General features: G+C 36.2%; 2 protein-coding genes and 1 pseudogene across 2 annotated transcripts; 1 reads left to right on the top strand and 2 right to left on the bottom strand.

Annotated features, from left to right (window-relative positions):
• Nucleotides 1-16,425: 16,425 nt before the first annotated feature.
• LOC121244173 lies at nucleotides 16,426-23,666 on the top strand. The gene is made up of 13 exons (XM_041142203.1): nucleotides 16,426-16,563; nucleotides 16,672-16,731; nucleotides 17,432-17,553; nucleotides 17,662-17,749; nucleotides 19,248-19,492; nucleotides 20,351-20,487; nucleotides 21,062-21,261; nucleotides 21,591-21,932; nucleotides 22,043-22,144; nucleotides 22,232-22,529; nucleotides 22,707-22,858; nucleotides 22,969-23,253; nucleotides 23,394-23,666. Exons 1-13 carry the CDS (start codon nucleotides 16,426-16,428, stop codon nucleotides 23,664-23,666), a joined length of 2,442 nt encoding a protein of 813 aa, XP_040998137.1.
• A 32,217-nt stretch (nucleotides 23,667-55,883) lies between these two features.
• LOC121245155 lies at nucleotides 55,884-55,961 on the bottom strand (annotated as a pseudogene).
• A 15,354-nt stretch (nucleotides 55,962-71,315) lies between these two features.
• On the bottom strand, nucleotides 71,316-134,865 carry LOC121244171 (probable inactive heme oxygenase 2, chloroplastic). Its single transcript, XM_041142202.1, has 4 exons — nucleotides 134,442-134,865; nucleotides 133,772-133,995; nucleotides 71,585-71,645; nucleotides 71,316-71,470 (listed from the first exon to the last, which is right to left on the bottom strand). Exons 1-4 carry the CDS (start codon nucleotides 134,851-134,853, stop codon nucleotides 71,316-71,318), a joined length of 852 nt encoding a protein of 283 aa, XP_040998136.1. The 5' UTR covers nucleotides 134,854-134,865.
• Between the last annotated feature and the right edge of the window lie 757 nt (nucleotides 134,866-135,622).

Raw genomic sequence — 135,622 nt, 5'->3', positions numbered from 1 at the left:
TAATCCTCTGAAAAACCAAGGGCTATATGGAAGGCAATACAACTGGCCACCATCAAGAGATAGGCATTGGGATGAAGGTGCGTCAAGGCCAACTCGAGAAGATCCATAATATTCCTAATGGGACGGCAGAACAGCAACCACAATCCGTTGATGAACATTTAGTGTAAGAGGGTAACTCGTGTTGGCAGCCCGCCAGCATCCACAGCAGGGACACAAGGACTAGGAATCTCCAGAACGGTGTCCAGAGGAATATTGTACGACCTATGGTATGCCCGAAGGTCGTCATTAGTCATGGCGAACAACCACCGTTTCCTGGCAAAATAGTTGAAACAGACATTTGTTGCCTTGGTTAGACATAGTAGAAGGAATGAGAGATTATAACTTCGATGTTCCAAAAATGAGAATAGGGGAAGCTCAAGGAAGAAGAAGGAAGGAAAGACCTGGAGTAACATAAATGGCAAGAGAGAGAGAGAAGAAGGAGGCAATAGGCTTAAATAATGTGAGGGGGCAACGAGACTTCTAAAACGGTGACACCAAATCCCAAGGGATGTCAAACCAAACTAACAGTCACCAACAAGGCACGTACCTTGCACAAACCAACCCTAAATGCCATGTCCAAGCACGGGAGTCCATTTGAAGGGACAACTCCAACTAATGAGGGCAAGAATCATTATTAGCACTACACATGGAAGGAGGCACATTCAGGGAACGTTTTGCATCCTAAGGATCTGGAGAAAGGGAACGGACAAATGTGAACGTGCGAATATCCCAACCCATCATAAAAGCCCTCCGGTTGGAATTTAAAGGAACAAAAGAAATTTTCTTCATAATTTATAGCCCCAAAGGGTGCTGAAAATTCTTGGGGTACTGTAGATGGAATTATTCCTTGGGTCAGGCCCAGGCCCATACCAGAAACGGAAGCTAGGCAGGGCCATGCATACATCGAAGGCTCGATTTGAGAAGATAGGTAGATAGGGAACCATGGCAAACTGTGGGCCAGGGAGACAAATCAGAGATCGACTGACTAACGACCTGGCACACTCACCAACCTTAAATATCGCAACTCAATCATCACAGGCATGAAAGAAAGGCTGAGGAAAGCACGCTGCATTAATGAGGGATGTGAAGCATGGGAAGGAAGCCACGCTGCATTAATGAGAAGGGAAGAAGAATGCATGCCACATGTAATGCAACCACGGCTTGGAACATGCCGCATTCAATGCTATCGTGGCTAGGAATTTGTCGTATTCAATTCTGTCACGACTCGGAGCACACCGGAAGAGGTCTCGTGTTAGGGGGCGTTGCTATCAACTCTGAACATTCTATGACATAACAAATGAGCTGTCGGAAAGTCTAATCTCCTACCGAGCGACACCTTAATAGCATGGAGACCATGCCATCAGGTATAAATAGGTGCCTCTTGCAACCAACAAAAAGTTAGTGTCTACACATCTCTTTCTCGATTATCTTCTCTTCATCTCCTTTACTCATCTTCTATATAAAGACTAAATTGATTGTTGGAGGTGTCACGGGCCCCAAGGTCTACCCTTTTTCTTTACTGGTAAAGGTTCGAGTGTTGTTAACACTGAGTTGCTCAAGCTTGTGAAACATGACATTAACACTGTCGTTTTTATCTCATTGGACAATATTAGTAGTATTCTTAACAACAACGACAATATTTTTGTGTGGTGGCCTCCACATCTCTAATTGTTTGGGTTCTTTCTATTTCTTTATGAACCCTTGGGCTGAATTCTTTCCCTAGCCGTTGATAGGGAAACCAAGCTATGCAAGTTTCAATAAGTGGTAATTAAATAACTACTCTTAAATCTTGTGATATATAAAAAGGTTGTTAATCATTGATGTGGAGAGAGAGGCGGACAAAACCAATATCATTCACTAAATAGGGAATATTTTGTTTTCTTCTGCAGATATGTCTCCTGGCTTTTAATAGCAGCTGTTGATCATTCAATGGGAGAATCCATGAGAATGAATCTGTCTTTATATAATTTCCAAGTTAATTTTTCAATTAAACCTGTATAAAATCGACCATTAATCATTATTTTTTTAAAGTCAATAATTATTGTTTTCTTTAATTCAAAGGATAAGCTTTATATCATTTTTTAGACTTGCTAAAGATGATAAGCATTATATAACACTACAATATAATTATTTTTTAGTGACGGTTGAGAAATTGTGACAGTCTCCAAACCTTCATTAAAAAGCATTTTCTGTGACGATTTCTAGAATCTATCACTAAAGACAGATGCGATTTTTTTTACGTTCAAACGGAGGGGAAATGTACATTCGAACGTCACATATACGTTTGAACATTGAGGTTACTTACATGCAAACATGAAATGTTTTTGCACCAACATTCAAATGTTAATTGTAAATTTAAATTAAATATGATTCTAATTTAAAAATTATGTGATTTTTATAGTGCATAATTTGTGAACAAGTCTAAAAAATTGGAATATATATTTATATATACACAATTTGTAAAATATAATTATATATATATATATATAAATATATAAATTTATGTTTATATATATTTTAAGTGCAGTGATTTAATATTAATGTTGAAAAATCTAACATTAAAGAGGATTGAGAATTGAAATTAAAAAACAATAGATATATTAAATAAAAGCAAAATATATAATATGATAGAATTTCGTAAACAACACTTAGACGAACGCGTTGTTCACGAAATTCGTACTCCGTATCTCCTCACTAGAGGTATCAACCTTCTTGTTGAGGATATCTATACGAAGGGCTATGTTGGCGACAAACTCCTCTACAACCACGATCTGTCGATCGATATACGCAGTCAGTTGTGAAATCACTGTATCAACCCAAGCATGTAGTGCATATCTCTCAGATGTACTCATTGGTTGTTGACTACTACTACCCACACCAAGCCAGGGCTACGGCTACGTTAGAGGAACTAGATCCACTACAAGGGGTGTCTAACGTCGAGGATACCCCCTCACCTGTCCAATTCTATGTCGATGCGTGCTCATGTCGATGAGGCTCATTTGATATGTGACTAGCTCCTTCGGCTGGAGTGGCACTCTCCAAGTAAGTAATAACCGGCTGATGATGACACCATATGAGAGGTTGTCCGTGGAGACGATGCTCGCCTCGTAACGGATCCTCTCAAAGATGTGTAGTGGCTAATCGATGGGATCTCCACGTACCACTCGTATAAAAAACTGTGTCCAAATCCGACTAAATGTGGTCTTATGTGCCACAGGATCTAAGTTTGTTGCAATAATAAGCTATAACATGCGGAAGAAAGGTAGCAGATGTATTTGGTTGAAGACGTTCTTCCTCTCGATCTGCATGCGGTCTTTGCTGGTGAGGATGTAGAAATTCTCGTCTCGGCCATCATCCTGATCCTCACGGTCAGTAGCCTTGGCCTCTGACCGGTCTGCATCTCTAGCATCATCTACTAGCTTAACTAGTCCTATAGATGATGCAGAGGTGCCTACATCTGCATCGAGTGTGCCGTGTGCAGTGCAGATATGCAAACCATGGTTGTGTCGCCAGTCTGAGAGTCAGTTGTAGTCGATGTCTCAACTACTTGACGAATCCAGAGGATCTTGGTGATGACACACTATGAAGTCTCAAACGAAACACCGCTTACGGTCACAGTTCACAGTGTGAGACAATGCGTCCTGAGATATGGAGCACATCCCATATAGAACTCTCGAACCATTGAGGGGTATACCTTCCCCCTCAGTGTGCAGATATTTTCCCAGCCTCTATTGATGAAGACATCTCTGAGGTTCGTCTGCTCTCATCTGAGCTGATCGAACTCATTAATCAGGACCTCTTGCTCTAGCATAACACTACGAGCCTCGATCCGAGCAGTGTCCTGAGTGGCTCTTTCCTTCCCCCATTTCCTAGTTTGCAAATGATGAGGCATATCCTTTAAATAAAAAAGGAAAAAAAATTATTAGTGCTATTGATGCATCTTTCGTATTAATATAATATAACATATGTTTGAACGTTCAGATAAAACGTTCGCATGTATGTATTTAACGTTCAAACATAACAAATAACGTTCGAACGTATAATATACATGTTCGAACGATAAGGGTATAACGGCTAAGAATTTTGAAATGTGATACGTTCGAACATTCTGCCTTCCACGTTAGAACGTATGTGTTTTACGTTCAAATGTAAATATTTACGTTCGAACCTAGATGGCAAAACAACGAATAAATTGAAAAGTAGTATGTTTGAACGTTAAAATTCAATGTCCGAACGTAAATGCAACGAAAAGTAATGTTTGAAGGTATAAAATATACGTTCGAACGTGGAGGGCATAACAACTATGTAATTGAAATGTCTTACGTTCAAATGTTCTGTCAAAACATTCCAACGTTACGATACAAAATGATTGAGGCCATTCTAAAAAATTAGGATTTAAGGTTCTAAGTGGCCAAATGCCACCATAGAAATGAATTATATACTTCAAGAAACTTTTCTACTGTGACCATTTGGCCAATGGTAACCCGTGGTGGCTGAAAAATGGAGTTGAAAATCTGGCCATTACTAATGGTCGGTTTATACAGAGTCCTACTAAATCTTAAAAAAAACATGTAGGAGGAGAAAAGAGGGATGCCTACCTTTTTGCAACGGTTGTGGTGGTGTTTGATGGCGGCGGCGATGGTTTAGTGGCTATGTGCAACGGTGGAGAGATAGCGGTAAGGATCTGAAAATGACATTTCCCATTTCGGTTTTGGGCTTATATACATGAAATGTTCGAACGTCATTCTGAGTCACGTTCGAACGTTTTGCGATTGAATTTCCAAAAATATATGAATAATATATTATATTATTAATATATGTTATATATTATAATGTATACTATAGAATATAGTATATGTATAGAATATAGTATATAGTTTATTTTATATATATATAGAGTAATTATATACTATATATATTGCTATATACTATATATATTGTAACACCCCGTATTTCAGTGTATTTTTACTGAAGGATTATTTTTTTTTATTCAAAAATTTATCCTCTTATTTTAAAATTGGTTGGATTTTTAGTAAGTTTATTTCTATGATTTTATTTGGTGAAAATTAATTTTATGTGCTTTCTAAATATTTATTTATTGTTATGCATTTAAATTGCTTTTAATATTTAAATTAATTACTGTGGGATTTAATTATTTCAATTTGACTTTACCATTACGTTTAAATTATTTTATTTAACTTGTGGTTTTAAAATCGTCTCCGTTGGATCTTTTTTGTGACCCAAGTTATGAGGATTGGACCTCATTTCTTTTCCCTCCTTTTTTCTTTCCTTCCTTTTTCTTTTCTTTCTTTTCTTTTTTTTTTTCCTCATTTCCTCTCCTCTCCCGCGCGACCTCTCTCTCTCCTCTCCTCCGCCCGTTTCCTTCGTCTCCTCCCAGCGCCGCCGTCGCGCCGCCGTGCGCGACACCGCCCAGCCGACCAGCTCCCCCTCCCTCCGGCGACCTCACCTCCCAAACCTCAGCCCCTACCTCGCCGCCGGTAGCCCACACGCCCCCCACGAAGCCGCGGGCCACCTTCACGCCAGCGCCGCCGTGAGCCGGCGGTGGCCCTCACCGCCCAGCCCATTAGCTTCCCCAGCCGCCGGCGACCTCACCCCACCAATCTCACCTCCATCCGTGCCGCCGTTAACCACCAGTAGCTCTTCGAAGCCGCGGCACTCCTTCCGCCGTAGCGCCGCCGTCGCACCACCATTGGCCACCATCTTCCTACCACTTCATCCCCGACCTCTTGGCAATCCATTGGACCCAACCCCACCTCCGATCCGTCACCGGTGAAGCTCCACCAACTACATTTCCGATTTGGGCATTTTGGTCTTCTACCGCCCATTCCGCCGCCACCCACGGCAAACCACCGCCACCATTGGCTTCACCGACCTCCCTAGGCCCTACCCTACCATTTTTGGGTCTTCGTTTGTCCTCGTTGAAAAGTGGGTATCTGTGACCCACGGCCACAGTGTATTTTACACTGTGGTGTTGCTCAGAAATCACCACTTGCAACTTCGAGATCCTCCGGAAATTATTATATTGCACTGTAAGTATTTTCCTTAAAGAACTTTCGTGATTTAAATATATTTTTGCACTAACGCATATTATCTGTGAATTGGGTTGTTTTGCCGGACTGAGTCCGAGGAGTTTCGGGGGTCGGATGGATTGTGGACGGAGTTGTGTTTGTTTGCATTGTGGTTGTTGGTTGTTGGTTATGACTTGTTCACGTACATCGCATATTGCATGCATGATCATGTTTATAAAGAAAACTGGGTTTTCGCATGATTGCATACATGTTCATGTATTTATTGGATTTGGATTTTCATGTGAGTAAAAGGAAAAAAGACTGTAGGGATGGTGGTAAGCAGGGATGGTGGTTGTGTCCCGCCTGTGATTCCCGCCTACAGTGCTCTGTTAAGTATTTATTGTGTGTAAAGGAACTGTAGGGATGGTGGTAAGCAGGGATGGTGGTAGAGTCCCGCCTGTGATTCCCGCCTACGGTGCACGCGTTAGGGATGGTGGTAAGCAGGGATGGTGGTTGTGTCCCGCCTGTGATTCCCGCCTACGGTGCACGCGGTAGGGATGGTGGTAAGCAGGGACGGTGGTAGAGTCCCGCCTGCAATTCCCGCCTACAGTGTCCGATAATTGGATTGTTTGTGTGAATCATTTTATGGGAAAATGCGTTACGGATATTTTGGGCCAAAATGGGATTTTTGGCGTGTGTTGGAAATAATCATTTTTCTGGGAAAAAATGGTATTTTATGGTTAACTGTATTTTGCTATATTGTTGGTTGCATTAATGTATTGTTATCCCGAGAGTTGTTTGGTTTATACTTACCTGTGGTACCATTTTATGGTATCGCAGATTTTGATGTAGATGATGATGACGAGCCTTAGCTTGGCTCCGTTGGAGGAGTGATCTGGGATTGCTCCTGTTTAGTGAGTTATGTGTTTTTATCAGTTTATGTATTCACCTTTTGTATTATATTTGGGATGACTGTATAATTTTTTAAAGATAAATTGTTTTAAATATTTGTATTTAAATTCTGGTACTTAGTTGACTATCCGCTGCGTTATTATATTTGTACACTGTTGCATGTACACACACTGGCACTTCGTTGGGATGTGTGACCGTGTTGTCACCATCCTGGCGTCTCGATCCCTGTGTATTTATATAAGGGGATTGGGGGCGCCACAGGTGGTATCAGAGCAGTTCGGCTCTGGGTAAAACCACATGTCCCATAGGTGTAGTACCAGAAAATTTTAAAATTTTGATTTGAAATTATTTTGTTGGGAGTACATTATTTTAATTTATTTATTTTAATTGTACGTTAATTGTTTGTTATTTATCTTATTTTTGTTATTTTAGTTTATTTAGTTATTTTATTATATGGCAGGCAATTTTACTTGTTTCAATTATTTTCTTGTGTACTATTTCATCTGTTTTATTCCTTTTATCTTATGATATTTTATTTTGTTGGTTTTATTTTATTTTATTTTATTTTATGTGATATGGTTGTATTTTAATTTATTTTACTATAATTATATTTTTTAGTTTGTTTTAAACTGATAGTGGGGTTAAGGGTTACGCTATGGCAGGAAAATGGTACGACCAAGAAGGCAAGCTAATGAGCCCGAGGATGAATTACCGAGGGGTGATGGAAATTATGCCATGGCGAGGGCGTTGAATAGGATGACGGAGTTTCTTCAGCAGAATTTTCGTCCACAGCAAGGAGAGCAGTACAGGGCGATGCAGGCCGGGTGCACCTATGAGCGCTTCTTAGCGCATAGGACCCCTGCTTTTTCTGGTGAAGAGGATCCATTACGGGCTAGAAGGTGGATTCAAGATCTGGAAAGAACGTTTGAAGTCTGTGGATGCACTGAGGCCCAGAGGGTATTATATGGGAGCTATATGCTGCAAGGTGAAGCGGCAAATTGGTGGGAGACCAAGCGGTCACTTTTAGAGATGGAGTTGGGATCCTTGGCTGCTGTGTCTTGGCAGCGTTTTAAGAAAGAATTTGATGATCGATTCTTTCCTGTTTCGGTGAGACGGCAATTGGCTCGGGATTTCAATAATTTGGTTCAAGGAGACATGACTGTCGAGCAGTATGCAAGGAAATTTATGGAGCTTGGACGGTTCGCTCCTCACCTCATTGCTACGGAAGAGATGCGGGCTGAACGTTTCCAAGAAGGGTTGCGCCCTCAAATCCGCAGGCAGGTCGCATGCTTGGAAATCCAGAACTTTCAGAGGTTGGTCAATGTGGCCTCAATTGCTGAGCGAGAGCGAGGTGCTGTGGTAGATTCCCCTCCGGGTAAGAAGCGACTGAACGTTGATGGTGAAGGGAGCAGCTCCGGGTCGCCACAGAAGTTTGTGCAAAGGATCGGGGCCAGAGCGCAGGCAGCTTCCGGTATACGTATTGGGGGCCGAGCTCCAGTTTGTGGTAGATGTAATAGAGCCCACGAGGGCGAGTGTCGTCAGGGTTGGAACCAGTGCTTTGAGTGTGGTCAGACAGGACACTTTGCTCGTGAGTGCCCTAATTGGACCCAAGGAAATCAGGGTGGTCATCGCGGTGGTAGGACTAATCAGAGGCAACTAGTTCAGGCTCGGGTGTATGCAGTGACTCCTGGTAGTGCTGGCGACGAGATTCCAGGGACTCAGGACGCTGGAGTTACGGCAGGTATGGGTCTAATCTTACCTTTCGTAATGGATGCCATGTGTGGTTTATTCTTGGGTTTTGGAAAGTTATGCAAGTTGTATCCATGCCCGTTGGGTGTTGGAGGGTGTGTGATTTTCTTAAGAGTGTTCTGGTTGTATTTGGTATCCTGCTTTAGAGTGATGATTGGCCCTACAAATTTCGAGGACGAAATTTTATTTTAAGGGGGGGAGGATGTAACACCCCGTATTTCAGTGTATTTTTACTGAAGGATTATTTTTTTTTATTCAAAAATTTATCCTCTTATTTTAAAATTGGTTGGATTTTTAGTAAGTTTATTTCTATGATTTTATTTGGTGAAAATTAATTTTATGTGCTTTCTAAATATTTATTTATTGTTATGCATTTAAATTGCTTTTAATATTTAAATTAATTACTGTGGGATTTAATTATTTCAATTTGACTTTACCATTACGTTTAAATTATTTTATTTAACTTGTGGTTTTAAAATCGTCTCCGTTGGATCTTTTTTGTGACCCAAGTTATGAGGATTGGACCTCATTTCTTTTCCCTCCTTTTTTCTTTCCTTCCTTTTTCTTTTCTTTCTTTTCTTTTTTTTTTTCCTCATTTCCTCTCCTCTCCCGCGCGACCTCTCTCTCTCCTCTCCTCCGCCCGTTTCCTTCGTCTCCTCCCAGCGCCGCCGTCGCGCCGCCGTGCGCGACACCGCCCAGCCGACCAGCTCCCCCTCCCTCCGGCGACCTCACCTCCCAAACCTCAGCCCCTACCTCGCCGCCGGTAGCCCACACGCCCCCCACGAAGCCGCGGGCCACCTTCACGCCAGCGCCGCCGTGAGCCGGCGGTGGCCCTCACCGCCCAGCCCATTAGCTTCCCCAGCCGCCGGCGACCTCACCCCACCAATCTCACCTCCATCCGTGCCGCCGTTAACCACCAGTAGCTCTTCGAAGCCGCGGCACTCCTTCCGCCGTAGCGCCGCCGTCGCACCACCATTGGCCACCATCTTCCTACCACTTCATCCCCGACCTCTTGGCAACCCATTGGACCCAACCCCACCTCCGATCCGTCACCGGTGAAGCTCCACCAACTACATTTCCGATTTGGGCATTTTGGTCTTCTACCGCCCATTCCGCCGCCACCCACGGCAAACCACCGCCACCATTGGCTTCACCGACCTCCCTAGGCCCTACCCTACCATTTTTGGGTCTTCGTTTGTCCTCGTTGAAAAGTGGGTATCTGTGACCCACGGCCACAGTGTATTTTACACTGTGGTGTTGCTCAGAAATCACCACTTGCAACTTCGAGATCCTCCGGAAATTATTATATTGCACTGTAAGTATTTTCCTTAAAGAACTTTCGTGATTTAAATATATTTTTGCACTAACGCATATTATCTGTGAATTGGGTTGTTTTGCCGGACTGAGTCCGAGGAGTTTCGGGGGTCGGATGGATTGTGGACGGAGTTGTGTTTGTTTGCATTGTGGTTGTTGGTTGTTGGTTATGACTTGTTCACGTACATCGCATATTGCATGCATGATCATGTTTATAAAGAAAACTGGGTTTTCGCATGATTGCATACATGTTCATGTATTTATTGGATTTGGATTTTCATGTGAGTAAAAGGAAAAGAGACTGTAGGGATGGTGGTAAGCAGGGATGGTGGTTGTGTCCCGCCTGTGATTCCCGCCTACAGTGCTCTGTTAAGTATTTATTGTGTGTAAAGGAACTGTAGGGATGGTGGTAAGCAGGGATGGTGGTAGAGTCCCGCCTGTGATTCCCGCCTACGGTGCACGCGTTAGGGATGGTGGTAAGCAGGGATGGTGGTTGTGTCCCGCCTGTGATTCCCGCCTACGGTGCACGCGGTAGGGATGGTGGTAAGCAGGGACGGTGGTAGAGTCCCGCCTGCAATTCCCGCCTACAGTGTCCGATAATTGGATTGTTTGTGTGAATCATTTTATGGGAAAATGCGTTACGGATATTTTGGGCCAAAATGGGATTTTTGGCGTGTGTTGGAAATAATCATTTTTCTGGGAAAAAATGGTATTTTATGGTTAACTGTATTTTGCTATATTGTTGGTTGCATTAATGTATTTTTATCCCGAGAGTTGTTTGGTTTATACTTACCTGTGGTACCATTTTATGGTATCGCAGATTTTGATGCAGATGATGATGACGAGCCTTAGCTTGGCTCCGTTGGAGGAGTGATCTGGGATTGCTCCTGTTTAGTGAGTTATGTGTTTTTATCAGTTTATGTATTCACCTTTTGTATTATATTTGGGATGACTGTATAATTTTTTAAAGATAAATTGTTTTAAATATTTGTATTTAAATTCTGGTACTTAGTTGACTATCCGCTGCGTTATTATATTTGTACACTGTTGCATGTACACACACTGGCACTTCGTTGGGATGTGTGACCGTGTTGTCACCATCCTGGCGTCTCGATCCCTGTGTATTTATATAAGGGGGATTGGGGGCGCCACATATATAGTATATTGTTGCTGTTAGTTTTATTAATTATAGCCATATGTCTGTTATATATTAATTTGTTCCTCGTTAATTAAATATATAATTTTTTATTTGCAAATGTGGACGTCATATTAGTAATTTTAAATAAAGCAATTTATTAAGAATTTTAAAACTTATGAAATAGTGTTAATAATGTTGGATAAATTATTAAAGTATAAAGTAATGGAATTAAATATTAATGAAACTATTATTTTTTTTATGAACTATAAGTAATAATATTAGTAACAACATTAACATTTTTAGTAATTTCAAATTTGTTAAAAATGTAAATATTAATTCCCAATAATTGATATTAGATTTTAAGAATATATTATGTTCTTAATAAGTTGTGTAAAATAACATTACATCAAACACATCAAATAACATTAATCCGATATCAACATTAACAACATTAACATTGGTTCACATTCGAACCAACGTTTGAATATAATTACACAAAATTATAACATAACGTTCGAACGTACAACTCAACGTTCGAATATACTCACCTTCCAACGAACAAAACGTTCGAATGAAAATTCGAACATTTATTACAGGTAATGTTCGAACGTAAATATGATACTTTTGAACTATAATCAACAAACGACAACTTCTATCATTCGAATGCCAATTGGTCGGGTTGATATTCGAACGTCAGATTGGACGTCCGAACGTTACTTTCTGTAATAGATCTCAACCATCACAAAAAAGAGAACGTTCGAACATTACACCAAATGGAATACCTCCAACCGTCACTAAAAATATTTTTATGGTTCAACAGTAAACCGGCACCAATTGTTTTCTGTGACGGTTTCCTCTATTACAAAAGATAAATTGTGTTGTAGTGTAACATAGAAAATGTTGGGTTGGTCAATGTGAAAATGTACGTTGACGATGGGTGTGATCATTTCAGTAGAATATAAATATATATATATATATATATATTTATATATATAAAATTGAAGAATTTTTTAACCATCATGACTAGATTAAAACAGCGCGTAACACATGTGTTGAACGAGCTAGTTTTACTTGTTCGATCTGAGTCAGCTGGAAAGGATACCTCATCGTCAGCCATATGACGTGAAATCTCCCCAATTGATCGTGGATCGAATTTTGTGCTGGATCTCTGCGTGTTTAGTTTTGTTGTATATGATCTATTAAAGAATTAAAAGTAAATTAATAAATTGACATGACTTCATATAATATATTAGATTTACTTTATAATAAAGTTAGTTTTATAATTTAACGTACATATAATGATATCAAGTTACATCAATTTATAAATCTACTTTTATTGAATCTCTTTTTATCTAAAACATTTTATTAGATGGTAACCCGAGAGGACTTTAATTTGCGCGTAATGATCTTCCACGGCAATCATATATCATTCGAGCAGATTATATATTTAAAAAATAAAAGAAGCCTTCTTTCGGTTGGGTTGTTTGGAAATGAGTTTTGCTACACAATTTTCACCACACTCCACACTCTATATTATTTTAAATTTTAAAATTTTAAAATTTTTTTTTTTAAAATTTTTTTTGAGTTTAGTCTTTTTAAATTATTTTAAATTTTCTATTCATTATTGATCATATAATAAATATTTAATAAAAGAAAAAAATAATAAAAATTAAAAAAAATGTGAAGTGTGGAGTGTTAGGAGGTTGTGAAGATTTTTTGTTTAAACTAATCATTACAATTTTTCAACTTCAAATTTCAAACAATTCAACTTTTTAATTCTAAAAACAAAAATAATATTGAAAAATTATATATTCTAACAATATTTAATTTTATAATATTTTTTATTCAATTGTTTTTTAACTATCACATTACTATTAATAAACCATCTTACTATTATTCACAAAATTTTTATCTCATCCCATTCCCCAAACATCCACTATAGTCTTTGACTTTTAAGAGCACTAGTAGTGGGCTCAACAAAGTTAAATTTTAGACAAAGAATAGCTAAAATGCAAACTAAAGTGTAACAATGAGCTCAACAAATTAACAGTGATTTTAACTTCAGATTATATTACTAGCCAAATTTGTTGAGCCAAAGGGACTGGCCAAATATTATTTTTAAATTAAAATATTATGTTTTTGTTGCTTGCTTCTCCCCCAGGCCATCGTGATGACTTTTTGAGTATGAACTTTCAAGATAATTTCTCTCTCTCTCTCTCTCTATATATATATATATATATTAAAATCTTAACTATGATTCTCAATTTTGCAATACTTACTAGCTCAACGAATACAATAGAATATACGCCAAAGGTAAAATTCCTATTAGTTTTCCAAGTAACGAAAATTTATAAGTAAAATAAATAAAGAATATCCACTATAAATAAAATAAAGAATTTACAAGAATAAATTACAATTAGAATTAAAATAAATAAACAGTTCTAAATTAATATTTTAATAAAATAATAAAAGATTTATTAAACCTATTATTTGATTTTATTAAAAAGTAATTAATTAAATTTGTGAAAATGAATTTCTTAATTAAATTTTGACCAAAATTTATTGAGCTTAAGTCCAGTTTCAGACACAAACATGATTGGAATATGCTATTGAAGTATACCAACCAGCTTAATGCTGCTACCTCGTAGTTAGGATTGTGCAAGGTTGGTCACTCGGTGGCATGCATGTGTTACAGTACCAGTCTCCCAAAGTCCCAGATATAAAGTCAAATCTTTGAAAAGTGGTAGGGAGACAGGGAGAGAGAAACATCACTATTTTATTGCCGTGTCTCACGCTGCCAAGTTCTCCCTTCGTACAAATATATATATATATATATATGTATAGTTTCCTCCTTAACATTGCTCTTCATTCTCTGTGTTCGCTTGGCTAGGAAGCTACGGCCTGCAGGTACGTACCTTTCTGATCTCTTCTACCTCGTTTAAGTGTTTTTTTGAAACTTCGAGGCTGTTTGTTTTTCGTTTTTGGACTGAGCAATGCTTTTGTAAATTTGTAGTACTGTTCCCGAATGAATTTCTGGTTTTCTTTCCCTTGATCTGTGTGATGATTTCGTAAATGTGTGCATTATTTACATCTGGAAAAGTATGCATATTTCAAGCTCCCTTAACACGGGAATCTTTGCCCTAATGGCGGGGATGTTTACTATTTAGAACAGAAATGGAACATCAGAAGTTATTTTTATTACAAACTTTTTCTTTTCTGAAATCTTTTTATGACCTTATCGCTTTTCATAATCAGAATATAATATATTCCCCATTGTTATTTTTTTTTCTTTACAATTTGCTTGCTCCTCACCTTCCTTCCTCATTGCCCACATACGGCCAGCAGGTACCTAATTATTTCTTGTCTCTATCTCATGAACTTATTTCTGGGTCTGTTTTTCTGATCATCATGCATTTAATAAGATCATCTATTTCCGAAGAAACAAAATGCAAGTAATTAACATGATCTCAATCAATTTTTCTGCGTACTAATGTTGTTACATTCATATTCTAAATTTAAATTAACACTATTTTTAATAAAATTTACTTTTTGATCAATCATATTGAATGAATACGTATATTAGTGTCCAAAATCGCTTGCAATTAGATTTTTTCATATAATATTATTGATGCTATGTGTTAATCTTGTTTAGTAACTTCTCATGATTAACTGATCAGCTTGAATCCAAATATTTTAGCTTTTTGAATTTAATTTATATTTTTTTTCTAAAATTAGATGTACTGAACTAATTAATTATGGTGTTGACTTCATTTGTTGCAACATCGATCGAAGCAGTTTGACTACTACCGTACGCTGATCGAGATCATCACGATTATCATGATCAGGAAGGTTTGGAAAAACCTGCTCTGGTTAAGCAAACATGGGTTTTCTTTTTTCATTGCGTTTTCGTTGATGTATCACTTCTATCCTCTGGTGAATATAATTTTATGCGAGACTAAATTTCAAGTTCTGGTTGCAAACCTCAATTCCCTACGCCTGCCATGGATCGCATCCAACGATTGGTACTAAATTATATTACTCTTATGATTTGCATGTCATGTTTGTGTCCTTTCTTATGATGTGTGTGCATTAATAAAGTAGGGGAGGTAGTAAAAGCCAATAATTTTCTTTTTTCTTTGAAAATGCACACATTTGCAGGCAGATATCCTGGCTGTCACTTTTTATAAGCATATCCTTGGGTTACTTTTTACAGCCTTGGATGCGGTCCAATAAGTGGTAAATATCGCTCTCCCTTCTAAATCTAATTAATTATGTAAGTATCTGCTTTACATTGAAAGACATGGGTTATAATTAATTATATATATATATTTATATATATATGAGTGTGTACGTATTTTATGCACGTATATATATATATATATATATAATATGTATGTGTTTCCTCATGTCATGTGTGTGTATATATATATTTGAGAAATACTTTGGTCAAAAATAGATTTCATAAAAATAGATATACAAACTAACGTAATTTGATGTAGTTCGATAGAATGTAGAGTTATTTTTATTGAAAAGTAGATCTAAGGTATCATATGAAACTATGTCAGTTTTTAGATTTACTTTCGTGGGATTTATTTGTAGTTGTAACACTTCCATCTCTATATATGTATACACATGCACCAATACACACATATATATTTATTGAACTTGAAGGTCGCTCGCTCGTAAGGGTCTGTTGGCTAGCCCTAATATGGATCTGGTTGCATTAATGCTATATATATATATATATATATATATATGTTTCAATTCAAAACATGATAGACTACTAGCTGGATGAAAGACACGATGAAAGACATATATTATATATATGTGTTTGCATGTGTAGTGTGGAGATCATAATCCTCTTCATGACTCCCTCATTTCACTTAATATAGGATATTACTGCCAAGTCATTTAAAAATTACTTTAAATGATCATGTATTAATAATGTATTCACCATGTGATCACAATATATGCACCATTATTACCAGTAAAATTACATTATCAACGCGGTACACACATACACACACATATACATACATACATATATACATACATACATATACATATATATAATTAACATATAAATATATATGTACTCAGTAATTACTATAATTTTAGAAATAAATTATATATATAAGAAAAGATATTTACAACCGTGATTTGTGATCTTGCAGGTATTTGTACTGGCTTTTAGTAGCAGCTCTCTATCATCTCCCTCCTCAGCCGAGGGACAACTTTTACGATATGTCTGTTTTCTTGACAACTTTTGCCTCTTCTGTTCTGCGTCTTCTCGTCTCCCTCTTTATTTATGATCGTCTCGCGTACTTCTTTAAACTTGAGGCTCCAAAGTGGAACCTAGGGAACATTTTCAAACATTCTGCAGTAAGTCCTGGAGAGGATCAGAACTGATCTTGATTTCAGATAATTGAGTTCTAAGTACGTACGGTTTTCCTCTATCAGTACCTCTGAATAATTTTTCATGTTTTGAAGGTTTTCAGTATAGCCTGCTGTGGTTGGATCCGGTATAACAATGGTACTATTCATATTGAGGTACGGCTACAACCTCCCATGATTTAGCGGCTCTCTATCCTTTCCTCGCTCGTTATATATGCACTCGATCGAGTTTTCTTATTAGTCGCCTAGCTGCAGCTTTCGCTGTCTGCCGTGTGTATTTAGACCCAACACAGAATCAATATGCCATATAATTTCTAAGTGAACTCAATTTGTCATCATCATATATACTTCAGCAACAGAAATACGAGGAATTGAATAATATATATACTATTTATTCTATATGTATAATATACGTCGATTTATATCGTATTGATTACTCTACGTACGTACATATTCCTTTTTGTTTGTTTGTACAGGGGCCTTCAAGAATTACAGAGAGTACTCAAATATCATATGACACCCACGTCTCATGGCCCCTGTTTATAGGCCTTAACATTTACGTGCATTATTACCTAAAGGGAGAATCAACGTGAGTACTGTCAGCTGGTAGTTTCATTTTATAATATTCAAAGCATGCATAATATAATTATAAGAAATACCTTAGCCACAAATTGATTAGATCAAATTAAACTCACAAATTGACGTGACTTGATGTGATATGTCGATTGTAAAGTAGATATAACGAATCTTATGAAAGTACGTCAGTTTGTGAATTTACTTTTGTATAATTTATTTGTGTATGTAGTAAATCTTTAATCTAATTTCCATATTTGATAATACATGGAATATTGTTAAGGCATCTTGCCTTGATGACTGGCCTGGTTTGAGTGATTTATATATAATCAATTTGTTTGACAGATCATCGGATCAAGATTCTGAGAAGCCTTATTTTTTAGATATGGTTCCTTGGTATTCAGGGTACGTATGCTTTAACTATTAAATTACATAAATTGATATAATTTAATGTGATATATTAGATTTTCAAGTGGTTGTTATCTCTGTTCTGGTGTTTGCTATTTATCGCAGAACCTCAGCTGACCTTTACAAGACTGTTTTTGACCTCCTGGTGTCAGTAAATATCTTCCTAGGTCGCTTTGACTTGCGTATAATGCAGGTATATGTAACTTCTTTCCTTACGAAGCAGCTAGTTCTTGGTAATCAAATCTTTCCATCTTCTATATTTTGTTTCCTATATTGCCATTTAGGTCCCAGAGATATGCTCAGATATACTTTTGTCAAGAGATTTGATATTCTTGATCTGATTTTCATAGTTATAAAATCAAGAGATTTGATTTTCAAATATATTTACTTTATCACATTTCTATGTGATTTCGCTATAAATAGATGTCAATGTTTTGTATTCAAAATAATTGAGATAGGTAAATATGTAATCTTCAAAGTCTTTATCCCTTCTCTCTCTCTTCTCCATATTAATTTTTATTATATTTTATATTTTTTCATGGTATCAAAGCCCTTGGCTAACACCAGACTCGATTATGGGACTAGTTCTTTTAAAATTTTTCCGCTAGCTTTATCTCTTATAAAATTTTCATCGCCGTTCAATTATACGTTGTCTCTCATCTATGTATTTGGAGTATCTTTATTATCTGTGAATCTTTTATAGGATTTTGGTTTATTGTGAGCATTGTTTGAAATCCCATATAATGTATTTTTTGGCCTTTTGATTTTGGTCTATAGTTAATCAAGGCCATATATAGCCTATTATTGGCCATAACTCAAGATTTAATATTCCGATTGTCATTGACTTCATCATCAACAACATTTTCATGATCTTATTGGTGAACAATCAATGGATACGAAAGCTACAATCAAATTTCAAACTCAAGATTTCAAAATTCTTAACCTTGAGTTTGAAGGTGATGTTAAAGATAATATCAAATCAAAAATTTGACTTGATATTATCTTGATTTGATTTTCATATTTATCAAATCAAGAGATTTGATTTTCAAATATATTTACCCTATCACATCTCTATATAATTTCGCTATAAATAGAGGTCAACATTTTGTATTCAAAATCATTGTGAATAGTAAATATGTAGCCCTCAAAGCCTCTCTCTCTCTCTCTCTCTCTCTCCTCCATATCAAATTCTATTATATTAATATTTTCTATCAGCTTTTATTTAGATAAATGTTTGGTTCACAAAGAAATTTTATAAAAATAAACTTTATAAAAATAAGCTTTTATTTAGATAAATGTTTGTTACTCTTTTTATTGTAAAGGTCAAGATTTAACGTATTACAATATCTAGTCACGCATATCGGTTTATGAACTTTATCTTTGTAAGATTTCTCTGTGAATCTAGCTAATAGTTCTTATTTTTTGTGAATCAAATAATAGAAATTAGATCATAATATTGAAATTGAAGTAGAAGATCACAACGATTTCAGTTTTGAAGTCAAATATTTTTATCAAGATTATTGAAAAAAAGCTTAATACATATATAGGAGTACTAGAAGGTTAAGCTTGTTAATTTATATATGCTACTTAGTGTAGGGAACAATCAGCAACAAATTTATTATCACTTCTTTTCAATATTAATTTGTCTTGAGCATTACCGCCCCCTTTCTCCTCTATATATTAATCTGCAGGCAGTAACGAGTCAAGTTCAAGATGGAGCTCGAGAACAGAATCGTGGAGCCCAAGATCAACAGAATCTTTTGTATGATTTTAGTAAAAAGGATGAACTGTGGTTCGATTTCATGGCTGATACTGGCGATGGTGGGAATTCAGCTTACACTGTGACACGTCTACTTGCTAAGCGTGCCATTCGTTGTAATGGCTCTAAGCTTACCTTAAAACGAGGAGACTTGCTACTCATTGGAGGGGATCTTGCGTAAGTTCGACACTTTGGTACTAACCATTCAAAAAAAATTTTACCAATCAATTGGTAGGATGAGTAAGGTTAGATATGGTCTTAAAAAAATTAGATTTTTTTTTATGTGGATCATAAATTTATCATTTTTTTAAAGCAGTGTGCGAGACTTGCGTACGTATATACTTTAAGATTGTATAAATTATTTATCTTTTAAATATAAAACTCAGCACATATAAAGTCCAGCACATGTTAAGTGAATCCCGCTTATCTTGAGTGGGAGTGCGTGTGATACCCAATAGGATAAGGATAAGGGTATATAGTTTATGAGATTCCACATTACTTGAAAATGAGAAGTTCTTGCTCTTTATAAGATTTCAATGAGGCTCCAATTGTATCGATGACTAATCTTTTTAGAGTATGGAAAATGCTAATTTGACACCTAAATTTGACACTTTCTTTATTTTAATTTTAATTTTTACTTAATGGTTAAGGAAGTAACGATTAGTGTATTGATATTTTTTTTATATTTTTTAAAAATATTTTAAAATGATAAAAAAAAACATGAATAAAAAAATTGAAAAAAACATAGAAAAGCTAATTTCAACTAGCGGTCACTTTGAGCAGTGCTACTTAGGCGGCAGAGTAGCACCACTCTTGGAGTATAGGTCATGTAGTTTGGACCTTCCATTGGAGCGTTACAGTATGCATGGCCTAATTACACATCCTAAGATTATATCTAACATTACTTTATATATATATATATATGTTGTATGTACTCATTTTGTCGCGCGATATCATCAATGTTAGAGACATGATTACCTCATTTTTATTATTAAATTTTGTTTTTAATAAAGAATTTGCTTCTATTATTTATAGGTACCCAAATCCGTCAAAATACACATATGAAAGGCGCTTCTTACGTCCTTTCGAGTATGCTCTTCAACTGCCTAACAATCATAAGCGGGATCATGGTCATGTTGGACCTCAGTGTTTTGTTATTCCTGGAAACCATGGTTGATCCTAGCTCGCTCTTATGATTTTGAGACTGATCTTCTGAAACTCTTTCCATGTTTATGCATGTTTTATATATGAACTGCTTGTCCTTCCCATATTTCTTTGGGTGATGTAAGCTGCATGTGAGTCCTTCCCATATTTCTTTGGGTGATGTAAGCTGCATGTGAGTACATACGTAATTTAACAGTTAAGGATATAATATAAAGAGTAATGCTACATGCAATTCATGTGGAGTATACAAACGCCGTGCAATTGTTTTGAAAAAGAGTAAGATTTATTATTAAAAAATTATTATTTTTTCATGTGGATCTCATATTTATTAACTTTTTTCAAAGTGATTGCACAACACTTGCGCACTCACGACTACAAGTATAATTTTTTTAATAGAAATCATATTGTTCCAAGAATTTAACCTAATGTATGAGAACTAATAGATTTAATTATTTATATTATATTCTCAACATAAACATGCACTACAAATATACATGCACATCCCCAATAATGCATACTTCTTGCTGTACGTACGTTATTGTGTTTATGGTAATATTATTTTCTCAATTTTGGGGGTGACAGATTGGTTTGATGGTCTTCAAACCTTTACGAAGTATATATGTGAGAAGAAGTGGTTGGGCGGGTGGTATATGCCTCAGAAAACGTCTTATTTCGCTTTAAAACTTCCTCAAAGATGGTGGATTTTCGGTCTTGATCTTGCACTCGATGGTGATATCGATACCTACCAATTCCAATTCTTTTCAAATCTTGCAAGGGAAAAGGTATTTTTATTGTTCCTCTTTCTCAATCATTGTTTTATTATTTTTGCAGTAGAAATAATTAATTAATAGACATTGAGCTCTTTTCACAATTGATCTTTACGGAATATTATTGTATTAAAATGAGAGTATTTTTGTAAAATTAAGACACTTTTATAAGTTATTTTATAAAAATATCATTAATTTAAAGCCCATGATTATCACGTAAATAGTTATGAAAAGATGATCACCAGTCAGGTGTTTATCGTTTTGCGATAATTAGTTGTAGTTCTGTTTCATAATCTTGTTGATTTCACGACATTAATGTCTAAACATCATGTGTAATTAATAAGATCGGAAAAAACGACGCTGTGATCGTAATGACACACCAACCGGACTGGCTTGTTGATTGGTACGAAAGTGGTACTGATGTCGAAAGGGATAATCTGTCAGAGTTGATCTGTAACATTTTGAAAGAAAGGTGTAAGCTTCGAATTGCTGGGGACATACATCACTATATGCGCCACTCAATGGTACCTGAATCGAATGATTTAGTTTATGCACAGCATCTGCTTGTAAATGGTTGTGGCGGAGCATTCTTGCATCCCACCCATGTTTTTGGTGATTTTAAAGAATCTCATGGGGTTTCGTATCAGTGCGGAGCTAGTTATCCAGACAAAGAAACGTCAAAGAGGGTAATTAATTTTCTCTACTTCTATGGATCCCCCGTCAATCCCAATTTCGAGTTTCATAACATTTTTACCTTTTGTTTCTTGTTCATAACTTTCGTTTTCATTTACTTCAGCTTGGATTTAGAAATATTTGGAAATTTCGAAAGGTGAATTCGCAATTTGATTTTGTTGGGGGCATTATGTACTATATGTTGGTCTTTTCTATGATCCCACAGGTAAATTTCCCATTATTTAAGCCAATGGAAGTTACCCTAAATTTAGTATCCATATGACTGATCTGATCTTCTTTTTTTGGGGCCTAGTGTGAACTTGATCACGTCTTTGAAGTAGATTCCAAGTTGGGTTTTTGGAGAACTTGTTTCCGTACGCTGTGGAATGCTTTTATATACATGCTGGAACACTCTTACGTTTCTCTAGGAGCTGCTACGCTGTTGGTAGTCGTGGCAATGGCATTCATACCATCCAAAGTGTCATGGAAGAAGAGGGTAGCGATTGGAATTCTTCATGTTTCTGCGCATCTCTCTGCAGCTCTTATTCTTATGCTGGTGTTGGAACTGGGTGTTGGGGTGCTTGTCCACCGTAAACTATTGGGAACTTCAGGTTCGTTTCCTTTATTTTCTGTGTGTGTGTATATATATATATATATATATATATATATAAAACAGTTGGTCATTTTCAATATCATAAGGATCTCTTATTGATCTGAGTTTTTTCTGAAATGAAAGGGAGAGTCAATATTTTAATTCCTAATAAATGTAAGTTATTTTTTTTAACCAGGGTATCACTCTTTATATCGATGGTATGAATCACAAGAAAAAAGTAGGCACTTTGGTCTTTCAAATGGAACACGAGCAGGTATAGAACAATGGAGTTCTGACCTTTATTCTACATATATCAAGAATCTCATGTTTGCATTTGATGTGCCAGAGGTAAGAAAACATCTTCCTGTTGCAGAAATATTTAAAATAAATGCTGCTTTTCTCTTTTTCTTTATTACTAATTAAGACACATCATGATTGCTTTCGAAATGTATTCTCAGCTCATGGCTGTCACACGGATCAATATTTGCAAGAATGGGATGGCATCTCTCTCTCGATTGGATACCATATTTTACTATGGCTCTGTGTTCCTTTATTTCTGGCTCTTGTCAACCCCTGCAGTTTCATATGTGTTTGGAATCTATCTAAGCATCTGCGTCAACGGGTTAGACTTGCATTATGACGAAGCCTTCTCCTCTCTTAGGATTGCTGATTACAAGGCTTTCACCCGATTTCACATCAAACCTAATGGCGATCTTCATGTTTTCACCCTTGCAGTTGATAAGGTAAAGAGCCATGCATGCATCGATATTCATTCACTTTTATGATCATTTTTCCTGTTAGTCCATAGGGTAAACAAGTTCCAACGTAATCACTCAAATAATACACGTCATCACAACAAACTTTACACGTGTCATATATATAGGTCCCACTGGACTGGAATTTAGATCGTCAATGGATGACGGAGCAAAATGATCACCCAAACAGGTTGAGCTACAATAGAGATTTTCCCAGCCAATGGGAAGCAGCTGATCCGGACAAGGACCCGTTAAGGACTGTGAGGATCATTGACGAATTCGTCATTCAACGATCGAATACGTCATGGATTACGACAAATTTCCCTCCAGGGGAAAGTCTTTTCACGAGATTTTCTCGCTTCTTGATCACCATATCATCAAGACTGCATCCACCTCAATAATCCATAAATATTAATGCGCTTTCATGGAATCATGGACATTCACGAAACTTTATTGCACGTACGTACGCTCATTTTGCCTTGTGTCTTTGTTATCTTAGTCTCGGGTTATCTTAATTCTGGAACTCTCCTACTAGGTAGGGATAAGAGTTGATCTTGATGACTACACTGTTAGAGATAATATCAAATCATGAATTTGATTTAATTATTATCTTGATTTGATTTTCACAATAATTAGCATATAATTTCTATTAATATTCTGTTCAATGTAATTTTTTTATAAATAAAGACCGGCCAGTACTTTGTATTCGAGTAATAATCATTTTCGTATTCATCAAGAAGCCAGTTCGGGCGTGGGGAGTATCTACTAATTAGGTGGTCACAAAACACAGCCACTTCATAAGAATTTGTATTTATGTAAACAATTTTAATCCATAACATTTTGTAATAAGATGATCAGTGCATTATATAGTACTCAATAATTACCTAATAATTTCCTGGTTTTTGGTGCATTATAATAATTACACAATCTCTTCTGTCCTGCGGACAAAGACAAAAGTAGTAAGCAGAAGGAAAAAAAAAAAAAAAAACCATGAGACAGATGTCCCATTAATCTCAAAATTTGCTGTCTTGGTATATGCACATGATCTACATGCCAATGTTAGAGGTATAATCGGTCCGGTTCGATCCGGTTTTGAACATATTTTAGAATCGAACTGGTATATACTGACTTTGAGATTTGAAAAACCAAAACCGCACCGATTACACTCCTAAACCGGTACTTCCAGTTTTATCAATTCGGATCCAATTTTTCCGATAGCATATATAATATACAATATAGTACTATATAATATATATATTACAGCACATAGTAATATAGTGATAATATATTGTAATATATTATAATATATATTATAATTGTATTATAGACTATAGTGATAATATATAGTTATTTATATAGGATTTTAAAATTTAATGATAATTTAATTAGTAATTTAGCATATAATACAATATTATTTTATATATAATTATATGTTTTAGATATAAAAATTATATATAATATAAAAAATCATATAAAAAATATTTTATATAATATAAAAAATTAAAATATGTTTATATATTTATATGAACTGGTCGAGTCTAGTCCAGTGCTAGAAAAATGAAAATCGGAACTGGATTGATTTCGACCATTTTTTAAAAAGATGGAACCAGTACCGAACCGAACTCACTGGTTGGTCCGGTTTACCAGTTCACCTATTTGTTTTTCACCCCTACTAATGGTTGTGGCAAAGCATTTGTGTTTCCAACTGCAAATTGTTGAAAATAAAGCAAGTGCATGAGCATATTTGGGAGAATTATCAATCATTTCGCATTTGATGAAACCAAAGGCACAATAGGAGCAACACAGGGAGAGTGCAGCAAAATAGAAGAATCAACCTAATTTCTCCATTAGATACTTAATTGTAGAGATTCTTTGTCAAGCACTTCTAGCTAAAATACAATGTTACAATGCTTGCCTCAAATCATTGCACTTAATTCATGTCAGAAATTTATCCACCCCAATTTCTTGATAAGCCAGTCTAGGGTTATAATCCAACTCTAAGATTGAACAAAACATAAAGAGAAATAATATTTGTAGTCATAAAGTGTCTAAGCACTGCATACTCATTTTAAAAAAATAAGTAAATGTGAGACCTAGATGAAAAATTAATTTTTTAATAATGGGTTCCGACCTTTCTCAAAATGAGTGTGTGCGCTTGTACAACCTATGATCATTGTATCTAGCATTAATTGCTCCAAGATTGAACAAAAGAGAAATGGTAAGATTGTCTCTTAGACAATGGGAAAAATGGAGAAAACAAAAGAAAGTAAAATGACAACAGAACGTAAGGAAGTAGGCTGGCCAATGAACTTTGAAATCAAATGTCATCTTCATTCAACTAAGAGCACTGTGGTGAAAGAGTCACAATTGGGTTCTTAAGTTGCTAACCCTAAGAAGGGAAAAAAATAAAAGATGAAGAAAAGAAAAAGGGAAAACAATAGAGGAGGTGCGCCTAAGGTAAAAAGCCCATTTGCAATCCCTTCAGTAGATTTGTAAGGTCTGTTTTGAGGTAGGTATGGAATGGCAAAAAGGTACATTGCAAGCAGTAATGTAAAGAAGACTTCTTATCATGCTTCTATATAGAGTAGGATCAATGCTCTTACCTGTTGAATCTGAACATATTTTAATCGAGGTGCTCATCGAAGTGCGAGCATGTGTCGTCTCTTCCGAGCCAAATCTCTTAACAAGATCTTTAGCATATTTAGATTGTGAAATGAAAATTCCTCCTTCAGTTTGTTTAATTTGAATTCCAGGAAAGAAATTTAATTCCCCAATCATACTTATTTCAAACTTATTCTTCATTTCTTTGAAAAAATCATGTGAGAGTTTGTCAAGAGTAGAACCGAACACAATGTCATCTACATAAATTTGAGCAATAAGTAGATACTTACTAGATTTTTTTAAAAACAACGTTCGGTCAGCTTGACATCTTACAAAGTTATCTTCAAGCAAGTATTTGTTAGTCTCTCATACCATGCTTGAGGTGCTTACTTCAATCCATAAAGAGTCTCTTTTAACCTGAAAACATGGTCAAGAAATAAGTGATTAGAGAATCCCATTGGTTGTTCTACATATACTTCTTCGTTGAGTATACCATTTAAAACAACACTTTTGACATCCATTTGATAAAGCTTAAAATTTAAATGGCTTGCAATTGCTAGCAATATGCGAACAGATTCCAAATGAGCTATTGGTGCAAAGGTCTCATCAAAGTCAATTCCTTCAACTTGAGTGTATCCTTGTGCTACCAATTTGGCATTGTTTCGATCAATGGTTCCATGTTCGTTTGGCTTATTTTTTAAGATCCACTTTGTTCCAATGATGTTGAACCCGTGGGAATGGAATCACTTGAACCCATAATCAATTTGAAAACTCACCTAAAAAAGTCAAAATCAAGTCAATGGATGGAGAACCTAGACCCGTTGAGAACTCGTTTCAAGAATCTAGATTATATTAAAATCTAGACCTGTTGAAGAACCTGTCTCAAGAACAAAGATTGCAAGAAGAAATACCACAAATGTTGTGATTTACCTTTGATAATTTTAAAAGTTTAATTAAGAACAAGAAGAGTAAACTCAAGTCATAATGAATAGTGCCGCGTCTATAGTACGGCTACAGTACTCGATAGAGTAGCTTTTTGAAACTCTAATTCAATAAAATAATAACTTTCCCAACATGCCATTACATAGGCCCCCCTTAAGTCTTTCTGTGGCGCCCACGACCCCCATGTAAGGAGACACGGGAATCGAGACTCCGGGATGATGACAACAAGGTCACACATCCCAATGTTAGTGCCAAGTGTGTGTACATGCAACCGTGTACAAAAATAACGCAGCGGATAATTAATACAATTAAGTACGAGAATTGTTAATACAATTTAAACAATCAGTTAAAAGGTTTAAAAAATTATACAGTCATTCAAAATAAATATTTACAAGTCTCAAACCAAAACGAGTGATCCCAGATCACTCCTCGGGCAGAGCCAACTCCTCAGGCTCACCCTCATCCTCCTTTGCATCAAAATCTGCGTTACCACAAAATGGTACCGCAGGTAAGTATAACCCACACAACCACGAGATAAAAATACATTAATGCCACCAACATGCATGCATATGATGAGATATGCATTAAATCCAAAAATACTATTTTCTCCGAAAATAGATATTTTTCAACACACGCCAAAATCCCATTTTGGCCCAAAAACAATACTCTGTTATTTTCCTAGAAAATGACCCAAATCAATAAAATCTCATTTTCCTAGAAAATGAATCACGTAAAAACCTTTAAATCAACACACGCTATTTTTCCAGAAAACAGCTCATTATTCCATTAACCAATGCACCATGATCTCCCCTAGGGATCATCTGCAAGTCTTGGCTTCGTAGCGATGCCCAGTTCCGCACCCAGCGCGTATGTGGCGCCCCCAATCCCCCTTATAAAAATACACAGGGATCGAGACGCCAGGATGGTGACAACACGGTCACACATCCCAACGAAGTGCCAGTGTGTGTGAATGCAACAGTGTTCAAATAAAATAACGCAGCGGATAGTCAGCTAAGTACCAGAATTTAATTACAATCAAACACCAGTAAAGATTTAAATAGCAGTTATACAGTCATCCATAAAATAATTTACAATAGTTTTGAATGTACAAACGAGTGATCCCAGATCACTCCTCAGGCGGAGCCGTCTCCTCAGGCTCGCCCTCCTCCTCCTCATCAGCATCAAAATCTGCGACACCACAAAATGGTCTCGCAGGTAAGTATAACCCAAACAACAATGTAATACAAAATGCATTAAATGCAACTAACATGCATGCACATGAAAACATGCATTTTTCCACAAAACATCATTTTCCCCGAAAATGATAAATTTCCAACACACACCAAAATCCCATTTTGGTCCAAATTATCCGTAAATCATTTTCCCAGAAAATAATTTACCCAAAAATCAACTCGCACTATTTTCCCAGAAAATAGTGCATTAATCCCAAATGCACCATGCATTATTTCCATATGCACCATGGTCTCCCCTATGGACCATCCGCACGTCCTGGCTTCGCAGCGGTGCTCAGTTCCGCGCCCAGCGCGTACGTGGCCAAGCACTCACACTACGCAACGAGCGATGCCCAGTTCCGCGCCCAGCGCGTACGTGGCCAGACATCCTCTAGTCCCCGCCAGCAGAAGGACCACGGAGTCGGCACGAGACCATCTCGTCCGAACCCATTGTCGCCCGGCGACAATCCAGGGGACGTTACTCAGTATATTCCGCTCCCGAGTAACCAGAGGAGCTCCACCGAGTTAATGCCCCATCTCGGCTTGGGGTCGTGATACACACGCACCAAAATTATTCTCACATAAAATCATAGCTTTTCAAAGCACATGAACATGAATGCAATACACGAAAACCCAGTTTTCTTTTACAAACATGATCATGCATGAAATAATGAAATGCACATGTACCAACACAAAATCCAAACAACTCATCAACAACAAATATCCAATCAACCAAATCAACCAAACAACTCCAATCACAAATCCATCCGACCCCCGAACTCCTCGGACTCAGTCCGGCATGCCAAAAACACAGTGAAATGGGTTAGTGCAAAAATACATTTAAATTACGAAAGTTCTTTGGAGAAATACTTACAGTGCAATATAATAATTTTCCGAGGATCGCGAAGTAGAAAAAGGCGACGTTTGAGCAACACCACAGTGTAAAATACACTGTGGCCATGGGTCACAGATACCCATTTTTCAACGAGGACAAACGAAGACCCAAGATTGATAGGGTAGGGCCTAGGGAGGTCGGTGAAGCTAGTGGTGGTGGTGGTTTGCCGTGGGTGGCGGCGCAAGGGGTGGTTTTAGGCCAAAAATGTGCAAATCGGAGATGGACTTGGTGGGGCTTCACCGGTGACGGATCGGAGCTGGGGTTGGGTCCAATGGGTTGCCAAGAGGTCGAGGATGAAGTGGTAGGAAGATGGTGGCCGGAGGTGGCGCGACGGCGGCGCAGTGGTGCATGGAACGCCGCGGCTTCAATGGGTTCGTGGTGGCTAACGGCGGCGCGAATGGAGCTGGAAACGGAGGTGTGGCGTCGCCGGTGGCTGGGGAAGCTGGGGAGCCGGGCGGTGTCGACCACCGCCGGCGCACGGCGGCGGGCTGGGGGAGAGATGGATGCACGGCGAGAGAGAGTGAGAGGGAGCTGGGTCCGCGCGCGGGGAGGGGAAATAAGGAGGAAAAAAAAGAAAAGAAAAAAAAGAAAAGAAAGAAAAGAAAAGAAAAGGAAAAGAAAAAATAGAGGGAAAAGAAATGAGGTCCAATCCTCATAACTTGGGTCACAAAAATGATCCAACGGAAACGATTTTAAAACCACAAGTTAAATAAAATAATTTAAACGTAATGGTAAAGTCAAATTGAAATAATTAAATTCCACAGTAATTAATTTAAATATTAAAAGCAATTTAAATGCATAACAATAAATAAATATTAAGAAAGCATATAAAAATAATTTCCACCAAATAAAAATCATAGAAATAAACTCACTAAAAATCCAACCAATTTAAAATAAGAGAAATTATTTTAATTACATAAAAATAATTCCTTCAGTAAAAATACACTAAAATACGGGGTGTTACATCCTCCCCCCCTTAAATAAAATTTCGTCCTCGAAATTGGCAAGGTCAACATTAAGACTAAGACAGGAATAAGATTCAACTAAGAGCAGACTAAGAACATACCGCCAAAATAGTCCGGCAAGGCCACTCTATAAGCAACAAGCGCAACCTTCTCTACGATCTGAAAATGGCCAACATATCTTGGACATCAACAATCGCCCAAATTGAGTTCTTCCCACTAGGAGTCCTCGGCAACCCTACCACAAAATCCATAGAAATATCATCCCACTTCCACTCTGGAATAGGGAGAGGTTGAAGTCTACCTTGATGCTCAACCTTAACTAGACGGCACGTGGTACATTTCTCAATGAACATGGCAATATCCAATATACTCGTTTTAGTCCCCCAATGACACATCACGACCAGTATTCCTAGAGTGACTGCTATCCAAAAATCTCATTTCCTCGAGAACCTTAATACAACATCCAATAAATCCCAATGATCAAAAGCCCTTACAATAATATGTGCCAACTGCAATCAACTCCTATGCTCCAACTTCTAAACCTTTATTGAATTCTACTATTGGAAACCTAATAGCCACTTCCAATGTTAACCATCAATAACAAATTGCACAACCAAATGATTAATCTCCAATTACAAATATCTTCTCAAAATTCAAGTCACCATTAATTCTTCAAATCAGCACAATTTGAACTCCTGACTACAACAAAAATACCACGCTTCTGCTGCGCACTCAGATATTCGCCACATGCATAAAACTTACGTCCTCATGAAACTAACACCAAGAGTACAAGGTGGCTCCATTCCTACTAACCAAAACCCTTATCATAATTTGGTAGAAAAAACACTCTCTCTCCCAAACCACAAGTTATAACTCAAATTCCTCAATTAACTTCTGCTGCCTTGATCAAAATCAAATTCTATAAAATACAACCATGATCAAAGACAGAAACCCAATATCAAACAACCTCAGCATCCCAAATTGAAAATAAACAACCTCAACCCAAAATACACTCATCTCTTCTAAGATAAGAAACATACTTTAAAAGACTCAATTCCAACCTAGCGAATCAAAAAGAGTGCCTAGAGACTTCTACCTAACAACCTAAACCCGAAAGCTCACCATCTACATTCTAAACATCATCTAATCTAACGGTGACTAAACTCACAACGAACCACCATTGACTTCACCAAAACATTAACAAAACTTCCTCGGTAACTCGCCCACCTATTTCTACTCCAATAAGCTAGTATTAACACAACTAGTTCCTTCAATAGCACATCACTATTAACCTCAGGGCAAACCATACTGATCAAATCTTCAATCTACCAAAAGCCATTGCAAAGCACCCAAGGATCCTAATGCTTTATTACCCCCACATACTTGATCATATCATTCATCGCTAACGTCTAAACTTCAACTTCCAAGATCTTATCATATACCATACGTGACATCCTATCAATCTCTTGACATCCTATCAATCTCTTGACATCCTATCAATCTCTCTTCAAGTTAAATAACAATGTCCTTCATTCAACCAACTAGATGCTCAAACTCCAAAAGAAAGTATAACCTTAAAATTTAAATTCCTAGGTAACCTCAAGTCACAATTAATTCCTGAAAATAATCACAATAACTATTCCCAACCATGATTCATTGAGTAACCCACTTCAATTGCACACTTCGATCAACTCCCCAAAAACTCCAAGCCAAAGTCTCTTGAATTACTACTATTGTGTTGACTCCTCTTCCACACCAACCAAAACCACTTCTTTCAAACCAAAATGAGACTAGGACCTATACTCTCCGAAATCCATAACCACTCACCACTACTATACATCAATCTTACGCACCCTTAGCCAAAACCAATAATCCTCCAAACGTGCAGGTGGTCATCATTACCATTTCCATCACTAAACCTATATCCTCGAAATCAATAAGAATCATTTCTTAAATCGTCACCATCTATTATCCTTAAAATTGGTATAAATTAAATCCTCAACCTGACACTGTAACCTCATGCTAAAAATAATTATTAACCGAACTAGATCAATATCTTCCATCTCCAAAGAAATTCTCCCCTAAAAATTCTCATATCAGTAACTCAACTCAGATCAATCCTATTTTAATTCAGCCATTCAACTCTGCAATTCTAAAACCTTAACCCAAATATAAATCATTTCCTGAAATCCTCAAGATCGATGAACTCAAATCTAAAACATTCGCCTTATAAAACTTGTAAATTCTAAAACCCCAAATGTTATCAAATTGCTTATCGAGGTCGGCAAGATCAAAAACTTCTAGTCTAAGTAATCTCTTAATTGCTTGTTGAACCTACCAGCTTAAATCCCATTAACTTATTTTCTAAAAAAAACTATGGGGCCACAAACCTTAGATGAACTTCTCATAAATCTAACATTGACATTCGTTGAACTTACAACCCCCTACCTCAAAGACTCATTACCTAAATTCTACGGAACCTAAATCCTCAATTATCCTAAGCAATTAAAAACTATTCCCCTCCTTAGCAACAACTTGAATACCTAATCCAAAGAGTTCTCCCAGATCCTGATATTCGAGCCTTGATATTAAAACAACCAATCACCAAGAGTTCAGGCCTACTATACCAATATTTAAGCCTAACAATGGCCTTCTCAGTCGTACCATCTTCCTGTCATAACATAACCCTTAACCCGCCTTTCAATTTCGAACAAAACCAAATAAAATTCCATAAATAAAATAACATACGACAAAATGCATAAAACCAATGAAGTAGTTCACCATAAAATAAATATAACAATAAAATAATCCGCCATAAAATAAAACAATTAAATTAAAATGACATACAAATAAATAAATAAACAATGAAATTATTATACAATAAAATAAATAAACAACAGAATTATTATACAATAAAATAAATAAAGCCAATAAAACCATACTCAACCAAGGGTAAACACTAATTAAAGCAATAAAATCAAATAAATCAAATAACATCAATTAACATAAAATAAAATAGCAATAAACTCATAATATAAAATAAATAACTTAACTTACACCACTTAAACAAAAATTTTATTATTTTAAAATAATAATAAAAATAATTTTCTGGTACTATCCTAAGGGACATGTGGTTTTACCCAGAGCCGAACTGCTCTGATACCACCTGTGGCGCCCCCAATCCCCCTTATAAAAATACACAGGGATCGAGACGCCAGGATGGTGACAACACGGTCACACATCCCAACGAAGTGCCAGTGTGTGTGAATGCAACAGTGTTCAAATAAAATAACGCAGCGGATAGTCAGCTAAGTACCAGAATTTAATTACAATCAAACACCAGTAAAGATTTAAATAGCAGTTATACAGTCATCCATAAAATAATTTACAATAGTTTTGAATGTACAAACGAGTGATCCCAGATCACTCCTCAGGCGGAGCCGTCTCCTCAGGCTCGCCCTCCTCCTCCTCATCAGCATCAAAATCTGCGACACCACAAAATGGTCTCGCAGGTAAGTATAACCCAAACAACAATGTAATACAAAATGCATTAAATGCAACTAACATGCATGCACATGAAAACATGCATTTTTCCACAAAACATCATTTTCCCCGAAAATGATAAATTTCCAACACACACCAAAATCCCATTTTGGTCCAAATTATCCGTAAATCATTTTCCCAGAAAATAATTTACCCAAAAATCAACTCGCACTATTTTCCCAGAAAATAGTGCATTAATCCCAAATGCACCATGCATTATTTCCATATGCACCATGGTCTCCCCTATGGACCATCCGCACGTCCTGGCTTCGCAGCGGTGCTCAGTTCCGCGCCCAGCGCGTACGTGGCCAAGCACTCACACTACGCAACGAGCGATGCCCAGTTCCGCGCCCAGCGCGTACGTGGCCAGACATCCTCTAGTCCCCGCCAGCAGAAGGACCACGGAGTCGGCACGAGACCATCTCGTCCGAACCCATTGTCGCCCGGCGACAATCCAGGGGACGTTACTCAGTATATTCCGCTCCCGAGTAACCAGAGGAGCTCCACCGAGTTAATGCCCCATCTCGGCTTGGGGTCGTGATACACACGCACCAAAATTATTCTCACATAAAATCATAGCTTTTCAAAGCACATGAACATGAATGCAATACACGAAAACCCAGTTTTCTTTTACAAACATGATCATGCATGAAATAATGAAATGCACATGTACCAACACAAAATCCAAACAACTCATCAACAACAAATATCCAATCAACCAAATCAACCAAACAACTCCAATCACAAATCCATCCGACCCCCGAACTCCTCGGACTCAGTCCGGCATGCCAAAAACACAGTGAAATGGGTTAGTGCAAAAATACATTTAAATTACGAAAGTTCTTTGGAGAAATACTTACAGTGCAATATAATAATTTTCCGAGGATCGCGAAGTAGAAAAAGGCGACGTTTGAGCAACACCACAGTGTAAAATACACTGTGGCCGTGGGTCACAGATACCCATTTTTCAACGAGGACAAACGAAGACCCAAGATTGATAGGGTAGGGCCTAGGGAGGTCGGTGAAGCTAGTGGTGGTGGTGGTTTGCCGTGGGTGGCGGCGCAAGGGGTGGTTTTAGGCCAAAAATGTGCAAATCGGAGATGGACTTGGTGGGGCTTCACCGGTGACGGATCGGAGCTGGGGTTGGGTCCAATGGGTTGCCAAGAGGTCGAGGATGAAGTGGTAGGAAGATGGTGGCCGGAGGTGGCGCGACGGCGGCGCAGTGGTGCATGGAACGCCGCGGCTTCAATGGGTTCGTGGTGGCTAACGGCGGCGCGAATGGAGCTGGAAACGGAGGTGTGGCGTCGCCGGTGGCTGGGGAAGCTGGGGAGCCGGGCGGTGTCGACCACCGCCGGCGCACGGCGGCGGGCTGGGGGAGAGATGGATGCACGGCGAGAGAGAGTGAGAGGGAGCTGGGTCCGCGCGCGGGGAGGGGAAATAAGGAGGAAAAAAAAGAAAAGAAAAAAAAGAAAAGAAAGAAAAGAAAAGAAAAGGAAAAGAAAAAATAGAGGGAAAAGAAATGAGGTCCAATCCTCATAACTTGGGTCACAAAAATGATCCAACGGAAACGATTTTAAAACCACAAGTTAAATAAAATAATTTAAACGTAATGGTAAAGTCAAATTGAAATAATTAAATTCCACAGTAATTAATTTAAATATTAAAAGCAATTTAAATGCATAACAATAAATAAATATTAAGAAAGCATATAAAAATAATTTCCACCAAATAAAAATCATAGAAATAAACTCACTAAAAATCCAACCAATTTAAAATAAGAGAAATTATTTTAATTACATAAAAATAATTCCTTCAGTAAAAATACACTAAAATACGGGGTGTTACAGCGTACGTGGCCAAGCATCCTCTAGCCCCCACCAGCAAAGGGGCCACGGAGTCGGCACGAGACCATCTCGTCAGATCCCATCGTCGCCCAGCGACAATCTAGGGGACGTCACTCAGTATATTCTGCTCCCGAGTGACCAGAGGAGCTCCACCAAGATAATAACCCATCTCGGCTTGGGGTCGTGATACACACGCACCCAAAATCCTTTAACACATGAAAACCTAGTTTTCATGAAACACATGAACATGAATGCATGTACACGAAAACCCAGTTTCCTTTACAAACATGATCATGCGTGCAATATGCTATGTACATGAATAATACCAAAACCAACAATCAACAATTCATAATACCAATCAAACACACAACTCCATCCACAATCCATCCGACCCCCGAACTCCTCGGACTCAGTCCGGCATGTCCAACCAGTTCACAATAAAATAAGTTAGTGTAAAAATATATTTAAATCACAATAGTTTTTTGAAAAAATACTTACAGCGCTATATTATAATTTCCGAAGGATCACGAAGCTGCAAGAAGTGGCAGCTCAGCAACGTAACAGTGTAAAATACACTGTGGCCGTGGGTCTCAAAAACTCACTTTTCAACGGAGACAAACCAAGACCCAAAATTGATAGGGTAGAGCCTAGAGAGGTCGGTGAAGCCAATGGTGGAGGTGGTTTGCCGTGGGTGGCGGCGTAAAGGATGGTTTTAGGCCAAAAATACCCAAATCGGAAATGAGGTTGGATGTGCTTCACCGGTGACGGATCGGAGCTGGGGTTGGGTCCATTGGGTTGTTAGGAGGTCGAGGATGAAGTGGTGAAGAGATGGTGGCCGGAGGTGGCGCGACGGCTGCGCTGGAGCTCAAAATGCGCCCGGCTTGGAGTAATGAGTGGAGGCTAACGGCAGCGATGGAGGAGCTGGAAATGGAGGGGGGTGGTCGTCGGCCAGTGGGGAAGCTGATGGGAGGGGCGGTGTCGCGCACGGCGGCGCGACAGCTGCGGGCTGGGTGGAGGAGAAATCGGACGAGAGAGAGGGAGGAGCGTCGTGCGAGAGGTAACTGGAAGGAGAAGAAAAAAAAGAAGAAAAAGAAAAGAAAAAAGAAAAGAAAAAGAGAGGAAAGAGAAAATAGAGGGAAAGAAATGAGGTCCAATCCTCACATCTTGGGTTACGAAAATGATCCGACAGAAATGAATTTAAAACAGCAAATCAATTAAAATAATTTAAACGTAATGATACAATGAAAATAAAATAATTAAATCCCACAATCAATTAATTTAAAAAGAAGAACAATTTAAATGTACAACAATAAATAAATATTAAGAAAAACATAACAATTTAATTTTCACAATTTAAAGATCATAAAATAAACCATTTAAAATATCCGATAATTTTAAAACAAGAGAATAAATTTTTGAACAAATAAATTTCAGTGAAAATACACTAAAATACGGAGTGTTACACTTTCCCATAATAAACTCAATTATTCTAAATTAATAAAATAAGTCATTTAAATTCATTAAATTTCGTAAACTTCTTAACATGATGCTACAAAAAGTATTTAAAGTAAAACCTAATTAAATTCTTACCAAAATAAATCTTCATCTTTCAAAAATGCCCCTTGAGTGAATAATGCCACGTCTACAGTACGGCTATAGTACTCGTTACAGCAACTTCTTGAAATCCTAATTGAATAAAATAATAACTTTCACAATATGTCCTTGCATAGGCCCCCCTTAAAGGCTTTAAGTCAAATTGTTGCCCTCTTCCATAACTTATCATATGAATCAAAACTGGATCTTCATTTTTCAAGCTCATCTTGAATGTTGGGCTCTTACTAAACTTGTCTCAAGTGGATTGCATCAATCATTGCATTGCCTCATTGATCTTCTTGATTCTTGACTTTGTAATTGGCCCATCTGGAACTTGTAAAGGATCTTTAAGACTAGGTCCATGTTGGTGCCCATCATTTCCCCTCTCCTTAAAAGGATTCGATCTCGTCTCCACCTGGATCAAAGGGAAAAATGTTAGTTATATTGAAAATAGTAGAAACATGATACTTACCTGCAAAATCCACTTGATATGCATTATCATTAATTTGTTCAAGAATTTGGAATAGTCCTTCCAAGATACTCCTGTTATCAACTGGTAAAGGCATTAAATCTAAATGAGCAAGTGGATTAAGTCTATAAACAATTTTAAAAGGTGAAAATTGAATAGTTGCATGAACACTCCAATTATATGTAAACTCAATGAATGACAAACAATACTCCCACAAATGTTCATGAAACATATCTAAAGTCTTCCTTACACCAAAATGACCACTCCAATTATATGCAAACTCAATGAAACACAAATGATGCTCCTGCAAACGTTCATGCAACAAGTCAATATATGGAAAATGATACTCTCATAAACGTTCATGGAACACACCTAAAACTTTCATTACACCAAAATGACTATTCCAATTATATGCAAACTCAATAAATGCCAGCAATACTCACACAAACATTCATGCAACACGTTAATGAATGAAAAATGATATTTCCACAAATATTCATGCAACACATCAATGAATGGCATATAATACTGTCACAAATGTTTATGCAACACATCAAAAGTCTTCCTTACACCAAAGTTACCCAAAAAACCACCATGTCTATTATACACAAGCAACTTACGCATAAAACTAGTAGGCACACAAATTCTATTATCTCTAAATAAGTACCAATCTAGCTTATGGAACTTACCAAATGAGGTTTTCTCACATACTCCATCCACACTAGCCAAGCCATCATCATTAACATACAATTTCTTATCATATTCAAGTGTCAATAACTTCGCATATAAAATGATAACAAGGACATACCTTCTTGTTAAAGCATCAACCATAAAATTTTCTTACCTTGTGTGTATTTGATTACATGAGGAAATGTCTCAATGAATTGTACTCACTTGGCATGCATTCTATTCAACTTACATTTTCCTTTCAAGTGCATTAAGGACTCATGTTCTTCAATGAAAAGTCGGGTAGGAATTGTTGCACCAGACACAAAATCAATATAGTGCTCTATCTCCCTAATAGGTGGCAATCCACTAAACACACCGCTAGGAAACACGACCTCATATCCCTGCAACAAAGAGACAATAACACTAGGCAAAGATATAACAAGTTCATTAGTATTAATACTCGCCTTAGTATAAAAACTTAGTTTTCTTTTTGTTTTTCTCTCACTTTCTCCACTCTCACTTTTCTTTCTACACTTTTATTTTTGACTCTCTTTTTCCATTTCACTCTCTTTTTTCTTTTCACTCTTTTTTTTTTTTTTTTTTTTTTTTTTTTTTCTGTCACTCTTTTTTCCTTCATCTTTTTTTGAACTCTCGACCTGACAATTATTTTTCAACTCATTCTCTCTTTTTCTTGAGGTCTTAGCATCAGCCTCATCTTTTTTCTCTCTCTCCTTTTCGACCTGACTATTTCTTTTTTTCTCAATCTCACATTCACTCTTGCTTTTTAGCTCAATTTCACTTTCACTTTTATTTTTTAGCTCAATCTACTTTTCACTCTTTCTTTTTTTATCACTCTCACTTTCATTTTTTTTTTATCACTATCACCTTCATTCTTTTTTTTTATCACTCTCATTTTCACTCTTTCTTTTTTGAGCAACCTCACTTTTCAATTTTAGCTGGTCCACATTGACCTGTGTTGGAGTTGAAGGAGCAAGTTTGATAGTTTTTTCATCATTTTCAAAACTATACATGTTCCTTAACCCATCATGGATCACCTTCCTATCATACTGCCATGGTTTTCCCAATAAAATATGGCCAGCATGCATAGGCACTACATCACAAAGGATCATATCCTGGTATTTTCCAATTGAAAAAGAAACTAGCACTTGATTATTTACCCTAACCTCCCAACAATCACTCAACTATTACAACATGTATGGTTTAGGGTGTTTCAAGGTAGGTAAATTTAATTTCTCAACTAAAGTAGTGCTAGCCAAATTAATACAATTCCTCAAATCAATGATCATACTACATACCTTGTTGTTGATGTGGCATCTAGTATAAAAAATGTTCTCGCTCTGTTGCTCTGTATCATCCATCTTAATTTGTGTATTGAGTACACGCCTAGTAACAAGATAATCACCATACTCTTCTTTCTCATACCCAATTTCAATACTAGACTCACGTCGCCTCTTATCTCTCCTGTCCTGTATTTCTAATTATCGCATCTTGATGATCCATCCTATCCCTCACTTCACCTAACACCAAGTTCAACAGCTCAAATTGTTGTTGCATGACTTGCAACACAAATGATGAGTTATTTGCTATCCCCTTTGGTGATGAGTCATTCCTATGAGACATTATAATGTGCTGCACAAAAAGAATGTTAGTGAAAAATCTCACACACTCCCTCATGTGTTTACACTCGAATAATGGCACTCCACTCATATTTCACTCTTAATTGGTCTTGTTCCGATAATAGTCTCACACTCTTTTGTCTTTTACTTCAATAGTTTTTCCACTTAAGTTTTTTAAGAACTAGTTGAACTAAAATCAAGACAATACAACCTTGTATTATTCTAACCAGTAATATAGATAAAAAAAAAAAAAAGGAATAAATAAAATAACACTAGACTCAAGGAATTTATACGAAGGAAATAGTAATTATAAAACAAGATACTAACTAGAAAGATGTATTCAGCCCCTTTGATGATAAAGCTCAATCAATAATTGTATTTCCTTCTCTTTGTTATAACTATGTATCAACCTTTGAATATGCTACATTTTCTTTTCTTCTGCTTCTTTTTTTTTTTTGAAATTTTTTTCTTTTCTTTTCTTTTCTTTTCCTTTCATTTCATTTCTTTTCCTTTCTCTTCTTTTCTTTAATTCAACCACAAACAACAATATTCAATTGTGAAAATCAAGCAATTGAATTCAAGCATACAAGAATTAACAACGAAGTAGAAGAGAACAATGAAACGACACTCCATACAATTGACAAACTTGGAGATGCAAGAAATCCTAGAATTTTGAAACCCTAGGTAATGCAAATTAAATTTCAATCAAACCAAAAAACCCTAAGAATTTCGGTAGCCTACTTTTTTTTTTTTTTTTTGCAAGCCTAGAATAATGAAGCCCTAAAATTAAATTTAAAGATGCAAGAATTAAAAGAAAGAATCATACCTAATTGGAAACCTTGCTCTGAATACCAAACGATATGAACCCGTGGAAATGAAATCTTTTGAACCCACATCAATTTGAAAATCCAAGAAAGCTAAAATCAAGTCAATGGATAGAGAACCTAGACCTGTTGAGAACTCATTTCAAGAACCTAGATTATATTAAAATCTAGATCCGTTGAAGAACCTGTCTCAAGAACCCAGATTACAAGGAGGAACGCTACAAAGGTTGTGATTTACTTTTGATAAGTTCAAAAGTTCAATTAAGAACTAGAGGAGTAAACTCAACTCACAATAAATACATTCATCAAATTTCATAAACTTCTTAACATGAGAAAGAGTATTTAAAACAAAACCTAATTAAACCCTAACCAAAATAAATCCCCATCTTCCGAAAATACCTCTTGAGTGAATAGTGCCGCGTCTACAGTGCGGCTACAGTACTCGCTATAATAACTTCTTGAAACCCTAGTTTAATAAAATAATAACTTTTCCAATATGCCCTTGCATAGACCCCTTTAAGTCCTTCCCATAATAAACTCAATTATTCTAAACTAATAAAATAAGTCCTTTAAATGAATTAAACAAATTGAAAGCCTTTAAGTGCCTAAAGCCTTTCAATCATGTTGTTACCCTCTTCCATAACTTATCAAATGAATCAAAACTGGATTTTCATCCTTCAAGCCAATCTTGAATGTTGGGCTTTTGCTAAACTTGTCCCAAATGGATTACATCAATCTTTGTATTACCTTATTGATCTTCTTGGCTCTTCACCTTGTAAGTGGCCCATTTGGAACTTGCAAAAGATCTTTAAAACTAAGTCCATGTTGGTGCCCATCATTAGGTCTTGGAACTAACTCCCATACTTGATTTCGGGTGAACTGGTGCAATTCCTCGTGCATGGCATTTACCCAGCTTTCATCTTATAAGGCTTCCTTCACCTTCTTAGGTTCAACCTGAGACAAATAGCAAACATATGAGATTTGATTTAAAACACATTTTCTTAATCTCATACCTTCACCCAATCCTCTAAGGATGTTCTCCTTTGGATGATTGTGGTTGATTCTTGTAGATGTCTCTTTTTCATGGTGTGAAACTGATATTGGTGTAGTAGGTTCCACTGGAACTGTGTCCTTTTGATCGGTTGAGTTTTCTTCAGCCTTTTTGATAAGGTTGTCAAGTTCCATTTTGGTCATCTCCTTAGAGTTTTCATCCACAATTACGTTGACTGACTCAATTACTGTTTTGATCCATAAATTGTAAACTCTATAAGCTTTGCTATTTGATGAATATCCAATAAATATTTCTTTATCACTCTTGCCATCGAATTTGTATGCATTCTCTCTGTCTCTCAGAATGTAGCAAGTACTCACAAACACCTTTAAGTATTTTACCGTGGGTTTGTTTCCATTCCATAACTCAAAGGGAGTGAGTTTGGTGCCTGGATGAAAGACTACAAGGTTCAAGATGTGTCCAGTAGTGTTGTCAGCTTCTCCCCATAAGTATAACGCCAACTTTTTATTACTCAACATGGTGCGGGCCATCTTTTGTATTGCCCTATTTTTCCTCTTGACAATTCCGTTCTATTGTGGAGTGATTGGAGCTGAGAACTCTTAATGTATCCCCTGTTCATCACAAAAAGAAGAGAAATTAATATTTTCAAATTCTTTCCCATGATAACTACGAATATGAGAGATAGAAGAATTCTTCTCTATTTGTAGTCGTCTGAACAGTTTCTTCGCAAGGTTGAAGGTTTCTATTATGTCTCTCAACAAAATGATCCATATATATCTTGAGTAGTCATCCACGATAACTATTATATACTTCTTTCCGTCGAGACTCTTAGTTTGAGTAGGACCCATCAAATCCACGTGCAACAGCTCAAGTGGTCTTGAAGTTAGAATATCAACTATCTTCTTGTGTTGTGCCTTGGTTTGCTTCCCTTCCTGGTAGGCTCCACAGACCATCTTCTTGTTTTTCAAAATTTTGGGTAGTCGACGTACAACTTCCTTCTTAGAGATTTTTTGCTTGTCCCTATATTTGATATGGCCTAGACGGTAGTGCCATAACTCAGTTTCATCCAGCTGTACTTTGCGACATTGTATAGTGTTCATAGGAGAAACTCCATAGCAGTTGTCAGCAGTCCTTGTACCCTTCAAGATCCATTTTTTATTATTATTGTAGACTTTGCATTCATCCTTTGAGATGTAACACTACGCTCTTTCTTTCTGATGTAAGCAAATTCTGAGGACGAAAATTATGTAACAGTCTACCTATTCTCTCCAGCGACTACGAGCCTCGTTATGCATGCCGAACCTAGATGGCATGTTCCTAAAGATATTATGTGATTTTTAAAGTACACCCAGTGTTTTAAATGCACTAAAAATATTTATATAGGGTATTTCTAGTGTTATTGAACGAAACTTGATTTTAAATAAGATAATTATAATATTTTTGAAGAGCTCCAAAAATATTATAATTGTCAGAATCATTTTAATATCAATTATTAAAATATGATGGGATTTGAATTATATTGAAACCTCTAATTAATTAAATGATTTTATTCTTTTAAAGATATTAAATTAAGACTTCATCATTTTATTAATGATGAAGGAATATTATTTTATAAACTAAAGTTTAGTTTAAATAATATTCTACCTTAATTACTCTCAAAGCTTTTAATTAAGTTAATTTTACGCATTTTCAAATCAGTGTTTTAATCCTCTACCGTTAGATCATTTTGAAGATCCCAAGATAAAGGGTTAGGATTAAAACCCAGACCTCTTTATTTCTCCCTCAGTTTTCCCTTCCCTCTCTCTCTCCTCCCTCTCCCTTGAGCTCGACGGAAACCCCTCCCCCTCACCCGATCTCATTCTTTAGCCCCGAGCACCACCATTCGGCGACACCGACCACCTCACCGGCCTCCCCTCACGCCGGCAGGCTCCCATCGTTGAAGTCCCACACGACAACTTTCTCTTCCCCCATGCGAGCCCTTCTCTCCTCTCGGGTTCCTCACTTCTTACCGCCGTAGCAGCACCATTGTTAGCCTCCAGCTCCACCGAGCACCACCACAGGTCTCCCCTGACCACCCCTTCCTCTTCCCCTTGACCTAGCCGCCTTAGCTACTCCCTAGACTGCATGCATGCAGCCTCAACTCATGGGTTCACCATACCCACGATCGAGCTCCGCCTCCCACGGCCACCGCACCACCACTAGAAGCCTCCTCCCTCAGCGGCGACCTCCCCTAGCCACCCCCATGCCCAATCGAGCCTCCCTCCTCCCACACACTCTCTTACTCTCTCACGGGTGTTCCTCCACCTCACGGCTAGAACCATTGCCTCCAGCTACCGTGCCGCCACTCCATCGCCACCATGCCCCTCCACAACACCTCTTAAGCCCTTCCATGGCCTGCCGTAATCCCCAGCCGCCCCTAGCTTCACACGAACCCTCACCCTCTCCGGTGCACTGTACAGGGCCAAATCCGACGTGCTCTGCCACCCAACCATGAGGACCACCCTCAGCCTCCCCTAGCCTAGCCCTAAGTCCAAACCGCCACTTTACGTTGTGGACAACCACTGTGCGTGGCTAACAGCCACTTACGACCCTTCCGACGTCATCAACCATGACGGTTAGAGAACAATGCGCTGGTCAACCCCGACGATGGTATAGCCCTCTATCCCTCTTTATTTATGTTAGTTGGATGGTTAGGTTATGGACTATGCTGTTAGTAATTGTGATGTGCTATGTAGTGAAGTGTTGGGCGTATCTGTGTTGTATGATGTGTAGTGTTGTGGATTGTGTGGTTGTGAAGTATGTGTTGTAGTGATGATGTGGCGTCGTGTGGATTGGGAAGAGAGTACACGTAAAGTGGCGCAGTGTGGGATAAGGAGAGTATATGTAAAATATATCCTCCAAGCGTAAGATGGAATGGGAAGAGTACACGTGGAGTGTACTCTGTGAGGTGTATCGTGTGTGAAGGGAGTACACATGGAGTATACTCCATGTGGTGAAGTGATGCACCATATGGCATGTATGCCACAGTGACAATATGTAGTAGCGTCTATGGAGGAAGTGGAAGTACACGTGGAGCGTACTCCATGAAGCGCAGTGATACACTGTATTGCGTGTCGCGAAGATAAGGATAGTTGTGTGGTTGATGGGCGTAGAGCGTGGTGAGTAGTGTCGGGAACTGTGGAACAGTGTCCCGAAATAGCTGTGATGTGTCCTGTAGTCTGAGGTGACAAGTGTCACTGTGATGGACTTATGGCTGGGAGTTTGTGTGAAGTGGCAGAACAAGTGTAAGAGTGCAAAGTGGAAGCATGACTGGGGAATGGCACGAAGTGATATGGTTACTGGCAATCATGCTTGTGATAGGTGAGGAGTTAGTGTAGGAATGGCATAGCAGGAACGTGACGAGATGTCACGATGTGACAAGAGTACTTGAGGGACCGTACTCACGATGAGTTAGGAGTTGGTGTAAAATTGACGTGACATGGTCACAGTGTAGCTTGGGAGTAGTCTCGAGCTATATGACGTGACGTAAGACGTAATTGTGAATAGAGTCTTTTCGTGTTAAGTGTAACACCCCAATGGAAGGCCCAAACCACATGGCCTATACTCCAACAAAACTAGTCAATGATACAATTGGAGCCCTATTGGAACCTTATAAAGAGCAAGAACTTCTCAATCCCAAGCAATGTGAGATCTCATACACCACCAACCCTTACCCATATCATATGGGGTATCACAATTTACATCCCTTAAATTCTCGACGTCCTCGTCGGGCATGTCCATTGTAGGTGGCATGGCTCAAGTCCCACATTTCTGGTTGAGATAGTCTCTGATATCATTTGTAATGCCCCAATGGAAGACCCAAACCACATGACCTATACTCCAAAAGGACTAGTCAATGATACAATTAGAGTCCCATTGAAACCTCATAAAGAGCAAGAACTTCTCATTCCCAAGCAATGTGAGATCTCATATACCACCAACCTTTATCCACATCATATGGGGTATCACATTAAGTGTTAGGAGGAACTGTCAAAAGGGACGGGTAGCATGAAGAGTCATGCTAGCCTGGTTAAGAGAAAGTTGGTATCGGAGTATGGCGCTTGTCCCTATGAGCATGTGATCAACTTGTTATATGTTGGTCTTAGGTGATGAAGGGGTAAGGTACATGTGTAATCTGGTGAGACGCATGTGCCAGACGGATTGAACATATGTAATGGGTAATCTGTCCAAAGCACAGGCACACGATGCTTAAGCCTCAAAGTCGGCTTAGAGTCGTGTGGAGTGTATGGTTGGGAATGAGGATTTAGTGTGAGCTCAGATGCATGAAGGTAGTGACGGGTGTATTGTCTAGGATTGGGATGCGTGACTCCGTCGGTTGGAATCATGCGTTGGAATGCGGTCAACAGGAAGAGTAAGATGAAGGTCTTAGTGTCTTAATCCTAAGGTGAATCATGGTTCACTTTGGTGGATGGGCACTCGAGGTAAGACCTTGAGTTGGAAGATGTAGTGACCGTAAGTGGATTCCGAAAGTTTTAACATAGTAAAAGGCACGTAAGAGCACGGGATAGAAGGAGAGTGTTCCAAGTGAATTGTAGTTTATGTCTTCTACGTTTAGTTGCTAATGCATTAGATAAAGAATGACGTCAAGGTTTATGTATATGCATGTAGGTTGTCATTTGACACGTACATAAATAGACTGCATGATATGAAAGTAGCATGAAATCCAAGTAAGTATTACGTTTATACTCTTCTAGAGTTTTCTAAAATACACGAAATGAAAATGCAATGTTTTTCCCTTAAGAAACGACACTAAAGACGTTTTATGAAAGGATGCTAAGTATAAGTGTTTAGAGGTATACGTATGTACGGCCCTCCTTAGCAGCCCCTTTTTATGCACCCAAAAGTATTAATTGTATGCATATGAATGGATGACTATACGTAGTATCTATTGTATGTATTTCTACGAAAATAAGTGTTAAGACTCATGCCTTGAGTTTTAACTAATGCTTTAAACGATGCAAAGAAAGTATGTTGTTTTAAAAGGTCCTTATGAACTGATGTTTTAAGGATGCCATGAACCGATGTTTTAAATGATGCCATAAAAGACGATGTTTAAGCCCATGCTTTTAAATGATGTTTTCCATTAATGAACTGTTAAATAAAAGATAAAGCTTAAATGAACTAAAAAGAAAGGATTGAAAGGACTAAACTGAAAGAAATGACTGAACGTTTAATATATGAAAATACATAATAGCCACATGAATGAATGAAAAGGGTACTGAATGAATGGGTAGATTGCAATGCTGGGTAAGTAGTACTAGTAGTGCACCCAGTGCTGCCCTTGACTGAAAAGGGATTCCCAACCAGTGGCCACGGGCTGAGTCTGGGTCCAAAGAAAGGCTGCCAATCCCAATACACGGGTTGTAACAGTGTGTACCGACCAATGAAAGTGATAAGAAAGAATGTATGAATGTATGAATGCATCGCATTCTTTAAGAAATAAAGGCACTGACGGGAGAAACGTTTTACGGAGAGCTGATGAATGAATAGTATGTATGGAATGATGAATGAATGAATAAAAACCAATGTTATTATATTTTAAAACGAACATACGTATGCATGTGCGTATAGTATGTATGGAATGATGAATGAATGAATGAAAACCTATGTTATTATATTTTAACTGTATGAAGTAATGTTTACGAGTCATCGATTTATTTTAGTTTTTATGCATGCCCCTCCCCCCACAGGAACTAAATGAGCAGCACGTGTCAGGACGGACATGACCCATGAGGAAGAGCACGTAAGTCTAGGCACGGAAGTTTAATTGTATGTGAGGCCTTTTATCTTAAGACTAATGTTTTTTGTTGTAAACCTCTTTTATTCTCAAGCACATTTTATTTTATAACATATAGTCTTGCACCCTAGGCATGGAAGTAAAAGGTTTTAAATCGAATGGTAATTCCCGTCGTCTTTTTCTAAAATAATTTTATAAAAGTCCCACCACAAAGACGGGCGTTACATTAGAACTACATAGAAAGATGATCATCATAAAATTGACTAATACTTAACAAATTAGCCTTGAGGCCATTAACAAATAGAACATTATGAAGGGTAGGTAAACCATGAATATCTAGACTTCCATTTCCTTCCACTGTTGTTGTACTTCCATCTCCAAACGTTACGAATCCTCCACTGATGGACTCAATTTTTTTAAACATCCCTTTATCTCCTCTCATATGTCTAGAACAAGCATTGTCAAGATACTACATGCTAGTATCCATAGTTTTGAATGTTGTGTGTGCTACTAGACATACGGCCTTTTCTTTCACTACCCACTTGGACTTGATATTAGTTTTATTCATGTTTTTAGGAAAATACAATTCAGATAGTTCACCAAGTTTCTTACCTAGGGTGTTTACTTGATTGCTCAATTTGTCCACTTTAATTTCTATGTCCGTATCTTTGTTCGAAAACTTATTTGTATTTCATTTTTCTTTTCTCTTCTAAGTCTAAAACAATTTGTTCTAATGTGTTCAATTATTCCATAATAATGACAAGTAGGGACAAACATACTTTTGGACATACCTGGAGAAGTCATTATTGACTTGTCTTTGTTCACAGGTTTCTTTGAGACATTTTCTACATTACTTCCTTTTACAAAGGTGATACTTTTAGATGTAGTGGCAGCGGATTCTTTACGATGTGAATCTTTGGAAGTATTGTATCCCAACCCTGTGCGATCGGAACTATCTCTTTGAACTTTCAGTAGTTCATTGAGTTTTTGAGTGGAAGTCTTTTCTTTGACTTCTTGACACGCTGCCAACTTCTTTTCAAGCACCTCTTCCTGTGCGCGTAGCTTTGTCACTTCTAGTTTCGTCACATTCAGTGCCTCTACCAAATTGTTCTTCTCATTCTCTATGGTGGTTAGGTTTTTGTACAGCTTTCTATTTACCTTTTGAATTTTACAAATTCTTCACATAAGTCCTCATATGCTTCATGAACACTTAATTCATAATTAGTAACTTATGTGACAACATCAAAGTTAGTATCACAAACAATCACGATGTCTTCAGCATATTGTTCGCTCATGTTAGCACAATCAGTAATAGAAGCAGAGAGCAATAAAGACAGTTTCATTATAAGAGGATGTATCTGAACTTTTAGGGCCAAAATCATCACTTAGGGTAGTCAAAGCTTTTGCCTTTCTTTTAAAATTTGGGCTCTCAAATTTTATGTGACCAAAACCAGAACATTCATGATATTGAACTTTATCTTTAAACTCGGTTGTGTCTTTATTCCACTTCTCAGATTCGTTCTTTTTAGTGAAATTCTTACATTTTCTCCATTTACCAGAATTCTTTTTATTAAACATGAATTTTTTTAATTTTCTAGCCACAAGGGCTAAGTCGTCATTTCACAGATCTTCATCATCAGATTGATTTTATTCCTTAGTAGTTTTGAGTGCAATGGACTTACCTTTCTTTTGTTGTGGAAGAGTAGATTCATATGTTTGCAAAGAACCTACCAGTTCTTCTACCCAGATTGTGTCTAAATCCTTACTTTCTTCTATAGCTGTCACCTTTGGTCAAAACCTTTCAGGCAGGGATCTCAGAATTTTCCTCACAACTCGTGCTTCCTCTACCTTCTCTCTGAGATTGTACCTAGAATTAACGATGTCATTTAGTTTAGTATAAAATTCATTAAAAGTCTCATCTTCCAGCATTTTTATCTACTCAAACTTTGAGGTCAACATTTGTAATTTGGAATTTTTCACCGTTTTGGTCCCTTCATGTGTAATTTCCGAAATATCCCAAGCATCCTTGAATGTCTCACACATGAGAATTCTCTTGAATTCATTAGGAGAGACTACCATGAAAATGGCATTTAAACCTTTATTGTTCCAATTACAGGTACTTGATTGTTCTTTAGTCCACTCTTCTACGATGTTGTGGGCCTTGTCCATCCTGACTCCAAGGTTAGCTAGACTTTCTCATCAAACGACTTTAGAAATGCTCTCATTCTTACCTTCTAGTAGGCATAGTTATCATCATCAAAATTTGGTGGTGATGATAATGACACCATGATCTTCTAGGGGAACGAATCACATTTAGATTGAGTGAACCACGCTCTGATGCTTGAAATTATCCAATTACCCCTGATTATGCACGTTAATGCTAAACAAAAACTATTAGCACGAATTAGTAACTAATATAAAATATTAAGAACATTAATACAATAATTTGGTTACGAAGGGTAACATTTTGAAGAATTCCTCAAAGGAAAAATCCGACAGGGCAACCAAATCCAGGAAAGCCAATTTTATTGATTGACAGTATTACAAGTAAAACGTTTACAAAACCTTTGTAACTAGACACATTTACCAAAGACATGCGACCCACTTGTCTTCTATTGTAGTAGGTAGTTGGAACCTCTTATGCTCTCTAATCTTTATCTTTCCTACTGGAACCACCAATGGTTGAGCTTGCACACGACAGCTCCCCCTTAGAGCATGCTCTCACTCAATCCCACAAACTAAGCTTTTTGGAAAAATTCTTCTCTCAAGAATTTTTTCTTTCACGATCTCTTGAAGATCTACCGAGATCTTCAAGTTCTCAATACTTGTGAATATGTGTTGTTCAAGTCACACACAAAAACCCTTAGCCAACTTCTCTATAAATAGAAAATCCTGTGATTGTTTTGGAGAAGGACTCTGCTGATAGGTTTATCCAGAATCTCAGTCAAATACATTGTTCACTATTTGCAAACATCCCAGATTAGATTACTTCTTCTAAATTGCCTCGAGTTCAAATAAAGTTTACATCTTTATCTCTTCAACTAGCTCTAAAACTCGAACATGCCTATGACTCTTGTAGACTCTTATCTTATAATATTAATAAGATTTTATAAGAGTTACAATTCAAGCACTCATCCTTATCGGATAAATACTCATCTTTATCGGATGCACTCCTAGAGTCCTATTAAAATTACATTCATCCATAATTCGAATTAAATACAGACTTATCTAATCCTAGTCAAACATAAATTACATTTACAGTTGGCAGCGTCCACAAACTGGTAGATTGAAGCTCAATGTTGATGGGGGAATCTTGGCTTGCAGGTGCTGGAGGTGTGTTGCGAGATTCGGATGGTAAATTAATTATGGCACTCTCAACTGCTATTGGCACATGCACTAATAACGTTGCTGAACTGATGTGTTTATTACTTGGTCTTCGAATTGTTAAAAATATGGGGGTTGTGCATCTTGATGTGGAGTTAGATTCTTTGTTGGTGGTCAAGTAGGTAAAGGAACATAGATATTGATAGGATCCTAAATTGCACAAAATAGCAAAGATATCAACACCATGATTTTAGGAATTAGTCATTGATTTGTAAATATCAATTGCTTCCATGTATTTATTTGTTTCCATACTTAGCTTCGCTCCATGTATCTATTTAATTGTAGAATCCTTTCATTGTAAACAATCAAGTTCAGACAATACAAAGTGTCTTTGTTTTTATATTCTCAACATGGTATCAGCCTAAAACATGATCCCCACACGACACAAAAAATGGCCTCTTCTTCCAACGCCTTCTTCATTTCTTCTACATCCCTCTAATTCTCCCAGCCTCCTTCTTGTTTATGGACTCCTTACAGGAGACAATTTCCCAAAATGGCAAAAAGCCATGACCCGAGCCCTCAATGCCAAAAACAAACTCAGTTTTGTTGATGGCACTCTCAAACCTCCAGATACCAATTCTCCTCACTACACACAATGGAATCAAACAAAGGACATGGTCCTTACCTGGATTCTAAACTCTATTAGCCCATCCCTTGCCAACTCCCTTGAATACCACATAGATCCATGTGAAGTCTAGATCGACCTCCAATCTCGCTTCTACCAAGGCAATAATGCCCGCCTTTATCACCTCATGCGCGAGCTTTCCTACCTGCAACAAAACACCTATTCCATTCATGAGTATTACAACCAGATTAAACAAATTTGGGATGAACTCAGTCATCTCCAAACCAGCAATGAACTCAAAGATTTGCAACAACAAGCAGAGGATGAATGTGTTTTTCAATTCCTGCTTGGCCTCAATGACTCTTTCTCTCAACTTAGATCTCAAATCCTAGCCATGGAACCCCTCCATCCATTACAAAAGTTTTCTCTACTCTGTTTCAGGAAGAACAACAGCAGCTCCTCCATCTGTGGCCCACACTGATAGACTCCATGGCCTTCACAGCTCACATCGGCAGCACCACCAATCACTCGAAAAACCCCCTTCGATGCACGGAATGCGGCAAGCTAGGGCATCTGTGCAACCTTTGCTTGCGGCTGATTGGGTACCCACCTGGCCGTGAACCTCGCACCACTCCATTGCCATCCCTTCTCAACAAACCACCGTCTGAGGTGGCATCGGTAGCCCATCAAGCTTCTCTCTCCACTAATTCCTTGCCGGTACCTGGACTGTCACCAGACCTTTACCAGAAGCTGTTGGACCTCCTCTCTCCGAATCCTACCTTGGCTAATTTTGTTGGTAACACCACCTTTTCCCCTCCTCATTTCGACAGCCACCTTGAATGGGTCGTGGATAGTGGCGCTAGCGCCTACATGTGCCACTACCACACGGCCTTCTATGATTTGTGTTCAACCCCCCTTTTGCAATCCGTGAAGCTTCCCAATGGCCACACTCTCTCTATTGAGCATGTCGGCACATGTGTTTTTTCCCCCAACCCTAACTCTTCAAAATGCCTATTTTATCCCTCACTTTCATTTTAATTTATTATATATCCCTCAGCTTACTGATACCACTTCTTGTCTTGTTTCCTTTTCTTCCGTAAATTTTTCATTCCAGGACCCACACTTGACGAGGCTGATTGGAACAGGTGAGTTCTGCAATTGGCTTTATGTGTACTAACCCACCACCGTTATGGCCCTATCTGTTCAATCTATTGTTAATAAACATTTATGGCACCAACGCCTAAGTCATCCTTCTTGTCTTCTAATTCTTCAGTTTTTTAATAATTCCTATGTCATTTCTAATTGTGATGTTTGTGCTCATTCTAAGCACAGAAGATTGTCTTTTTCTTCTACTGCTAATAAAAGTTTTTTTTCCTTTCAATCAATTTTTTTGTGATATTTGGGTTGGTTATCGTACTCTTTCAATTTGTGGTGCCCATTATTTTCTTACTATTGTTGATGATTTCTCCCACACTACTCGGATCTATCTCATGTGTTATAAATCTGAGGCTTATACAAATCTCATGCATTTTTTTTGCACTCATCCAAAATCAGTTCAACACCATGATTAAAATAATTCGTACTAATAATGGACAAGAATTTCTTTCGCATAAATTTCAAACTTATCTTTATGATCATGGCATTATTCATGAACGTACTTGTATTGAAACTCTACAACAAAACAATGTTGCAGAACGTAAACACTGGCACCTACTGAATATTGCTTGCAATCTTCATTTTCATGCTCACTTACCTTTAAAATTTTGGGGTTAATGCGTACGCACTACTACATATCTTATAAATTGCACACCAAGTCGCATTCTTCAAAATAAATCTCCTTTTGAACTCTTTTTGAACATCATGCCCAACTATGATCATCTTTGTGTATTTAAGTGTCTTTGTTATGCTCAAACCCTTCTTTTTTATCGTAATAAAGTTTCTCCTCATGCCTCAAAATGTATCTTTCTTGGCTACCCTAGCACTTATAAAGCATAGAAGCTTTATAATCTTGACACTCACACCATTTGCTATTCTCGCGATGTCACCTTCCATGAATACCAATTTTCCTTTCAGGAAAAACCTGATCTTTCAGATGCATCTCTTCCCATAGTTTCTCTTCTTGTTCCTAAGCCTATCTTACCATCCACTACTTCCACTATTTCTATTAGTACCTCTAATTCCGCATCTCGTCCCCCCTCTCTCCGCCCTCATCGCACAACCACTCGACCAGCCTATCTCCAAGACTATGTCTGTTCGACCCTATACACAGAGCCCACAGCATCCTCACCTGCTACACAGACTTCAGGTACTGCTCACCCTTTATCTGCTTTTCTTTTCTTTTCTTTTCTTGTTTTACATCTTCTCACCTTAATTTTTTACATGCTCTTACTACTTCTGTTGAACCTTCTTGCTATTTTGATGCTCTTCACCATTCCCATAGGCGAGAAGCCATGTCTACCGAACTTCGTGCTCTCGAAGCAAATTCCAATTGGACACTTGATCCACTTCCTCCTGGTAAGAAACTCATTGATTACAAATGGGTATTCAAAACTAAGCTCAAGGCAGATGGTTCCATCGAAAGATATAAAGCTCGGCTGGTAACCAAAGGCTACACTCAAATTGAAAGCCTTGACTACCATGAGACCTTTGCTTCCGTTGCCAAACTGACTACTTTTTGGTGTTTGTTGGTCGTCGCTGCTACCCAGCAATGGATTATTCATCAACTTGTCAACAATGGCTTTTTACATGGTGATCTTGATGAAAAAGTCTACATAGCACCACGTCCAGGTTATTGTCTCAAGGGGACACCCGTGTCTGTCGTCTTTGTAGATCCTTCTACAGCCTGAAACAAGCATTACACAACTAGTTTTTTAAACTAACTACTATGCTTCTTGATGTAGGTTTTACTCAATCTCAAGCGGATCTCTTCATATTCACCTTGGTCACTTCCACAAGTATTACCATTGTTCTTGTCTATGTTGATGACATTCTGGTTGCTGGTAATGATCTCTATCAGATTGAGTTTTTCAAAGAAATTCTCTCCACACGCTTCAAAGCCAAAGACCTCAGTCCTCTCAAATATCTTCTTGGTCTCGAAGTTGCTCATTCCCAAAAGGGCATTTTCCTTAACCAACGAAAATATGCTCTTGATATTCTAAATGATAGTGGACAACTTGGTGCTCATATTGCTCCCTTCCTCATAGAACAAAACTTGAAGCTCACCAATCACGATGGCACACTTCTTCTAGACCCTTGTGCATATCGACGACTAGTTGGATGTCTCATCTACCTCACCATCACTCGTCTCGACATCATCTTTGCAGTAAACAACCTCAATTAGTTTATGCATGCCCCTCGTGTTCCCTACATGCAAGCCGCCACTCGTGTTCTTCACTACATCAAAGGAAGTCTCAGGCAAGGCATTTTCTTCTCCTTGTTCAACAGTTTACATGTTACTGCATACACCACCACAGGATACTTCATCCAACTCAACATGAGTCTATTTCCTGACGGACAAAAAAACAAACAACAGTGGCTCACTCATCTACTGAAGCTGAATATCGCGTCATGGCCATCACCACTTGTGAGCTCACCTAGCTAAAATAGCTCCTCACTGATCTTGGCATCTCTCATTCTGAGCCTTTCAGCTTACATTGTGACAATCAATCTACTCTCCACATTACTCACAATCCAGTGTTTCATGAACGCACTAAATATATGGAGATTGACTGTCACATTATTTGAGATAAGATCCAGTCCAGTCTCCTCATAGTTGTGCATACTTCTTCTCATGAGTAAGTTGGGCATTACAGATCTCCATGCGCCAACTTGAAGGGGAGTATTGACAAGATCCTAAATTGCACAAAATAAGCAAAGATATCAACACCATGATTTTAGGAATTAGTCGTTGATTTGTAAATATCAATTCTTTCCATGTTTATTTATTTTCATACTTAGCTTTGTTTCCATACTTAGCTTAGCTCCATGTATCTATTTAATTGTAAAATCCTTTCATTGTAAACAATCAAGTTCAGACAATACAAAGCGTCTATGTTTCTATATTCTCAACAATAGATGTGATAATTGGTACCTAAAGGACTATTGGGATGAAGTCATGGATATTATCAAGGGAGTCTTGGTCTGAGTATTTCATATTTTTAGAGAGGGGAATGCTTTGGCAGATTTCCTAGCATGGATGGGAGCAGAGGGAAGCAACGGCCTATGGTGATCTTCTATGGATATTTCGTCTCGCCTTGGGGGCTCTTTGCCTATAGAAAGACGATGTCTTCCTATTATTCGATATGCTTAGGATTGTTTTATTCTATTACTAGATCTAATTGTTTGCCTCACATGTTTTAATGTTTATCTGGTTTTTCTGGTCGGCTTATTCTAGTTTTTGGGTATATATGGTATAGTGTTTGGTTGGTTTATGGTCTTTTTTATACCTGGGTTTGGCTTTTTTTTTTAATATTTATAACCCCCATGTATTTGTCTTGTTTCTGGCTTGGTGTCTAGGTTTTCTTAAGGCCTGGGTTTTGGTCTTTCTTGAGTATTTGTAACCTTCAAGTTTCTGGTTGTAGCCACGATTTTCCTCCATCATAAGTGAGGGCTATCAATAAGATTGGGATACCGTCCTCTTCTTAAAAAAAAAAAAAAAAAAGGTAAGCCTGAAGGCTGTTCCCATCCATCGGGAGATGCTAACCATCTCTCCTTTCTACCAAAACAAAAATTTATTCAATATCATGGATAGCTACTGTATTCACAAAGAATCTTACGCATGCCAGGATCAAATCCACTAGTCCTGTTATACCAACAAGTACACAAAACATAAATTCAAATGGAGGATTGTATCTGCCAATTGCTAGAGGTAAGGGATATAGAGCATATAGTGATATTGAGCAGCCAACACTCTAATAGCAATGAAACTTTTAACTCATCCCCAATTTTTCTTCTTTTTTTTGTATTAGCACTGGGTGTCCAGGACAACTAAAACAACAAGTCTCTTTTTGTTTTTTTTTTGTTTGTTTTAATGACATGTTTATCAACGTCATACTTACAACAAGTTCACCAAATCCAGGATATGCAAACTCAATGGATACTACTTCCATTCGGAAAGCCCATCCCCCATAACCTTCAACAATTGGAGTTACCTTGGTTTGCAAAATAGTCACCAACTACCTCTTAAATTTACAGTGAGAGACAAAGGAATAATACAATATTATAACTGGTAGTGGACTACCTAGCAGAAACTGAGAACATCAAGCATCCCTTTCTTATGAAGGTCTCGAAAGAAGTCATTGAACTCTATTAATATAGGAGACCCACTTCTTAGCTCCCCTATCTAAGAAACAATACAAGCTAAATGCAATTCAGATCAATTTCAAGTACAAAAAGGGTTTAGTCTCTGAAGACAATATACTAACAGTGGGGGCAAGGCAAAATACGAGGCCCATTCGCCAAGGCATGTCTGCTAGTTTGCTGCCAAAATGTGGGAACCTTTCATAATGTGCATCTAATTGCAAGAATTTAGAAACCTTTGCTCCTAAAAAACCTTTTCAATTCTCATCATGTAAATAAGCCCCACAGTTAAAATCATGAACATGCAACGAATCAAGGGAAAAAAAGACTCCCTAATCAAATAATCAAGTCACACATCAACACCTATCAAAATAAAGAAAATATTAAGACCATACAGTACGACCAAGCAAACAAATGAATGTGCACAGGTTGGCATGAACAAATGAATGTTCCCCACATGCAGGCTCTTATTACTTAATATCAACTCTAATATCACAACTATAAAATTCAGAAAACTCCATAAAATATTAATTCATTTGTTCAACCCGAATATCCATGTTTCTTCGTAGGGACAACAAAGAAATTCTTAATAAAATAAATTAACAATTCACTAAAAACTAAAAAATAACCATAACTTAACATACCAAAATAACCGAAAACAATAACTCTACTAAACATGACCCAATAAATACTTGTACCAAATGACACTTATTCATCTACGATCATCACACCTTGCCAAAACTTCTTATTCTTATTTTTCAGCTGAACCATCAAAATTATCTGAAAAATATTGTTGAAATAAGGAGTGAGCTATCAACAACTCAGTAAGTGGAGAATATTTACTAGTATGTAAACATGAGCATTTTCACAGAGTTTAGAATGCAGAACAAAATATTTTAGTTTAAGAGATGCATATCTAAAAACATATTATCAGAATATCACTGCGATAGTTTAAAATGTTCATATTGAAAAATATCCTTTGACATAACATGACTGAACCTCATCATCTTATGATATCGTATCATAACATATCAGTGCATCATATTAGAACAGAAATCATGTTTAACCCCGTGGTAGGGTTGTGCATTCTGCGAAAAGTCAAGTAGAACATAAATCACCATTATACCAAAGCGAATTTCACTCAGAACAAAAACCACTATTATATCCCGTGGTTGGGCTAGAGGTCACTATTATATCCCTTAACATGGTCAGAGGTCACTATTATATCTCGTGACAGGGCCAGAGGTCACTATTGTATCCCATGACAGGGCCAGAGGTCACTATTATATCTCGTAACAGGGCCAGAGGTCACTATTGTATCTCGTGATAGGGCCAGAGGCCACTATTATATCCTATGACAGGGCCAAATATCAGAGCAAATCAGAATTAGAATCACCATATCAGATTCAGAATCAGAGAGTCATACCAAAAAATTTTCAGATACCACATCATGTCAAAACAGAGTACTGAATTAAATTCATATCAGTAACATAATGCAAAAAATAAGTTCATGTCTACACCAATCATGCCAGAAGATACTTTATTCTTATACAGAATTTCATAAGTATTGCAAAACAAATAATTGAGGTCGTTTCAATTTCTTTTCATAACAAAACGTGCATATTTTCTAAAAATCAACATTAGTCCATTTTATTTTCATGCAAAGCCTAGTGTAGGAACCCCGCTTACTTGGACTTAATTATTCTGAACTTAATCATGTAATTTCCATAAAAATCCGAAATTAACACATTTTTTAATACTTTAAACTTAAACCCTAAGTAACCTATTTTCCTAAAAGTCTAAATTTCTCGAACCCTAAAATATCATCAAATCTCGAATACATCGATTTTCAGTCAAATTTTCCAGACCATGATATAAACTCTAAATTCTTTAGACCTTAATACCAACAGTAATTTAAAAATCTTAACTATTTTCTGTCAAACAAACTTTTTGGACTATTTTAAAGGAAGTCGGAGCCCACTTAAAAAATATTAAACCTAATCCCATTAACAAAACCCCACTCCAATTAAACTTAGCTGAAAACCCATCAAATTTCTTATGAGTCCAAGCCCATCATAAAAAAAACATTTACGGGCACCAACGTAATACTCCCATGGGCTACATTTTACACTTCCTATTTTGAAACATCTCTACTACAGGGGCGTATGGCAGTAGCTTACCGAGAGTCACGAGTAGTGGTGGACTGGGTGGTTATCCAAGGGCGACAGGGCTGGTAACAGTGGCAACATACTGTGAGGAAGAGATGAGAGAGAGAAAGAGAGTAGGTTGTCAGAGAGAGAGGCCGCATGAGATACTCACCAAGAGGGCAACAATGCGACGACGACAAGGTGGTTGGGCAGCAGTAGGTCACGAAGTGGTTGGGGCCTCAGTGTCGCTGGGCTTCCCTTGTCGTGGCTGGTGGTACTAAAGAAGATGAAATGCTATGTTTTGAGATGCAAAAACAGAGGTCTTTCAGAGAGGTTGAGGGTGTTTTCCAGCCTGGATTCATGGCTGGCTATGAAGGTGAGGTCTGGGCAGATGTTTATGGTGGAGGGAGTTTGGCTCACAGTTGATCTACGCCGAGGATGGTGCAGAGACGGCTTGTGGGGGCTAAAACGTACGGGTTGGTTACGGCTTCATGTGGGCTAGTTGTGTCGTCAGTTTTACATGGATATAGAGGCTGGGGGCTTTCAATGCAGCAGCAGTGTGCATTGGTCCCTTGCAACGGTGACTGAGTGATACAAGGGCAGTGACGTACAGTGGTTGGCAATTGGCTCAACAATGGTGCAACGTGCATGCGTTTGGTCAAGATTTCGGTGATGGTGGTCTTGTGAGAATTGGAGGGGTTTGCATCATATGGTGGTGTGAAGAAAAGAAAAGAAAAACTGGTGGTCTTGTTGCATGGTTGAGGCTTAAGGAGAAACGGTTATGATTGGTAGCAAAAATGTTGCGACTAGTATCAAAGGAAACCGATAGGTAGTTTGGTAGAGGTGCACGACAACCCTAGATTGGGAAAAATAAGGTTTGAAAGTCCAAAATCATGCATGTATATAGATATACTAACTGCCATAAATCCTAGTGGGGTGGAGACGTGCATGGTGGGGAACATGGTGACAACAACCAAGAACTAACCAGGGTTTGAAAATAAGACGTCTACCATAATGCACAGGGCTATATAATAGGTTTAAGGATTTTAATGGGAATGAAACTCTAGAGTTGTAACCTTAATCCATTTAAAATTGATAACAACATTTTAAAAAATCAAGGGCTGGGTCCTCGTAAATAAGTTAGGCTAGTTAGAACAGTCCAAAAGAAATTTAGCTTACCCACAATCTTCCTTCTGGGTCCAGTATATCATAAATACTATTGGGCCTCAACTCGCATTCCAAACTAGCCTAACTCATTCCATAACTTTGTCGGGCCAAAAACAAAAAAAAAATAACTAAATCAAACCTAATTTCAAGCCTTATAAAAGTCCATATTCCATCATAATAAACTTTGGGCTTGAAGCCTAATCCTAAAATCACCTGTTAAATTCCAAGTGGGCTTTATACATAAAAGAAAAAAAAATTGAATGCAAGTTTCGTATCGGGCCAGGTGTTACAGACTAGGATGAGATTCATTAAAGATATATATTTTAGTCATAAAATGATTTCTCCCCATGAATTTCAGTTAATAAAAAGTATGAAAACAGGTAATCTTAGGTCAAGTAAGATAACAAAATCATATTTTTAAAGAGGTTGATTTAATTATTTTTATTATATTCTTAACAACGTCTCCTCCCATGTGGGGTGTGGGTCAAACTCTCATCCAATGAGTGGGCCCAATACATAGAATATTTAATTAAATAGGGTAAAGTGTAGAGTCATGATTTGAACTCATGTTGAATCACCACTACTCCTAAAAGTTTAATCTGATAGGAAAAAATATATTTAATTATTTGTATTGTATTTGTAACACTCTTGAATCTTCTACTTGTGGATTGAATATCTTCATTGTTAAACCTTGTGTAATTAAGATTGGAAACAATGATTGTGTGATCGTTATGACACATCAACTGGACTGGCTTCTTGATTGGTATGAAGATGGAATTGATATCAACAGAGAGAATCTCTCAAATCTTATATGCAATGTAACGCCTCGATCTAGCATGGGGTCAGAGAATTACTTCTTATCACTTAAACTCACATTCTAACAATGTATTTATAGATTCCAAATTCCCAATATCATATAAACCTTCTATACTTAACCCATCCCACCCATACTCCATAATCTTGATCCTCAACTGAAATATTCATCTGAAAAATATTGTAGAGATAAGGGAAAAATTATCAACAACATAGTAAGCAGAGAACATATACTAGTATGTAAACATGAGCCTTTCCGTAGAGTTCAGAATGCAGAACAAAAAATTTTAGTATTAAAAATGCAGGTAAAAAAAACATGTTATTAGAATATTAGAGCGATAGTTCAAAATGTTCATACTAAAAAATGTCCTTTGGCATAACATGATTGAACATTATCATCTTATCATATCATATCATAACATATCAGGACATCATATCAGAACAGAACCCATGTTTAACCCTCGTGGTAGGATTGTGCATTCTGCGAAAAGTCAAGTAGAACATAAATCACCATGATACCAAAGCGATTGCACTTAGAATAGAGACCACTATTATATCCCGTGGCGGGGTCAGAAGTCACTATTATATCATGTGACAAGGCCAGATGTCACTATTATATCATGTGATAGGGCCAGAGCTCGCAATTATATACTGTGACAGGGTCAGTGGTCACAATTATATCTCGTGACAGAGCTATCGGTCACTATTATGCCCCATGACAGAGCCAAATGTCATTATTATCATTCGTGACAGGGCAAGAGGCCACTAATATCACCCGTTACAAGGCCATATATCAAAGTAAAACAAAATCAGAATTATCGAATCATGACCAGAAACAGAATCAAATACAGAATGAGAAAGTCATGCCAAAGGTTTTCAGATGCCACATCATATCACAACAGAGTACTGAAACAAATTCAAATCATTTCACATATTAAAAAATAGATTCAGAACATCTTTCCATCACATGCACAATTTTTCATAAATTTCGTATTCAATATTTTTGCATGGTTCAGAAACAGAATGTCAAAAATTTGCTCATGTTTACACCAGTCTTGACAAAAATATTTTCCTCTTTTATACAGATTTCATGAATAATGCAAAACAAATAACTGAGATTATTTCCACACTTATTTTCAAAACATATCATGCACATTTTTCATAAAATCAACATCAATTCATTTTCTTTTTATGTAAAGTCTAGCATTGGAACCTCGCTTACCTGAACTTTTTAACTTCTCTAAATTTTCTCACAACAATACCAATAAAAAAACAATCGTCACCTATAAGATAGTCGTGTAATTTTCATAAATTTTTTATTGAACACATATCTTGATATCTAAACCTGAAATGCTAAAAATCGTTTTATTTTAATTACTCAAAACCTAAAATTCTCATAACCCTAAAATTCCAATATTTTTCAAATCCATCAAGTTCCACTTAATATGCTTTATCTAATTTCAACTCAAACACCAGTCTATTTTAGAAATTAAAACCCAATATGAAAAGTCAATGCAATAAAAATATTACCTTGCCCAAAATAATTAAGAACCTGAGCCCAACCCAAAAACATTTAAGTTCAGAATAACTTAACATAACACTAAAAAAAATAATAAAAGGACCCAGTAGAAAATAAGCCTATGTGGCCCAAAGTAAAACAACCCACTTTTAAAACCTCATGTTTGGTTTTAAGACTAAGAGGCCAAAATTGTAATTTAAAAAAAAAAACTCATAATTCACGTTAAGGCTTCCGGGAAGGCAAGAAAATTGTTTCTATTTTGAAAACTTTGAAAGAAAACCTGAGGTAGGTGATACAGTTGAGGCATGGTGGGAGTTACGTGCAGCGGAGGCCTGGGTGACTATTGAAGGCGGCACTTTGAGGAGCGGTAGCAGTGCACTGTGAGAGAGAGAGTGAACACGGAGGGTGGGTGATGAGAGAGAGAATCTACTGTGAGGGAACAAATATGGAGGAGAGTCAGTGTACTCACCGATCGGCACGGGGTGAGGGGGTGTCATGGTAGGCAGTTACTGTTGCTTTTTCGGCACGAAAGATGGTGGGGTAACGGGTTTAATTGTATGGGATCTCTCCTTGGTTCTCAGCGTGCGAGATGGCATAGGGAGGAAGAAAAACGTGGCTGGCTGGTGGCTTACAATGGCTGTCCAAGTCGTTGGTGTTCTTTGGAACCAGGTGGTGCTCTAAGTGGGGTGTTAGGTCAAGTTTGGCCCTCACACGAATGTGCTCTGTTTCTTACTAGCAAAAACAGAGGTGCCTTTTAGGTGACTATGGCGTGGAGTAACAATGTGCGGGGGGAAAGATCTTGGGCGGCGGCTTGTTGCGGGAAGATGAGGGTAGGAAAGAGCAGCGGTGCTCTGGTGTAGGTGACACTTGAAGACGATAGAGGCTGAGCTATGATGTTGGTGGGCTCACAGATTCTTCGTTGTGGCTTCAGGGCTGGGCTACTGGGCAGCAGTGGTGTTGGGGAAATCAACACAGCGGAAGGGATAAAAGCGGTAATAAAAGAGTACACTCTACGCACTCAGTGACACCAAGAATTTAACGTGGTTCGGACTGCCTACATCCACAGAAAAGAGCTTCACTATTAAATAGTGGAACACAAGAAAATATTACAGAGGAAGATCACATTCCACTCAACTCAACTCTCTTCTTTTCTCTCAGACCTTTCCAGGCTCTCTCTCTTTTCTCTTCTTCTTGGGTGTTTGAAGCTTTCGCATGAAGCTTCAATTTATAAATGCCTCGCTTTACGTATGAATGCATTTATTTGCATTCAATGGACAGTTGAACGTTGGGCACTGGAGGATGAGCAGGAAGCAGTCATTGTTGACTGCTTGCTTGGGCAGGGACTTCAACAATTCTCCCCTTCCATGCCCATTTACCTAGATGCTTTTCATCCCAGCTATGTCTCTGCATTGCTCAAGCTTCTCACTTGTAACCACCTTCGTCAGCATGTCTGCTGGATTCTCTTTTGTATGGATCTTCACATTCAACAGTTGTCATTCCATCGCTTCGTGTATCCAATGATAGTGGATATCAATATGCTTGGTGCGGGAATGGTACACTGAGTTCTTGCTCAAATCTATAGCACTTTGACTATCACAATGTACGTTGTAGTCTTTTTTACTAACCCCTAGTTCTTGGAGAAAACGCTTCATTCACAACATCTCTTTCCTAGCTTCTGCTGCGTTAATGTACTCTGCCTCTGTTGTAGATAAAGTAACACACTTCTGCAGTTTGGACTACCAAGAGATAGCTCCTCCAGCAAAAGTGAGGGGAAATCCCGAAGTAGATTTCCTGCATTCCAGATCTATTGTCATATCTGAATCTGTATAGCCTTCCAAAACTGGTTTAGCTCCCCCAAAACACAAGCACATCTTCGATGTACCTTTTAGGTACCTGAGAATCTACTTGACTGCTTCCCAATGATCATTTCCTAGATTTGAAAGGAATCTGCTCACCATGCGTACAGCATGAGTAATATCTGGTCTGATACAAACCATTGCATACATCATGCTTCCTACTGCTGAAGACTAGGAGACTGCTTCCATTTCTTCAATCTCTTTCTTTGAAGAAGGACACGAGCTCTTACTCAACTTGAAATGGTTAGCAAGTGGAGTACTGACTGGCTTAGCATCTTGCATGTTGCAACGTCTAATAACCCGTTCAACATATTTTTGTTATGATAGCCACACCCTTTTGGTTTTCCTGTCACAAACAATCTTCATGCCCAAAATTTGTTGTGCTGGGCCTAAGTCCTTCATGTCAAAAGACTTGGATAGTTCCTTGTTTAGTTTGTTAATCTTGGACCTATCATCACCAACGATTAACATATCATCAACGTAAAGAAGGAGTATGACAAACTTGTCATCCTGGAACCTTCGAACATAGACACACTAATCTGCAACAAGTCTCTTGTAACCATGACTCATCATGAATGAGTCGAACTTCTTGTACCATTACCTCGGCGCTTGGTTGAGGCCATAGAGACTCTTCTTTAACTTGCAGACTAAGTGATCTTTCCTTGGAGCTTCAAACCATTCTGGTTGCTCCATATAGATTTCCTACTCCAAATCTCCGTGGAGAAAAGCTGTCTTGACATCATTTTCACCACCGGAGAAAATATCTCGTCAAAGTCGATTCCCTTCTTCTGCTGGAATCCTTTGACAACCAATCTGGCCTTGTACTTTATTAGCTTTCCTTGGCCATCTTTCTTCAGCTTGAACACCCATTTGTTCTTTAGGGCTTTCTTTCCTTCAGGAAGTTTCACCAACTCATAGGTCTAATTTTTCTACAAAGAACTCATCTCTTCTTGCATTGCCTGAACGCATAGGCTTCTATCAGCATGAGTTTGAACTTCCTGGAAGCTCTCCGGCTCCCCTCATCAGTAAGCAGAATATAGTCTGATTCTGGATATCTCCTCGACGGAATCAGTAGGCAGCCTCTTGCCGATCTTCTTGATTAAGCTTCATCAACCAAAAAAGGTTCATCACTGTCTAACCCTTGTAGTGGTACACCAGCTGCTGCTGGAGAGGGTTCTTGCTCCCCCTGCTTGACACCCTGAGCTTCTTCTTCTGCTTCTGGATCTCAATCCTGCATATCCTCATTATCTGTGGCGAACTGTAATGGTTCAGGATGTGCAGTATAGGAACTAAGCTCTACTGACATTGAGGAAGCTTCAGTTCCTATATACTAGTTTTCATGGAATACAACGTCCCAACTTCTGACAATTCTCTTTGTCACTGGATCCCATAGCTTGTATCTGAATTCTTCATCTCCATATCCAAAAAAGATACATGGAGTTGACTTGACATCGAGCTTCTATCTTAGCTCCTTGGATACGTGTGCAAAGGCTTTGCACCCAAACACTCTCAGGTGAGAGTAAGAGACATCTTTTCCAAACCAAACCTTCTCAGGAACGTCAAATTCTAGTGGTGCAGAAGGTGATCTGTTGATCAGGTAATAGGCAGCACGAACAGCTTCACCCCAGAATGGCTTTGGTAACTTGACCATACTGAGCATGCATCTTGTTCTTTCAATGATGGTCTGGTTCATTCTTTCGGCTACAACATTGTGCTAAGGGGTATATGGGACCGTCTTCTCATGTCGAATATCGCGATCAGTGCAGTATGCAACGAACCTTTTGAAAATATATTCTCCTCCATTATCCGTTCATAAGTACTTCAACTTCTTTCCTATCTCTCTTTCCATTCGGGTCTAAAGTGCTTGAAGACCTAGTCCTTTGATTTCAAAACATATACCCAGAGCTTTCGTGAAGCATCATCAATGAATGTCATGAAATATCTGTTACCTCCCAATGACTCTTCTTCCATGGGACCTCATATATCAGAGTGTACCAGACTCAACAACTCTGATCTTCTCTTTATAGAGGAATTAAACGAGACTCTGCATTGTTTGCCAAACAAACAGTACTCACAAGGGTTTAACGATGTTCACAAGCGTATCCAACCCTTTCTCACCCATGTGTCCGAGTCTCTTATGCCATAGATTCGATGAAGCCTCATCTTCTATTGCATTGAGGCTATCAGAACCAATTTTCACATGGGTTTTGTACAATGTACCGCAAATATGTCCTCGGGCGACAACCATGGCACCTTGTGACAGTTTCCAAGTGCCATTGCTGAAGTAGCTGTCATAACCCTGTTGATCAAGGGCTGTTCCCGAAATCAGGTTGAGCCGAAGGTCAGGAATGTGTTGAACATCTTTCAACACCATGGTGCAACCAACGTTGGTTTTCATCTGCACTTCGCTAACTCCCACAATTTTTGAAGAACTAGCGTTCCCCATCCCTATCGTACCAAAGTCTCCTGCTTTGTACGTAGTGAAAAATTCACTATGGGAAGTGGCGTGGTATGATGTTGCTATGTCTACCACCCACTCAACATCATGTCTTGCAACGTGCAGACACGTCTCGTCACTGGTGGAGAGTATTGCAATATCTTCCGAAAGAGTGACAAGGGTTTCACCATCTTCTTTCTTCAGCTTACTGCTTTGACCTTGCTCCCTTAAAAACTTGCGGCAGTTTTTCCTCATGTGGCTTCTTTGCCACAATGGTAACACTTCATGTTACCCGTGTGCTGGTTCCTACTACTGCTGGATCTTCCATGTGGTTAAGACTTCCCTCTGTTTCTGCCTCCACTTCTCCCTCTATCATTACCTCGAGGCCTTTCACTCTCGGTGACAAGGACATGAGTTTGATTCATGCTTGTCTCTTTTTATTTGGGCTCCTCATTAAACAAGGCATCCTTAACCATCGTCATGGTAAGTTTGCCATCTGGAGTGGAGTTGCTGAGGGAGACTACTAGCGTCTCCCAACTGTCTGGTAATGAATTTAGAAGTAGTAGGGCTTGTTCTTCATCACCAAGATTCAGGTTGACGGACCCAAGCTGGTTAACTAGGTTTTGAAACTCGCTAGTGTGCTCAGCAACAGAGGTGTCGCTTTTCAACTTCAAGTTAACAAGCTGTCTCATCAAGAGGGCCTTGTTTCGAGCAATCTTACCTTGATACATATCCTCCAACTTTTTCCAGAGGTTATATGCATCTGTCTCCTGGGCCACCTGGTGAAAAACACTGTGGTCAATCCATTGTCTAATCTGACAGATAGTCTTCTTGTGCATCTTTTTCCTCACTTGATCTGTAACTTGATCTGACTTCTTCCCTTCTTCTTCCAAGGGATCAGACAAATCTTTACAGTTCAAGAGATCCTCCATTCGAGGTCTCTAGAGACTGTAGTTTGAGACAGTCAGCTTCATCATGGCGTCTGATGCTGAATCCTCTATAGATTTAGACTGATTCAAATACAAAATGCAAGTATAGGATCTTTGAGGTGGAATATCACAAAACAGACAGCACAGTTGTGTCCGGAACGCTTGATTTTGTTGGAAACGAGTCTTGTTTCGTCAAAATCGGACTCAGATAGCACAAGGAATGAACAAAAGAATCAAAACAGGAACACTGTCGCGCGTGCAGTGTGTGGCACGACAAACAGAGTGTAGGCATGTGTTTTTCACACATCGAAACCTCACTGGTGCTTGTGGAATGCGTAGGCGCATGAAAATCACGATCCTATCTAGGGTGTGGCGTGTGGAATTCACGTGCAAGGACTTCTTTGGAGCTCGTGCGGCGCGTGGGGAGAGTGGCGGTCACGTGCTCGAGCCTCTCCTGGGCGCGTGGCGTGAGTGGGGATCACGTGCTTGGGCCTCTCCTGGGCACGTGTGGCACGTGTCGAGAGTGGACTCACTCTCCGATATTCAGACGACGCGTGGGGGAGCATGTGGTGTCTGTCCAGCCTATGGTTTTCACTGCTTTTCTTGTCTCGATGAGACGAACATAGTGGTATGCTCAAATTTTAAACTGAGCTGCACACTAAAACCTAGTTTTTTGTAAAAAAACTCTTCTCAACAATCGCTCTGATACCACTTGTTGAGGAAATCAATACAACGGAAGGGATAAAAGCGATAATAAAAGAGTACACTCTACGCACTGAGTGACACCAAGAATTTAACGTGGTTCGGCAACTACCTACATCCACAAAAAAGAGCTTCACTATTAAATAGTGGAACACAAAAAACTATTACAGAGGAGGAGGATCACATTCCATTCAACTCAACTCTCTTCTTTTCTCTCAGAGCTCTCCAAGCTCTCTCTCTCCTTTCTCTTATTCTTGGGTGTTTGAAGCTCTCGCATTAAGCTTCAATTTATAGATGCCTCGCTTCATGTATGAATGCATTTATTTGCATTCAATGGACAGTTGACAGCAAGGAATGCGATGCCTGAGAGGTGGTGGTGTCTGTAATAGCTGCTGGTCATGGTTATCCACAGTGCAGCAACGCGGGAAATGTGGCTTCAGTGGAGCTCTGCGGCATCCATAGCTTGGTAAGCTACCGCATGCAGGTACGTATGTATATATATAGGCGATGGGAAATCCCTAGAGAAGAAAAGGAAAGAGACGTGCTTCATGCTTGTCGCGAAAAACAAACGTGATGAAGCTGTGCATGAAGAGGTGTCTGTGGGGGGTTGTGTGAACTAGTGTAACATGTGAATATACAGTGTTGCCATTTCCCCTAACAGAAACATATGCGCATGCACAAAAAAAAAAAAAAGGACATGCATGCGATGGGGGCAGATAGCAGATCTCATGGACTTAGGCTGTTGGCCCATTTCAAATATTTGACGCATGTTTCGTAGTGAAAAAAATAATATTAATAAATGGGCTCTTCCCTGAATTTTGGGCCTCCATTTATCCTTAAAAAAATATACTCGTTCCAAAAATTTTTATAGCTCAGAAAAACATTTTCCATCTGACCCAAAAATATTTAAGGAAATTACTAAAATAGCAACCCACTAAAAAAAAATTTTGATATCTGCCAAAATGCAATTTGGACCCTCAATCAATAAAATAATAATAATAATAATACTCAAAAATTAACTTGGCCCTTCATACATATAAATCCAAAACAACAATTTTAGAAAGTGGCTTGCTGTTGGACACGATTGTTACATGCAAAACTTTGAAAGAAAGGTGTATGCTTTGAATTGCTGGGGACATACATTACCATATGTGCCACTCAATGGCTGAATCGAATGATTTAGTTTATGCACAACATCTGCTTGTAAATGGTTGTGGGAAAGCATTTGCCCATCCCGCCCATGTATATGGTGATTTTAAAAAATCTCAAGGAGTTTCTTATGGGTGCAGAGCTAGTTATCCTAACAAAAAAAGGTCATTGAGGGTAATTTTCTCTACTACTATGGATCCATTGTCAATACCAATCTCAAGTTTCATAAACATTTTATCTTTTATTCCTTGGTCATAACTTTCATTTTCATTTATTTCAGCTTGGATTTTGGAAATATTTTGAACTTTAAAAAGGAGAATTGGCAGTTTGATTATGTTGGTGGCATTATGCACTATATGTTGGCCTTTTCTGTGTTCCCACATGTAAAGTACTTATAAATAAAACTTGCCTTAAATTATTTTGTAGTTGTTGTAATGTTGGGAATTGACTTGCTATGAAATTGTGTGTTTGTTTCATAATTAATGTTGTGGTCATGTCATTCATTAATTATCTGTTGCACAATGTCTGCATTATATTTGCTACCTTTCATTAATACTTTTGTATTTGTGCTCTTTTTTTATATATGCTGAAATATTTAAAATTGGTAGTTTTTGGTGTTAGAATAATAATTTTGTAGGTGTGTGCATATCTCTACCCGAAGACGAGTTGAGGCTTTATCTCGGTGGAGCTCCTCAGGTCATTTGGGTGCATATAAAACTAAGTCACATTCCTGAGTTGTCGCTAGGCAACAATAGGCTCAGGCGAGATGATAATACTCTTGGGTCGACTCTGTTACCTCTTTGCTGGTAGAGTTTGAGTATGCCTGGTCACGTATGCGCCGGGTATAGAATTGGGCATCGCTCATTACGAAGTCACACGCACAGTCATTACCTGTAGTGTTACGAGAAGAGTCAGAGTATGAGGATGGTTCATAGGGGAGATCATGGTGCATACCTTAATTTTAAAAATGATGCTTTCAAAATAAAAATATGATTTTCGGGTGCGTGCTGTATTGTATGAGAAAAATCTATATTATTGTATTTGGAAAAATTGTAAATGTTAAAATTCCTTTAAATTCATGTTTTACATAATCTCACATTTTTCCACCTGCTTTTAATTTGCGAGATCTTACTATGATGTCCCCACCTACTATAGAGTTTAATGCAGAGGATGGTTACAAGCATAGAGGTTCGACTCCATCTGCGAAGTGAAGATTTGGGGCCTTTTTTCCCCTTTTGTTGTGTTGTTATTTGGGTAAATTTAATTTGGATGATTGTAACATTTAAATGCTGGAGTTTGGAAGAACAATGGCTTATAGATATTTGTTTGGTGATATAGCTTTAAGTTCTGCTACTGTTAGATTTAATGGCTGTCCTTTTATTTTTCTGTTGCAAATTAACTGCACACTTTAGTAGTGCATGCATGCACACACTTGATATCACAATGCATTGGTGGTTTGTGACCCTTGGGCAACATCCCAACATCACGAATTCCACCAAAACACAAGCGGGGGTCGAGGCATCCCTGCACCATGTGCTAGAGGCCAACATGGTACCCCTAATCCACTCCACCATCATCCAATAAACCAACAAGACTAGTTGTAGGGATAACGCAACACCAAGGAGTAATTGAACCTGTAACGTCCTAATAGAAGACCCAAATCACATGGCCTATACTCCAAAAGGATTAGTCAATGATACAATTGGAGCCTCATTGGAACCTTATAAAGAGCAAGAACTTCTCATTTCCAAGCAATGTGAGATTTCATACACTACATATCTTTATCATTATCATCTGAGTATCATAGAACTAGACTAACCAAGCTGTAAATTGGGATCATGTCTTTCTACCTCTTGTTTGGTCGAGCAGGAATTGCAAAAAATTACAATTTAGAACCTTAGCAACAACCAAGAACGTAATTGATCGGATGCATAAGAGTAGGGCCATACCTATCTGATCAATGGTGGATGGAGAAAGCTTCAAAAGCATCATCCGAAAAAGGGAAGTAGATGCATTGCTAGCCATGGAAAGCTAACCAGTTTGAAGCTAATACTTAATAACTTATACCAATGCACCTTTCGCTACTTGTATAATAGCAGCACTGCCCATGGTTACTAAAAAGGAAACTTCCCGGGACAATTCAAATCCAGATATCGCAAAGTCACCAGTTTTTTGCACATCAGTGATTGTGCCCCCTATTGGCAACACACGAAGACCTGAGATTAGAAAATGGACACGGTCGGGGTTTTTGGTGAGGTATCATCTCTCTCAAATATTTGATTGGCTGTCAAGGTAGAGATTAAATGAAGCTTCGAATAAAAAAAGGAAACCGCATAAGATGTCCACCGAGTCTTGGGTTTGGATGTTCTTCCCACAAAGCTCCTCAGGATCCTACAATGCCCAAAATAGAATGGAAAATAGAAAAAACGGCAATAGAAAAGTTGATAGCAACACTTGAGCATCCTGGACTCAACCACAAGCCTAGTTATAGGCAAGCGGAACATCACAACGAACAAACAAGTCAAAAAGATATGTGAATAGTAGTACTCCTTAGCATTCTCACTGGCAACCACTCTTTGTCAAACATGAAACGAAGAGCCAAATGGCTTAGGTAGGTTCTTCACATACTGTCTAAATTTATTTGTGCTAATAGATTTGGTTTTGAAGGTGTCTCCCATAAAATTTCTCGAGATTCCACAGGAATCCTAATGGTTGCATGCCCCTGGAATGCATTTTGCTCGGTAGTCTTACCTAATGCCAAGTACAGACAATCCAGGTCTGAAATAACAGCCCTTGGGCATGTAAATAGAACAAAGAAGATGCACAATGGCAATTTGGCGCCACCAGACACAAAGAGGATCTTCATTATCACCAAAGAAAGGCTTCTCAATCCTTCACTAAACCCAACAAAACGGCATAGGTTTTCAAGCCTCAAGCTTGTAATCTGAATTATCTACACTAACTTATTTGATTTTTGGTAAAAACCTCTCAGTGCAATCAAGAACAACTACCGTGCGATACAGTGCATTGCCCACCGCAGCTGTGTGGTGGCGCATCACTCCCCCACAACAATGCAGTCGAGTACATCTCCCACCAAAAGGAATTATTAATTTTGCATGAGAGAGTATACACGTGATCTTTCACAAACTATTATGTTCATACTCTTTGCTACACCATTCTATTGTGGTGTCTTGGGAACTGTTTTCTAGAGCCTGATGCCATGACTTCTACAATACTCTTTAAATGGTCCTCTCTGTACTCACTACCATTATTTGCTTGAACACATTTTAAATGTCTTACCTTTTCCCTTTCAACTTTCACACATAGAACTTTGAACACATCTAGTACTTAGTTTTTAGTTTTCAATGGAAAAGCTCATACTTTTCTACAACGATCACCAATAAAAGTAATACAACGAAGTAAATTACCAAGACCTTTGGCATTCATAGTGCAAACATCAATGTGAAATAAGTAAAAAATATCACCCTTTCTTGATGAGAAAGATTCATAAAAAGAAAGTTTTGATGTTGCTTTCCCATAAGACAATGAGTGCTACAAGACAAAGAATAAGTAAAGTAAATTAACTTATTAATTAATTTGATCCACTGCTGATCTCTAAGTGGGGCGTAGGCCATGAAGAAAGAAAAATGGTTGCTAGCTATTAGTTGTTGAATTAGAGTTAACTTTTAATTATATATATGTCTCAAGAATGTTCAATTGACAAACACTCATGAAGGTTTCTGGGGGGATTCTCTAGAGAGAGAACCTCAAACTTCTCTCTAAAATCTTCCTCACTTCCTTCCTACCCTTATTTTTCAGTCTGTGTTTTGTTTTGTTTTTGTTGTATGTGTTTTTTCAGGTCTAATAAAGGAAGAACACTCTTCGGTGATCCAATCTCAACAACATTTTTGTCTCTATTCTCCTTCTAGATTTATGAGGAAATCCACAAAACTCCTGCTAGATAATACCCTTGACCCAACCCACAACCTATAAATCCACACTCTAGATTTTCGATGTTGAGTCGAGAGGACTAGGATGCATAGTGTGCCGCCAGGTGGTGCTCATGCAATGGGTGCTCGAGATGGGTGGATGGTGCTCGTGCCGGTGGTGCCACTTGGGTGTGCCGCCTAGTGTGCTTCAGTGTGGGCAAAGCCGGTGCTGGACAAGAGGGACGATGGAGGAAGAAATGCCCGTTGCTCATGTGGCTGGTGGCCAGTGCTTGTAAGAAGGTGGAGAGGATCGGCATGAGCAGGTAGGCCGCCTGCACAAGTGCCGGCGGTAAGAGCAAATGGGCATGGGCGCGAGGGATGGTGGTAGTGTGGTGGATTGGTAGGTGGAAGGGAGACTCATCAGTGCTCGTGTGGATGTGAGAGTCTTGTCGGTACTCGGGCGGAGCCGGTGCTCATAGGCAGCGAATGGGGTAGAGGCAGTGAAGGGAGCAAAGGATAACATGAAAAAAGGGGGAAAAAAAGAAAAAAGAAGAAGGAGGGGAGCGGCGGGACAAGCTAGAGATAAAACCCTAGGGATTGTTTTTTCTTCAGTCTATGTGTTTTTTTATATTTTCTATGTATTTGCAGTTGTTGTCTTGTTTTAATTAATAATAAAAAGAAATAGGCTATTGGACTTTTGTCCATAGCAGGGGAACTCCCTCCTCTTTGGAGGATGGGGATCGTTTGTTTCCTTCTCCTCCTTTTGGAGGATGGGGTGATTGGATACCCTTTCCTCCTAGGAGTTGGGGAATGGTTACCTCTATTTTTTTTTTTACAGAGAATGATAGAATCAATTGAGGGTTTCTTAGAAGTTTAAACAATGTCCGTCACTAGTATGTGTATGCGGGGAAACTTCCAACAAACTTGTAGTTTGGCTTGTAAACTACAAGCCATAAAAATTATATATATGGCTGCTTTCACTATGACTCGTGATCACTCTTTTTCCCTTATTTTATATTAGTTGCTGCACCCATTAGTCTTCTCATCTGTTTGCTTTCACTATAACTTTGTGGTTTGGAAAAGAGAGCTTGTTTCAAAATGAGTAGGTGAAGGAAGTTAACGTACAGGTATGCCAATTGATCACACGCAAATATATGATGTTCTCTTCATATGTTTATTCGCTTTTCTTTAACATCACGGGAGGGACAGATAGAGAGTCTTTTTATAAAGAGTAATGATAAACACGACCTATTTTATAACTTTGTTTCCAAAATCCTTCAATATACATTTCAATGTGCAATTTCATAAATATCAATACGCATGTACAATAATATTATGAATATGTGCTAATTAGAACAATCATTTGAAATTTCTAAACACCATCGTAATTTTGTTTCTTGAACCGAAAGGTCACTCACTGAGAAACATGATAAAAAATGAGAAACACACGGAGGCCATATATAAAATCTAAGACTGTTCATTCAAGTTCGGACTCGGGAACCAAGATATACCTGGACAGAAATCCAGATTTTAAACCCAGGCTAGAACCCGGCCCAGATTAGCCCAAGTCAGATCCAAGCCGGAATCAGGATAAATCCAGTGTTTAAAAACCCGGATTCTAGGTTCCGGGTTGAACCTGGATTTTTTTTTAATTTGTTTTTACACATAAAAGCGTACAGTGTTCATAACTACACTTCGTACCAACAGAAGCAGCCTACCTTTTCAAATTCTCACCTAATTTCTTCATATCAATACTATTATATAATATAAAAATAGTTATCGAAAGAAAAGGGGCATGCTTTGAGAGAGAATAGAGGAAAAGAAGGTGCAAACCTTGGGCACTGCTTTGACAGTAAGGATACTGCTTGGAAAACAAGGTGCAGACCTTGGATAGAGAGAAGCTAGGTAATTGCAAGGAAAAAATGAAAAAGTATAGAGGGGTAGTAAACAAGTGCAGTTCATGTAGAAAAAAAAAGTGCAATTATTGACATCTTGTACTATTTCTAGTGAGTTGATATAAAATTGATCGAAATAAGGCATTAAACAAGTGCAGTTCTTGTACTATTTGTTGAGAAAAAAGGGGCATTAAAAAATCTTGTACTATATTTAGCATTCCATTTCAAGATGAAGATTGGTTGTCATCTGCCTAGCAATGCTTGTACTCTTTTAGCAGAACAGTAATTGTTCGCTTTACTTGGGTAACTATCTTTTACTTGGGTGACTTAATAGTTGACAGCTTCAGAAGCTTGGGTGAAGACTTTGTATGCTTTGCTTGATCTGGATGTGAGTTATAACAGTTAACGAGAAGGCATTGATTATCTCATAGACACGGTCTACTATAAAAAAAAAAAACCAAAATTTGAATTCCAAATCAAAAAGAGCTGCTTAGAAAAAAAATAAAAAATATCTGGTACCCAATTTTAAACTCGGTACTCGGATTTTAAACCCATACCCAGACTGGACTGGTCCAGATTTTTCCAAGGTTGATATGAAAGCCTCTTTATTAGCAGTTTTATCATTGATGATTAAAACAAGTAGACAGTTTTCACATTTAGTATCTAAGTTGATGACAACATCTTCTAGAAGAACAATTTATTGTTTTTCTTCTTTCGTCAACGATAGCCCCTTCCACAATTTTGTTATTTCCTCAGTATACTTTGTCAGAGCAAAATCTCTATACCCCACCCTTCAAAGAAGGAGATGACCTATTAAATAGATTTTTTAAGGACAAAATGTTTTTACCATGAAATTTTTAAAGTCAACAATTGTTATTTTTCAAAATCAACCATTTTTTAAAAAATTAAATGGACAACATTTATATCTTTATTAAAGGCCTGTTTGATAATACAATTGTTATAAGACATTTTCAGATATTTTCAAGTATTTTCTTTCCAAACATCATTTAGGTACAAAAGACTTCAATTTCAAGATTTCAACTTTTTCATCTAATTATTACAACTTTTTTAAACTTCTAAACAAAACATAAAAAGTAATATAACTTTTTCAAATTTCAAAACAAAATTAAGACTAAAATAATTTTTAATTTTATAATATTTTTATTTAACTTTTTCTCTCTAATTTTTGAAAATCTAATAAAAATTTTTGATTTAAACTATTTCACTATTATTCACAATTATTTTACTATTATTTACAGTTATTCTAGAATATTCTTAATATCTAAACGACTAACTTATGAAATTAATATGAAAAGCATCAACTTGAAATTGTTTAGGTAGCTAGTCACTACAACAAAATTTGTCTTTTATGATAGAGGAAACCGTCACCAAAAATTGACAAAATGTCACTAAAGATATTTGGTAACCATCACCACCGACCGTCACCTAAAGAGCGTCACAGAAAATATTTGGTGATGGTTTACTATTGAACCGTCACTAAAGTTATTTTAGTGAAGGTGGGAGGTGTTCTGTTTGGTTGAACTTTCAAACGTTACCTTTTTGTGACGGTTGAGAACTGTTATAGAAAGTAACGTTCAGATGCCCAATTGAACGTTCGAATAGCAACCCGACTGATTGGCGTTTGAATGAGAGAAGTTGACGTTCGTTGATTATAGTTTGAACGTATCATATTTACGTTTGAACGTTTATGCGTCCAAACATTAATTATAATAAACGTTCGAATTTCCGTTCGAACGTTAACGGACCAATGTTCAAACGTAACGGGTTTAACATTCGAACGTTATTTCGAATGTAAACGAAGGAGTGTTCAAATGCAAGTGGTACGTTCGGAGGTTTGTTTGAACGTTAATCGTTTAATCATTCGAACGTTTTGTTCGTTTGAGGGTCAGTAAGTTCGAACGTAGACGCCTACGTTCAAATGTTACTATACAATTTTATGTATTCACGTTTGAACGTTGGTTCGAATATGAACTAACATTCGAACATTATTACTTTACATTCGAACGTACAGATGAGAAATACTAATTTCATAAAATTTAAAAAACATATCAATTGTATCATATTACATACCATCAATTAAGAAATAAAATGTCTTATAAAATTTTAAAATTAGATATTAAAACTAGTCACCACCACTGATAAAATTTATTTCTTCTTTTTTCCTCGCCCACCGCGATTTTGTTGCAACGACATAACACGCTCCATTTGCACCATCATCTCCCGTTGCACTTGCTCTTGGATTTCACTGCGTATTCTTTCCTCCTGGTCTCTCTATTGGTCCTGCAAACGCGTCTCTAAATGAGACTGTCGTTCTAAGAGAGACTCTAACTCTTGTTGTCTTGACCTCATATACTCATTCTCATGCCGTGCAGCTTTTAAATCTTTGGTAAGATTATTAATTTGTGAAGTCGATGAGGTTGAGGAGGATGAATATCTATGCTTGATAGATCATCCCAAACCTCTTGCCATACTAGACAGCAGCCCGAGCACTTGCGTGAATATGTCTACGCCACTAGGAGAGGATTCCCTAGAAGCCGACTGCATCTCCATCATTTTTTCCTGCAATTTAAAATGTAATGATCGTTAATAAGTAATGTATTAAAAGAAATAGAAATAAAAAGTAAATTGTTCACATGTTACATAATTTATTTAACAAAATTAACATTACTTACATAATTATCTGCAGCGACAGTGTAACATCCCGTATTTTAGTGTATTTTCACTAAAGGATTATTTTTATTCATTCAAAAATTTATTCTCTTGTTTTAAAATTATCGGATATTTTAAATGGGTTATTTTATGATCTTTAAATTGTGAAAATTAAATTTGATATGTTTTCTTAATATTTATTTATTGTTGTACATTTAAATTGTTTTTCTTTTTAAATTAATTGATTGTGAGATTTAATTATTTTATTTTCATTGTATCATTACGTTTAATTTATTTTAATGGATTTGCTGTTTTAAAATCATTTTCGTTGGATCTTTTTCTGTGACCCAAGATGTGAGGATTGGACCTCATTTCTTTTCCCCACTTTTCTTTTTCTCCTTTTTCTTTTCTCTTTCTTTTCTTTTTCCCCATTTCGTCCTCTGCTCTTCTTTGTCCCGCGCGACGCACCCCCTCCCTCTCTCCCATCCGATTTCTCCTCCACCCAGCCCGCCGCCGTGAGCCGCCCGTGACCGACACCGCCCCTTCCGTTCACCTCCCCATCGGCCGGCGACCTCACCTCCCAAATCCCAGCCCCTATGTCGCTGCCGATAGCCTCCACGCGCAACACCCTGCTGCGGCCTTCTCCTCCTTCGCGTGCTGCCGTCGCGCCACCGCCGGCCACCATTTCTTCGCCACTTCATCCTCGACCTCCTAGCAACCCAATGGACCCAACCCCAGCTCCGATCTGTCACCAGTGAAGCACATCCAACCCCCTTTTCGATTTGGGTATTTTTGGCCTAAAACTACCCTTTACGCCGCCACCCACGGTAAACTACCACCACCATTGGCTTCACCGACCTCTCTAGGCCCTACCCTATCAATTTCGGGTCTTAGTTTGTCCCCATTCAAAATTGGGTATTTGAGACCCACGGCCACAGTGTATTTTACACTGTTTCGTTGCTGAGCCACCACCTTTTACACCACTGTGATCCTTCAGAAATTATTATATAGCACTACAAGTATTTTTCCAAATAACTATCGTGATTTAAATATATCTTTGCACTAACCCATATTATTATGATCTGGTTGGACATGCCGGACTGAGTCTGAGGAGTTCGGGGGTCGGATGGATTGTGGACGGAGTTGTTGTGTCCCAGGTGGTATCAGAGCAGTTTGGCTTTGGGTAAAACCACATGTCCCATAGGTGGAATACCAGAAAGTTTTAAAGTTGTGATTTGAAAGTATTTGGTTTGAAGTATATTATTTTAATGATTTTAATTTATTTATGTTTTTATATTTTGTTGGTTTTATTTATTTTATTGTATACTACTTGTATGTTATTTTATTTTATTCGTTTTATTTTATGGTAAGTTATTTTATTTATTTATTTATTAATTATTTTATTATGCACTACTTCATTCGTTTTATTCATTTTGTCTTATGATATTTTATTTTTGGTTTTATTAATTTTGTCGTATATTATTTATTTATGAAATTTTATTTATTTTGTTTTGTTCGGAGTTGAAAAACGGGTTAAGAGTTGTGCTATGGCAGGAAGATGGTACGACTGTGATTGCCATTGTTAGGCTTGAATATTTAGTGTAGTCGGCTTGAACTTTTATCAGCTTGGATTGTTTTTTTTATATCGAGGCTTGAAGGGAACGACATGGTCTGGGTGATCTCTGGGGAATAAGATAATTGAGGTTTTAGATTTTGTGGAGTTATGATAAGGGGTTTTAGAATAGAAGATTGTAAGTTCAACAAGCTTCAAGGTTAGATTTATGAGAAGTTTATCTAAGGTTTGTGGCTCTATAGTTTTTAGAAAATAAGTTTATTGTATTTAAAGTGGTAGGTTCAACAAGCAATTAAGGGATTACTTAGATTAGAAGTTTTTGATCTTGCCGACCTTGATAAGCAGCTTGTTAACATTTGAGACTTTAGAATTTACAAGCTTTATATGGTGAATGTTTTAGATTTAAGATCGTCGATCTTGAGGATTTAGGAGAATGATTCTTATCTGGTTTAAGGTTTTAGAATTGCAAAGTTGAAGGGTTGAATTATAATAGGATTTGAGTTCTTAGTTTTGTAGACTTGGTACGCTAACTTGGTCTATTCTATCAATTGATTAGTGGGTAACTATTAAATTGAGATTGATCAGAGTTGAGTTAATGATATAAGAATTTTTAGGAGAGAACTTCTTTGGAGATGGAAGGTAATGATCTAGTTTGTGTATTTTTCGAGGATTGAAGATGTTGATCTAGTTCAGAAAATGATTGTTTTTAACTCGAGGTTAGTGACAGGTTGAGGATTTAATCCATATCAATTTTAAGGATAATAGATGATGCAGATGTAGGAAATTATACTTGTTGATTTCGAGGATATAGGCCCAGATGATGGAAATGGTAGTGTCAGATCACTTGCGTAATAGTGGTGAGTGTGTATGCATTTCGGAGAGTACAGGGGTTGTTGTCTCATTTTTGGCTTGGAAGAAGTGTCTTGGGTAGGTGTTGAAGATGAATAAATACAATAATATTAAATTCAAGAGATTTTGGTTTGGAGTTTTTGGTGAGTCAATCGTAGTGTGTAGTCGAAGCGGATTACTTAATAGAATGATGGTTGACAATAATTATTGTGATTATCTCAGGGATTAATTGTGACTTGAGGTTACCTAGGAATTTAAATTTTGAGGATATACTTTCTTTGGAGATTGAGCATCCGGTTGGTTGAATTAAGGACATTGTTATTTAACTTGAAGAGAGATTGATGGGTCGTCATGTTTGGTGTATGATAAGATCTTGGAAGTTGAAGCTTAGGCATTAGCAATGAATAATATGATCAAGTATGTGAGTTAATCAAGCAATAGGATCCTTGGGTGATTTGCATTTGGCTTTTGGTGGATTGATGATTTGAGTAAAATGGCTTGCCTTAAGGTTTAATAGTGATGTGCTATTGAGGAATTTGAGTAAACTTGTGGTTTTGGGAAAGAGAGCATTTTTCTACTAATTTGTGATAAGAGTTTTTGGTTAGTAGGTATGGAACCACCTTATACTCGATGGTGCTAGTTTTTATGAGGACATAAATTTTATGCTTGTGGTGAATATCAAAGTGCGCAGCAGAAGCGTGATATTTTTGTTGTAGTTAGGAGTTCGGATGTGCTGATCTTGAGGAATTAGTGGTAATTTGAATTTTTTAGACGATAATTGTAGTTGAAGATTAATCATTTGGTTGTGCCAATTATGTTATGGATGGTTAACTTTGGAAGTGGCCATTAGGTTACCAAAGGTAGAATTCAATGGAGGTTTATAAGTTGTAGCATAGGAATTGATTGAGGTTAGCATGGATTATTGTATGGAGCTATTAATCATTGGAATTTATTGGATATTGTATTAAAGTTTTTGGGGAAAAGAGATTTTGGATAACATAGCCACCATAGGAATTTTAGGCGTGATGTGCCACTGGGGGACTAATGCGAGTATGATGGAATTGCCTATCGGAGTAGACTTGAGAGAGCATTACTTACGCTTTTGGGCGTTGGTGATGGTATATTATCTCAAGCGTGTTCTGGTTGTATCATGTATCCTGTTTTAGCATAATGTATGGCCTTACAAATTTCGAGGACGAAATTTTTTTTAAGGGGGGGAGAATGTAACACCCCGTATTTTAGTGTATTTTCACTGAAAGATTATTTTTATTCATTCAAAAATTTATTCTCCTATTTTAAAATTATCGGATATTTTAAATGGGTTATTTTATAATCTTTAAAAAATTAAATTTGATATGTTTTCTTAATATTTATTTATTGATGTACATTTAAATTGTTCTTCTTTTTAAATTAATTGATTGTGAGATTTAATTATTTTATTTTCATTGTATCATTACGTTTAATTTATTTTAATTGAGACTTGTAAAATATTTATTTTTGGATGACTGTATAATTTTTAAACCATTTTACTGATTCTTTAAATTGTCTTAACAATTCTGGTACTTAGTTGTATTAATTATCCGCTGCGTTGTTTTTGTACACTGTTGCATGTACACATACTTGGCACTATCGTTGGGATGTGTGACCCTGTTGTCATCATCTTGGCGGCTCGATTCCCGTGTCTCCTTACATGGGGGTCGTGGGCACCACAGACAGGATCCAGCCACTCACTATGCTCATTAGTGTGAGCAGCAACATAGACATAAATGAGGGAAAAGTTTTCAGGATCATTACGTTTCTCACAAAGCTCGAACTACTGTGCCAATATAAGAGGAAAGCACTGCTGCACTATCATCCACTTCTCTAGTGGAATTATCAGGAATGGTGATCTTGTGTTTCCCGTGCCTTATATTTTTCTCAAGAGAGATGTCACGTATATAGCCATGACCGCGACGTGCAGATGCATCAACTATATGATAATAGATAGTATAATTATAGTTATATAGTTATTGAGACAAAAGTATTAACTATATAATTAATTATCAACGACAATATTTCCTTACTAGTAGGTATAGACTGACTGTTGTTCTCTTGCGTGTTAACTTGATCTTCAGGAGCAAATTCCTAGAGTGGGGAGTCCTCAATGGTTTTGGGACTTGGACTTGGTGGAGGCACATTTCTTCGTTGTCGTTTTGGCGGCATTTTTGAAAATAATTAATAATATCAAAGAAAATTAATTAGAAGAAATGTTGAAAATTCAAGATATTTTATAGTCACTTTTATGAACAAAATATTTAGTACTTTTATTCTTCATCTTCAGATGTATTTTCCATGCTTGTTTCAGAATCTCCCTCAATATCATCTTCATCATCATCATGCACCTCTTCTTTATCCTCCTTATTCACCTCCTGGCCGGATTCTACTTCGTCTTCATCTTTTGACTCTTTTTCTTCTTCTTCCTCCTCACTTACTTGAATTGAATGATCATTTGATACGGACGGGTCGAGATGGACGGGTGGGACATCATCTCTACACAAGGGAAGCAACTCGAGTGCACCAAGGTCAACAAACACGTTAATACCCTTTCCATCTTCCTGATATGCCTCTACAATTGGAGTGTCATCTTCATCTCCATTAGTCTCGTATTTGCACTCGTTCCTGGTTCATATATATTTCGAGGGACAAATTTTTGTACGACTCGCCAAGTTATCTCTCCACTATCTTCATCAGCACTTTTCATTGAATCAATCAAGTAATAGACTTGGGTAGCTTGACAAGCAAATACGAATGGATCATCTTCGTACCATTTAGATGCAGTATTGACACTCGTAAAGTGATTATCCCTATGTATCGAAACCCGACCACCGCCTAGATCCCACCAATCATATTTAAAGACATATGTTATAGACCCACCCAAACGTTTCAATATGATAATATCACGTACGACACCATAATAGTCAATATCATGTGTTCCATGACTCCCATCGACCAACACACCAGAGTTTTGAGTCTTTCTATTACGTTCACGATCCAGAGTATAGAATCTATAACCTCGAACCGTGCATGAAGTGTATCAAAGTGTTCTATTTGAGGGACCACAGGCCAATGCATACAATTCAGAAGAAATTGATCCAGAACCACGAGCACATTGTTCCAAAATCTAACAATTGAAATAGTATATATTTATTATTTCATTATCCATAGTTAAAAGTATCAAAATATAACATATACATAAGTTTAGTTCATACACGTTCTTCAAACCATCCGGGAAATTCTTCCTCGTGTCTTGCCTCTATGTTTTCTATGCCTTTTGTCCTAAGTTTGTCAATGTGCTCACTGTTATAGATAAATGCAAAAGAAGTTTATTTTGAGCACAATAGTTATAGTTAAACTTGAAGAACATTAGAATTATTCGAAGCATGGAACGACATACTTGAGATAATCATCAATCTCCCGACAATTATTTAGCACACACCACCGAACTTTACCGAACTCTCCATCAATTAAATCGTAACCCGTTTGTGCACCCAAGGATTGTACATTCTGCGAAAACACTGATAGCTCACGAGGAGGTAGAGTAGCAAGATCAGCATTTCTCTCTTGACGATTAAATCGTGTCTCAACACCACGAAGATATAGAGAGTAAAATGTTAACTATTTGTCTTGTATATTGGCCTCTGCTATTGAACCCTCAGCTTTGGCTTTATTCCCAACAGTGCGCTTTAGTCGACCCAAATATCTTTCAACTGGATACATCCAACGGAACTCCACCGGTCCACCCAACATTACCTCTCGCGGTAAATATATTACTAAATGGACCATGACATCAAAAAATGATAGTGGAAAGATCTGCTCGAATTTACATAGTATAGTAGCAATGTCTTCTTCCAATTTCTACAAGACATCTCAATTTACTACCCAAGCGCACAAATCCTTAAAAAACATACAGAGTTCGGATATGGCAACACGTACATTAGATGTCAGCTTTCCACGAATTCCAACAGGTAATATCTTCTACAAAAATATGAGACATGACTTTTCAATCCATTGATTTTTCTGTCATTAGGACTCACACATCTACCAATATTTGAAGCATAACCATCTGGCAATTTTGCACCTTGCAACCATTTGCAGAAGTCCATCCTCTCCTCCCTCGTCATCGTAAAACATGCATGCGGCATGACCACCCTATTGCCTTCCACCCATAAATGTAGATTATGTTTAATCCTCATTCTATCAAGATCTTTCCTCGTCTTGATCGTATCCTTCGTCTTTTTGTTAATGTTCATCAATGTACCCAGTCTATTATCACAAATATTCTTCTCTATGTGCATTACATCAAAACTATGTCGCAACATACAAGACGACCAATACGGCAAGTCGAAAAGAATACTACGCTTTGTCCAATTCAATTCTGATGTGCCTCGTTTTCTCTTGTTCTTTCCCCGACCTTTGCCAAAATTGTTCACTCAAACATGTACCAATTGTTCCACTATCTCTTTCCCAGACAGCTCTTTTGGTGCAATTCTATTTATATCCTCTACTCTACCATCAAACTTAGCACATTCTCTTTTCCCTGCATGATTTTCTAGTAAATAACGTCGATGACCCATGAAACACAATTTCTGAGAATATTTTAGCCACTCACTAGCAGTTTCTTTATTACACATCGGACACGCTAACTTCCCTTTTGTACGCCAGCCGAAAAGATTCCTATATGTCGAAAAGTCATTTATGGTCCACATTACTGTAGCATGCATCTGAAAAGATGTCAACGTGGATGCATCATAAGTTCTAACGCCTGTTTCCCATAACTCTTTCAGCTCTTCAATCAACGGCTGCAAGAATACGTTAATATCATTCCCAGGTGATCTTGGGCCGGGGATAAGTAAAGTTAACAAAATGTTGGATTCCTTCATGCACCTCCATGGTGGAAGATTATACAGAATCAAGACTAAGGGCCAAGTGCTATAACTTGGACTCGTATTCCCAAAAGAGTTGAATCCATCAGTTGTGAGTCCCAGACACACATTTCAAGCTTCTATCCCAAACTCTGGATATTGATTATCGAAAGACTATCACGCAAATGAGTCAGTAAGGTGCCTCATATATGCATCATCCTTAACCATTTTATCCTCGTGTCACTTCATATCGTGAGCTGTTTTCTTACACATATATAGTCTTTGCAACCTAGGTCTCAAGGGAAAATACCGCAACACCTTAACCGGCACGTTTTTCTTACCCTTCCACCTCGACTCTCCACATACAGGACATGCTTGTTTCTCCTCGTTCTCCTTCCAGAACAAAACACAATTATTCTTACATGCCTGTATGGACTTGTACTCAAATCCTAATCCCTTTCTTAACTATTTCACTTCATAAAAGTTCTTGGACATTGCAGACTATTCGGGAAGCACCTCATTAAATAAGTCCAATACCATGTTTATTGCTTTCATCGACATCCCACACAATGAGTTAATGTGAAGCAATCGCACAATAAACGACATTTTAGAATATTTTGTACAGCCTGAATAAAGCTCGCGCTTTGCATCTTCCCACATTGAAGCGAAATATTCACAATAAGTCCCTCCGCCACTTGAGGCATTGTCGTCAACCTCATCCATAAACATCCTGCTCCAATGTCACCCACATCTCCTCCATCCCATCCTGCTCATAATCATCATCCATATGCCGCAAATAATTTTGATGATCAACCAAAATATCTGCTGACTGTTCATACAGCTCACCATGTAATATCCATCAGGTATACCCCAGATCCATACCGTTCACAAATATATGACTTTCTACTTCATCCAACCCTATCGCACACACATTTTTATACCCTCGACATGGACACTTAATGTAACCACGATCATCAGCAGAGGCCCGTGCAAAATCAATGAAGGTTCTTACTCCACGCGCATAGGGTATGTAATCCTTTCCAAGTCTATTGCCTAGATGCATCCAATTTTTGTCAATTTCTAGTAACATATATCTATTAATAACAAGTACATAGAAAATTTACATGCATGTATGCTCCAATTCTTATTGCTTTTTTGATAAGGTAGTTGGTCCTATCCCATTCGAGATTATATTATCCATATTGCACAAATCTCGTCACTCTACTAGTTTCCACATTAGTAGAAATTTTGGCAGCACCTCTCCATAGTTCTCCAAGTACATGTTCAAATAGAGGAATTGTGACCTTCCAAACAGTATTCCCGAAGAACAGTAGAGGAAGATATCGAAACTTCAAATTAAACGTGGAAAGTAGGAGTAACGAACATGTGCAATACAAATAATATAATCCCAAGATCATTCTTTTCCGGGGTGTACAAGACACGAAAGTTGTTCACATATTCTTTCATCTCTCTCTAGTTTAACAATATAACACAATACAAATGTGACATTGTTAATTTATAAAAAAAATTAAAAATTAACAGTTATGGAATCAAAACTTCAGACTTTTCAACAGGCAACAAAGTTTTTGGCGTGATTTTGGATTGGCTGGGGCTATCCTATGCGAAATACTATAATGATTGATCTCGGATTATTATTCCTAAATTATAATTTTAATTGTTATTATATATCTTAGGACATTGTTAATTGGCACCTCCCCATAATTTTAATTCTTATTATATAATTGTTATATACAATTTCAAAGATTATTATATAATTTTAATTATTATCATTCTCAAAGTATAATTTTGATTGTTATACTTAATTGAGTTACTTATTTATATAGACAATAAGTATATAATTTCTATATAAGCATTTATTTTATCCTTATTTATTTACTCTCTAGTTTATTGTAAATAAGTATATTTATTTATTCCAACTCTCTACTTATTTGGTAGGTTCAACACTTTTTCCTTGAAGAGTATTTTACTTTCTTTATTTATATATAAATATATTTAATAATATAATAGTTTGGAACCTCACAATGGTAAGAATATTTGATAAGTAATTATTAATTATAGTTTTTGTATGTATATATTATAACAGGCGTATCTCCCAGGTATAATAAATAGATAATATTAAGAAATTAATGACAATGAGAGTAATTGGCGATAAAACCGGCCATATGCATGATAGCAAATAGGGCAGGTGGTATAACCGACCATATGCATGAGGAAATAAATAATATAGAAAAGAGATATGAAATAAACTTCTTCATTAAAAACATAATACTTACAAGGAGACTAATTTTCAAAGGAGTTGGAAGTTGAAGACAAGAGGGAAGGATGATTGGAAGATTTACAAAGAGAGGAGGACAGAACTAGAATGGAGAGGTTTGGGCGAGAGAGGAAGGGATTTCAGATCAGAATTCTGAATGCCCTTCTTACAAAGGATCTCACCACCCACGATAGCGAAATAGTCTTCCACCCCTTACCCTCTCTCTCTCTCCGAACCAACTGAAGGGAATAGCAGACATGGGGACATAGGTAATAGACCACTTTAGAACTTCGAAAGCAGCAAAGACATGATCTACGAACACCCTCACTCTTATTTATTAAATGAAGTTGGAGATGAAAGTAGATAGCATTAGGCAGTGGAATCAAAGTCAAAGCTGAAACCTGCTCTTATGTTCACTTCATTATAAAGGTGAACCAGATTCAATAGAAAGAGAGAGAGCTTTGAACGAATGGAAGGCGGGGCTCTTAACTCCACCTGCAACCACAACCGCATTCCCTATTTCCAACCAAGACTTCAAATACATTGAAAACAACAATCGACCCACAAGAGCCCCTTACACACACGGGAAAGACTAGGAGAAAGTTGGAATGGAAAGCTTACAAGGCTTACACCAAAAAATTATATGGCAATGGTTCTAGACCCGGAGACTTAGTCCCTGAAAAGCATTCAATCGAAAAAAAGAAAGAAAAGAACTGACTTCCTAGTCTTTGCTTTCTTCTTTTGCATCCGCTGCTAAGGAATCCATTGCAAGAGCGGTTGTTCCTGATTCCCCCAAACTTCTTTTCTTAGAGAGGCGGCCCTTCACCTTAAGGCTCGGTTCCAGTAAACATAGATAGCGAGGCATGTCATGGAAAGAAGTGTTTATCAACGCAATACAAAGCAGTCACGGAGACTTGGTGGGCTAGAAACATAATGGTTTTGAGAGAGGGATGAGGTTTGATAACGTATTCCCATTTCATAATCCAATTTAATTTTGTTTTGAGAAAGAAGAGCAGAAGTGGTGAACAATGGTTTAATGCTGGTGGACTGTTATTTTGGGAAATAAAATTTCGGAGACTTTGCTGAAGGGGAAGAGGAAGGAGAAGAGGTTCGGGTTTATAATATTCCCACCATAGTGAGAACCATTGCGGGAGTGTTTTAATTTCTTGTAGTTTATCAAAATGAAGGAATCATGAATGACGCAAATTTTTATTTTGTTTTAGAAACATTTTTGTCCATGCTTTCTGGTAATCATAATAATCATAATAAGGAGGATCATAGGGATGAGAGAATTTTCTTGTTAAATAGGAATTTTTTCCCCATTGTTTCAGAGTGAGAACTTGTTTGATGGTGACTTTATGAAAAGCAATAATTGGAGATGCAAGTGGAGAATGTTGAGTTTGAAGAGAACAAGAAATTTCTGAGAGAATAATTGAGTCAGTATCTACTAATATGAATTCCTAAAAATGCTGGGTTTTTTTAATGTTTTGTAGAACATAATACTAATCCGGTAAAAGAAAGGCATCAAGTAATTTCTGAGGGTCAGACAGATGTTGAATTTCATATTCAATAGGAAAGACTGGATGCCAATGAGATTTGATGATAATAGGAGATGAAGAAGACTGAGATAATAATGGAGGATTAATAATTTGGGAAGGAGAAGAGGAAGAGAGAGAAACAACTTTGGAGTAGGTTGGCAATTTTGGAGAAGCTAATGGTGAAAATGAATTGTAAGAGGGCCTAATGTTTTGCGGTAATGACCCCAATACCGTATAAGGTCTTAGAGTTGCAGAAAGACAAGGTGAAGGATAAGGAGAAGATGGCGGCCGTGCGTATGACGATTTGGACTTTACTTTTGACTTTGAAGATGATATAATTTTCCCTGTAAGAATTCTCGGGATAGAAAATCAGGAAGAGAATTAGATTCTCCTTTAATATGCTCGATGTCAAAATAAAAATACTTAATATAGCTTGTCATCTGACAAATATTTGCTTAGCAACCAGGTTTTTTACATCTTTAATCAAAACTTTCTTGGCTGATTTATAATCTATTCTAAGTAAAATTTTTTGATTCAACAAATCATTTTGAAATTTGGAAATACATAATACAATAGCTAAAATTTCTTTTTTAATAGTACTATAATTCTTTTGGGTAGAATTCCAACATCCTTAATGGAATCGAACGATCTGTTCCAAATCAGATGATAATTTTTGTTTCATAATTCCTCTGTATTCAATATCAGAGGCATTTGTTTCAACAATTTTAAAAGTATGAGGAGATGGAAGTCCTAACCATGATAATTTCTTAACATGGGCTTTAATTTATTTTATGATATTAGTATATTTTTCTGTCCAATGAGGTGGATTCTTTTTTAATCTCTTAAATAATGGTTTACATAATTGTCTAAGAGATTGGTAAAAATCTGCAACATAGTTGAGACTTCCTAGAAATCTCTGTAATTGATTTTTGTCTTTTATTTCATCTGAAAATTTATCAGCAAATTCTATTGCTCTACTAATTGGTGTAATAGTTCCTTGATAAATTTCATGTCCAAGGAATCTAATTTTCTCTTGAAATAATTTTATTTTTGATGATGAGACGACTAATCCATTTTGTTTGATAACTTGAACAAAAGTATTTAAATGTTTCCAATGTTGTTCAATAGATGAAGAAAATATTAATACATCATCTATATAAACTATCAAAAAATGAGTGAAATGAGTAGATATTTCGTTCATAATATTTTGAAATTCACTGGGGGCATTTTTTAATCCAAAACGCATAATATTCCATTCAAAATGTCCAAATGAGAATGTAAAGGCTGTCTTATATCAGTCATTTTCAGCAATTTGGATTTGCCAAAAGTCACTTTTCATGTCAAATTTTGAGAATACTGTAACATCATATAATCGGAATAATAAATCTTTTTTATTAGGAAATGGGTATCTAATCCATTGTAATACCTTATTTAAGGTTTTTAATTTATTACCAGACGAGGAACTCCTCTTTCTAATTTTGCTTATTTTTTGACATAAAAGGCAGTACAACTCCATGGTGATTTGCTTTTCCTTAATAATCATTTTGTTCTTAAATCATTAATTTCTTTTTTGCAGTATTATAATAATTCATTATTCATTTGGATAGGTCTAGCCTTGGTTGGAATATTTTTCTCAGAAAACCCTTTTTCAGAGGGGAATTCAACTATGTGTTGTTTTTTGTTCCAGAAGACATTAGGCAGGTTAGAGCATACTTCATTTTCGATTATAGTCTTAAAATTATCAATTTTTTGGGTTAATAACGGGTCTTTTAACTGTTCTCGAATTCTTTTATATTCTAATTCTTGTTTTAAGAAGTTTATCTGGTTTTCTTTTCTTCTAATTCTATTTTTTGTTAGAAAATTAATTTCTCTGGTCAATGAGACTTTCTTTAAAGAGTTAATTTCTTTTGATACTGGGGGAAATAGGAATTTAAATTGAATTTCTTGTCCAAGTATTTAAGTAAAAATTTCTTCTTCTGTTACAGAAAAATGGTAAAGTAGGGCAAGAAAGGGATTTCCTAATATTACTTTAGTATTAATATTTTTTACTAAAATGAATGTTGTTTTAAAACAAATTCCATCATTACAGATATGTGCATTGGATAATTTATAATTTATATTCAATTTTGTTCCATTGGCTTGGGATAATGTTTCTTTTATTTTTTCAAAATATTTATAAGGTATTAATCCCTCTTGTATACAATTTAAGTATGCTCATGTATCTAATAGAGCAATTATAGTAAAAGAGAATTTTTGATTAATTGAAACTGTTACTTCAGCATACCATTTTTGAAAATTTATCTTATCAAGAATATTAATGAAATTGTCTGTTTCATCTTTTATAACTAATGTTGAATATTCTCCTTGCTCTATTTTATGTTCTTTATCATGAAGATTTTTTCCGTTTTTCTCTATTTTTAATAATATAATTTTTTGTAATTATTGTTCATTTGAAACTTCTAATTTAAGATTGCATGTTTTTAAATCTCTAATTTCTTGTTTTATCTCATTGATTTCTTGTTGTATATCTTGAATCGTAATTTTCTGTTTGTCAATTTTAAATCTTCCTATTATTTCTAAGAAATTGTAAGGTGTTGAGGATGACGTTACTGTAGTATTTTGATTATTAAATGTATCTTTTAGCTTTTCTAACGAATTTTTTCTTTCCTGAGTGTTGTTGATTTTGTCTATTAATTCTAATATATTGTCTTCTTGTTTTGAAAGTACATTAATGGTTTTGTTACAGATACAATTATTCTTATTTAGACAATTACAAATATGTATTTTATCTTCTTCTGATTCACTATTGGAAGATTGTTCTGAAAGACTTGATTCTTTTAATTGATAGATTTCTTCTGAAGAAGAAGAAGAACTATCTTCCTCTTCACTTGAATGTATTATAAAAATATCTAATAATTTATCTTTTAATGCTTCAGATATGTCTAATTCATTAATTTGTTGTTTGACTTTACAGTTTGATTTATAATGTCTTACTTTTCCGCATTTATAACAAACAATCTGCTTTTTCTTTTTATTAGTTTTTTAGGACTTTTTAGTGGTTTATTTTATGTTTGTTTGTCTTTTATCTTTTTATAAGGTTTTTTGTATTTTTATTTTTTATTAGAATAATTCTTATAAACTCATTTTCCTTTTTTGTGTCTTTTTGAATGAGCTAATAAATGAGTATAACCAAATTGTTCACAAAAGGTATCTAATTCCTTTCTAGCAAATTTCTTTTCCTTCTCCATTTACTTTTTTAATCTTAAATCGTTGCACATAATTAATCCAGTTCTGTTAATTTTACTTATTATATCACCATATATGAGATTATGAAAATCGATAGTACCATCTGATCTTAATAATGATTCTCGTACCTTTTGGGCGAAGTAATATGGAAGTCCGGCTATGAACTTTTCCTTCCAGTATAGCTGTTAGCAATCATTTCTGATCATAACTTTAGTTAGAAATACATTTTTATACAATCGGAAATCAGATAATTGAGGGCATTTTAGATTAATCAATAAATCACTAGTTCTTTCTTTAAATTGAATTGGATCACCAGCAAAGTGTTTAGTTAATGCATATATTAATGTGTTTACAGCATCTTCGAGAGGTAAATCATTTTCTATTTTAATCACTTGCATATTTTCATCATATTTATAAGCTGTTAATATTTGTGATCTTTCTTCATATGAAAGGTAGTGATCTCACAACCTTTTAGTTGGCCAGTAAACCCTGTGACAATAATTTGTACTACTTGATGATCAGTTTTTCTATTACTTTTATATACGTTAGCCACCATAATCATTTCTTGAAAATGATTTAGTATTTCGTACTCAAATAATCCGTCTATATTCCATTCATATAATACATCTGGTGCGAAGGCAGATCTTACTATATGTTCCCTTTCTTCGAATTGCATATCCGGTGGAGTAGGTCTAGGATACCAATTACGAGGAATAGAGACATGATGTTTTGAATCTCTAGTTGAAAAACTATTAACATAATCTCCTCTAATCTTATTTATTTGTTGATCTAGATTTTTAAATTGGTTTTCAATATTACTAATTTCAAAGTCAGATATTACAGGTGAATCTATTTTGCTTAATACATTAATATGTGGTTGTTTCGAGGTGGTAGCAGTATTACTAATAGTTAGTTTTTCTAATTTACTAGAGATCTGTTCTAATAAATCATTTTTATTTTTGGAAAAAATAGGTTTTAAATGAGATGGGATTTCATGGGAAACAAATAAGGAGGTTTCTTCTACTTCTTTAATAGTGGGCTTTATAGGAGATATTTGGGCTTCAATATTTTCTAATTGCTTACCCATGGTTCTTAGATATAGATTAGTATAATTATTTTGTTGAATTATATTATCAAGGTTTTTATCAGTGCTTGTAATATTATATTTTTTTATTGGTGAAGCCAAAATTTGAGTATTTCTCTGATTGAAGTTGATGACTTCAAAAGGGGGATATTCTTCATAAATAATTTAATTATTCTCTCCTTTAATCCATTGGATAGTAGTCCTATTTATGGTAGATAATTGATTTGATTTATATATCTCAAACCACGTAAAGAAAGGTATATTAATGTGTATTCTCTCTAAATCTTCATAATATTTTTCTTGAATATAATCTCTTTCTATTTTTGTAAAGGTTGGGAAAAATATTATTCTTTTGTGACTATTTTCTTCTTTCATATAATCTTGTTTGAGATATTCTTTGTTAATTTTAAATTCTTCTTTATTCAGGGTATATATTTGGGCATCATCTCTAACTACTTGAGAATACGTCGGAGAATAAGGTTCTTTTTCAGGATTATGAGAGGTAAATGCCTTATCAGAATAGCTAACAACATATACTGGTGTATCAATAATATTTTCAGGAATAATTCTCCGAATCTGTGTGTCAAAATTCTGGGATCTAGTATCAAAAGATTTGGTATCAAAATTTTGAAATTTATTTCGAGAGATTGATGTAAGAACAGATCTGGGTGTATGATAACTGGAGGGTGCTGGAGAAGAAAAATGTGAAAAAGATCTTCTAGAATGTTGAAAAGCTATTTGGACTGTCCCATCTGCTTTTTGATCTATATATTCAAGATTATTCTTAGAATTATTTTTTATCTTAGGTATTGGGGTAATATTTTCTAATTGCCATTTATTAGGAAGTGTAACTTGATTCCAATTGATTTGTTTAGGGATTTGTATACTAGAATTTGGTGTACTAGATTGTAATAATAATGTATATCCTTTTGAACTGGTAATAAGAGCTTGTGGTTCTAATGTTGTTTTCATTAATTTATAATGAATCCTATAGACTACTGTTAAAGGATGCGACCTTTTCATCATTTGATAAACATTTATCTTAATATTTAATGTTAAAGCATGTAAAATACTACCATCGAATAATGAAAGAGAATAATTGGGATAACAATTAAAATAGACTGGTCCTTCGAACAGGCTGGATTCTACCATTCCAAGTAATGAATCATGAAAGTTATAATGTCTTCCATCTCTTAAACAAAGCAATACTGAGGTGTTTAATCCATTTCTAGTGAGTGGCGTTATAGCTACTTGTACTAGTCCAATATGAATAAAAGAATAATTTTGTTTTTTGTGACGATTAATAGCTTCTTTTGTTAATAGTTGTAATGATTCATAGTCATTATTTAAACTAATAGTTTTCTCTACTGTTTTAATTGTATAATTTGTAAGAAATGATAATTTAGAAGAAAAAATTGAGATTTTGTATATTTGATTTTTTGGAAAATCAGGAATTGTCCAGTCTTGTAGATTTCTTTCTATGTCTAATATACTGTAATCTTATTGATCAATGTTATCAGGTTCTATAGGGATAATAATGGTAGATTCGTTAGGTTTGAATAAAAAATTCATTGAAATAGATTTTAAGCAAAGATTTCCTATTTCCAAAGAGAAATAAGTAGATTAAGAACCTGAGGGAACACCACCGGGACCACCCTTATAGCCTTCTGGCTTGAATGGGCTGACTATCGGTTTTTCATGGCTTACCAACGCAAGCTTCCTAATATACATCATTCTCTTTAGCTATGGGTTATCTTTGTAAAAATCCATTTTTTTTTTTATAAAGCAAGTATCTTCAAATGGTTTCTTATACTATTAATTTCGTTTCTTAGAAAAGTGCAGTCAGCTTCATAGTATTCTATTGCAGCTTGTCTACTTTGATATACATGATATTTAGTCATCATTAATATATAATTTTGTCTCATCAATTATTTATTCAAAAATTTATTCTCTTGTTTTAAGTTTATCGGATTTTTAGTGGGTTTATTTTTATGATTTTTAGTTCGTAAAAAATTAAATTTGATATGCTTCCTTAATATTAATTACTGTTATGCATTTAAATCTCTCTTTATTTAAATTAATTGATTGTTGGATTTAATTGTTTTATTTTCATTTTATCATTATGTTTAAATTATTTTATTTGACTTTTTATTTTAAAATCATTTTTGTTAAATCATTTTCTGTGACCCAAGATGTGAGGATTGGACCTCATTTATTTTCCTCCATTTTCTCTTTCCTCTCTTTTTCTTTCTTCTTTTCTTTTCTTTTCTTTTCTTCTTTTTCTTCCTTCTTCCTCTGCTTTCCCACTCGACACCCGTCTCCCTCTCTCTTCCCGTGCGTTTTTCTCCTCCACCCAGCCCGCTGCCGTGAGCCGCCCGTGACCGACACTGCCCACCGTCACAAGTTCCCCTCCCGCCGGCCATCATCCCCCACCAATCTCAGCCCCTATCTCGCTGTCGTTTCTCCCTACGCACAACACCAAGCCGCCACGCCACCTCCTGCCACCATTTCTTCACCACTTCATCCTCGACCTCATTGCAACCCAATGCACCTAATCCCAGCTCCGATCCGCCACTAGTGAAGTACATCCAACTCCATTTCTGTTTTGGATATTTTTGCACTTCAACCACCCTCTACGCCGCCACCCATGGCAAACCACCACCACCAGCTTCACCGATATCCCTAAGCCCTACCCTATCAATTTCAGGTCTTGGTTTGTCCCCATTCAAAAATGAGTATTTGAGACTCACGGCCACAGTGCATTTTACACTGTTACGTTGCTGTGCCGCCACTTCTTGCAGCTCCGTAATCCTTCGGAAATTGTATTATAGCACTGTAAGTATTTTTCCAAAAAATTATCGTGATTTAAACATATTTTTGGACTAACACATATTATTGTGATCTGATTGGACATGCCGGACTGAGTCCGAGGAGTTCGGGGGTCGGATCGATTGTGGACGAAGTTGTGTGTTTGGTTAGTATTGTAAAATGTTGGTTGCTGGTATGGTGTTGTTCATGTACATGGCGCGTGATCATGTTTGTAAAGGAAACTGGGTTTTCGTGTACATGCATTCATGTTCATGTGTTTATTGAAAACTGAATTTTCATGTGTTAAAGGATTTTGGATATGTGTGTATCATGACCCCAAACCGAGATGGGGCATTATCTCGGTGGAGCTCCTCTGGTCACTCGGGAGTGGAATATACTGAGTGACGTCCCCTCGGTTGTCACTGGGCGACAACGGGATCGGACGAGATGGTCTCGTGCCGGCTCCGTGGCCCCTCTGCTGACGGGGGCTAGAGGATGCTTGGCCACGAACGCGTTAGGCGCAGAACTGGGCATCGTTCGTTGCGTAGTAGGTGCTTGGCCACGAACGCGTTGGGTGCAGAACTGGGCATCGTTACGAAGCAAGGATGTGTGTTTGATCCCTAGGGGAGATCATGGTGCATATGATTAATGGATTAATGAGCTGTTTTCTGAAAAAATAGCATATGTTGAATAAAAGGATTTTATGTGATTCATTTTCGGAGAAAATGGTGTTTTATTGATTTGGGTCATTTTTTGAAAAAATCACAGATTATTATTTTTGGGCCAAAATGGGATTTTGGCGTGTGTTGAAAAATATCTATTTTTAGGAAAAATGATATTTTTGGATCTGACGCATATTTTATCATATGCATGCATGTTGGTTGCATCAATATGTTTGTATCTCGAGAGTTGTTTGGTTTATACTTACCTGTGGTACCATTTTATGGTATCGCAGATTTTGATGCAGATGAAGATGACGAGCCTTAAGCTTGGCTCTTTTGGAGGAGTGATTTGGGATTGCTTCCGTTTATCGAGATTCGCTTTATCAATTATTTATGTATTTGTTTTGTAATATATTTTGGGATGACTATATTACTTTTTTAAAGATGATTTGTTTTGAATATTTGTATTTAAAAATTATGGTACTTAGTAGACTTATTTATATTATCCGCTACATTGTTTGTTGTACACTGTTGTATATACACACACTTGGTACTTTCGTTGGGATGTGTGACCGTGTTGTCATCATTCTGACGTCACGATTTTCGTGTTTTTTGTACGTGGGAGTCAGGGCGTCATATATATTATACTTTATATATAATTAAGTTATATACTTATTTTTTCTACTTTTTAAAATTAAATTTTATATTATAGTTATAACTTGAATAATAATCATATTCTAACTAAATTACCATTATGAATATATTATATATACTTATTAAATGTTAAATATTTAAGTCTCATATTAAATGTATATTAAACGTTTTTAATCTTTACTTAAATTAAGAGTCTAAACTTATAATTTTCTTGTTCTAGAATAAATTCGAAAAACACAAAAAAATTCACATAAATACTTAAAACTAAACACAATATATTTCTAACCATGTAAACATATTCAAACAATATTCCCAATATTTCAAATCCATATCACAACAACAACAATATTCCCACAACAATATTTCGACACATTAATTCCTAAACTTGAGAAATATAACTAGCACTCACAAATTCTTCAAAACCAAAAAATATTATATCAAAAATTTCACATAAATCCGAAACCTAAACACAATATATTTCTAACCATGTAAATATATTCGAACAAAATTCACAAACAATAATCACATTATTTCAAATTCATATCACAATATTTCCACAACAATATTTATACACATATTAATTTATCAATGAATACTATAAACTCACAAACTATTCAAAAACTATACAAACAATAATTACAATATTTCAAGAGTAAGCATAAAATGTATAAACGCATTGCTAAAGGTTAGAAATATACCTAACACTCACAATATCCTCTTACAAATTAAAAGCTTTCAACTTGTTAAAACAATCAATCCTTCAAAAAAATACAACACTAACTTATTAGAAATATATAAAACAAAAATACAAAACAAATATCATAACTTTCAAGAAAATACAAAAGAAAAATAATTTTTTCTTACCAAAGCATAACTTAACTCTCACTCTAACACTCTCTCACTCTATCTCTCTCTCTCTCTCTAACGCATGTCCCTCTCTCACTCAACTCTCTCTCACTCTCACTCTAACTCTCTCTCTCTAACCCACGAAGCCTCTCTCTCATGTCTCTCTCTGTTGCGCGCACATGAGAAGCAGCAGAAATGAATTTGCTGCCTCCCGTGCGTGTATTCATTCAATCATAAAATTTTTAAACAAAACGTTCGAACGTTTTTGTTGTACGTTCAAACGTTATAATATTCTGCCCAATTTTTAGTAACCGTTTGAACATTAAAAAACTCGAGCATGTTTTCTACAAAAGACGTTCGAACGTTTAGATCATAACCGAGGTACCTAAATCGAGCGGAAAATTTTTCGCACTTTTATTTTCATGTTCGAATGTTAAGAAATTTTGTGTTCGAACGTTTACCATTCCTAATGAATTTCATCGACTGACATTCGAACGTAAAATTTCAACGTCTGAATGTTCAGATCACCACAGAGATACCTAAATCGAACGAAAAATTTTTCACACTTTTATTTTCATGTTCGAACGTTATAAATTTTATGTTCAAACGTTTACCATTCCCAATGATTTTCATCGACTAACGTTCGAACATAAAATTTCAACGTCTGAACGTTCAGATCATCAGAGAGATACCTAAATCGAGCGAGAAATTTCCCGCACTTTTAATTTCACGTTCGAAAGTTACAAATGTTTACGTTTGAACGTAAACATTGAAAATGTACATCTAGTGAAAATGTACGTCCGAACGTTTCAAATCATCACAGAGATGCCTAAATCGAGTGGGAAATTTCTTGCATTTTTCACATTCTAACTTTTTGTAATTATTTTCTTCTTTCATATAACCCACTTATTCGAGATATTCATTGTTACTTATTAAATTCTTCTTTACTCAATGTGTGTATTTGGACATCATCTCTAATCACTTGTGAATATGTTGGAAAAAAAGTCTATTTTTAAGAATATGATAGGTGGATGCCAAGGTGAATAATCTGGACTATATATAGTATATAATATAGTATATTATATTATATACTATATTATAGTATAATATATATATACTATATTTTATATATATATATAGTATGACAGCATAATACTTTAAATGAAGACATAATAATGACATAATAATATAGTATATATATTATACTATATATATGAATCAATAATATATAATTAATAAAACTAACAACAAAACTTATATATATATATAATACACTACAACGTATATATATAGTGCATTATATATATATATATACTATATAGTAATGCTTTTCTGGAATCACATCATCTGAGGGTCATAATTTGTATGATTTTCAACTTCATCCAAATATATGACTTTCAACTTCATCCAACTCAGATCCATACGATTCATAAATATATGACTTTCAACTTCATTCAACCCTATCGCACAAAAATTTTTACACCATCGACGTGGACATTTAATGTAACCACAACTATTAGCAGAGTCCCGTACGGCTAGGACTCACTTAATGGACTTCATAGCCATAAATGCAACAAATGAAGGTACGTAACTACAACGTGATCACCAAGCTAGCTAGCTAGTCAGTCCTCTATATATTTATTACTTGTAACACAATCATGGAGGATGTTTGAACATTATTTTGAAAACAAAAGGGATCGATCCTCCCACTGAAACTGTCTTTCTATTTACTGATCCAATAGCCAGCCCTGTCTTTAATCTTAACTTAAATTAAGATACTAAACTTATAATTTTCTTGTTAAACATATTGAATAAAAATTCAAAAACAATAATCACAATATTTCAAATCCATATCACAACAACAACAATATTCTCACAACAATATTTCTACATATATTAATTTATCAATGAACACTATAAACTCACAAACTATTTATAAAATTCATAAACAATAATCACAATTATTTCAAGAGTAAGCATAAAATCACAATAACATATATAAACATATTGCTAAACTTTAGAAATATAATTACCACTCACAACTTCACTAATTGTCATTCATTAGGGGAGTAATTTATTTCCAATTAATCTATTTAGGAATTTGTACACTAAAATTTTGGGTACTAGATTGTAATAATAAATTATATCGTTTTGGGCTGGTAATAAGAGCTTGTGGTTCTAATGTTCTTTTCATTAGTTTATAATGGATCGTATATATAATATATAATATATTATATTATAATATATAATATAATATTAGTCATATAATTTACTCTATATATAATAATGTATTATAGATAATATACTACTATATAATATATATAATATATTAAATAGCAATAACAATATTAAATAGCAATAAAATAGTAATAACAATACTATCACCAATGGCTCTGATACCAAAGGCGTATATCCCAGGTAGAATAATATAATATTAAAATGACAGGTGGTATAACCGACCATATGCATGATAGTAAAGAAGGCAGGCGGTATAACCGACCATATGCATGAAGAAATAAAAATTGAAGAAAAGAGATATGAAATAAACTTCTTCATTAAGAACATAATACTTACAAGGAGATTAATTCTCAAAGGAGTTGAGACCTGAAGACATGAGGGAAGGACGATTGAAAGATTTAAAAAGAGAGGAGGACAGGACTAGACTGTAGAGGTTTGGACGAGAGAGGAAGGGATTTCAGATTAGAGATTCTGAATACCCTTCTTGCCTCGTGAACCCCTTTATGTAGACAGTAAAACAGTAACTTTAATAATACATGAACAGTACCGACCGTTATAAGAACAGTATCAGCCGACGCTAAAGACAAACACAGTACTGGCCGACATTAAAGACAAGAACAGTGCCAGCCGACTCTAAAAACAAACAGAGTACAGAACACGTAATCACAGAACAAGTAATTTTGTACAGAATTATTTGTCGTTTTGCTGGGCAATAATCTGTCACTAATAATCTTTTGGAATCACATATTCTGATGATCATAATTTGCTAATTCCAGTTCAAACGGATCTTGAGAATCCATTAGTTGTACTGGATGGTAAGGTGAATAATCTTGAGAAGGAGATGCAGCTTGGTTACCCTGAAATTGAGAGGCCTGTTGGGAAGGAGAGGCCTGATGGGCTGTTGGTGATAATGCGGGTTGCTGTAGTGGAGATAATCTGGGTTGTGCTTCTTCTTCATCGTCACTGTCTGATATTTGTGACATTACTTCAGCTAATTTTTTCAAATCCTTCTTATTTGTAATGGATACTAATTGTGCTTGAAATCTACTCCGTTGGACTAGGACTTCCGGAGTTTTGGTAACTTTTAAAAACATCTTCAATACATGATCATAATTGTATTTTTCCCACCATTTGATGGAAACTTGACGGGCTAAGAACATAATGGTTTTGAGAGAGGGATGAGGTTTGATAACGTATTCCCATTTCATAATCCAATTTAATTTTGTTTTAAGAAAGAATAGCAAGAGGGGTGAGCAATGGTTTAATGCTGGTGGGCTGTCATTTTGTGAAATAAAATTTTGGGGACTTTCCTGAAAAGGAAGAGGAAGGAGAAGAGGCTCGGGTCCATAATATTCCCACCATAGTGAGAACCATGTCGGGAGTGTTTTAATTTCCTGTAGTTTATCAAAATGAAGGAACCATGAATGACGCAAATTTTTATTTTGTTTTAAAAACATTTTTGTCCATGCTTGCTGGTAATCGAAATAATCATAATAAGGAGGATCATAGGGATAAGAGAATTTTCTTGTTAAATAGGGATTTTTTCCCTATTGTTCCAGGATGAGAACTTGTTTGATAGTGACTTTATGAAAAACAATAATTGGAGACGCTGGTGGAGAAAGTTGAGTTTGAAGGGAACAAGGAATTTCTGAGAGAATAATTAAGTCAGTATCTACTAATATAAATTCATAAAAATGCTGGGTTTTCTTAATATTTTGTGGAACATAATGCCAGTCTGATAGGAGAAAGGCATCAAGTAATTTCTGAGGGTCAGACAGATGTTGAATTTCAGATTCAATAGGAAAGACTGGATGCCAATGAGATTTGATAATAATAGGAGATGAAGAAGGTTGAGATAATAATGGGGGATTAATAATTTGGAAATGAGAAGGAGAAGAAGGAGAAACAGCTTTGGAATAGGTTGGTAATTTTGGAGAGGCTAATGGTGAAAATGGATTGTAAGAGGGTCTAATCTTTTGTGGTAATGACCCCAATATCGTATAAGGTCTTGGAGTTGCAGAAGGACAGGGTGAAGGATAAGGAGGAGATGGCGGCCGTGCGTATGAGGATTTGGACTTTATTTTGGACTTTGAAGATGACATGATTTTCCCTATAAGAATTCTCGGGATAGAAAATCAGGAAGAGAATTAGATTCTCCTTTAATATGCTCAATATCAAAATAAAAAATACTTAATATAGCTTGCCATCTGGCAAATATTTGCTTGGCAGCCAGGTTTTTCACATCTTTAATTAAAACTTCCTTGGATAATTTGCAATCTATTCTAAGTAAAAACTTTTGATTCAACAAATCATCTTGAAATTTAGAAATACATACAATAGCTAAAATTCTTTTTTAATAGTACTATAATTCTTTTGAGTAGAATTCCAACATCCTGAATGGAATCGAACTATCTATTCCAAGTTGGATGATAACTTTTGTTTCATAATTCTTCCGTATCCAATATCAGAGGCATCTGTTTCAACAATTTTAAAAGTATGAGGAGATGGAAGCCCTAAGCATGGTAATTTTTTAATATGGGCTTTAATTTGTTTTATGATATTAGTATGTTTTTCTGTCCAAGGAGGTGGATTCTTTTTTAATCTTTTAAATAATGGTTTACATAATGGTCTGAGAGATTGGTAAAAATCTGCAACATAGTTGAGATTTCCTAGAAATCTCTGTAATTGATTTTTGTCTTTTATTTCATCTGAAAATTTATCAGCAAATTCTATTGCTCTACTAATTGGTGTAATAGTTCCTTGATAAATTTCATGTCCAAGGAATCTAATTTTCTCTTGAAATAGTTTTATTTTTGATGAGGAGACAACTAATCTATTTTGTTTGATAGCTTGAACAAAAATATTTAAATGTTTCCAATGTTGTTCAATAGATGAAGAGAATATTAATACATCATCTATATAAACTATTGAAAAATAAGTGAATGGAGTAAATATTTCGTTCATAATATTTTGAAATTCACTAGGGGTATTTTTTAATCCAAAGGGCATAACATTCCATTCAAAATATCCAAAGGGGACTGTGAAAGCTGTTTTATATCGATCTTTTTCAGCGATTTGGATTTATCAAAAACCACTTTTCATGTCGAATTTTGAGAATACTGTAGCCTTATATAATCGGGATAATAAATCTTTTTTATTAGGAATTGGGTATCTAATCCATTGTAATACCTTATTTAAAGGTTTATAATTTATTACTAAATGAGGAACTCCTCTTTCTAATTCTGCCTGTTTTTTGACATAAAAGGCAGCACAACTCCAGTGTGATTTACTTTTCCTTATTAATCCTTTTGTTTTTAGATCATTAATTTCATTTTTACAATATTCTAATAATTCGTTATTCATTTGGATAGGTCTAGCCTTGGTTGGAATGTTTTTCTCAAAAAACTCTTTTTCATAGGGTAATTCTACTATGTGTTGTTTTCTCTTTTTGGGTTAATAATGGGTCTTTTAATTGTTCTCGAATTCTTTTATATTTTAATTCTTGTTTTAAGAAGTTTCTTTGGTTTTCCTTTCTTCTAATTCTATTTTTTGTTAAACAATTAATCTCTCTGGTTAGTGAAATTTTCTTTAAAGAGTTAATTTCTTTTAATACCAGGGGAAATATGAATTTAAATTGTTTCTCTTGTCCAAGTATTTTAGTAGAAATTCCTTCTTCTGTTACAGAAAAAGGGTAAAGTAGTGCAAGAAAGGATTTCCTAAGATTACTTTGGTATTAATATTTTTTACTAAAATGAATGTTGTTTTAAAGCAAAGTCCATTATTACAGATGTGTGCATTGGATAATTTATAATTTATATTCAATTTTGTTCCATTAGCTTGGGATAATGTTTTTTTTGTCTTTTCAAAATATTTAGAAGATATTAATCCATCTTGTATACAATTTAGTTCCGCTCCTGTATCTAATAGGGCAATTGTAGTAAAAGAGAATTCTTGATTAATTGAAACTGTTATTTCAACATGCTATTTTTGAAAATTTATCTTATTAAGAATATTAATGAAATTGTCCGTTTCATCTAATGTTGAACATTCTCCCTGTTCAATGTTATGTTTTTCTTCAAGAAGATTTTTTCCATTTTTCTCTATTTTTAATAATATAATTTCTTGTAATAGTTGCTCGTTTGAAACTTCTAATTTAAGATTGAATGTTTTTAAATTTCTAATTTCTTGTTTTATCTCATTGATTTCTTGTTGTATATCTTGAATCGTAATTTTCTGTTTGTCAGTTTTAAATCTACCTATTATTTCTGAAAAATTGTAAGGTGTTGAGGATGAAGTTATTGTAGTATTTTGATTATTAAATGTATGTTTTAATTTTTCTAAATAATCTTTTCTTTCTTGGGGGTTGTTGATTTTGTCTATTAATTCTAGTATAATGTCTTCTTGTTTTGAAAGTACATTAATGGTTTTGTTACAAATGCAATTATCCTTATTTAGAAAATTACAAATATGTACTTCATCTTCTTCTAATTCACTATCGGAAGATTGTTCTGAAAAACTTGATTCTTTTAATTGATAAATTTCTTCTTCTTCTAAAGAACTAACCTCATCTTCACTTGAATGTATTATAAAAATGTCTATTAATTTGTCTTTTAATGTTTCGGATATATCTAATTCATTAATTTGTTGTTTGACTTTACAGTTTGATTTATAATGTCCTACTTTTCCGCATTTATAACAAACAATCTGCTTTTTCTTTTTATTAGTCTTTTTAGGACTTTTTAGTGGCTTATTATATATTGGTTTGTCTTTTGTCTTTTTATAAGGTTTTTTGTATTTTCGTCTTTTATTGGAATAATTCTTATAAACTCTTTTTCCCTTTTTGTGTCTTCTTGAGGGGGCTAATAAATGAGTATAACCAAATTGTTTACAAAAAGTACCTAATTCATTTCTAGCAAACTACTTTTCTTTCTCTATTTGCTTTTTTAATCTTAAATCGTTGTACATAGTTAATCCAATTCTGTTAATCTTACTTATTATATCGTCATATGTGAGATTATGAAAATCAATAGTACCGTCTGATCTTAATAATGATTCTCGTACCTTTTGGGCGAAGTAATATGGAAGTCCGACTATGAACTTTTCCTTCCAGTATGGCAGTTGACAATCATTTCTGATCATAACTTTAGTTAGAAATACATCTTTATACCAACGGAAATCAAATAATTGAGGGCATTTAAGATTAATCAATAAATCACTAGTTCTTTCTTTAAATTGAACGGGATCACCAACAAAGTGTTTAGTTAATGCATATATTAATGTGTTTACAGCATCTTCTAAGGGTAAATCATTTTCTGTTTTAATTATTTACATATTTTCATCATATTTATAAGCTGTTAATATTCGTGACCTTTCATCATATGAAAGGTAATGATCCCACCAACCCTTTAGTTGGCCAGTAAATCCTGTAACAATAATGTGTGCTACCTGATGATCAGTTTTTCTGTTACTTTTATAGACGTTGGCTACCATAATCATTTTTTGAAAATGATTCAGTATTTCATATTCAGATAATCCGTCTATATTTCATTCGTATAATACATCTGGTGCAAGGCTGATCTTACTATATGTTCTCTTTCCTCGAATTGCATATCCGGTGGAGTAGGTCTGAGATACCAATTATGAGTAACAGAGACATGCTGTTTTGAATCTCTAGCCGAAAAATTATTAACATGATCTTCTTTAATCTTGTTTATCTGTAGATCTAGATTTTTAAATTGGTTTTCAATATTACTAATTTTAGAGTCAGATATTACGAGTGAGTCTATTTTACTAAATACATTAATATGTGGTTGTTTTGAGGTGGTAGCAGTGTTACTAATTGTTAATTTTTCTAATTTACTAGAGATCTGTTGCAATAAATCATTTTTGTTTTTAGAAAAAATTGATTTTAAATGGGATGAAATTTCGTGGGGAACAAATAAGGGAGTTTCTTCTATTTCTTTAAAAGTGGGTTTTATAGGAGATATTTGGGTTTCAATCCTTTCTAATTGCTTACCCATGATTTTTAAATATAGATTAGTATAATTGTTTTGTTGTATTATATTATCAAGTTTTTTTTCAGTATTTGCAATATTATGTTTTTTTATTGGTGTAGCCAAAATTTGAGTATTCCTCTGATTGTACTTAATACCTTCAAAATGGGGATATTCTTCATAAATAATTTGGTTATTTTCTCCTTTAATCCATTGATTAGTAGTCCTGCTTATGGTAGATAATTGGTTTGATTTATATATCTCAAACCATGTAAAGAAAGGTATATTGATCTGTATTTTCTCTAAATCTTCGTAATATTTTTCTTGAATATAATCTCTTTCTATTTTTGTAAAGGTTGAGAAAAATGTTATTCTTTTGTGACTATTTTCTTTTTTCATATAATCTTGTTTGAGATATTCTTTGTTAATTTTAAATTCTTCTTTATTCAGGGTATATATTTGGGCATCATCTCCAACTACTTGAGAATATGTCGGAGAAGAGGGTTCTTTTTCAGAATTATGAGAGGTAGATGCTTTATCAGGATGGCTAATAGCATATACTGGCGTATCAATATATTTCCAGGAATGATTCCTCGAATCTGGGTGTCAAGATTTTGGGATCTAGTATCAAAAGATCTGGTGTCAAAATTTTGAGATTTATTTCTAGAAATTGATGTAAGAATAGATCTGGGTGTATGATAACTGTAAGGTGCTGAAGAGGAATAATGTGAAAAAGATCTTCTAAAAGGCTGAAAAGCTATTTAAACCGTCCCATCCGTTTTTTGATCTATATATTCGAGATTATCTTTAGAATTATTTTCTATCTTAGGTGTTGGAGTAATATTTTCTAATTGCCATTCATTAGGAAGTGTGACTTGATTCCAATTGATTTGTTTAGGAATTTGTATACTAGAATTTTGTACTAGATTGTAATAATAATGTATATCCTTTAGGACTAGTAATTAGAGCTTGTGGTTCTAATGTTGTTTTCATTAATTTATAATGAATCCTATAAACTACTGTTAAAGCAAGTGACCATTTCATCATTTGATAGCCATTTGTCTTAATATTTAGTATTAAGACGTGTAAAATATTACCATCAAATAATGATAAAGAATAATTGGAATAACAATTAAAATAGACCGGTCCTTGGAACAAGCTGGATTCTACCATTCCAAGTAATGAATCATGAAAGTTATAATGTCTTCCGTCTCTTAAACAAAGCAATACTGAGGTATTTAAGCCATTTCGAGTGAGTGGCTTTATAGCTACTTGTATTAGTCCAATATGAATAAAAGAATAATTTTATTTTTTATGATGATCAATAGCCTTTTTTGTTAAGAGTTGTAATGATTCATAATCATTATTTAGACTAATAGTTTTCTTTACTGTTTTAATTGTATAATTTGTAAGGAATGATAATTTAAAAGAAAAAGTAGAGATTTTGTATATTTGATTTTTTGGAACATCAGGAATTGTCCAGTCTTATATATTTCTTTCTATATCTAATATACTGTAGTCTTCTTGATTAATATTATCAGATTCTATAGGGATGCTAGTGGTAGATTCATTAGGTTTGAATAAAGAATTCATTGAGACAGATTTTAAACAAAAATTTCCAATTTCCAAAGAGAAATAAGTAGATTAAGAACTTGAGGGAACACTACCGGGACCACCCTTATAGCCTTCTGGCTTGAATGGGCTGACCATCGGTTTATCTTGGCTTACCAACACAAGCTTCCCAATATACATTATTCTCTTTAGTTATGGGTTATATTTGTAAAATTTGTATCAGTGATTCCTTACTCTTTTTTTTTTTTTTTTTTATAAAGCAAGTATCTTCAAATGGTTTCTTATGCTATTAATTTCGTTTCTTAGGAAAGTGCAGTCAGCTTCATAATATTCTATCGCAGATTATCTACTTTGATATACATGATATTTAGACATCATTAATGTATAATTTTGTCTCATTAATTGTTGTTGTCTTTTAAGATTTTTTATATTATCCATCAAGATTTGTAATTCCATTCTTAAATTATATTCTGTGCATTTTAACTCATACAAATCTCGAAAACCAGTACTATGAGCATAATAGAAATCCAATAAATTGAAAATAGCAGGAAAAATAAGATATAACAATAGCAATAAAATAGAAATAACAATATTGAATAGCAATAAAATAGTAATAACAATACTATCACCAATGACTCTGATACTATTATATATAATATACTACTATATAATATATATAATATACTACTATATAATACATTATATATATAATACATAGTATATATCTATATATATTATAATATACTATATATATTATAATATAATATTATATATATATTATGCTATATGTTATAGATTATAGTATACATTATAATATATAACATATATTAATAATATAATATATTATAGTCATTATTTTGAAAAATAAATCAGAAAACGTTTGAACGTAATAATAATTACGTTCGAACGTTTCGTGTATATAAGGCCAAAACAGAACGGCGAAACGTCATTTTCACCGTTATCTGACTTCGTTCACGTTTGTACACCGCCATTCCTCCGTCGTTGCCACCGTCAAACTCCGCCACAACGGTCACTAAAATGTAGGCATTCATCTTTTAATAAAATAACATGTATTTTATTTTCAGATTTGGATTCGATTTTGTTTAAAACGGGTTAAGTGATGGCCAGATTTTCAACTCCATTTTTTGGCCACTACGACTTGTCATTGGCCAAATAGTCACCGTAGAAAAGTTTCTTGAAGTGTATACTTAATTTCTACGGTAGCATTTCGGCATTTAGGTCCTTGAATATTGATTTTTGAGATTTCAATAATGGCTGAGTCGACTCAGCCATTCTGAGTCGTAACGTTCGACCGTGTATTGTTTTACATTCGGGCGAAATTTTTCATAAAATTTACGTCCGAACATAATATTTTTTAAATTTAGTTAAGACAAAACGTTCGGATGTGTATACTTTACATTCGCACGTAAAACACATAAGTCCGAACGTATAACATACACATTCAAACGTACGTCATTTAAATTTATTTACTACATACGTTCGAATGTGTATGTTATACATTCGCACGTATATATTTTACGTGCGAACGTAAAATATACACGTCCGAACGTTTTATATTAACGTTAGAACCTTAAGTTTACTATGTTCGAACGTTAATGCAGAGAAGCTTAAAATTAACACAAAAAATGCATCATTGTAAATAATTTTTTTTTTCTTTTCTATTTTCAGGATATGATTCATCTTCTGCATACTAGGAAACGAGGGAGGAAAGGAGCCACTCAGGACATTGCTCGTATCGGGGCTCGTACTGTTATGGTAGAGCGAGAGGTCCTGATTAATGAGTTCGACGAAATCATATGGGAGCATACGAATCTGAGAGATGTTTTCATCAGTAGAGAAATATCTGCACATTGAGGGGAAAGGTATACCCCTCAATAGTTCAGGAGTTCTATATGGGGATGTGTGACATGCCTCAGGACATATCCTCTCACACCATGACTGTACACGGTGTTTCCATTGAGATTTCACCAGATATCATTGCCGAGCACCTCGGGATTCATCGAGGAGTTGAGACATCTACACACGCTACATCCCGTGAGGATGTAGCCACTTCTGCATCATCTACAGGCTGCTCATTTAAGCTAGCATCAGCCAGAGATGCAAACCGGTCAGAGGCTGAGGATACTGGCCTCGAGGCTAGGGATGATGACCGAGACGAGGATTTCTACATTCTCATTGGGAGGGACCGCATGTAGATCTAGAGGAAGAACACATACAACCAGAACCATCTGCTACCTTTCTTCCGCATGTTGTACCTTATTGTTGCAACAAACATAGATCTTGTCGCACATAAAACCACATTTAGTAGGCTTTGAGCACAGTTTTTTATACGATTGATACGAGTGGCACATGGAGATCTCATAGATTTGCCACTTCACATCTTTGAGAGGATCCGTTACAAGGTGAGTATCGTCTCCATCGATAATTTTTCATACGATATCCTGATCAGCTAGCTATTACTTGCACGGGGAGTGCCAACTCAGCTAGAGGAGCGGGTCAAAGATCAGATGAACCCCCTCGGCATGACCACGTAACGACGTAGCATTGGACAGGCTAGGGGACGTCAGCCACCCCTGTAGAGGATCTAGTTCTTCCGACGCAGCCTGAGCCAGGTCATGTGGGGAGTAGTAGTCAACAGCGGTCGAGTACATCTGCGGGAGATACGCGGCCTGCTTGGGTTGATGCGGTGAGCTCACAGCTGACTATGCATATCGATCATAAGGTCGATTGCTTGCGGCTGTAGAGGCGTCTATCTCTGAGATCGCCCATCGTGTAGGTATCCTCAACGACAAGGTTGATACCTTGATTGAGGAGGTACGGAGTTCAAATTTCACGAACAACGCTATCATCTGAGTGTTGTTTAAGAAATTTGATCATATTTTATATTTTACTTTTATTATTTGTAAAGAAAAATATTATTTAATATTTCTATGGTTTTTCACCATTCAATTCTCAATCTTATTTAATATTATATTTTCTATTTTTAATTCTAAATTACTGCACTTCAAATATATATATAAACATAAATATATATTTATATATTACAAATTGTGTATATATAAATATATACAAGTCAATTATATAGACTTGTTCACAAATTATGCACTATAAAAACCACATAATTTTTAAATTAGAGAAATATTTAATTAAAATTGGCGCCAATGTTCAAATGTTAGTAATTAACGTTTGCATGTTGGCACAAGACATTTTACGTTCGGACGTTAATTACTAATATTCGAATGTTGGTGCCAAAACATTTCACGTTCACACGTAAGTAGCCACAATGTTTAAACATATATGTGACGTTCGAACGTAAAATTTCCATATGTTGGAACGTAAAAAAAAAATCTCATCTGTCTTTCGTGATAGTTTCTAAAATTGTCACAGAAAAGGGTTTTTTGTGACGGTTTAGGGACTATCACAATTTTCCAACCGTCACTAAAAAATAATTATGTTGTAGTGTATATATAATATTTATATATAATATTATATATAGTATGCTATATGTTATAGTATACATTATAATATATAACATATATTAATAATATAATATATTATAGTCAATATTTCGTGTATATAAGGCCAAAATAGATGCTCGAAATGTCATTTCTACCGTTATCTAACTTCGTTCCTGATTGCACGCCGCCACTCCTCCATCGCCGTAGCCGTCAAACTCTGCCACAACCGTCACTAAAAGGTAGGCATTCATCTTTTAATCAAATAACATGTATTTTATTTGAGATTTGGGTTCAATTTTGTTTAAAACGGGCCAAGTGGTGATCGGATTTTCAACTCCATTTTTCAACCACCATAGCTTGTCATTGGCCAAATAGTCACTATAGAAAAGTTTCTCGAAGTGTATATTTCATTTCTACGGTGGCATTTCGACATTTAGAACTTTGTAGATTGATTTTCAAGATTTCAATAATGGCTGAGTCGACTCAGCTATTCTATATCGTAACGTTCAAACATACGACGTTTCAATTACATAATTGTTTAGGCTTTTACGTTCAATGTGTATTGTTTTACATTCGGACGTTATTTTTCGTAAAATTTACGTCCAAACATTTAATTATAACGTTCGAACGTACTTCTTTTTTAAATTTATTTATACTTCAACATTCGAACGTGCATCCTTTACATTCGGATGTAAAACCCATATATTCGAATGTATAACATAAACATCCGAACGTACGTCATTTAAATTTATTTACTTCTTACGTTCGAATGTGTATGTTATACGTTCACACGTATGTGTTTTACGGGCGAACGTAAATGATATACGTCCGAATGTTTTATCTTAAAGTTCGAACATAGTAAATACTACGTTCGAATATTAATGCAGAACAACTTAAAATTAACATAAAAAATGCATCGATGTAAATAATTTTTTTCCCTTTCTATTTTTAGAATATGACTCATCCTCTGCATACTAGGAAACAAAGGAGGGAAGGAGCCACTCAGGACGCTGCTCCTATCGGGGCTCGTACTGTTATGGTAGAGTGAGAGGTTCTAATTAATGAGTTTGATGAACTCATATGGGAGTAGACGAACCTGAGAGATCTTTTCGTCAGTAGAGGCTGGGGAAATATCTGCACATTGAGGAGGAATGTATACCCCTCAATGGTTCAGAAGTTCTATATGGGGATGTGTGACATGCCTCAGGACACATCTTCTCATACCGTGACTATACACGGTGTTTCCAGTGAGATTTCACCAGATGTCATCGCCGAGCACCTCGGGATTCATTGAGGAGTTGAGACATCTGCACAAGCTACACCCCATGAGGATGTAGGCATTTCTGTATCATCTACTGGTTGCCCATTTGAGTCAGCATCAGCCAGAGATGCAGACCGGTCAGAGGCCGAGGATACTGGCCTCGAGGCTCGAGATGATGACCGAGATGAGGATTTCTATATCCTCACTGGAAGGGACTGCATGTAGATCAAGAGGAATAACGCCTTCAACCAGAACCATCTGCTACCTTTCTTCCGCATGTTGCACCTTATTGTTGCAATAAACGTGGATCTTGTGGCACATAAAACTACATTTAGTCAGCTTCGGGTATAGTTTTTTATACGAGTGGCACGTGGAGATCCCATAGATTTGCCACTGCACATCATTGAGAGGATTCATTACGAGGCAAGCATCGTCTCCACGGACAATCTCTCATACGATGTCCTGATCAGCCGGCTATTACTTGCATGGAGAGTGCCAACCCAGCTAGAAGAGTGGATCATAGATTAGATGAGCCTCCTCGACATGACCACGCATTGGATAGGCGAGGGAACGCCAGCCACCCCTTGTAGAGGATCTAGTTCCTCCGACGCAGCCTGAGCCAGGTCATGTGGGGAGTAGTAGTTAGCAGTCGCTAAGTACATCTGTGGGAAATGCGAGGCCGGTTTGGGTTGATGTTGTGATATTACAACTAACTAGGCATATCGATCATAAGATCGATCGATCACTCGCGGCTATAGAGGTGTTTGTCGCTGAGATCACCTATCGTGTAGATATCCTCAACGACAAGGTTGATACCTTGATTGAGGAGGTACAAAATTCGAATTTCGCAAGCAACGCTATCATCTAAGTGTTGTTTATGAAATTCGATCATATTTTGTATTTTGCTTTTAATATATGTAAAGAAAAATATTATTTTTAATTTTCTTTAATGTTATATTTTTCAACTTTAATTTTAAATCAGTGCACTTCAAATATATATTTATATATTACAAATTGTGTATATATAAATATATACAAGTCAATTTTTTTGACTTCTTCACAAATTATACACTATAAAACTACATAATTTTTAAATTAGAGTCATATTTAATTTAAATTTACAATTAACGTTCGAACGTTGGCGCAAAACATCTCACGTTCGCACGTAAGGAGCCACAATATTCGAACATATATGTGACGTTTGAACATAAATTTCTCATACATTGGAACATTAAAAAAGCCTCATCTGTCTTTAGTGACGGTTTCCAGAAATCGTCACAGAAAAAGTTTTTTACTGAGAATTTCGCGACTGTCACAATTTTTCAATCGTCACTAAAAACAATTATGTTGTAGTAAGTAGATGTGAAAATGTTGATAGTAATCGATCAATCATGTCAGGATACGTTTGGTTATTAAATTACTCTCAACTCATCATTATAACTTTTTCAAATTCCAATATAAAATATAATAAACAATTCAACTTTTTCAAATTTTAAAATAATAATAATATTAAAAAATAATATTCTAACAATATTTTATCATCTCAACTCAATTCAACTCAACTCAACATCTTAACACACTCTTAGTAGTCTAAGATCCAATTGACAAATATATTTAATTCAAAATATAAGATTTCAACTTACATCAGGCCTACGAAGGCGATAGATTTAGCCTTCAACAAGAATTTTCCCCAACCGAATACCGTGTTGACGTAGTTTTATTCGTTCCCATGTGCAGACTGATCGGCCCGTGTACTTCCCATCGTCAGCAGCATGACACGTGAAATTTCCCAGTTGGTTGAATTTTTCAAACCAAATTAGGGGTTCTATTGCATGTATCTATATCTACTAATTAATAATTATTTTTAATTATCATCTTTTTATATAAATATCTTAAAATAAAAGTGATAGAATTATAGACTTGAGATAATTTGTAAATATTAAAATATTATTTTTTAATAAATTTAAAAAAATTATATTATTTATTATATTTTATGTAAAACTTTAGAATCCAAACCAATAACATTTATGCAGCTCAACAATTAAGATAAAAAAGTAGAAACTGAAAGAATAAAAGAATGAATTTGGTGCGTCTGTGTCATCCAGAGCAGCAGTAGCTAGCACGACTTGTAGCATTTGTTTTATCTGCACAATTAGTAGCAGCAGTAAAATAGTGCTAGCTAGATTGCGCGCCCACGTCAGTATTAAATTGTTCTTTATATATCACCATGTTTTCTCGGAACAACTGGTCTTCTTCTTGATCTAATTAATTTTCTGGGCTACCAGCTTCATAGCGCGCAGGCAGGTACTGCAACTTTCTCCAATGTTCTATTTTATAATTTTCTCGCCTTCATAGTAGAACACGTATGCAGCATGCTGATCTAGCTTCTCCATGTTTTCCTTAAAGCCCTTTATTTTTGTTTTCTCTTTTGTTTTAATATGTATTTTTTTTTTTTTAACTCAACTTCTTCGTTTATTGCAGTGGTGACCGGAGCTTGCAGCTATGGAGAAGGTTCAGAAAAACCCGATGAGGTCCGATACAGATCGACGCGTACTTATATTTAGTTTGACTGAATATTTGATTGTGGCTTTCATCGGATATCTCCTTTATCCTTTTCTGAGAAGTACAATTCTATGGGAGACCGATGATATCTTATTTCGACCGCAGCCTTTTTATCCAATCCAATCGAATAAGGGTAAATATTACTAAATCGTTTTGTTTCCATTAATTGTTAATTAATTATATATATTTATACAAAAATTATAGAATACATATTTTAATTCAGATGTGCATAAAATCATGATTTATGTTGATCAAGAGTGAAGAGCAATCTGAATTTGCATGCATGGGTGTTCTTAATTCCTTATGGATTTCTTACAGAAAAAAAGTATTACAAGAAAAATAAATTTTTGTGATTAATTTATTACGACTAAAAGATTATTTATAACTAATTTTAGTTATAAGTAATTATTTCGTTGAAATTAACTGATTACAAATAAGTAATTTTTTTCTAGATATAGTGATAAATATTACTCTCACTCTTATAATTGTTCTAGTTGTATTATGAAAATGTTATCTCTATCCCTTTGATTGCATTTTTTAATTATATATTTAAATTGAAAATAAACAATATGTACAGATTTTTTATTGAATATGTATACTTGATCGTTAGGAATGAAAGGTCTATAGAAAAAGTGTGCACAAAAGACTTACATATTTTATTCTCATGGACGTGACTACACATTCAATATCAAGCGGCCGGGAGAAGAGGTAAGTTTAATTATTTATTATATTTTTAGAAAAATTCTTCTTATTAATTTTCACACCACGCACTAACAAATAATTTGTCATTATAATTTATCTATTTAAATACATATATTGATATATAAATATGTGTATTTAAATAGAATGACAAAAATGATAAATCACGTATTGCTACATAGTTTGGAGATGATCAATATTATTTCTCGTTTAATTAATGGGATGAATTATAAAATCAGGATTAGAACTCAGAATATCTATTTTAATATCACGTAAAATCACTACTTGTCTAAAAAATTTAAACTTACGAAAAAAATAATAATTTTAATTATTTATTATTTATCAACTAGATGTGTAACGTAGATATAATCTATATTGGCTTACATTAATAGAGATGATATTTTCCTTACCAACGTGTGTGTACGCTTGTTAATAAAGTAAGGAATTAGGCAGATAAAACCAATGGCTACCAGTCACTTTTTAACTGTGGATAATGGAGTATATAGTGGGTATAATCGGCAACCTCGTATCTATTTAATTATATAAAAGTCAAGTTTTTAATTGATGACTTGGCATTCAGCCCGCACTATTCGGCTTAACTGGAAAACCAAGTTTCATTTCTACACCTTTCAAATTAGCAAACCATTAAATGCAAAGTCAAGCGGTGGCTATGTGTGTTTTCATTCACGCAACCGCTCATTAATCCTATTGTCTCATTTGGGCACACTTTCTTTACAAAGTGTCAAGCGGTGCATGCAATTCTCAAATGGCAACCGAATAAAAGTGAAAAAAGCCAAGCGGTGCAAAAAGAATTGAAGAACCAAACGTAAGCGGTGCCATAAAAAATACTTAAATTCTCATACATGTAATGGTGTTGACAATATTAAAAATGCCAATATTATTTTAAAGATTATTTCTATCTTAATTTTAGACTCTCTTTCTCTTCAATAGATACGCTAATTATTCATATTTTAATCCTATTATCTCATTTCGACACACTTTCTTTACAAAGTTTCAAGCGGTGCATGCAATTCTTGAGTGGCAAGCGGCGCAATAGTTAACTTAAAATGCGAAGAGGGAACCGAATAAACCGGCAATCAGTTTTCTACATTAAGAAAGAAACTGAAGACGCGTATGCAGTTTCTTTCTTTCACTTTCTTCTTTGAGCTCTCTCTCTCTCTCCTTCTTAAATAAAGTGAGGCCAGGCCACTGTACTTTCTGCATTCAACTGTTTTTCGGGTGTGGAGGTGCAGAAGTTAAAAGGAAAATTAAACAGGTGAGTCTAACTGTCTTTTGTATGTTTATGATATATATAGTCTATATATACATTACACATATTTGTTCATAGTCATAAGAAATGAAGTAAATGATACCATAAATGAATCATAAAACTTAAAAGACATAAAACTTAAAGATTCATAAATTATTGCAAAAGCGTAAATACTAGTTTACTTATCAAAAAAGGTATAAATACTATTTTGCTTTCTCCGATATTTAAGTTGAGGCCGATGATGATCTACATGATTTTTGCCTACATCGCATGATTATCTGGACTGAGATAGTGATATATCTGTATTTTTGAGGCCTTTAGATCGTAATTTCTTCGAGTCATGGAATGGGCAGGATATGTTTTGATGCATGTTAGATCTGCAGCTCGCCCACTATGCTGTTTTGACTGTGCATTATAATGTCTATATTTATAAATTTGACAGCTTTGTTTTATCAGTTTTCTCTGTGTTTATTTCTTTCCATCAAATGTTAGAACTGTTTCATGCATGTTTTGCTCAACCTGCCATCAAAGTCTACAATCTATGATGTGCAGACTCGAATAAATTTTTATTTTTTAGGTTCATTTGTTATTCATTTAGATTGCTTTCTGTACAGTCACAGGTCCCATACAAAATATATCAGTAGAGTATCTACAACAATATATGATGTTTTGGTTGTTTGAAAAAAATCTCAAATGGATGACATGCCTCATAATCAACAGAACATATAACATGCCAAGTAAGAAACTAAAATATAAAATGACCATGCAAGGTTCAGGGAAACTAAAATGTACATGATGTGTGGCCATTAAGAGTATCTGGGAAACAAGTATAGATGGTGTTTTCAATGTTTGAAAAAAAGTCTCAAATGCATGACATGTCTCATAATCAATAGAACATATAACATGCCAACACTACAACAGAATGTGTGTTTTGTGACAGAGAAAACTGTCACAAAAAAATGGCAAACCGTCACTAAACATATTTGGTGACGGTTTGAAACCGTCACCATGACCGTCACCTAAAGTGCGTCACAGAAAACATTTGGTGACGGTTTACTGTTCAACCGTCACAAAAAATATTTTTAGTGACAGTTGGAAGTGTTCCGTTCGGTACAACATTCGAACGTTCCTTTTTTTGTGACGGTTATGAACTGTCACAGAAAATCACGTTCAGACGTAAAATCAAACGTTCGGACGTTATACCCGACCGATTGGCGTTCGAATGAGAGAAGTTGACGTTCGTTGGATATCGTGTTCGAACGTATAAAATTTACGTTCGAATGTTAATGCGTCCGAACGTTAATTACATTAAACGTTCGAATATTTGTTCGAACGTAAACGTAAATGTTCAAACGTAGCGCGTTTAATGTTCGGACGTTATTTCGAATGTAAATGAAGGAGCGTCCGAATGCAAGTTCTTTGTTCGAACGTTAGTCGCTTTACCGTTCGAACGGTTTGTTCGTTTTAGCGTGAGTACGTTCGAACGTTTGTTACAGTGTGAACCAATGTTCGAACGATTTTTATTTACATTCGAACGTACAGATCAGAAATACTAATTTCATAAAATTTAAAAACATAATACCAATTGTATCATATTACATACCCAATTAACAAGTAACAATGTCTTATAAAAGTACAAAATTAGATATTAAAACTAGTCAGAAATATTGATAAAATTTATTTCTTCTTTTTCCCTCGCCCACGGGGATTCTGTTGCAACGACATAACACGTTCCATTTGCACCATCATCTCCCGTTGCACTTGTTCTTGCACTTCATTGCGTATTCTTTCCTCCTGGTCTCTCTGTTGGTCCTGCAAACGCGTCTCTAAATGAGACTGTCGTTCTAAGAGAGACTCTAACTCTTGTTGTCTCGACCTCATATACTCATTCTCACGCCGTGCAGCTTCTAAATCTGCCGTAAGATTATTAATTTGTGAAGCCGATGAGGTTGAGGAGGATGAACATTTATGCTTGATAGATCGTCCCAAACCTCTTGCCATACTAGACTGCGGCCCGAGCACTTGCGTGAATATGTCTATGTCACTAGGAGAGGATTCCTCAGAAGCCGACTGCATCTCCAACATTTTGCTCTGCAATTTAAAAGGTAATGATCGTAAATAATTAGTAACGTATTAAAAGAAATAGAAATAAGAAATAAACTATTAAAATATTATATAAATAATTTATTTAACAAAATTAACACTGCTTACATAATTATCTGCAGCGACAGGATCCATCCACTCACTATGCTCATTAGTGTGAGCAGCAACATAGACATGAATGAGGGAAAAGTTTTCAGGATCATCACGTTTCTAACAAAGCGAGAATATTAGCAATTTTAAAAAGATAATATTAGTACTTATCAGAAATAATATCAGGAAAATAAATGAATTCTATAATTTTTTAATTACCATTTTTTCAGCAAGACGGTGGAATGACCTTGAACCGGCACGATGGTGGACAGTCAGAACGGATCTATTCTGTGCATTTGTAGAACTCAAGTGCTACAAAATATATTAAAAATGTTAATTGTAATATATATACATATAATATATAAAACGAATATGAATGTAAATAATTAAAAGATATAAATGTAAAATACCTGATAATCTGGAGATGCGAAAAGATCACAACACTTTCTCCAATCATCTAACTTCATCTGCTGAAAAGGAGACTGCGCAGCCTCTTCCAACGTGTCAAACTTCTTGAAGTGGTCATGACATCGTCCTTTGTGACGTCGGAATAGTGTAGCCATCAACTCATTCACGGTTCTCAAATCCTCGCTACGGCCAAAGTCGAGGTCGAATTCATCCTAATAAGGGAATCAGGTAAAAAATATAATATATTAATCTAGGTGAAAAAAATGTACTGAAAAGTAAACTCACCAGCACACGACTTCGAATGTGCTCCTTAATCTCTATCGGAACATCTCGCCATGAGCGCACATAAAATGGAGCATAAGCTCGAACTATTGTGCCAATATAGGAGGAAAGCGCTGCTGCATTATCATCCACTCCTCCAGTGGAATTATCAGGAATTGTGATTTTCAAATTACCATGCCTTCTATTTTTTTCAAGAGAGATTCCTCATGTATAGCCACGACCGCGACGTGCAGATGCATCAACTACATGATAATAGATATACTATAATTATAATTATATAGTTATTGAGAAAAAAATATTAACTATATATATAATTATCAACGACAATATTTCCTTACTGGTAGGTGTCGACTGGCTGTTGTTCTCTTCTGTGTTAGCTTCATCTTCAGGAACGGATTCCTCGAGTGGGAAGTCCTCAATGGGTTCAGGACTTGGACTTGGCGGAGGCACATTTCTTCGTTGTCGTTTTGTTGGCATTCTTGAAAATAATTAATTATATCAAAGAAAATTAATTAGAAGAAATTATGAAAATTCAAGATATTTTAGTCACCTATATGAATAAAATATTTAGTACTTTTATTCTTCAAATGAATTTTCCATGCTTGCTTCAGAATCTCCATCAATAACATCTTCATCATCATCATGCACCTCTTCTTCATCATCTTTATCCACCTCCTGCCCGGATTCTGATTCGTCTTCATCTTCTGACTCGTCTTCTTCTTCCTCCTCACTGACTTGAATTGAATGATCATTTAATACAGACGGGTCGAGATGTACGGGTGGGACATCATCTCTACACAAGGGGAGCAACTCGAGTGCACCGAGGTCAACAAACAAATTAATACCCTCTCCATCTTCCTGGTATGCCTCAACAATCGGAGTGTCATCTTCATCTCCACTATTCTCGTAATCTGCACCCGTTCCTGCTTCATATATATTTCGAGGAACAAATTTTTGTACGACTCGCCAAGTTATCTCCCCACTATCTTCATCAGCACTTTTCATTGGATCAATCAAGTAATAGACTTGGGTAGCTTGACAAGCCAATACAAATGGATCATCTTCGTACCATTTAGATGCAGTATTGACACTCGTAAAGTGATTATCCCTATGTATCGAAACCCGACCACCGCCTAGATCCCACCAATCACATTTAAAGACATATGTTACAGACCCACCCAGATATTTCAATCCGATAATATCACGTATGACACCATAATAGTCAATATCATCTGTTCCATGACTCCCCTCGACTAACACACCACAATTTTGAGTCTTTCTATTACGTTCACGGTCCAAAGTATGGAATCTATAACCTCGAACCGTGCATGCAATATATCAAAGTGCTCTATTTGAGGGACCACGGGCCAATGCATACAATTCAGAAGAAATTGATCCGGGATCACGAGCACGTTGTTCCAAAATCTATAAATTGAAATAGTATATATTTATTATTTCATTATCCAGAGTTAAAAATTTCACAATATAACATATATATAATTTTAGTTCATACACGTTCTTCAAACCATCCGGGAAATTCTTCCTCGTGTCTTGCCTCTATATTTTCTACGCCTTCCGTCCTAAGTTTGTCCATGTGGTCACTGTTATAACATGTTGCAAAAGAAGTATATTTTGAGCACAACAATTCTAATTAATTTAAAGAAAACTATAATTATTCAAAGAAATGAAATGACATACCTAAGATAATCATCAATCTCTCGGCAGTTATTTAGCACATACCACCGAACTTTACCCAACTCTCCATCAATTAAATCGTAACTTGTTTGTGCACCCAAGGGTCGTACATTCTGGGAAAACACTGATAGCTCACGAGGAGGCGGAGTAGCAAGATCAGCATTTCGCTCTTGACGATCAAATCGTGTCTCAACACCACGAAGATATAGAGAGCAAAATGTTAACCATTCATCGTGTATATAGGCCTCTGCTATTGAACCCTCAGCTTTGGCTTTATTCCCAATAGTGCGCTTCAATCGACTCAAATATCTTTCAACTGGATACATCCAACGAAACTGCACCGGTCCACCCAGAAGTACCTCTCGCGGTAAATGTATTGCTAAATGGACCATGACATCAAAAAATGATGATGGAAAGATCTGCTCGAATTTACATAGTATAGTAGCAATGTCTTCTTCCAATTTCGACAACACATCTCGATTTACTACCCGAGCGCACAAATCCTTGAAAAACATACATAGTTCAGATATGGCCACACGTACATTAGATGTAAGCTTCCCACGAATTCCCACAGGTAATAATTTCTGCAAAAATACGTGACAATCATGACTTTTCAATCCATTGATTTTCCAATCATCAGGACTCACGCATCTACCAATATTTGAAGCATAACCATCTGGCAACTTCACACCTTGCAACCATTTGCAGAAATCCATCCTCTCCTCCCTCGTCATCGTAAAACATGCATGCGGCATGACCACCCTGTTGCCTTCCACCCGCAAATGCAGATTATGTTTAATTCTCATTCTCTCAAGATCTTTCCTCGTCTTGATCGTGTCTTTCGTCTTTTTGTTAATACTCATCAATGTACCCAGTATATTATCACAAATATTCTTCTCTATGTGCATTACATCCAAACTATGTCGCAACTTGCATGACGACCAATACGGCAAGTCAAAAAAAATACTACGCTTTGTCCAATTCAATTCTTGTACGGCTCGTTTTCTCTTGTTCTTTCCCCGACCTTTGCCAAAATTGTTCGCTCTAACATGTTGCAATTGTTCCACTATCTCTTCTCTAGACAACTCTTTTGGTGCAATCCTATCCTCTACTCTTCCATCAAACTTGGCACATTCTCTTCTCCATGCATGATTTGCTGGTAAATAACGTCGATGACCCATGAAACACAACTTCTGAGAAAATTTTAGCCACTCACTAGCAGTTTCTTTATTACACGTCGGACACGCTAACTTCCCTTTCGTACTCCAGCCGGAAAGATTCCCATACGCCGGAAAATCATTTATGGTCCACATTACCGCAGCATGCATCTGAAAAGATGTCGACTTAGATGCATCATAAGTTCTAACCCCTGTTTCCCATAACTCTTTCAGCTCTTCAATCAACGGCTGCATGAATACGTCAATATCATTCCCAGGTGATCTAGGGCCAGGGATGAGTAAAGTTAACAAAAAGTTTGGCGCCTTCATGCACCTCCATGGTGGAAGATTGTACAGAATCAATACCACGGGCCAAGTGCTATAACTTGTACTCATATTCCCAAAAGGGTTGAATCCATCGGTTGTGAGTCCCAGGCGCACGTTCCGAGCTTCTAACCCGAACTCTGGATACTGATTATCGAAAGACGGCCACGCAAGTGAATCAGCTGGATGCCTCATATACCCGTCATTCTTAACTCTTTTCTCCTCGTGCCACCTCATATCATGAGCTGTTTTCTTACACATATATAGTCTTTGCAACCTAGGTTTCAAGGGAAAATACCGCAACACCTTAACCGGGATGTTTTTCTTACTTTTCCACCTCGACTCTCCACATACAGGACATGCTTGTTTCTCCTCGTTCTCCTTCCAGAACAATACACAATCATTCTTGCATGCATGTATGGACTTCTACTCAAATCCTAATCCCTTTCTCAACTGCTTCGCTTCATAAAAGTTCTTAGGCAATGCAGACCCTTCGGGAAGAACCTCGTTAAATAAGTCCAATTCCATGTTTATTGCTTTCGTCGACATCCCACACAATGATTTAATGTGAAGCAACCGCACAATAAACGACATTTTGGAATGTTTTGTACAACCTGGGTAAAGCTCGCGCTTTGCATCTTCCCACAGTGAAGGGAAATTATCACAATCAGTCCCTGATCCACCAGTTGAGGCATTGTCGTTAACCTCATCCATAAACATCCCAGCTCCAATGTCACCCAACATCTCCTCCATCTCATCGTGCTCATAATCATCATCCATGTGCCGCAAATAATTGTGATGATCGACCAATACATCTGCTGACCCTTCATACGGCTCACCATGCAGTACCCATCGCGTATACCCCAGATTCATACCGTTCACAAATATATGACGCTCTACTTCATCCAATCCTATCGCACACAAATTTTTACACCCTCGACATGGACACTTAATGTAACCACGACTATCAGCAGAAGCCCGTGCAAAATCAATGAAAGTTCTTACTCCACATGCATAGGGTACGTAATCCTTTCCAAGTCTATCGTCCAGACGCATCCAATTTTTGTCCATTTCTAAAAACATCTATATATTAATAACACGTACATTGAAAATTCACATGCATGGCATGCTCCAATTGTCATTACTTTTTTGATAAGGTAGTTGGTCCTATCCCATTCGAGATTATATTCTCCATATTGCACAAATCTCGTCACTCTACTAATTTCTACGTTAGTAGAAATTTCGGCAGCACCTCCCCATAATTCTCCAAGTATACATGTTCAAATATCGGGATTGTGACCCTACGAACAGTATACCCGAAGAACAATAGAAGAAGACACCGAAACATCATATTAAACGTGGAAAGTAGCGAGTAACAAAAATGTGCAATACAGATAATATAATCTCAAACTGTCCACACTGGACAATTCAGGAATCAGTGGACACATAAATGTACACTGATTCCCAAACGGGTCTAAGGGTATTTATGCAATGTCACACACATCTAGCAGTATAATCATACAACAATATCTCCATATTGTTAAACTAAAGAGGGATGGAAGATTATGTGACCCTACGTTTCATGTCTTGTACACAACGAGGGAGAATGATCTTAAAGAAATGTTTAAAAATTGGTCTAATTACTTAACCGTCACAAACTGTCCGACCTCGACTCTCCTCTCAAGGCCGAAGAGACTATGACAGTCAAGCAATTAGACCAAAATTTACAGATTATAATTGTTATATATAATTTTAAAGGTTATTATATAATTTTAATTATTATCATTCCACAATTATAATCTTAATTGTTATACTTAATTGAGTGAGTTATTTACTTATATAGACAATAAGTATATAATTTTTATATAAGAATATATTTGATCCTTATTTCCTTTCTCTTTAGTTTATAATAAATAAGTATATTTACATATTCCAACTCTACTTATTTAGTAGTTTCAAGACTTTTTTATTGAAGAGTATTTTAAAGGTTATATTATAATTTTAATTATTATCATTCTTAAAATATAATTTAAATTGTTATACTTAAATTGTAAAAGAAGTATAATATTATTTTAAATATTATAATTCTTAAAGAGTTAGTTTTATTTGTTATTACTTAATTTTAAATATTATTATAAATATTTAATTATCATTCTTAAATTTCAATGGTTATACAATAATTTTAATTATTATAATTCTTAAAGAGTTACTTTTATTTGTTATTACTTAATTTGAAATATTATTATCACAATTTTTCAAATCCATATCACAAAAACACATTGTATAAATATCATAAAATTCAAATAAAGACAAGAAATAAAAATTTTTTCTTACCAAACTCAACTCTCTCTAACTCTCTAACTCAACTCTCTCTCTCTCTCTGTGTTGCGAGCACGAGAGAAGAAAAAATGATTCGCTTCCTCCCGTGCGCATACTGATTAAGTTCTAAAATTATTAGTTTAAACGTTCGAACGTTTAAGTTTTACGTCTAAACGTTATTTGCTAAAATTATTAGTTTAAACGTTCGGACGTTTAAGTTGTACGTCCGAACGTTATAAGCTAAAATTTCCCCCGCTCATAGCGTTCGGACGTTTACAGTACACGTTCGAACGTACCCTTCTTATTTATAACATAAAATCTAGCGGGAAAGTTCCCGCACTTTCCTCATATATGCTCGAATGTATCACAATTTTTCGTTCGAACGTTCGTAAATTTACAGATAAACGTTCGGACATTTAACTTAAACGTCCGAACGTACATTTCATCAAAGTCTCTCCATATTTGAGCAGGAAATTTCCCTCACTAATTTACCCAACGTTCGAACGTTAACATATTTGGTGTTCGGATGTACATAATTTTCTGGTGATTTTCATCAAATAACGTTCGAACGTATAGTCTAAACGTCCGAACGTCTGAATAATCACACAGATACCTTAATCGAGCGGGAAATTTCCCGCTCTTATTTTAACGTTCAAACGTTAACTTGAAACGTTCGAACGTACGATTCCTACTATACTAACTTATTGCTTATTTGTAATAATGTAAATATATTCAAACGTCATTCACAAATAATAATTTAAATATTTAAAGTCCATATCACAACATATTCATAATAACTCACAATATATTCACAAAATAACATGCCACATGTATTAACATATTTTTAAAGTTGAGTAAGTAATAAACATGTATTAACAAAGCCTAATGAAAATATATTTCTAATAAGAAACACAATATTTCAAATTCATATCACAACATATTTACAAAAACTCACAAACTATTTACAAACTATACAAATAATAATCACAATATTTCAAGAGTAAGCATAAAATCACAACAATATATTGATAAAGTTTAGAAATATACCTAGCACTCACAATATCCTCTTACAAATCAAAATCTTCCAATTTCCCAAAACAAGCAATCCTTCAAATAAATACAACACTAACTTAGTAGAAATATTCTACAACAAAAACACATTGTATAAATATCATAAAATTCAAATAAAGACAAGAAATAAAAATTTTTTCTTACCAAAATTCAACTCTCTCTAACTCTCTAACTCTCTAACTCAACTCTCTCTCACACTAACTCTCTCTCTCTCTCTCTCTCTCTGTCTGTTGCGCCCACGGGAGAAGAAGAAATGATCCGCTTCCTCCCGTGAGCGTACTGATTAATACCGTAAATTATTAGTTTAAACGTTCGAACGTTTAAGTTGTACGTCCGAATGTTATTTGCTAAAATTATTCCCGCTCATAACGTTCGGACGTTTACAGTACACGTTCGAACGTACCCTTCTTATTTACAACATAAAATCTAGCGGGAAAGTTCCCGCACTTTCCTCATATATGTTCGAATGTATCACAATTTTTCGTTCGAACGTTCGTAAATTTACAGATAAACGGTCGAACATTTAACTTAAACGTCCGAACGTACATTTTATCGAATTGTTACCATATTTGAGCGGGAAATTTCCCGCACTAATTTAACTAACGTTCGAACGTTAACATATTTGGTGTTCGGATGTACATAATTTTCTGTTGATTTTCATCAAATAACGTTCGAACGTATAGTCTAAACGTCCGAACCTCTGAATAATCACACAGATACCTTAATCGAGCGGGAAATTTCCCGCTCTTATTTTAACGTTCGAACGTTAACTTGAAACGTTCGAACGTACGATTCCTACTATACTAACTTATAATATAATATATATACTACATTTTATATATATATTTATAACTATATAATATATTGTATAGTATGATAGCATAATACTTTCAAAGAGAACATAAATGTATATAATATATAAATTATACCATATATATAAATCAATAATATATATTAAATTGTTACTTATTAAATTCTTTATTATATACTAACTGATAATATAATATGTATACTATATTTTATATATCTATAACTATATACTACATTGTATAGTATGATAGCATAATACTTTCAATGAGAACATAAATGTATATAATATATAAATTATACCATATATATAAATCAATAATATATATTAAATTTTTACTTATTAAATTCTTTATTATATACTAACTTATAATATAATATATATACTACATTTTATATATCTATCTATAACTATATACTACATTGTATAGTATCATAGCATAATATTTTAAATGAGAACATAAATGTATATAATATATAAATTATACCATATATATAAATCAATAATATATATTAAATTGTTACTTATTAAATTCTTTATTATATACTAACTTATAATATAATATATATACTACATTTTATATATCTATCTATAACTATATACTACATTGTATAGTATGATAGCATAATATTTTAAATGAGAACATAAATGTATATAATATATAAATTATACCATATATATAAATCAATAATATATATTAAATTTTTACTTATTAAATTCTTTATTATATACTAACTTATAATATAATATTTATACTACATTTTATATATCTATTTATAGCTATATACTACTTATTAAATCATCAATAAACACCATAAGCTCATAAACTATTCACAAAATTCACAAACAATAATCACAATTATTTCAAGAGTAAGCATAAAATCACAACAATATGTATAAACATATTGCTAAACTTTAGAAATATAACAAGCACTCACAAAAAAACCAATAATCTAATTGTCAATAATATTATATAACATCCTAATATATAACATAAACATTTATAATATAATATTAAATTGAAAAACGTTCGAACGTAATAATAAGTACGTTCGAACGTTCTGTGTATATAAGGCCAAAACCGAACGTCGAAACGACATTTCCAATACGTATCATCGTCGTTTCCTAGCACACCGCCACGCCTCCTTCACCGCCGCCGTCAACTCCGCCACAATCGTCACTGAAGGTAGGCATTCATCTTTTATTCAAGTAACATGTATTTTATTGAGATTTGGATTGAGTTTTGTTTAAAACCGGATAAGTGGTTGCCGGATTTTCAACTTCATTTTCCGGCCACCACGGCTAGTCATTGGCCGAATAGTCACCGTAGAAATGTTTCTTGAAGTGTATACTTCATTTGCACGGTGACATTTCGGTATTTAGAACCGTGTAGAGAAATTTTTGAGATTTCAATAATGGCTGAGTCGACTCAGCCATTCTGCGTCGAAACGTTCGAACGTTTCACCAAGACGTTCGAACGTACGACGTTTAAATTACAGAGCCGTTACGGCTTCCACGTTTGAACGTTTAATTATAACATCTGAACGTAATGATTTTCTACATTATTCATGCTTCGACGTTCGGACGTTCATATTTATGTTCACACGTAAAACAAATACGTTCGGACGTATTTGTTTTAACGTCCGAACGTACGTCAGCCAATATTTATTTACTGCTTATGTTCGAACGTACATTGTTACATTCGAACGTATTTGTTTTACGTTCGAATGTAAATATATTGACATTATTTTACGTGCGAACGTATAAATAAACATCCAAACGTTTTATCTTTAACGTTCGAACGTTAAAGATAAAACGTTCGAACGTTACGGCAGAGCATCTTAAAATTAATACAAAAAAATGCATTATTGTAAATAATTTTTTTTTTCCTTTTATATTTTCAGGATATGGCTCTTCCACTGCATACTAGGAAACGAGGGAGGGAAGGAGCCACGTCGGACACTGCCCGTATCGGAGCTCGTACTGTTATGGTAGAGCGAGAGGTCTTAATTAATGAGTTCGACGAACTCTATTGGCAGCAGACGAACCTGAGAGATGTTTTCCTCAATAGAGGCTGGGGAAATATCTGCACATTGAGGGGGAAGGTATACCCCTCAATGGTTCAAGAATTCTATATGGGGATGTGTGACATGCCTCAGGATGCATCCTCTCACACCATGATTGTACGCGGTGTTTCCATTGAGGTATCAGCAGATGTCATCGGCGAGCACCTTGGGATTCGTCGAGGAGTGGAGACATTTGCACACTCGACACCCCGTGAGGATGTAGGCATTTCTACATCATCTACTGGTCGGGGATGTGAGCCAGCATCTGCCAGAGATGCAGGCCAGTCAGAGGCTGAGGATACTGGCGTCGAGGCTCGGGATGATGACCGAGACGAGGATTTCTACATCCTCACCGGGAGGGATCGCATGCAGATCGAGCGGAAGAACGCCTTCAACCAGAACCATCTGCTGCATTTCTTCCCCATGTTGCACCTTATTGTTGCAACAAATGTCGATCCTGGGGCTCATAAAACCACATTTAGTCGGCTTCGGGCACAATTTTTGATACGAGTGGCATGTGGAGATCCTATAGATTTGCCATTGCACATCTTTCAGAGGATCCGTTACGAGGCGAGCATCGTCTCCACGGATAATCTCCCATATGGTGTCCTCATCAGCCGACTATTACTTGCACGGGGAGTGCCGACCCAGCCAGAGGAGCGGGTCAAAGATCAGATGAGCCCCCTCAACATGACCACGCATCGACGTAGCATTGGACAGGCGAGGGGACGTCAGCCACCCCCTGTAGAGGATCTAGTTCCTCCGACGCAGCCTGAGCCAGGTCATGTCGGGAGTAGTAGTCAGCATACGCCGAGTACGTCTGCAGGAGATGTGCGGCCTGCTTGGGTTGATGCGGTCATCTCACAGCTGACTGCGCATATCGATCATAAGATCGATCGATCGCTCGAGGCTATATCGGCGTCTGTTGCCGAACTCACCCATCGTGTAACTATCCTTAACGACAAGGTTGATACCTTGACTGAGGAGGTACGGAGTTCGACTTTTGCGGATAACGTTATCATCTGACTGTTAATATCAAATTTTGTATTTTATTTTTAATATTTGTAACGAAAAATATTATTGAATATTTCTATCGTTTTTTAATTTCAATTTTTAATCTTCTTTGATGTTATATTTTTCAACTTTAATACTAAATCACTACATTTCAAATATATATAAATCAATAATATATATTTATATATTACAAAGTGTGTATATATAAATATATACAATTCAATTTTTTAGACTTGTTCACAAATTATGCACAATAAAAACCACATAATTTTTAAATTAAAGTCATTTAATTTAAATTTACAATGAACGTTCGAATGTTATTACTTAACGTTCGAACATTGGTGCAAACATTTTACGTTCGAACGTAAAATTAATAACATTCGAACGGTTGCGCCAAAACATTTTACGTTCAAACGTAAACAGACATAATGTTCGAACGTATATGTAACGTTCGAACGCATATTTCCCATACATTGGAACGTAAAAAACTCTCATTCTATCTTTAGTGACGGTTTGCAGAAACTGTCACAGAAAATACCTTTTAGTGACGGTCTAGGGACTGTCACAATTTCCTAACCGTCACTAAAAAACAATTGTGTTGTAGTGCAAGTAAGAAACTAAAATATAAAATGACCAAGCAAGCATCTGGGAAACTAAAATATAGATGATGTGTGGCTATTAAGAGTATCTGGAAAACAAGTATAGATGATATTTTTGTTGTTTGAAAAAAAGTCCGAAATGCATGATATACCTCATAATCAACAGACATATAATATGCCAAGTAAGAACTCTAAATCAGATTTATTGAACACAATAAACACAATAAAACACAATCAAATTTATCAAACACTCCAAAATTATAAAATATAAACCCTAAATCAGATTTCCAAATATGTAAAAAATAGTAATTCCTAAATTCGATTTATTAAAACACAATAAAATTATAAACCCTAAAAAAAATTGTTAAAAAAAAATAAACCCTAAATCAGATTTATTAAACACTTCAAAATTAAAAAATATAAACACTAAATCAGTTTTCAAAATCTGTAGAAGCCCCCAAATCCCAAATATATAAATTCAATAAAAAAAAAACCTAAATGAATTGAAACATTGTAATGATTCATGAAGTAAATGTAACATTTTGAAAATTAAAAAGCATAGATCTATTCACATACCGATTAGCTCGCTGAGAGAGAGGAAAATAATATATGTAGCCTTGGGGACAACTGGAAGTGGAGGAGAATGAGATGGTGTTGACGGTAAAGGGCTGTTGAGTCGTTGACTGTGTGAGAGAGGGGTTTGGCATGAGAGAGGACTGTAGGGGCTAGGAGAGTGAAAGGTAGGGCAGAGATGAGAGATGAAGTGTGCGGCACGAGAGAGGGAGAGGGGAGGGAAGAGAAGAAAATATATGGTTTTCATGCCCTACGGCCAAAACGCTGCCATTTAGGTAGCGAGGCTTGGGTTTCATTTTTAGGCTGGACTGTTACACAGATTGGGCATTTTTAGATCCTAGACTTTAGATATGAAAAATATATTATTTTAAAAACAAGTCCATTTACAAATTATACCACAAATTATATCAAAGAGAAACCAAAAGCCATTTTAACAACCTATAATCCTTAACTGACCTTTTGGGTATGCATATTGATGAAAGTGATGCCCATTTGTAAAAGAACAAGTACCTAAAGCGGTCACCATGGTTTGGCCCTCTTTGATCCTAAACCCACGAGGTCTACTATATATGTTAAAATGTGATTAATACTAATGGCTAATGGTTTTATTTACTACTAGCAGATGAGCTCAATTTTTTCTATTTAGTTTATTTGTGATTTGATTAATTTGCTTATATTAAGTTAAACTAATTATAAGGAAAGTTGTAATTCTTCCCAAAATTAAGCAATCAAGCACAGCAACTCAAGCAACCAATTTCTACAAATCTGATTTGCAATATCAAATTCTTAATGTGTAAAATCGTACAGCTCATAGTTGTAAATGTATACTTATTAGGCAGTTATAGAATAGCTTTATTTCTGGCTTAACTCAAGCTTTTCAACGTGTATATATACTTGTCTTGTAAATGAAATTGAGTGAGTCATCTTATTTAAATTCTCCTTCTCAGTTTCTCTATATGGTATCAGATTGCCCTCTCTCTAACGAGTAAATTCTAATCTTTCTTCACCTTCTACAAATGGCAAACTCTGCACCTTCCCCTATGGCCATCAACGCCAACCAGTAGATCACCACAAGACTCACCCTAACAAACTATCCCTCTTGGCATGCACAATTTGAGTCCCTTCTTCTTGGCTATAATCTATATGGCTACATTGATGGAACACTCACATGCCCACCACGACCTTGACCCACAAACTCTGATGCAGCAGCTAATGCTGCTTATACTCAATGATTTCGACAGGATAAATTAATCCTGAATGCCATTCTTACTTCGGTGTTAGATGCTATGATACCCTTCATAGCAGCCTCAAAAACATCCTCTCAAGCCTAGAGCAAACTGACCAAGCTATATGCCAGTCGTTCCCGAACACGAGTCATGCAACTCAAGGAGGATCTTAATCTCACTCAGCGTGGTACATGCACTGTTATAGAATTCTTACATTCTGTCAAAGTCATTGCAGATGAACTGGCTCTCATTGATGCTCCTCTCTCTGCTGATGACATTACCTTATATGTTCTTAATGGCTTACGCCATTAGTACAAAGAAATGGTAGCACCAATACGTGCCCGAGAATCCTCTTTATCCTTTGAAGAACTTCATGATCTTCTCATAGGCCATGAGTCTTACCTCAAGAGGTTAGACAGCAACAATCAATCAATGGTGATCATTGCAAACAACACTCAGTGCAAGGACTTTACGCCTTCCAAAAAACAGCAATCATCATCTTCATTCAATCAGAAAAACGACTTCAAGTCTAAGCCCCACAACTTCAAGCAACAGAAATACACGCCAAAGAGGTAGGCGTAGCCTGAATGTTAGGATATGATTTTGGGATGTACACACAAAGACTACTCAGAAAAGTGATTGCATAACTTCAATAACCAAAGAGGTTCAGTCTTGTATGAGAGTCAAAAGTGATTGCATAAGGTCAGAAACAGAAGGGCATAAGTGTCGATCCATATTTTTATTCTATACAAGAACATCACCAAATATTCACACGTACCTGCCTTGCTATCACCTGACCTCCTGCAATATGTGAAAAATATATATTGTAGAAATGGCAAAGAAACAACGGGGCACTCTTCACTGCAAGTTCATTTAAATACTTGGCCTGAGAAACTCTCGGATTGCTAGGTTCAAGAATCACAAACCCCTGTTGTCTAATCCACTCTAGATCTTTTGCAAGACCTTCTGATCGTTCCAATCCAGTTTTCCGGAAATAGGCGTCTGTAATCAAATCAGGCATTAGATTCTCACGAGATTTTATTTTTTATAGGTAATGAAGAAGTTTTATTCATAACAAAAGGCATTGCCAACAGGACGTATACATAAGTAATACCCAACTATTCTCACAAGATTTAAGAACCACCTATGCTTATGCTGTAGCGTCATTAATTGCCTTGACATTCGATACGGAAATGCAGTAGAGAAACAGAACATAAGCCCGTTTTAGTCACATTCACAAGGGTTTGACGAATTCCCATTACGTTTACCCGCAGGGCAAAATACCTTCCGAATAGAAGTACTCATATAAGCCTCCAAAAGCTAGATTGCTCTGCTTTACCAAGGAAGCATATGATAACCCATAGCCCTCCAGGATAATAACAAGCACACCTTACATCATAATTGGCTAAAACCACTAGCATATGCAAGTTCAAAATAAAAGGACTCACAGGCAACATCACTGGATTCATCAACGATGCGCTCCATAGTGTCGAAGACGAGCTTGCTATCAACTAAATACTTGAGGTACCCATCCAAGGTCGGCTCCCATGTCGCTCCACCAACACCACCATCATCATCAACTGATGCCAAATTACCCTCCCCTTCTTTACCGTCTTCACTAGATGAATCTTGGTCATCGTCATCGCTGCTGCCCTTGTTAACTCGTCGGAGTCTCATGGCAACGAACCTCATCTCTTCGGTAATGCCTTTGCTCTCTCCTGGGTACAGCCTCCTGTACCTCTTACTCCTCCTTTTCACCAGTGGAGCACTAGTCGTTGCAATCGCCGGAGAGGGAGAAGAAGATGACGAAATGGACGAGGAATCAGAGCAACACAAAATTAGGGCTCTTCCAGTCCCCATCTTCTACTTGTTCTGCCCGTAAATCGAATCCGCTGCAACTCTCGATGAACTCAACGACGGTGGAGATGGTATTTGTCTTATCGGAAGAAGAATAGCTTGTTGTATGGTTGTCTCTATCAACGACATCGTTCTGGAGGTAAGAGGGATAATGTTAGTTCGAATTCCCCGACAGTGCCCGCCCACCCGCAGTTTGAGTCATCCAGATCACACCCTATGTGTCACTAAGTAAAATGACCAACAATACCCCACAACAAAACTCACTTCCTTCTCATTTCACACATTTCATTTCTCTCTACCCCGTTTCGCTCGAGCCCTAAGTCCCTTACGTGTGCATTACTTTTTTTTCTTTTTTAAAACAAAATCCCGTTTTCTCCTCCCCACTCGATTCCCTCTCCCCCACTCGATTCCCTCTCTTGGCTCACTACCTCACCCAGTCCCCCATGCGCCACTTGTAGTGCCATTGCCCACTACCATAGGCTCCCTCTCACGCCGGCAACCTCCAACCACGTTCAAACCTCCACGGAAGCTCTATGCGTAGCGGCCCCACGAGAAACTCGAAATGGGTTCTCCTACACGGTTTGTCGCTGCTACCGCCGCCTTCGTCAACCTCTAGCCCCATGATCGAGCACCACCGAGCCCCTTGACCTCCCCCTTGCCCCTTACCGAGCCATACGTCGCCACCCACGGCTCCAGAAGCCGGGTGGGGGTGGGGGTGAGGATACCGACGCCGGGTGGGGGTGAGGATGCCGCAGGCGAGTGGTGGGGGTGG

The sequence above is a fragment of the Juglans microcarpa x Juglans regia genome, chromosome 8S (assembly GCF_004785595.1).
Source record: "Juglans microcarpa x Juglans regia isolate MS1-56 chromosome 8S, Jm3101_v1.0, whole genome shotgun sequence".
NCBI lineage: Eukaryota > Viridiplantae > Streptophyta > Magnoliopsida > Fagales > Juglandaceae > Juglans > Juglans microcarpa x Juglans regia.
Note: the sequence above shows the minus strand (reverse complement) of the source record. Positions and strands in the feature narration are given on the sequence as shown.

Coding starts and splice junctions, on each gene's coding strand:
- LOC121244173 (XM_041142203.1), top strand. CDS start 16,426: ATGTCTGTTTTCTTGACAACTTTTGCCTCTTCTGTTCTGCGTCTTCTC. Junction 22,145..22,231: donor TCTTTTCTATGATCCCACAG/GTAAATTTCCCA, acceptor TTTGGGGCCTAG/TGTGAACTTGATCACGTCTT. Junction 23,254..23,393: donor TCACCCTTGCAGTTGATAAG/GTAAAGAGCCAT, acceptor TCATATATATAG/GTCCCACTGGACTGGAATTT.
- LOC121244171 (XM_041142202.1), bottom strand. CDS start 134,853: ATGGGGACTGGAAGAGCCCTAATTTTGTGTTGCTCTGATTCCTCGTCC. Junction 71,646..133,771: donor GTCAGGTGATAGCAAGGCAG/GTACGTGTGAAT, acceptor TGGGCATTGTAG/GATCCTGAGGAGCTTTGTGG. Junction 71,471..71,584: donor CTCGGTGGACATCTTATGCG/GTTTCCTTTTTT, acceptor TTCTAATCTCAG/GTCTTCGTGTGTTGCCAATA.